Source organism: Daphnia magna, linkage group LG4 (assembly GCF_020631705.1).
Source record: "Daphnia magna isolate NIES linkage group LG4, ASM2063170v1.1, whole genome shotgun sequence".
Taxonomy (NCBI): Eukaryota; Metazoa; Arthropoda; class Branchiopoda; order Diplostraca; family Daphniidae; genus Daphnia; species Daphnia magna.
In genome coordinates this window covers 5462983-5597278 of record NC_059185.1, presented here as the reverse complement: position 1 = coordinate 5597278, position 134296 = coordinate 5462983, and the positions used below count along the sequence as shown (strand labels likewise).

At 41.9% G+C, this 134296-nt stretch overlaps 8 protein-coding genes, 84 non-coding genes and 1 pseudogene across 92 annotated transcripts; 37 read left to right on the top strand and 56 right to left on the bottom strand.

The window, feature by feature from the left end:
• Positions 1 to 8848: 8848 nt before the first annotated feature.
• Positions 8849 to 9617, bottom strand: LOC123471111 (annotated as a pseudogene).
• Positions 9618 to 10696: 1079 nt separating this feature from the next.
• Positions 10697 to 12187, top strand: LOC123471110. The gene has a single exon (XM_045172013.1). The coding sequence runs from the start codon at positions 10697 to 10699 to the stop codon at positions 12185 to 12187; it is 1491 nt and encodes a 496-aa protein (XP_045027948.1).
• A 20467-nt stretch (positions 12188 to 32654) lies between these two features.
• Positions 32655 to 40287, top strand: LOC116920845 (ankyrin repeat and IBR domain-containing protein 1-like). Its single transcript, XM_032926989.2, is given in 23 exon segments — positions 32655 to 32988; positions 33052 to 33173; positions 33236 to 33446; positions 33509 to 33688; positions 33748 to 33970; positions 34041 to 34198; positions 34544 to 34927; positions 34991 to 35114; positions 35227 to 35474; positions 35536 to 35637; positions 35710 to 35998; positions 36059 to 36111; positions 36198 to 36259; positions 36324 to 36400; positions 36754 to 36842; positions 36923 to 37075; positions 37146 to 37617; positions 37699 to 37878; positions 38007 to 38212; positions 38400 to 38585; positions 38675 to 38996; positions 39267 to 39355; positions 39515 to 40287. Coding segments are annotated over 23 exon segments (4323 nt in total). The 5' UTR covers positions 32655 to 32922; the 3' UTR covers positions 39842 to 40287.
• LOC116920846 (NADH dehydrogenase [ubiquinone] 1 beta subcomplex subunit 3) lies at positions 40231 to 40843 on the bottom strand. The gene is made up of 3 exons (XM_032926990.2): positions 40776 to 40843; positions 40554 to 40707; positions 40231 to 40487 (listed from the first exon to the last, which is right to left on the bottom strand). The coding sequence occupies exons 2-3, from the start codon at positions 40703 to 40705 to the stop codon at positions 40307 to 40309; spliced, it is 333 nt and encodes a 110-aa protein (XP_032782881.2). The 5' UTR covers positions 40706 to 40707; positions 40776 to 40843; the 3' UTR covers positions 40231 to 40306.
• Positions 40844 to 45150: 4307 nt separating this feature from the next.
• Positions 45151 to 65996, top strand: LOC116920847 (prolow-density lipoprotein receptor-related protein 1). Its single transcript, XM_032926991.2, has 42 exons — positions 45151 to 46094; positions 46804 to 46935; positions 47708 to 47848; positions 48127 to 48255; positions 48345 to 48458; positions 48526 to 48648; positions 48708 to 48823; positions 48908 to 49046; positions 49110 to 49272; positions 49346 to 49497; positions 49639 to 49712; positions 49845 to 50019; positions 50085 to 50249; positions 50322 to 51013; positions 51084 to 51282; positions 51347 to 52359; positions 52442 to 52734; positions 52818 to 53691; positions 53762 to 55213; positions 55321 to 56127; positions 56204 to 56397; positions 56462 to 56927; positions 57011 to 57243; positions 57309 to 57514; positions 57597 to 57998; positions 58061 to 58293; positions 58376 to 58568; positions 58864 to 59004; positions 59082 to 59336; positions 59408 to 59622; positions 59690 to 59972; positions 60047 to 60567; positions 60638 to 61026; positions 61093 to 61276; positions 61338 to 62303; positions 62384 to 63026; positions 63122 to 63493; positions 63568 to 63932; positions 64048 to 64601; positions 64685 to 64876; positions 64933 to 65065; positions 65131 to 65996. The coding sequence occupies exons 1-42, from the start codon at positions 46013 to 46015 to the stop codon at positions 65293 to 65295; spliced, it is 14340 nt and encodes a 4779-aa protein (XP_032782882.2). The 5' UTR covers positions 45151 to 46012; the 3' UTR covers positions 65296 to 65996.
• LOC116920849 (XK-related protein 6) lies at positions 65918 to 69023 on the bottom strand. Its single transcript, XM_032926993.2, has 5 exons — positions 68624 to 69023; positions 67183 to 67397; positions 67050 to 67089; positions 66575 to 66690; positions 65918 to 66500 (listed from the first exon to the last, which is right to left on the bottom strand). The coding sequence occupies exons 1-5, from the start codon at positions 68920 to 68922 to the stop codon at positions 66034 to 66036; spliced, it is 1137 nt and encodes a 378-aa protein (XP_032782884.1). The 5' UTR covers positions 68923 to 69023; the 3' UTR covers positions 65918 to 66033.
• Positions 69024 to 69146: 123 nt separating this feature from the next.
• On the bottom strand, positions 69147 to 71395 carry LOC116920848 (hydroxyacyl-coenzyme A dehydrogenase, mitochondrial). The gene is made up of 11 exons (XM_032926992.2): positions 71235 to 71395; positions 71007 to 71154; positions 70666 to 70782; positions 70445 to 70603; positions 70271 to 70384; positions 70146 to 70207; positions 70030 to 70077; positions 69882 to 69958; positions 69776 to 69817; positions 69639 to 69713; positions 69147 to 69558 (listed from the first exon to the last, which is right to left on the bottom strand). Exons 2-11 carry the CDS (start codon positions 71151 to 71153, stop codon positions 69434 to 69436), a joined length of 966 nt encoding a protein of 321 aa, XP_032782883.2. The 5' UTR covers position 71154; positions 71235 to 71395; the 3' UTR covers positions 69147 to 69433.
• Positions 71396 to 80546: 9151 nt separating this feature from the next.
• On the bottom strand, positions 80547 to 81570 carry LOC123471109. Its single transcript, XM_045172012.1, is given in 2 exon segments — positions 80547 to 80648; positions 80650 to 81570. Coding segments are annotated over 2 exon segments (1023 nt in total).
• A 5-nt stretch (positions 81571 to 81575) lies between these two features.
• On the bottom strand, positions 81576 to 82853 carry LOC123471107. Its single transcript, XM_045172011.1, has 3 exons — positions 82155 to 82853; positions 81624 to 82014; positions 81576 to 81586 (listed from the first exon to the last, which is right to left on the bottom strand). The coding sequence occupies exons 1-3, from the start codon at positions 82851 to 82853 to the stop codon at positions 81576 to 81578; spliced, it is 1101 nt and encodes a 366-aa protein (XP_045027946.1).
• Positions 82854 to 83249: 396 nt separating this feature from the next.
• Trnar-ucg lies at positions 83250 to 83322 on the bottom strand. The gene has a single exon. It is a non-coding gene; the product is annotated as a tRNA-Arg (tRNA).
• Positions 83323 to 83406: 84 nt separating this feature from the next.
• Trnal-aag lies at positions 83407 to 83488 on the bottom strand. Its single transcript has one exon. It is a non-coding gene; the product is annotated as a tRNA-Leu (tRNA).
• Positions 83489 to 84272: 784 nt separating this feature from the next.
• Trnaq-uug lies at positions 84273 to 84344 on the top strand. The gene has a single exon. It is a non-coding gene; the product is annotated as a tRNA-Gln (tRNA).
• A 93-nt stretch (positions 84345 to 84437) lies between these two features.
• On the top strand, positions 84438 to 84509 carry Trnap-cgg. Its single transcript has one exon. It is a non-coding gene; the product is annotated as a tRNA-Pro (tRNA).
• A 4708-nt stretch (positions 84510 to 89217) lies between these two features.
• Positions 89218 to 89290, bottom strand: Trnar-ucg. The gene has a single exon. It is a non-coding gene; the product is annotated as a tRNA-Arg (tRNA).
• An 84-nt stretch (positions 89291 to 89374) lies between these two features.
• Trnal-aag lies at positions 89375 to 89456 on the bottom strand. Its single transcript has one exon. It is a non-coding gene; the product is annotated as a tRNA-Leu (tRNA).
• Positions 89457 to 89810: 354 nt separating this feature from the next.
• Positions 89811 to 89882, bottom strand: Trnap-ugg. The gene has a single exon. It is a non-coding gene; the product is annotated as a tRNA-Pro (tRNA).
• Positions 89883 to 90240: 358 nt separating this feature from the next.
• Positions 90241 to 90312, top strand: Trnaq-uug. Its single transcript has one exon. It is a non-coding gene; the product is annotated as a tRNA-Gln (tRNA).
• Positions 90313 to 90405: 93 nt separating this feature from the next.
• On the top strand, positions 90406 to 90477 carry Trnap-cgg. Its single transcript has one exon. It is a non-coding gene; the product is annotated as a tRNA-Pro (tRNA).
• A 532-nt stretch (positions 90478 to 91009) lies between these two features.
• Positions 91010 to 91091, bottom strand: Trnal-aag. The gene has a single exon. It is a non-coding gene; the product is annotated as a tRNA-Leu (tRNA).
• Positions 91092 to 91445: 354 nt separating this feature from the next.
• Trnap-ugg lies at positions 91446 to 91517 on the bottom strand. The gene has a single exon. It is a non-coding gene; the product is annotated as a tRNA-Pro (tRNA).
• Positions 91518 to 91875: 358 nt separating this feature from the next.
• Trnaq-uug lies at positions 91876 to 91947 on the top strand. The gene has a single exon. It is a non-coding gene; the product is annotated as a tRNA-Gln (tRNA).
• A 1698-nt stretch (positions 91948 to 93645) lies between these two features.
• Trnal-aag lies at positions 93646 to 93727 on the bottom strand. Its single transcript has one exon. It is a non-coding gene; the product is annotated as a tRNA-Leu (tRNA).
• Positions 93728 to 94081: 354 nt separating this feature from the next.
• Positions 94082 to 94153, bottom strand: Trnap-ugg. The gene has a single exon. It is a non-coding gene; the product is annotated as a tRNA-Pro (tRNA).
• A 358-nt stretch (positions 94154 to 94511) lies between these two features.
• Trnaq-uug lies at positions 94512 to 94583 on the top strand. The gene has a single exon. It is a non-coding gene; the product is annotated as a tRNA-Gln (tRNA).
• A 93-nt stretch (positions 94584 to 94676) lies between these two features.
• Positions 94677 to 94748, top strand: Trnap-cgg. The gene has a single exon. It is a non-coding gene; the product is annotated as a tRNA-Pro (tRNA).
• Positions 94749 to 95123: 375 nt separating this feature from the next.
• On the bottom strand, positions 95124 to 95196 carry Trnar-ucg. Its single transcript has one exon. It is a non-coding gene; the product is annotated as a tRNA-Arg (tRNA).
• An 84-nt stretch (positions 95197 to 95280) lies between these two features.
• Positions 95281 to 95362, bottom strand: Trnal-aag. Its single transcript has one exon. It is a non-coding gene; the product is annotated as a tRNA-Leu (tRNA).
• A 354-nt stretch (positions 95363 to 95716) lies between these two features.
• On the bottom strand, positions 95717 to 95788 carry Trnap-ugg. The gene has a single exon. It is a non-coding gene; the product is annotated as a tRNA-Pro (tRNA).
• A 358-nt stretch (positions 95789 to 96146) lies between these two features.
• On the top strand, positions 96147 to 96218 carry Trnaq-uug. The gene has a single exon. It is a non-coding gene; the product is annotated as a tRNA-Gln (tRNA).
• Positions 96219 to 96311: 93 nt separating this feature from the next.
• On the top strand, positions 96312 to 96383 carry Trnap-cgg. Its single transcript has one exon. It is a non-coding gene; the product is annotated as a tRNA-Pro (tRNA).
• Positions 96384 to 96758: 375 nt separating this feature from the next.
• Positions 96759 to 96831, bottom strand: Trnar-ucg. The gene has a single exon. It is a non-coding gene; the product is annotated as a tRNA-Arg (tRNA).
• An 84-nt stretch (positions 96832 to 96915) lies between these two features.
• Positions 96916 to 96997, bottom strand: Trnal-aag. Its single transcript has one exon. It is a non-coding gene; the product is annotated as a tRNA-Leu (tRNA).
• A 784-nt stretch (positions 96998 to 97781) lies between these two features.
• Positions 97782 to 97853, top strand: Trnaq-uug. Its single transcript has one exon. It is a non-coding gene; the product is annotated as a tRNA-Gln (tRNA).
• Positions 97854 to 97946: 93 nt separating this feature from the next.
• Trnap-cgg lies at positions 97947 to 98018 on the top strand. Its single transcript has one exon. It is a non-coding gene; the product is annotated as a tRNA-Pro (tRNA).
• A 375-nt stretch (positions 98019 to 98393) lies between these two features.
• On the bottom strand, positions 98394 to 98466 carry Trnar-ucg. Its single transcript has one exon. It is a non-coding gene; the product is annotated as a tRNA-Arg (tRNA).
• An 84-nt stretch (positions 98467 to 98550) lies between these two features.
• Trnal-aag lies at positions 98551 to 98632 on the bottom strand. The gene has a single exon. It is a non-coding gene; the product is annotated as a tRNA-Leu (tRNA).
• A 354-nt stretch (positions 98633 to 98986) lies between these two features.
• Positions 98987 to 99058, bottom strand: Trnap-ugg. Its single transcript has one exon. It is a non-coding gene; the product is annotated as a tRNA-Pro (tRNA).
• Positions 99059 to 99416: 358 nt separating this feature from the next.
• On the top strand, positions 99417 to 99488 carry Trnaq-uug. The gene has a single exon. It is a non-coding gene; the product is annotated as a tRNA-Gln (tRNA).
• A 93-nt stretch (positions 99489 to 99581) lies between these two features.
• On the top strand, positions 99582 to 99653 carry Trnap-cgg. Its single transcript has one exon. It is a non-coding gene; the product is annotated as a tRNA-Pro (tRNA).
• A 375-nt stretch (positions 99654 to 100028) lies between these two features.
• Trnar-ucg lies at positions 100029 to 100101 on the bottom strand. Its single transcript has one exon. It is a non-coding gene; the product is annotated as a tRNA-Arg (tRNA).
• Positions 100102 to 100185: 84 nt separating this feature from the next.
• On the bottom strand, positions 100186 to 100267 carry Trnal-aag. The gene has a single exon. It is a non-coding gene; the product is annotated as a tRNA-Leu (tRNA).
• Positions 100268 to 100621: 354 nt separating this feature from the next.
• Trnap-ugg lies at positions 100622 to 100693 on the bottom strand. The gene has a single exon. It is a non-coding gene; the product is annotated as a tRNA-Pro (tRNA).
• Positions 100694 to 101051: 358 nt separating this feature from the next.
• Positions 101052 to 101123, top strand: Trnaq-uug. Its single transcript has one exon. It is a non-coding gene; the product is annotated as a tRNA-Gln (tRNA).
• Positions 101124 to 101216: 93 nt separating this feature from the next.
• On the top strand, positions 101217 to 101288 carry Trnap-cgg. Its single transcript has one exon. It is a non-coding gene; the product is annotated as a tRNA-Pro (tRNA).
• A 375-nt stretch (positions 101289 to 101663) lies between these two features.
• Trnar-ucg lies at positions 101664 to 101736 on the bottom strand. The gene has a single exon. It is a non-coding gene; the product is annotated as a tRNA-Arg (tRNA).
• Positions 101737 to 101820: 84 nt separating this feature from the next.
• Positions 101821 to 101902, bottom strand: Trnal-aag. The gene has a single exon. It is a non-coding gene; the product is annotated as a tRNA-Leu (tRNA).
• Positions 101903 to 102256: 354 nt separating this feature from the next.
• On the bottom strand, positions 102257 to 102328 carry Trnap-ugg. Its single transcript has one exon. It is a non-coding gene; the product is annotated as a tRNA-Pro (tRNA).
• A 358-nt stretch (positions 102329 to 102686) lies between these two features.
• Trnaq-uug lies at positions 102687 to 102758 on the top strand. The gene has a single exon. It is a non-coding gene; the product is annotated as a tRNA-Gln (tRNA).
• A 93-nt stretch (positions 102759 to 102851) lies between these two features.
• Positions 102852 to 102923, top strand: Trnap-cgg. Its single transcript has one exon. It is a non-coding gene; the product is annotated as a tRNA-Pro (tRNA).
• A 375-nt stretch (positions 102924 to 103298) lies between these two features.
• Trnar-ucg lies at positions 103299 to 103371 on the bottom strand. The gene has a single exon. It is a non-coding gene; the product is annotated as a tRNA-Arg (tRNA).
• Positions 103372 to 103455: 84 nt separating this feature from the next.
• On the bottom strand, positions 103456 to 103537 carry Trnal-aag. The gene has a single exon. It is a non-coding gene; the product is annotated as a tRNA-Leu (tRNA).
• A 354-nt stretch (positions 103538 to 103891) lies between these two features.
• Positions 103892 to 103963, bottom strand: Trnap-ugg. The gene has a single exon. It is a non-coding gene; the product is annotated as a tRNA-Pro (tRNA).
• Positions 103964 to 104321: 358 nt separating this feature from the next.
• Trnaq-uug lies at positions 104322 to 104393 on the top strand. Its single transcript has one exon. It is a non-coding gene; the product is annotated as a tRNA-Gln (tRNA).
• A 93-nt stretch (positions 104394 to 104486) lies between these two features.
• Trnap-cgg lies at positions 104487 to 104558 on the top strand. Its single transcript has one exon. It is a non-coding gene; the product is annotated as a tRNA-Pro (tRNA).
• A 375-nt stretch (positions 104559 to 104933) lies between these two features.
• Positions 104934 to 105006, bottom strand: Trnar-ucg. The gene has a single exon. It is a non-coding gene; the product is annotated as a tRNA-Arg (tRNA).
• An 84-nt stretch (positions 105007 to 105090) lies between these two features.
• On the bottom strand, positions 105091 to 105172 carry Trnal-aag. Its single transcript has one exon. It is a non-coding gene; the product is annotated as a tRNA-Leu (tRNA).
• A 354-nt stretch (positions 105173 to 105526) lies between these two features.
• Trnap-ugg lies at positions 105527 to 105598 on the bottom strand. The gene has a single exon. It is a non-coding gene; the product is annotated as a tRNA-Pro (tRNA).
• Positions 105599 to 105956: 358 nt separating this feature from the next.
• Positions 105957 to 106028, top strand: Trnaq-uug. The gene has a single exon. It is a non-coding gene; the product is annotated as a tRNA-Gln (tRNA).
• Positions 106029 to 106121: 93 nt separating this feature from the next.
• Positions 106122 to 106193, top strand: Trnap-cgg. Its single transcript has one exon. It is a non-coding gene; the product is annotated as a tRNA-Pro (tRNA).
• Positions 106194 to 106568: 375 nt separating this feature from the next.
• Positions 106569 to 106641, bottom strand: Trnar-ucg. Its single transcript has one exon. It is a non-coding gene; the product is annotated as a tRNA-Arg (tRNA).
• An 84-nt stretch (positions 106642 to 106725) lies between these two features.
• On the bottom strand, positions 106726 to 106807 carry Trnal-aag. The gene has a single exon. It is a non-coding gene; the product is annotated as a tRNA-Leu (tRNA).
• Positions 106808 to 107161: 354 nt separating this feature from the next.
• Positions 107162 to 107233, bottom strand: Trnap-ugg. Its single transcript has one exon. It is a non-coding gene; the product is annotated as a tRNA-Pro (tRNA).
• Positions 107234 to 107591: 358 nt separating this feature from the next.
• Trnaq-uug lies at positions 107592 to 107663 on the top strand. The gene has a single exon. It is a non-coding gene; the product is annotated as a tRNA-Gln (tRNA).
• A 93-nt stretch (positions 107664 to 107756) lies between these two features.
• Positions 107757 to 107828, top strand: Trnap-cgg. The gene has a single exon. It is a non-coding gene; the product is annotated as a tRNA-Pro (tRNA).
• Positions 107829 to 108203: 375 nt separating this feature from the next.
• Positions 108204 to 108276, bottom strand: Trnar-ucg. Its single transcript has one exon. It is a non-coding gene; the product is annotated as a tRNA-Arg (tRNA).
• An 84-nt stretch (positions 108277 to 108360) lies between these two features.
• Trnal-aag lies at positions 108361 to 108442 on the bottom strand. The gene has a single exon. It is a non-coding gene; the product is annotated as a tRNA-Leu (tRNA).
• Positions 108443 to 108796: 354 nt separating this feature from the next.
• On the bottom strand, positions 108797 to 108868 carry Trnap-ugg. The gene has a single exon. It is a non-coding gene; the product is annotated as a tRNA-Pro (tRNA).
• Positions 108869 to 109226: 358 nt separating this feature from the next.
• Positions 109227 to 109298, top strand: Trnaq-uug. The gene has a single exon. It is a non-coding gene; the product is annotated as a tRNA-Gln (tRNA).
• A 93-nt stretch (positions 109299 to 109391) lies between these two features.
• On the top strand, positions 109392 to 109463 carry Trnap-cgg. The gene has a single exon. It is a non-coding gene; the product is annotated as a tRNA-Pro (tRNA).
• Positions 109464 to 109838: 375 nt separating this feature from the next.
• Positions 109839 to 109911, bottom strand: Trnar-ucg. Its single transcript has one exon. It is a non-coding gene; the product is annotated as a tRNA-Arg (tRNA).
• Positions 109912 to 109995: 84 nt separating this feature from the next.
• On the bottom strand, positions 109996 to 110077 carry Trnal-aag. Its single transcript has one exon. It is a non-coding gene; the product is annotated as a tRNA-Leu (tRNA).
• A 354-nt stretch (positions 110078 to 110431) lies between these two features.
• Trnap-ugg lies at positions 110432 to 110503 on the bottom strand. The gene has a single exon. It is a non-coding gene; the product is annotated as a tRNA-Pro (tRNA).
• Positions 110504 to 110861: 358 nt separating this feature from the next.
• On the top strand, positions 110862 to 110933 carry Trnaq-uug. The gene has a single exon. It is a non-coding gene; the product is annotated as a tRNA-Gln (tRNA).
• A 93-nt stretch (positions 110934 to 111026) lies between these two features.
• Positions 111027 to 111098, top strand: Trnap-cgg. The gene has a single exon. It is a non-coding gene; the product is annotated as a tRNA-Pro (tRNA).
• Positions 111099 to 111473: 375 nt separating this feature from the next.
• Trnar-ucg lies at positions 111474 to 111546 on the bottom strand. The gene has a single exon. It is a non-coding gene; the product is annotated as a tRNA-Arg (tRNA).
• Positions 111547 to 111630: 84 nt separating this feature from the next.
• Positions 111631 to 111712, bottom strand: Trnal-aag. Its single transcript has one exon. It is a non-coding gene; the product is annotated as a tRNA-Leu (tRNA).
• Positions 111713 to 112066: 354 nt separating this feature from the next.
• Positions 112067 to 112138, bottom strand: Trnap-ugg. The gene has a single exon. It is a non-coding gene; the product is annotated as a tRNA-Pro (tRNA).
• Positions 112139 to 112496: 358 nt separating this feature from the next.
• Trnaq-uug lies at positions 112497 to 112568 on the top strand. The gene has a single exon. It is a non-coding gene; the product is annotated as a tRNA-Gln (tRNA).
• Positions 112569 to 112661: 93 nt separating this feature from the next.
• Positions 112662 to 112733, top strand: Trnap-cgg. Its single transcript has one exon. It is a non-coding gene; the product is annotated as a tRNA-Pro (tRNA).
• Positions 112734 to 113108: 375 nt separating this feature from the next.
• Positions 113109 to 113181, bottom strand: Trnar-ucg. Its single transcript has one exon. It is a non-coding gene; the product is annotated as a tRNA-Arg (tRNA).
• Positions 113182 to 113265: 84 nt separating this feature from the next.
• On the bottom strand, positions 113266 to 113347 carry Trnal-aag. Its single transcript has one exon. It is a non-coding gene; the product is annotated as a tRNA-Leu (tRNA).
• Positions 113348 to 113701: 354 nt separating this feature from the next.
• On the bottom strand, positions 113702 to 113773 carry Trnap-ugg. Its single transcript has one exon. It is a non-coding gene; the product is annotated as a tRNA-Pro (tRNA).
• A 358-nt stretch (positions 113774 to 114131) lies between these two features.
• Positions 114132 to 114203, top strand: Trnaq-uug. The gene has a single exon. It is a non-coding gene; the product is annotated as a tRNA-Gln (tRNA).
• A 93-nt stretch (positions 114204 to 114296) lies between these two features.
• On the top strand, positions 114297 to 114368 carry Trnap-cgg. Its single transcript has one exon. It is a non-coding gene; the product is annotated as a tRNA-Pro (tRNA).
• Positions 114369 to 114743: 375 nt separating this feature from the next.
• Trnar-ucg lies at positions 114744 to 114816 on the bottom strand. The gene has a single exon. It is a non-coding gene; the product is annotated as a tRNA-Arg (tRNA).
• An 84-nt stretch (positions 114817 to 114900) lies between these two features.
• On the bottom strand, positions 114901 to 114982 carry Trnal-aag. The gene has a single exon. It is a non-coding gene; the product is annotated as a tRNA-Leu (tRNA).
• Positions 114983 to 115336: 354 nt separating this feature from the next.
• Positions 115337 to 115408, bottom strand: Trnap-ugg. Its single transcript has one exon. It is a non-coding gene; the product is annotated as a tRNA-Pro (tRNA).
• Positions 115409 to 115766: 358 nt separating this feature from the next.
• Positions 115767 to 115838, top strand: Trnaq-uug. The gene has a single exon. It is a non-coding gene; the product is annotated as a tRNA-Gln (tRNA).
• Positions 115839 to 115931: 93 nt separating this feature from the next.
• On the top strand, positions 115932 to 116003 carry Trnap-cgg. The gene has a single exon. It is a non-coding gene; the product is annotated as a tRNA-Pro (tRNA).
• Positions 116004 to 116378: 375 nt separating this feature from the next.
• Positions 116379 to 116451, bottom strand: Trnar-ucg. The gene has a single exon. It is a non-coding gene; the product is annotated as a tRNA-Arg (tRNA).
• Positions 116452 to 116535: 84 nt separating this feature from the next.
• Positions 116536 to 116617, bottom strand: Trnal-aag. The gene has a single exon. It is a non-coding gene; the product is annotated as a tRNA-Leu (tRNA).
• Positions 116618 to 116971: 354 nt separating this feature from the next.
• Positions 116972 to 117043, bottom strand: Trnap-ugg. The gene has a single exon. It is a non-coding gene; the product is annotated as a tRNA-Pro (tRNA).
• Positions 117044 to 117401: 358 nt separating this feature from the next.
• On the top strand, positions 117402 to 117473 carry Trnaq-uug. Its single transcript has one exon. It is a non-coding gene; the product is annotated as a tRNA-Gln (tRNA).
• The last annotated feature ends 16823 nt before the right edge of the window (positions 117474 to 134296 follow it).

Here is a 134296-nt window from a genome sequence, read left to right as displayed (position 1 = left end):
AAAGCTCATCGCTGGAAATTGACCATCCTCTAGGTAATTGTCGGTTGACATTTTTAATCACTGCGTTAAATCGTGCTGGGGAAACGATTTGAGGGGCTAAATGCCCGTTTGCTAATAGACTGAATCCTATGTTGAGGCTATCGGCAAGTTGGTGTAGCCATTGCAGGATTTGATTCAGCGCCTCAAACGTGTCGTCCAGCTGGAAGAAATACTCGAAATGGTCTAAGTCAAGCTCTTCTAGCTTTGTATTCCACTCTAATAATTGTGCGGTCACGCTTTGCAAGGACGCAAACTGTCCTCGGAGCTCTCTAATCAACTGAGAGTTGGCTCTGGATTCCCACAACGATTCGTTCAGAACGGTAGCTTGCTTGTCCATAATGTGTATCATTTCCTTTTGATTCAGTTTAACCTGTTGCACCTGACTGTTTAATTCTTCTAGGTCCTGCTGTGTTGAAACGCCAAAAAGCCATTTGAGAGCTGATCCACCTCCGTCGATGAGACTACGTCGGTTTCTTGGGTTGGTGTTTAAGGCTTCTTTCACGGTCGCGAATTGCTCGGTCACGCTCTCCAGTTCCTTCGAGAAACTTCGCAATTTGCTGAAAATTCTTTTGGCTGCTATTTTTTGTGGTCGAGATCCTTGCTGTTTCCACTTGTCTGCCACTGCTTGTTGTTGGAGAATTTTCTGTTGCAAGTAAGCTATTGCTGCTCCAGCCGGCCCTAAATCGAGGTCAGTTACGATTGTCCATGCTGATTCACTGAAAGCGACATCTACATGTTCTTTAAAATTCGTGTTTTCTCTCAGGATCAGTGCCGTAACCATTGGTGGATTGAAGACCGTAAACAGGAGCATCAAGAATGGTACCAAGCAAGTTAGGTACCTAGCGGGTGGTCTTCTGTTACGGATGGGCCTTTGAGCTTGTGCTATTTCAGTTGAAGTGGAGGGCGCTACCACGACGCCATCTGCTGTGGGATGTTCGGTAACTGTTTCCTTGTCACCTGCTACCGCTTGAGGGCTGGTAACTGCTGGTACATCTTGTGATTCAATTTCTTGATCTTCCCTGTGTTCTTTTTCGGTGGTTTCTTCTAAATTGTTTGGAGCTATTTCTTGTGGGAGCTGCCATTCATTTGAGGCTTCAAAGAATGGCTTCATACGGATGACGTGCACAATATCCGTTTTCCCTCGACCGGTTGCTGATGTCACCTCATAATTCACCGGCGTGGTTTTCCTCAACACTTTAAAAGGTCCCAACCACCGGTGAAGGAGTTTTTCGGATTTTCCCACTTTTCTGAATGGTTTGTACACTAGCACTAAATCTCCGGATTGGAAGGACAGATCCCGATGATGTGAGTCGTACCTCTCTTTCTGTTTGTTTTTTACCTCTTCCATTCTAGTTTTCACTATTTCTTTAGCTGTCGATAATTCGATCAATAGGCGATCTGCGTAATCTCTTGTGGCGCCATCTTCTGTCAACAATGGATTCGGATCCGCGCCCAGCTCCAGGTCGATTGGTAATTTCGGCTCGCGTCCGTAGAGGAGAAAGAATGGAGAGTATCCTGTGGATTCTTGCCTGGCTGTGTTGTACGCAAAGCACACATACTGTAGGGTCTCATCCCAATTCCGCTGGTCAGTACTAACATACATGGAAAGCATTGCTGCTAACGTATGATTCATTCTTTCCACAGCCCCGTTTGCTTGAGGATGATAACTGGATGTTGTTTTGTGGTTGGTGTGTAATTTTTTGACCACTGCCTGAGTTAACTCAGCAACGAAGCATTTTCCTCGATCAGTGATGATTTGTTCTGGAGCTCCATGGCGAAGAAAAATTTGGTTAACGAAGAACTCAGCGACATCTTCTGCTTTGCCGGTTGGCATAGCTTTCAGCTCAACCCATTTAGTTAGGTAATCTACTGCAACGATTATCATTTTGTTACCCTTATGAGACAAAGGGAATGGACCTAGCAGATCCATACCCAATTTCTCAAAAGGTCTTTCTACTTTTATGCATTGCAGGAATCCCGGAGGTTTATCTGGAACTCCTTTTCTTCCTTGACAGCTCACGCAACTCTGAACGTAGCGAGTTATGTCAAGATTCATTTTCGGCCAAAAGAATCGACTGCAAATTTTGTGGAGGGTCCGCTTGATGCCTAAATGACCGGAAACAATGTCATCGTGATAAGCTTGCAAAATTCTTTCACGACATTCCACAGGTACACATAATCTTCTGTAATTTTTTCCATCCTTAAAAGTTTCTTTGTAGAGCTTTCCGTTGCACAGAACGAAGTTTTTCACCCTTTCTTTTCCGTCCTCGAGCTTCGAGATTTTTTCGCTCCAATCACGGTGAGCTCTTTGTTTGCGGATAAATGAGCCGTTTTCTTCGGGAGAAAGGATATCCACTGCATTTGGTCCAATGGCCGCAACGATGAAACATCGATCATCTTCCATTTCTTCGATCTGCTGAAGTGGGTTTCGTGAGAGGCAGTCGGCGTTGTCGTGTGTTTTCCCACTACGATATACGATAGTTATATCGTACTCCTGAAGCGAGAGACTCCAACGCGCTAAACGTCCGGCGAGGTCCCGTTTGCTCATTAACCAACACAACGCTTGATGATCGGTGATCACTTTCACTTGACAACCCCACACAAAACATCGAAACTTGGTAAGGCACCATACTAATGCAAGACATTCTTTCTCCGTGATAGAATAATTTGTTTCTGATTTCGATAATAAGCGGCTTGCGTAAGCTACTGGTCTTTCAACTCCATCGATGCGCTGTGCTAGTACACCTCCTATGCCGAAACCACAGGCGTCCGGTAGAATTTCCATCGGTAACTCGTAGTTTGGAGGAGCTAGCACTGGAGCTGATGTAAGTGCTGCTTTTAGAGAGTTGAAGCTACTAACTTGATCCGTTCCCCAAATGAATGGAATGTCTTTCTTTGTTAGCGATGTAAGCGGACGTGCGATGGCTGCGAAATTCTGGATGTGACGCCGGTAATAGGAGCACAATCCCAGGAAGCTTTGTACTCGTTTGACTTTATTTGCTGTTGAATGGCCTACTGCTGGAGATGGAAAATTTTCCACCGCCTCTAGTTTTTCAGGATCCGGACCAACACCTTCCTTGGTAACGACGTGACCTAATACTTTTAATGTATTCTTAGCAAATGAGCATTTTGACCATTTTAGTTTCAGGTTGGCTTTTGCAAGGCAATCCAGCACTGATTGGAGTCGTTCCAAATGTTGTTCGAACGTTGCCGAGTAGACGATGACGTCATCTAGGTACACCAGGCACGTTGTCCATCGAAGTCCGGCTAAAATAATATCCATTGCCCGCTGAAATGTGCCCGGGGCATTAGTTAATCCAAATGGAAGAGCACGGAACTGATATAATCCATCCGCAGTTACGAAAGCTGTTTTCGGTCTATCCTTGCTGGCAACTGGCACCTGGTGATAACCGGATTGGAGATCAATGCTGGAGAAGATTGTAGCCCCCTCCAGGCGGCTCAATGTATCGGCCACACGAGGCAGCGGGTAGGAATCTTTTACGGTCACTGCATTAAGTTTGCGATAATCAACACAAAAACGCCAAGTTCCATCTTTCTTCTTTACTAGGACCACAGGTGAAGACCAAGGGCTGTCCGAGTGTTCAATTATTCCCTGGCGTAACATTCCTTCCACCTGTTCCTGGATCACAGCTCGTTCCTTCCAGGCACTCTTATAAGGGAGCTGGTGAATTGGAGGGTTAACTCCAGTGTTAATGTCGTGCTCCACCAACGTACAGTGCCCCAAATCATCTTCACTAAATGCGAAACAGCTGATGGAACTTTTGAGAATTTTCAATACCTCACTTTTTTATCCTCGTGCAGGTTTTCTCCAATTCTGCTTTTCAAATTATCCAATAAATTTTTTGTTTTTTCATCCATTTCTTCAATCGTAGCATTTGTTCCTGGAACTTCACCAGATTCTTCTGCTTTTTCCACTTCTTGGATTTCTTCTAAAGTCCCCAATGTTACACCTTTCTCCAGCCACACTGATTTGGGAGACAGATTTGCTACAGGAATGTTTTCCAGGTCCTTCTGCACAAGGGCGTGACCCGTAGACAGACTTGTCGTGGCCATCAGTGAAACTGATGGTTTCAGGACACAAGCGCCTTCCAGTTTACTAGAAACTTTCGTTGGAACCGGTTTAATTGAATACGCTGGAATTTCCTGACGCTCGTTGGATACTAACACAGTATCTTCTGTTTCTTCCTTCGCAGGGAGGGAGATTACTGCAAGCGTTAAATCACCCATGGTGAGAAGAGGTTTCTCCGTCTGGTAATTAATCCGTATACATCCAAATTGTTTGAGAAAATCATTTCTCATCAAAAGTTCAATTCCCGACATTGCCATAACGATTGCTTTTCCTTTCACAGATCTGTTTTTGTGCGTCACCAGGATTTCGGCTGCTCCTTCGGGCATCACTCGTGAACCGTTCGCGAGAATAATTCCGGAACCACTCCATGGCTGCTGAACGAATTGTGTTTTCTTCAATAATTCAGGAGAGATGACTGTCACTGCTGCACCAGTGTCAATTACTGCTGTTGCATTCACCTCACCACAAAACACAGGTTCCTTAATCAAGTTTGTTCCATCGAAGTTCAACAGGTGTTTTTCTTCCTGTACGTTAGGAGCTTGGGTCGCCAGATTTACTGCTGTATTCGCCGTTGACGGCGTAGCTGGCGCTGCATCCCGTGTCGGAGCTTTATAATTTGGAGATTCTGGATTTTTGAAACATTGCCGAGCGACGTGCCCGGGTTTCTTGCAATGGAAACAAAATGGTCTCCCGTCAGTAGAACGTCCTTTTGGCTTGTAGGGCCTTTTTGCCTTCTCTTGCTCCTTTGCCATTAATTTCTCACACGTGTCTTGGATTAACTCACGCATTGACTTCATAAATTCTGCTTGCTGGTCTGGATAGACGACGGAAAGGTTTGGTGCCTGCTCAAGAGGTTTATGTGGTTCCATTGCCGAATCCTTCCATCCTCTTGCTTCTGACATGAGCGACGCTTCCGTATAAGCTTTGGCCAGTGTTAAAAACTCTTCACATGTTTTAGGTTTCAACGGGTAAATTTTTCTAAGAAGGGCTGGTCGAAGGCCTCGAAAAAGGTGCTCCAATCGGTGTGCTTCCGACATATTCGAGTCGACCAGTCTGCAAAGGTTGAGGATTTCATAATAGTACCTAACAGTTGGCTCATCCATTCCTTGTGTTCTGCTTCTTAGTCTTGTTTCTTGGAAAAGGCCATAGTTGTCCGGTTGAAACTCTTTTAAAAACATCGAACGAAGGCCGGTAACTGCAGGTGTGGCAGGGTTCCCTCCTGCAGCAGGTTGTGCTGTCGTGTCTTCCCAGCCGTTCGGGATTCTTGCACACAGGAACCAGTTTCTAGCAGTATCGTCCAAGTACATATTGAAGTTATTACGTTTTTCGGCGTCACCCCATCCATTATGGGAGGAAATTGTCTCGTAGCGCTCCATCCATTGGCGCGCATCTTCATCCGGACTACCTCGAAAGATAGGCGGGCTAATAAATTTTCTGACAGCTGCCATAGCTTGTCTTTGTGGCTGCACAATAGGCCCTGATGGCACTATAAATTGTTGTCCACTGACTGAAACAACTGGACTTGCAGTTCTCAAAACGACCTCGGTTTCTGAATCCGAGTCTGAATCTCTTCCAGTCTCGACTGATTCACCCTGACTGTCAGCTTCTTTGGTCAAATGGTCCTTTGGAATAGGACCTTCAAAATTTAGGGCTTCACCAACAAAGGAAGTTCCACTCTCCAACGATGAGGCTGGGGTAGGTGAAGTTTCTACCGGAACGCTTGACAGTTCTCGAAGCGGATGTAATCGTCGGCTGGGGTCTCTTGGGCAACTAGGTAGCCGTGGGTTTGTCCTCTTCGGCATCGGCTAACAATGACTGCAGCACGACTTCGTTTACTCTCAGGCAACGAGCTGCATCTTCAATAATTGCCACACCGCAGCAAAAAATTCGTTACTTACTGGTAACGAGCTGCGTCTCAAAAATTAAAACTCTGCAGCACTAATTCGTCACTTACGGGTAACGAGCTGCGTCTCCACCAATTGTCACACGAGTTGTATTGGGACAAGAACAAACGAATACAACAAGTGATGACTTAAATTCTAAACAATGGTTTAACTCAAACAAAAGGGATAACCATTACCAAAAGTTGGAGAAGCGTCTGAAGAACTCTAGGGAAACCAGGGAACTTGTCTTTTACCGAATTTTACACTTGCATTTATACTGCTATGCTAATTACGCCCCTTCCGGAGCGCATGTCTCCGTATCTACTTCTAGCACTGATTATCTGCAATGATTCATTCCCACGGTCGCAGCGTAGTTCAATGAGCGGGTGAATCATCTCTGTAAAGAGATAAACATTTACCCCTTTTCACCCGCGACAATATCTTCATGCCAAACCCAAGGATTCTGCTTTTTCACACACCTTCATTATTAATGTGGTTCTTCAGGTATGGTCACTATCTATATAGCTTTACACACAGTGTGCATCGTAAATACACCGATCCCAGAGAAAACATTCCAATGGAAAATATTGGGAATTTCTGCCCTACCATCCTGAACTACACAATGTTGTTTTGCATAAATAGGTATAAAAAAACCTATCAACAGTATTTTTAGTTTGCAGTTTGCTTTAACATACAACTCTATGGCATGTTGATATTAACTAAATTTTTATTATTTATAGGATTAGAGAGTACGAAAAATTCTTCTCTTGGAAGTTTTTGACTTTGGACTTCCTTGCGATGACCCTTGAGGCAAGAAGCTTTTCCTGCTTTGTGTGGACAGGAACATTAGAGGCATTGATGTCTGAAACCAACAAGTGTCTTGCAAAGAAAGCAAAAAGAAACATTGATGTTGGTTATCCTCTGAGGGATGCTGAAGCCTCGTAAGAAAAAAGAATAGTATGAGTATTTGCTGCATCATTACTATTGTAATTTGTATCTTTTAGGTATCTTATTGATCCATTGGTTCTATTAATGGGAAAAAGAACGTTGTGTGGGTGTTGGCATTTCAATGCCCCAAAAAAAGGGTCAACTTCGCTGACCGAACTTCCGATCTGGCAACGTCTGGATGGGAGTTTGGGAAATTGGTAACGAAGGGCGGAGCTACGGATGACCTGAGCCCAGACGATCGACTAGTTGCCTACAAGACACACGTGTCCCGGCTCCCAAACTTACGTCTCGCCCTTAGTTCCGTTTTTTTCCTTTCGTTTCTCGTTTTAACTCACGTGCAATTGAGTTTGTGTCTCGATACTGGCAGGCAACCAGTATCTAATTTTCCCTTTTGACTTGTAGACTGTGGCCCTAAATTCCCTTACTATTTTCCAAGACCTGAGACGCACGATTGGCAAACGTGCTCATAGCAGGTTGTGCTGTTGTCTCGTTTATCGCAACCTATCCTGAGGAACACGATTGGCAAACGTGTTCATAGCAGGTGACGCTGTCGTCTCGTTGTCGCAAAGTGATCTTGAGGAATAAGATTGGCGAACTTATTCATAGCAAGACTTTGAACATTGCCACATCTGAAACATAATTTCGTAACCATCTTTACTGAAACCCTGAGGAACACGATTGGCAAACGTGTTCATAGCAGGTCACGCTGTTGTCTCGTCTATCGCAAAGTTATCTTGAGGAGTAAGATTGGCATCTTACTTATAGCAAGACTTTGAACATCCGAACATCTAGGCCTGTATGAGATTTGGCCCACATTTCGGTGGTGCCCTGTATGAGATTTGGCCCCCATTTTGGTTTGTGTAATTGGAAGCTTGAGGAACACGTATGGAAACGTGTTCATCGCAAGTCTCTCCAGCCCTAACACTCGATTGCTTATGAACAAAATACAAAGTGTAATAATACTTCCGCCTTTTCATTTATCTCGTGCGTAAGGCAACAAAATTGGTGCATCGACCGGGAAATCATGACTCGGTACGGCGGCCATTACGCACGCGACTGGTCATCAGGAAAGCCGAGGGAGTCGTTCCTGTTCATCCATTCTCATCGGGACTCCTTTTTTAACTTCCTTACTATCTCGTAAACGCTGCCTTCCCAAGTCCCGCGTGGCAGACGACCGATTAGAGAATCCAATAGTTCCGGCATCCAGCAAGATTTGCCAGCTGACTACAACTCCAGCCTAACGACCCGAACACTTATCTGTTGTTACCATCATATTTAAATTTACATTCGTTTGAAACTGCTTGTTGTCTGTAATTTAAATATAATTTCTGTGTTCCCTTTGTATGTAAAGATCCGTTGGTCGGCTCTCGGCAGAGTGGCCATGAATCGTTTGCTCAAACGCCCTGTACTGAACCTCGTTGGTCGGCTCTCGGTAGAGCGTCCACGAGTCCGTTTCCCGTTTTTCTTTGCCTCGTTGGTCGGCTCTCGGTAGAGCGTCCACGAGCCCTTTTCACGGAAATCCATGGCCGATGATAGGACCTTCAATCGTTGTTCAGTCAGTCGACTCTGGGCAGGAGTTTCTCCCAATTCACAAAGGGAGTATTTGGTTTTCTTCATTACTTGACGGAGGGTTGAGGAATCTCTTTTTTGTTTTAAAACATTAAATGCGTCCTGTGGTTCTGGCGAAGAGTGTGATGTTAAGGGTGTGCTTGGTCTGCTGATTGATGAACTACTTGTATGGAAAAGTGCCCGTTCAGCGACTATACTCTTTTTCTTCAATGTCTTTCCTTTGTCCATATTGATGGCAGGCCCACATTCAATTTCCAATCTTGTCAATGCAGTAGGGGGCTTTGGGCTTCCTGCTGAGGAACCACTTTGATCCAAGGGCCTAATACTGCTCTTCAGAATAATGCGTAGCAACGAGTTTATTATTCTCAGACGATTCCATTAAGGTTTCATTTGATATAACTTCTTCGGTTGGTTGATCAAACCTTCCAGTGATGGCTAAAACATTTTGTTGTTGCAGAACAGCGTTCTTAGCAACAACAGTTAAGTCATCGGTGTCAATAGCACCCTGTAATTGAAAACATGTGTTACATTTTACAAATTTATTGATGGGAATATCTAGAATTCTTACTGGGATGGCTGTTGCAGATACTGCGGGGTTGTCCAAGTCCAAAACTTCCTCGTAATACTTTTGATAGATTGGACGCAATATTCCATACTCACCCAAAGGGCCACCACCTAACACATTTATAAGTATTACGTAAGGCTAATTAAATGGTTCTAGGAAAAGTTTACCTGTCTCGGTTAAGCCGTTGTTGTAGTTTCGAATTGCCACTCGTGCTGCTGCAATAAAGTTCTTCAATTTTTTTCAACTTGTTCTTGTGTTTTTTCCGTACACTCAGGGTGATCATTGTGAATAACTGAAGTTATTTCCTTCCACAATGAATTCTTCCGTTCTTTGGTCACTGTTGATGAGTATGCTCCATTGAGGATGTCCTACGTTATGATAAAATCGAAATTAAAGTAATTCTTTAGTTCAAATGACATGATTCACACGGTACCTTGTATATAATAAAAGTTTCCAGCATCGTGTAAGTTTCCTTTTCAAGTCACACATCTCTTGATCTTTTTGTACCTTTTGGAAGACTCATTGCACAAGTTGAAAAGCACAAACGAAACTTAAAACCACTACACGGTCGACGGCTCAATTCTTGTTTACTCGTTTAAGTTCCTTTCACTCTCTAATAAAATGAAAAAGCGTCTGCTGCTAAATTAAGAAATATTTTCAGTAGGCCTTCTCTCATTGGCTCAGTTGCCAATTTCAAGTCAAGTGAATTTCCTAAGTCGAGTAAATAATCTTAGTTAAGTAAAGGAAATAAAGTGAGCTTTTTTTGTTCGGAATCACACTTCAACATGAAAATTAAAGTTTCGAACTTCAGCCCAATACTTGACTTAAGTCGTACTTAACTAAGACTGTTTCAAGTCAAGTTCAAATTAAGTCTTTAAAAAAGTTCTGAATTCGACCCCAGGTCTTTATCAACACGCTCTTAGTGAACTGCACAAACGATACGGAAACCCGCAGATCGTCTCTCAGGCCTGCATATCGTCCCTGTTGAAACTTCAGCCGTTCTGGGACAACGATTTTAAAGCACTGCGTGCCTTTTCAGCCGATCTCCACTCTGTCATAGCAACCTTACGGCTCGGTGGCTACGGAATGGAGCTTCATATCCACGCTACGCTTTCTCAACTTGTCTCCAAACTCCCACCAACCTTGAGAAGTCGGTGGGGAGAGAAAAGCTGGTCGATGCAGCCTCACTTATCCACTGTGGAGGATTTAGATCAATGGCTCGATGGAGTTGCTATGGCTGAACATTCAATCCGCGCTGGATCTACCGAGGTCCACCAACCGAAGATCCAAAGGAAGCCCAATGATAGTAGACATCGTGGTCCAACTAGTCATAACATCTTCAACACTACTACCGATAAGTCGACCGAGCAAAAAATATCAAAATGCCCAGGGTGTAAATCCACACACTCCCACCACCTCAAGGATTGAAGACAGTTTAAGGCAGTTCCAGTTGAGAAAAGAGCTACTATCGTGAAGGAATGCAACGCCTGTTTCCGCTGTCTGGGCCGTGACCGTCTCAGCCGAGAATGTCGTCGTACTGACAGGTGCAACCAGACCAATTGTGACGGTGTGCATCATCCCCTCCTACATGGTGCCCCACGAATGTATCCGAAGGTGGGAAGCCCCAAAACAACCAAATTCTCTGGTTCAAGCGCTACTGAATCGACTAAACGAACTCTGCTGCCGATCGTTCCAGTGATTCTGCGTGCCAACGGGAAGAAGTACCATCTATTTGCGCTTCTAGACGGTGGAAGCGAAATATCTGTTATCAGGAAAAAGGTCGCAACTCTTCTCGGATTAAAAGGCCGCATGGAACGAGTCGTTACAAGAACGGTTGATGGAGAAAGCCGACCGACTGATCATGAGATAGTGAAATTCAACATTGCCTCGCTGGATGGTCGTTTCAGCCTCGACATCATCGACGTACACGTGATGGACACTTTCCGGCTGAACAAAAACTCCATTGGCCTGACTGACCTTTCCAAGAAATGGCCACACCTTGCTCATGTGCCAATACCTTCGGTGCTCGATGAAGATGTTGCTATCCTGATTGGGCAGGACCACCCAGCTGCTATCGAGATTTTTGAAACTCGTAAGGACCCGTATCACCAACGTGCTCCCCGAGCTTATCTTACAGCCTTTGATTGGTGTGTTGCTGGCCCCGCGGCAAGATCCGATGAAACAGGTCGGAGTTGTTTTCATCTTAGCTTATCCGAAGACCGGTGTGACAACTTGCTGCAACACTTCATCGAGTTCGACACCTTCGGAACGAAGCCAAACGTCATGAAGCCCATCAGTAGAGACGAAGAAAGAGCTTGGGAAATACTGGGAGATACTACAAAACACAATGGCGAACGTTACGAATCCGGCCTATTGTGGAAGTTGGACGACCCGGCGCTACCCAACAACTTCTTTGCTGCCCAACGACGTTTTTCCAGCCTCGAAAGAAAATTTTCCAAAGACAATAAACTGGCCGAAACCTACAAAGGTGTTATCAACACTTACGTCAATCTCAAACATGCGCGTAAACTGTCTAAAGGAGACATTGATGCTGGGCCCTCAGGTCGAACATGGTACAACCCTCATCATCCGGTGTTTAACCCGAACAAGCCGGGAAAATGTCGTGTTGTATTTGATTTGTCCGCAAAATGTCACGGAATATGCCTAAAAGATGTTCTACGCAGAGGTCCAGATCTCCTCACAAATCTTGTTGGGATTCTTCTTCGCTTCCGTCAGTACGCTGTCCCAATCGTGGCCGATGTGGAAAAAATGTTCCATCAGGTAAGGGTGTGGGCTATCGACGGGCCGGCCTTCCGTTTCTTGTGGCGCGATCCGGGCTCGACGAAACCAGTAGACGTCTACCAGATGAATGTCCACCTTTTCGGCGCTGTCTCTTCTCCAGCTGTCTGTTCGAACGCTCTGAAACAAACAGTTGCAGAGCTAATATGTGCGATCATTTTCGCGATGGAATTGAACCCTAAACCTTCGGCGTACCGCTCCGATGCTCTACCATTGAGCCATAACTCACAGATTTTAATTTTCAATTTTTACAATGAGTTTAAAGGTAACATGTTCACACTAGTAATAATTTAAAGTTGCCAAGGTAAATTACAAAAACGCTTGTAAACTGTCAGTGATAACCGCAATAAAATGAATCAGCAAACATATTGTGTACTTCCTACCTCTAATGGGATTTTATCCACAATCATCTAGCGCCACAATCTGATGCTCACCCATTGAGCCATGATTCGTACGTAGACACGCACAATAACGTCTTGTTGCTTAAACGCAACTTTTTCCCACTTGTAAAGGATTGAAGCATAATCGATGTAAACGAAACAAAGCATTCGACAAAGGTAGTCATTAAATTCTGTAAGGATTTAAACCCAAAACGCTATACCCAAACAAATTCCGAGATGTGACAGGACGACGAATTTTGGAAATTTTTTTCAATCATAAGATTCTGAACGGTCTAGAAAAGTATCTCAAATTACCCGAAGATTGAGCCTAAGTTGCTGTAAACTAGTGACGACCTGTGCCTATTCGTCTTTACGCAGGAAACCGTTATCGATATAGATGGCCTGCACTCGCGACGAGTCGCCACCCTGCAAGAGTGCTTTATGGAAAAGGGCAGCACAAACGGCGGAATTGACTCCGCCGTTTACCAGCATGAGCACGATCTTATCACGTCCGACCGTGCTCCGGATGTAATCGTTACACTGCTGCTCACGTTTCTCCTATGTGAAACCTCTTGCAAAAATGTCGAACTAAAGTAATAGGTCATGTTTGGTTTCATTTCACCAATTTACCATCAGGGTGGGCTGACTACTTGAAACTGTGTTGACCACGTATGATTAAGTATCCAGGATTCCACTGGGTTGGTCATTGGCTCGTAATTTTTGGCTCGTCAGTTAAGCAAGCGATTCAGGTATCATCGTCGTACAACTTTCTCGGACGCGGACAATAATCTCTGGAAGGGTGACAATTTCGGACGCACAGGGAACAAATCGGTGAGCCAGAATAGGCTCCACGTTTCATGTGGATGATAGATTTCTCGTACGTTATTTGTGACCTGAACAGATGAGAATGTTCCGCTACAACTATGAGCACACCAGGATTCCAAAGATGAGTGCGGAATGAAATGTTGATCCTATATAAGCCAATAGACAAAATAACCAGAGTTGAAATATTAACAATTATTATACGATTCTTACCAATCCATGCTCTTTTGCCATCTCAACCAACAGTAGACAAATCACGTCCCAAATTGAAGCTTCACCTCCAGACAAAAAATTTTTCCAACACCTGAAAAAAACAATTAAAATAAAAATAAATTAACAAAATTGTACATACTGTTGAAGCTTTAACATAGCCAAACATTTTCAGTTAGGAAGGATGTAGGTTATACTACACAGTCAAAGCGGACCGTGCTATTGCTGGACCCTATTGGCTGACGCAGGCCAGTAGCTTGTATGAAATACAATTATAAAAATTTAAACATTCAAAATGCAAAAGCATCATTTGTTTGTCTCAGCCACATGTGACTCAATGATGGTCTTGGAAGCAAATGGGAACTGTCCATCAAAGGTGTTGGAATGCAGTTAAGGAAGCTGTGAACAACACAATGAATTGTTGGCTGTTTGAGTGATGCAAAAGGGAATGGTCTCTGAAGATTGTCAGGGGCTCGTTTGTTGGATGCAAAAGGGAACGGTTCCTCAATGGTGTTGGAATGCAGTCAATGGAGCTAATCAGATTACCATGAATTGGTGGTTGTTTGAGGGATGCAAAAGGGAACGGTCTCTCAATGGTGTTGGATACAGTCAAAGGAGCTGGTGAAAACACAATGAATTGAGGCTTGTTTGAGGGATGCAAATGGGAACGGTCTCTTAAGGGTGCTGGAAAGCCGTCAAAGGAGCTGTTGAGAACATAAAGAATGTGTGATTGTTGAGTGATGCAAAAGGGAATGGTCCCTCAAAGGTGTTGGAATGCAGTCAAGGAAGCTGCGAACAACACAATGAATTGGTGGCTGTTTGAGGGATGCAAAAGGGAACGGTCTCTGAAGATTGTTGGAACACAGTCAAAGGAGCTGGTGAAAACAAAATGAATGGGGGTTATTTGAGGGATGCAAAAGAGAACGGTCTCATAAAAGTGTTGGAACGCAGTCAGTGGAGCAGTTGAGAACAGAATGCAATGGTGGGTGTTTGAGGGGTGCAAAAGGCAACCGTTTATGAAATTAATTGGAATGCAGTCAATGAAGCTGTAAAAAAAAACAAAGAATATGTGGTTATTTGAGGGATGCAAAAGGGAACGGTCTCTGAAATTTGTTGGTATGCAGTCAATGGAGCAGATAAAAAGACAATGAATTGGTGGCTTGAGTTAAAGGAAGCAAATAAACACTATTACAGTTGGTTATTGTATACGCAATTGCTTCAAATTAGTAAATTGTAATAGTTGACGGCGTACAAAAATGTACGTATGATGTCGTCCATGTTGGAAAAGACGTGGAGATAAATTGCGGAATGCAGGGTTGGGATTGGCTACAGCAAAAATCACGTGACCCGCATGCAACCAATGGCAGCGTGCGCCTACATGAAATTTCTCGGACAAACAAACAGACAGACAGATACACAAACAAATCCCGCCCACAAATACCCCTTTGGCTTTTATAAAGGTAGGAGGATTTTACCTTTTAATCATTTTCTATTTCATCGTCCTTTCTAGGTTTTGTTTTAAACAACGTGGTATTAAAAATTTTAGTATTGTACAAGTAACTTTTGAATCTGCGTATTTTATGAACTTCACAAACGGTATTTCAATAATAAACAATTGTATCAGCAACACATTTTTAAAGTTTCACTTAGGAATTTTGATATTGCAATACTACTTCACCAACTTTGCCTTTTTCTTTAGGGACTTTGCTTTTGCATAGTTGGTATCGTTCATCTTCCATGTTTTAGTTTCAAAGTGGTTACGAACTACAAAATATTCAAGAACGAGCATAGGAATAAATTCAATTTTATGTTCTTCGCTGCAACAGAAATTAGTTTTAAGGTTTCCTTCGGATATCTTACTCATTATAATATAAAACCAACTGCGTACATTGAGATTACTACGATTAACCTGTTCCCTGTAAATAACCTCTACTGCATGAAAAAAATTAAACATCTCTGGGGTGCAATATGTAAGGCCACCTTTAGTCTTGATGTCTGTAAGACCCTGATGGTAAAAATCATCAGGAAGTAGCTCTCTATTTGTTTGTAAACTAGCCAAACAGATGTTACACTTCAAGAGTCTTCTACGAGTGTAAAGCAGGTATCCACAGAGTTGGTAAACTGTGTCCCTGCATACCTTTTCTGATACAAATACCATGGGCGGACACTGGCTTGAATTTTCTATGTTTGTTACTTCCAAATTTTACCTCCACACAAGTCCCGCAGTTTGACAAGCTTTCAAAGCATTAAAAAATAAATGTCAAAGGCCCGCTTTTTTTAAAAAATCCTTTAAAGCGGCAATAGCGCCACAAAATGTGCTGCTGTCGCCTAATTAGGCTTTTTCCTTTCTCAAATTTTTATTAATTATTAAAAAATTTTAACACTTTTTAAATAAAATGAGCTGTATGAAGAAACATATTCGACATTTGAATCAGATTTTATTTTCAAAAATTTTTTTTTTTCTAATAGTTGAATGAATTAATTTGTGTTAGTCCCATATAAACCCATGTAAAATCTGCCCCATTCGACCTAAACGTTGCCATTTACGGAATATCATATTTTGGTCCATATGCGGCCTCTCGAGTACGCCTACCATCTATTCTGTACCTTGGCTATGTTTTGCAATTTCCTCTCGAGGCACTTAAGCACTAACACTGTGCACACGTATCTTCAACTGGCAAGTCTAAGAACAAAGTGAGAAATTATTCCATAACTAATTGCCTTACATACCTTTATTATCAATCTGATTACCAACGAGACCTCCAAGGTGTGCAACGCTCATCGAAATTCACAAACGCATATACTTCCGATGCGCGACGTCATTATCTGTACAATGGCGATCGAAATCGACCTAACAATCGATCAACAATAGTTAGGTAGACCACTCCTCCATTAAAGGCGTCATCTATTCAAATCCCACCTTCAAGTGACGATTTTGAACGCTAGATGGCAATGCAAGTTATCTATTTATTTGCAAAATAAACGGACAACCATAGAAAAAGAGTTGTCTACTAAAAAGTGGGTCAAACAGGCGGCCCGTAAACTGTAACCAGTGGCAACCAGCCATGGCCAGTGGCACCTGGCACTTAGAAGTAAAAAAAAATAAAAATAAAAATAAAGTGGATCGAACGGCGTTCCGAATGTGTAATTATCTGAGTTAAGTGACTTTTTTTGGTATTCTTAAATTGGCAGGAAAAACCTAAAGCTGAGGAACTATACATTTGTTTCTCGTTACTAGTTTGGTAAATTGGTAAAATGAAATGACATATGACCTGTTACTTTAGATCAATTATTTTCACAAGTGAAGATTGATTCCACAATCTTCCACTTCTCAGACAGCAACCCATCCAGACAGGATGGTTGATAGATGATATGAAAAGTTGATTAATTAAAATATTTATATTTTAGTTTATTGATTGCAGAGTCAGAGAACAATGTGTGAAATTTGATATTCAAGCCCTCGAAACCCCAGCTTTCCTTCTGCTTCAACAAGGCAATAAAGAAATTATAATTTCGGGAGGCAAACATTGAAACCCAAAACAAATCAGACATTTTTTAGCTAGATTTTTTGCTTAATTTTATTATTAAACTTGACTTTTGAAAACATGAAGTGTATACATATGTTTAGGGTCAAGTTAACGAAATGGTTGAGTTGAGTCAAATATGAATTTTACATTACTTTTGAACAGGTCCCAGTGGGACATCCCAGTTTACGCAGCGAGATGCCCCACAATACGACCCAGCAATCTTTATTACTTGCGGTCTTCCACTGCCGGGAATTTGTTATGCATGCAATTACTCAACAGGGAATAAGGTAACCAATTCTGTTTTATATCAAATTTTTATTATTCAAATTATTTCACAGCAGTATTCAACATGTCAAAAATAAAAATTATGCCATAAAATAACAAAACGGAGTGCCCGTTGCTTAAAGGCTGAGAGACTCGGGGAAAATGGTGTTGCTGATCCATGGTGACAGCGTCGATAAGGTTGCAGAAGGGTTGCGTTGCGTCGCAAAATCTTTGCGTTATATTACTTCCGCCATACCGCTGATACTGAACGCCATTTTATCGGAGTCTAGTTCCATCCTGAAGCGGATTTGACTGAAAACGGCATGTTGGATTCCTTTCCATTGAGTGCGAAACATTGATCTTGATGGCTGGTGTAAAAATTACAGGACGAAAAATGTTGCAATTCACAGTTGTCGAACAAGAAGTTATGCAAGGTTTCACATTGGAGAAACGCGAGCAGCATCATCGGGTAACTTAAAAGATACTTCTCCGGATCGTTCAGAATCTCATTATTTGCGCGTTTGATATGAGATTCAGGGATACATCTCCCTGTCACATCTCAAAATCTACGGTTTATAATTTTTATTCTATGGCCGAGTTCTTTTACAGACAGTGGCTTCTCGTTTTTTCTTCATACCAGCGATCAGATTTGATGCCTCCAATGGTTTTGAGTTGTTAGAGCAAGTTTGACTTTCTACCATGCTTTCACCAACGTGCATCGTCGCCAAACTTTGTCGTTGTGTCGGATTTCCAATCCGAAAGAAAAACGTCAAATTATTGGCGATACGTTTGTCAAAATGGCTGATAGAACGACTAAAACGATTTAAATCTCACTTGGAATACTCTACTTCCCAGACAAGGTATTAACCTTCTTTTTTGTTGTTGTTGCATGTATTAGACTGTATTGCCTGTCATCATAAATGAAAATAATACAGGTACTTCGAGGCCGGATTTAATTGAGTCCACTTAGCATATGGCTTCTTCGCGCGGTTTGTCAATCCAAATCGTTTGCGCCGAAGTGTTCATGGAAGCTGGTTTCGGTGAGACGCATTCAAGATATGTCATTTTTGGCCAATTTTGACAAAAGTTGGAAGGCTATATATATATATACCCTTCCCACATTTTCATTTTTGGTCAAATTTCAAATTTTGCTTAAAATACATGATTTAGATTCAAAATGGAATGAAAATCACTAAAATCAGGTTTATTTTCCTATTGGACTTATAGTTTTTCATTTAAATGTTAAAAACCATAAATTAAGTTGGTGCACTAACAGAACTGTTTTCGTTAATTTTTTTTACGGCTAGTTTAACGAGAAAACCAATGACTTAATCGAAATCAGCGTTTATTTTAGATTATGCCGTGTGATTTTTGAAGAATTTCAAGAGATGTCGTTTCTGACCGATTTTGAATAAAGTGGGAAGGCAATTTGACTAAAGTGGGAGGATTTTGACTAAAGTGAACGGGGTGAATGTCCCTTCACCGAATGGTGTGAGCCTAGAGGCAAGTCAATTGAACGAGGAAAGAGAGAGAGTAGAGAAGGAGAGCACGCCTGATCTTAATCGAGGCTCGGCAAAAGCGAAAGAACGAAGGTTTTTGAACGGTCCCACTTTTTCATTTTTGGCCAAATTTAAAATTTTGCTTAAAATACATGATTTCGATTCAGAATTGAATGAAAATCACGGAAATCAAGTTCATTTTTCTATTGGTCTTATAGTTTTTGATTTAATCGTTAAAAACCATAAAGAAAATCAGGTTTATTTTTCTATTGGTCTTATAGTTTTTTATTTAAACGTTAAAAACCATAAATTAAGTTAGTGCGCTAACAGCACTGTTTTCGTGAATCTCGGTGATCTAGGCTAGTTTAACGAGAAAACCAATGATGAGATCGATATCAGTGTTCATTTTAGATTATGCCGTGGGATTTTTGGAGAATTTCAAGAGATGTCGTTTTTGGCCGATTTTGACAAAAGTGGGAAGGCGGGATGAAGGCGGGGATGATCACCGCACGCTTCATGGGACATGTATACGGAGTCTGTTTTGCCGGAAGAACAAACGATTTCCGAGATTGAGATTGTGGCGAATCGGCGACTAGGCCGTACCCTATCGGGAACTTCCTGAACGGAGTGAGGGCCCCTAGTACCATTAATAGAAGTGACATGATGTGAACACATTCCTAATTTACAGGAATTTCTTTGTTTCAATATTCTGCTGTGTAACTGAATGGCTTGACACTGTGGATGTGGGAACCACCATGGTGGGAACCAAAGAAATGAAACCAGTAGCTTGTAAAATGTCAATTACCCTCTCTAATAGCTGGGAGTCCTTCACAATCACAAATAAATGAAATTTGGTGAATGCGTCCAGCATATTTCCTCCAATGCCTACTTAATGCTTAAGGCCTGTAAACTCAAATATACCTCCTATGGCGGGTAGGCGTTCCCTAGAAAAACAAGGGCTACGACGACACCATCTGGCGCTCGCAATTATAGCCTCGTTAAAAAATACCTCAAAAAAACTTTAACACTTGTTATAGTTACATAAACACATGAATAAAGATAAAACAAAAGAAAATCCAATTTTTGAAATGAAAAGTGTGCTAGTTTGACAGCAGTATGTCAATTGAGTTGTTAAAAAGAAAAAAGTAGTATGATAAAAACATATAAGTTTTATTATCATGTTAATGAAAAATTGTCTTCCTGTTCTTGTAGTTAATTGAATTAATCACTTAGGAAAAAAATCTATAAACGTATTAAACATTTTCAATTAGAGATAAAATTAAAAATTTTTAAATTTTTACTCACATTGATAACATGACATTATATAGACTTGAACCGACATGCTCATATCCATAAGTCTTTAGACGGAGTCCTTAACCACCATCCTAATACCAATGCAAATTTAATTGAAATGGTGAAATGTAATGATGAAAATATTACTTAGTGGACACGAATCTTTTTCAAAGAGGTGATTTTCTACACTTACTGAAATTCTTTAACTAAAAGTTAAGGGAACCCTGTTTTTGCTTAATCTTGTATTTAGGTTTTCGAAGCAGTAGCAGTAGCGAGCGCCAGATGGTGTCGTCGGAACCCTTGTTTTCCCTCTGATTGGTTGTTGCCAGGTAACGCGTCACCGCCATAGGAGGTATACGAGTTTACAGGCCTTAAGCATTAAGTAGGCCTTGATTTCCTCATAGGTAAAATCCATGGACTAACTATTGTTTGTGCATGGTTTTTGCTCATCCCCTTGTAGCAGACGAATTTCTGGCAGCAAACGAAATTCTTCGGCTAAAAGAGACGAGCAACTTACAAACAAAAATAAAATAAAAATAAACTAGATAGAACTGGGTCTAGAAAAAAGAATTGGGAAATGAAAAATGAATAGGGTACTTACTGCTAGGAAGAAAAGGGGGAAATCTAAATTATAGTCATGAAAACTTAATTTTTAACGTGAAGAAGATGGTTTCTCCATAAGACGCTGCAACCGCAGCAGACCAACTTCGACACAAATGAGATTTTCGCATTTGTAGAAAACGCGCAACGCAGGATGTTTTACTGCTCTATTCTGTGACCTTGGGTAATTTCTATTTGATTTTCGTCTCTAACTTTCATAACTTTTCGTTAAGGTGGTTGCTTAATGCTCATGTTTTACTAATCTGTTGGTTTCAGGATTTGTTGAGCATTCGCAGCCTAATTGTTCCCTCTAAGAGTGTCCTGTCTAGGAAAAGCATTTCCCACATAACACAATGCAGTCCGTCGGTTGTCCGACAGATGTCGGGGTCGGATGTTGAGTACATCATTTTGATATCCTCCGGACAGCCTTATATTCGATTTGGATGTCCTATGGATGTAATTTTTTTGGTTTTGACTGCCCTCAACAGCGCCGTCGGGCATTCTAAGGATATCCGAACGGGCTTTCATTTCGCTATAAATATGACATGTATTGGACCTCTAATCTTGAAAAAACATTAGGCTATATCAGGATTCGAACTCGGGTCTCCCGCATCACAGTTGAATATTAATACCCCTGACAAAAGAAAAAGAAACCAAAACCGGCAGATGCAGAAGGCCCGGCGACATATCAAGCAAAAGGTGTACGAGGCGAGGAAGATTCAGCGGCTCTTCAACATTTACCCAAGAAGAGCCGTTCGACAGGTGCTCGAAGACCGTTCAGCCTCCTACGATGGTACTGTACAAGCTGCGGAGGAATATCTCAAGAGGACTTACAACCGATTGAGACCATCTCCTCAGCAGTGCCAAAGTGCGAGGGAACTCTACGACACCTGCGACTGGTCCCAACCTTCAGAGGACCAGATGAACTTCCTTAATCGTGCGCCAACCCAACAAGAGCTTGAAGCTAAGCTTCGCCGGGCTACCAACACATCACCAGGGGTTGATGGCCTAGAATACCGTCATCTTAGAGCCATCGACCCCAACTGCATTCTGCTGGAAACAGTTTGTAAAATGGTTTGGAAGCTAGGGGTTCCTAATTGTTGGAAGACATCGCGAACTGTCCCCATTTTCAAGAAAGGGGACACTAGCGACTATTCCAACTTTAGACCAATATCCCTTCTTCCTACCATTTACAAACTGTTCTCGGGAGTGATCAGCCAGAGAATAACGCAAGTCGCTTCAGACCTTGGCTGGTTATCTCCCGAGCAAAAGGGTTTCCTCCCGGGGGTCCATGGTATTCAGGAACATACACAGCTCTTACAGACGGTTGTCGAGGAGACAAAGACCAAACGAAAGCACATGTCTATTGCATGGCTGGACATATGCAACGCGTTTGGATCTGTGCCTCACGCCGTTCTGAATGAGCTGTTCACATCACTCCCAATACCAGAGGACCTCCGGCGCATCCTGGTGGACATATATTCGGGAAATCGGATGGATTTTGCCGTTGGGAAGAATCCATCCACATTTTCCCGACAGCAGGTGTTCGCCAGGGTGACGCTCTTAGTTCCCCTATTTTTAACCTGGCTTCAGAACCCCTCGTCAGGGCCGGAAAATCCAATATTAACCCCGGATTTTTAATGTTTGGCTCGCTCGTGAAAACCACGGCATATGCTGACGACATTGCCGTGGTTACAAATTCTCCCTCCGAGCTCCAAAACATTTTAAACGTTTTTACCCTCACCGCAAACACCTTGGGGCTGCAATTTAATGCCGGGAAGTGTGCTAGCCTGGTCTTCGACAAAGGCAAGCCGTCTGACGCCCAGTGCCGAATTGGTGATCAATTAATTCGGTGCCTGGGTCCAGACGACCAAGAAACATATCTTGGTACACCGATCGGAGGAAAATTGCGGTTCCGACCACCAACTGACCTGATCCCTAACCTCGACAAGATTGCCGTCTCCCACCTCGCACCATGGCCAAAACTTGAAATCTTCCGTAGCCACCTTCTTCCCTCCCTTTCCCATCACCTCGCTTCGGGTCGGGTCCTGAAAGACTGCCTTACCCAACTGGACACTGAGTGCAGGAAGTTTCTAGGCCTTATTTGCAACCTTCCCAATCACGCAACGGTCCCGTTTTTCTACGCGGACCGGCGGGGGCCTAGGAACATGCCGCCTCACTGATGATGCCGATATCTGGACCATCGCCAGGGCTGCTCAGCTCCTCACTTGAAGAGACCCTACAGTGAGGAACATATGCCGAGAGCAGCTCCATGACACCATCCGGCGAGGGTTCAGAAACGAACATCCAGGAGTGTTGCCAGTTGGGGAATATCTTTCGGGATCCGTGGATGGGGGACTCTACAGACTGAGGTACGCGGAGGCAGGGTCCAATCTTTGGACTCTTGCCCGCCAAGCTGCCAAACGACTGGGAGTGCGGATTGATGTATCCGGCGACGAAAATCTAAGAATTATCGCCGATGACGTCTCCGTAAGCCCAGTCAAGGCAGTCCGCGGACTTCGGAAAGTAGCTCGGCAGCGCTATACCAGGGACCTAATTTCCGACAAGAGCCACCAGGGAGTAGTTGCCACTGGCCTTTCCCTGGAAGACAAGTCGAAAGACATGGCTCGCCTGGTATCCTGCCGTACGCCCCTCTCCTTCCGCGACTGGAGATATCTTCACAGGGCCCGGCTCGACATCCTTCCTCTTCGGGGGCACTCGTGGTTTTGCTCAGAGGAGCAAGATACCGATTTACTTTGCCGCCGATGCGGAAAGGAAAACGAGACCGGGTTTCATGTGCTTAACCACTGTGAAGAAGGTCTCCAGCTCGCCACCAAGAGGCACAACACCATCCAAGATCTCTTGGAGTCGCTGCTAGTCAAGCAGGGACACGACGTCACGATCAACAATGCCATCCCCGGGCAAAGGTTAAGACCGGATGTTGAATTTCAACTATCTGGTTCCCGGGTGATGGTCGACGTCGTGGTCTGCTATGACCAACCAGGGAGTATGGAGAATGCCTACCAGCGGAAATATGATAAATATTCTTCGCATGGGAGGATTCTCCCCCTGGTTGTCGGGTCTCTTGGGTCATGGTACCCCAGGAACGACGAAATCCGTTCGATTCTTGGAATCAACGGAAGATCCTGGGGTGCCTTCCGATTCAAGGCCCGATTGGCAGCGATCCAGGGATAAATGGATATGGTGTGTGCCCATTTCCATCATGGTGCACAAAACCCCGAAGCTGAGGATATCCCGCCTCTTCCCGTAGTAACTCCATACCCAGTAGATTAGTATACTCTTCCCCATTTATTTTATTTATGTAATTTTAGTAATATTTTTAAATGCACCCACCCCATACATGTTTATTCCCCTTCCGGAAACCCATCCATAAACTAACCACTGTGCCACTCTACAGATAAAACGATTATCGTTTTCGAACAATCCAATCAAATTGTTGTAAAACAGTTGAGTTTTTTTCGATAACAAATCACATACAGGATTTTTAAGAAGTCAAGATGATGTCGAACTTAGGTTAAACCTGAAGTGTATAAATTGCAATTAAACAATTTATGCTATGCATTTATTACCGCAGCATGTATCTGGATGGAGCGGCAAGAAAATGGTACCTCTGCTCCACACTTCCGACGGAGTGGCGTGATTTACCCATACGACCGGGGGTTGGCCTTAACGCAGCTGATCTTCCGGTAGTAACTGGAGTCAGAATTCTGTTTTTAAAAGAATTTCAGCAACAAAACTACAAGCTGTTCCAGGAAACACGCTTGCGGAACCGGGTTCAAGGTATCGAAGAAGCGACAACTAACTACTATTACGATGTTATTGATCTTTGTAGGGTGGTGGATCCAACAATGGTGGAAGCCACCAAAGTCGACTACCTTTTTGGGGGATTACGGCCCTCGTTGGTCGAAAAATTGTACCCGTTACAACCCAAAACAGGCGAAGAATTTTTAGAGGCGGCGAAACGGTTTACTGATGCCAAGCTCTTGGCCAATAGACGAAACTGGCCGGACGCGGTGCTCGGGGTGGCAGCAACCAGAGTGGCCGATGTTCCAATTGATTTCATTCGGACCCTTCCAAAACCAGCTCCAACTGTGGCGGATACAGAATTATGGAAAGTAATTAAAGAATTGCAAGGTGCGGTAGAAAGTTTGAAGATTCAAGCAACTCCACCTCCGAAGAGACCAGGAAACGAGAAGACAGTTACGTGGGGAGAGTCGGAGAGAATCTACAGAAATCCGGAATTGTTGGGAAAATCCGCAATCTGCTCGTTTCCGACAACGACCCTACTCAGGTCCTCCTGGCCCACAGAGAGGGCCGTTGGGTCCTCCCGCGCCAATCAACATCGTGTCCCAGCTAGCCGAGACGACGGCAGATTCATCAACACAGGACGAGATAAAGGAGCAACCTATCCTTAGACTAGATTTCAGCAAGCTGATCGGAGAAGAAGTCACTTGTGGAACACGGCAAGTAATGGCAGTCGTCGACACAGGGGCAGCACTGACAGTTATATCACCGGAGCTGCTACGTGCATCCCAGTTCGTGATGCGTCCATGGGACGGACCGCGGGTGGTGATGGCTAATGGAGAACAAGCAACGTTGATGGGAGCAGCCACCATTTCGGTCAACCACAAAATGGGAACAGCAACTGGCGAAGCGGTGGTATTTGGGATGGACGGAATTGATTTGATTTTGGGCAATGATTTCCTGAAACAGTATGGCAAAGTACAAATCGATTATCGAGAGCCGAAGGCCTCAATTACTTTTGGAGATCAGCCTCTTGCAGCCATTACATCGCAGCGGACAGATCACCAAACACGGTCGGTTAAATTGATTACCAACGCTGATGTAACAATCCCTTCTTTCTCAGTGGCCAATGTGATGACAGTAGTGCCAGCTTTACAGGCGGAGAACTTTTGTTTCGAACCATCAGGAAAACTTCTACAAACCAAGGGAGTGTCGGTGGGACACGCGTTACTGGCAGCCAAAGTGGATTTCACCCCGTTGGCCAATCTAACGTCGACTAGCGTGTGGATTCCAAAAGGGACGACATTGGGAGTCATCAGTGGCTACGACGGAGAAGTGCTGAGCTGTGGCCTAACGACAAAAGAAGAGAACTCCCCAAGGACCAGACCACCATCAAAGGAAGAAGTGAATCAGCGGAGGACACTCATAGACGACCTCAAAAAACAAGTCAATCATGGTATTCCGAAAGACAAACGTGAAAAAATGTTCCAATTGCTAGAAGAGAATTTGGAATGTTTTGCGGCAAACGCTTCGGAAGTAGGCCGCTGCAACATATCCGAACACAACATTGAAACGGGAGACTCCCCGCCAATCCATCAGGCCCCGTATGCCAGCGCGTGGAAGGCTAGAACCATCGTGAACGAACAAGTAAAAAGTTTGGAAGAGGCGGGAATTATCGAAATTTCGGACAGCTCGTGGTCCGCACCGGTGGTGCTAATCAGAAAGAAGGATGGAACATGGAGATTCTGTGTCGATTACAGAAAGCTGAATTCAGTCACGGTACGGGATGTTTATCCTCTACCAAGAATTACGGATGTGCTGAGTCGATTGGAAGGAGCAGAATTTTTTTCCATCCTCGACTTACAAGCCGGATATCATCAGATTCCGGTGAAAGACGAGGACCGTCACAAGACTGCCTTCATTACGGCTGATGGGTTGTACCAGTTCAAGGTACTCCCATTTGGCCTATCGAACGGTCCCAGTTCATTCCAGCGGTCCATGGATATTATACTGGCCGGACTTCGATGGACAGCGTGCCTCGTCTACTTGGATGATGTCATAGTGTACTCGTCAACAATCGACCTCCATGTCGAACGACTAAGGTTGGTATTGGAGAGTTTAAAGAAAGCGGGCCTTAAGTTGAAGGTGTCCAAATGTCATTTTGCGGAAACCAGTTTGAAAGTATTAGGTCATGTAGTGGATGCGGATGGTATTCGTCCAGACCCGGACAAATTAGCAGCGGTAAAGGAGTTCTCACCGTGCAACGAAGGAAAAACGGTGGCTCTTAAAGTGAAGAAAGTACAGAGCTATCTTGGCCTGTGCTCTTATTATCGTCCACACATCAAAGATTTTTCTATAATTGCACGCCCGTTAATTTTGTTAACCAAAAAGGATGCAGTGTTTGATTGGGGTCCTGACCAGGACCAGCTTCAACACACTGAAGCAAGCGCTGCTTGCAGCCCCAGTCCTGGCTCATCCGAATTATGACCTACCAATGGAAATCATTCCCGATGCCTGTGGCTACGGCATTGGTGCGGTATTGGCACAACGAGTGGAAGGGCAAGAACATCCGTTGGCCTATGCCAGCCGCCTGTTAAGCAGCTCCGAAATAAACTACAGCATCACCGAGAAAGAATGCCTGGCCTTGGTTTGGGCCTTAAAAAATTTAAAGGTTATGTATGGCGATGCAAGATCGTGGTAGTTACAGACCACCAGGCGCTGTGTTGGTTGTTAACCAAACGAGATCTCGCTGGACGGCTAGCCCGTTGGAGCTTGTCGATACAGGAGTATGACATCGAAATCCGGTATAGAAGCGGAAAACTCCATGACAACGCAGATTGCCTCTCGCGATGCCCTTTACCCGTGACCGAAGACCAAGAAGAAGATCGCTGTGTGGCCATTGGACTTGTGGGGAGTGGCAGATCGGTGGATTTTGGACCGGAGGAAGAATTCGTTGCGGAGCAGCGTCGGCGCCCGTGGTGGCGTCGTCTGATGGACCAGTTGGAAGCAGGTCGTGCAACGTTAAAAAACTTCTGTCTATTCAATGGGCGACTATGCTTACAGACCATTAAAAACGGTAAACAGTATCGTCGCCTGTGCGTCCCACGTTCCTTTCGGGAACGCGTCGTAAAGGCATACCATGACGACTTGATATCAGGGCATATGGGAGTTCGACGCACCCTAACGAAAATTGCTAATCGATTCTTTTGGGAGCGTTTGGCGATTGATGTTACGAATTATGTGCAATCATGTCCTAATTGCCAGGGTCGAAAAGGAGTGAACAAACGGCCAGCCGGTTTCCTGCAGTGTATTCAGGTGGCACGTCCATTTCAAAAGGTGGGAATCGACCTCTTAGGTCCGTTTCCCATGTCCAACACCGGAAATAAGATGATCATCGTTGCTGTTGACTACTTAACGAAGTGGGTGGAACTACGGGCCATGCCCAACGGAAAGGCGGATATGGTGGCAACATTTTCCGTTGAACAAATTGTGCTGCGTCATGGAGCACCGGAATCCATCATTTCGGATCAAGGGAAATGTTTTATAGCTGAGCTTACCCAAGAAGTCATGAAGAATCTTGGAACCAACCACAAGACAACGTCAAGTTACCATCCACAGGCAAACGGATTGGTTGAGCGGATGAATCACACCTTGGCGGCTATGCTCTCAATGTATGTCAGCGCGGACCATAGAGACTGGGACGAGGCATTACCTTACGTGTGTTTTGCTTACAACACGGCGCGGCAGGAATCTACGGGATATTCACCATTTTTTTTGCTTTACGGCGTGAACCAATGTTACCTATTGATTTGGAATTAGGTGCGGATGCCAACCCTCGGCTGGTTACGTCGGGAACGGCTCCAGATTATGCAACCCAGGTTGTGATCGAATTGGCGAAGGCTCGAGCATTGGTGCACACGCGATTGGGAGTCGCCCAGTACAACCAGCGACGAGAGTATGACAGTCGCCACAGAGAGCTTCAATTTCAAGTAGGAGACCAAGTCCTGGTGTACAAACCCTTTCGAAAAGTAAAACGAGCAGAAAAATTGCTTCGTCGCTGGCAAGGACCGTTCAAAGTGATCCGACCGACAACTCCCGTGAACTACGAAGTGAAGTTAAGTTCCGGATCAAGAAAATCGGATATTGTGCACGTCATAAAGATGAAACTTTTTCACGACTTGGTCGAACGAGGTCCAAATTTGAACACGGAATCCACAGAGGCGACACGTGAGACACCTCTACCAAACGCCCCTCAACCACCTGTGAGGATTCATCGGGAGACGGGTACGGATAATGGAAACCACGGTGAGAGGGCTGCAGTTTTATCCGACAACAGCGTCCATCCAGTACCGTCATCTGGGGGAGTTCGTCAGCCAGAGACAGCAAGCAGGCCGGCCCGCCTCCCCACAAGGATACAGCCGGCTCGTCGAGCTGGTCGACCGAATCGTTACCTCGCTTTGTTGCTGCCTTACACAATTTGTGTATTGGCCTTTCTCGGGTCAGTCAAGGTAGATGCGTTGCTGGTCCGAGACACCGTGATTTTCAATGAAAAGCCGGGTGTCGCGTTCGGAGAATCATTCTGGACAGTCATAACAGACCTCGATATACGACCGGCAGAGGCAGTGGTTCAGACATTGAAAGTGAGGCTGAAGGAGTACGCGGACATGGCCGTTAAATGCCGTGAAACAGGAAATCAACAAGGTGCATCGGCGGCCAAAAAACAAGATGTCAAGTGTCATTGGTTTGAACGTGAATTAAATCAATCCGAACATCGACTAGCAACTTTTCGGGACGCCATTGGTTCTCCTTCCAAACAACGTCGAGCGGTGATCGATGGCGGCGGATCAGCGTTAAAGTGGCTGTTCGGAGTAGCCACCCAGGCTGATCTCGCTGGATTGAATAAGAAGATCACCGGCCTTACACACCGGGAAAATGAAATAGTCCATTTGATGGACCAGCAGCCAACCGTAGTGAACGAATCACTTTGGGAGATCCGGACAAATACCAAGTTGATCCAGGAGTTGGAAGGACAAACGGCGGAACTAACAAAGAATTACAAAAATTTGCTTGGACGAATGGCAGAGCGTCAAGCTTACATAATCGAGTATTTCGATTTTTTCATCAATCTAGACACAGCATTCGAGTCCATGGAAGCGAGCCTGCAGTGGCTTCGAGACTTGGCAGACGCTCTCGACGAAGGGTTGGTCCTCTTGGCAAACGGCTGATTAGCGCCTCAGATATTTCCACCTGCTCAAATGGCTTCGGTGTTGAAAGCAGTTAATCGACAACTACCCTTGGGTTGGGCAGTATCGAGTGAAGAATTATGGGTGACCTATCGTGAAGCTATGGTGACGGTGGCAGCGGTGGAGGGACGTTTTCGTCTCTTTATCAAAATTCCGATCTACGATCACGCACAGCAGTATACCCTGTTTGAAATTTTCAGTTTACCACGAGCAACAGACGATGGCACCCATGGAGTGGCGATCGGGGACCTACCGAATTTTCTAGCCGTTTCCACAGACTTGGAGACTTTTATTGAACTTTCGACTGCCGACGTTCGGGGTTGCAAACAATTGGAACGATTAATTTGTAATTTTCATACAGGTTTAGGAAAACGGGGAGCACGGAAATCCTGTGCGATTTCGTTATTCACCAATGACGCCAACCGTAAGCTAACGCAATGCAGACAACAATTTAAAGAATGGAAAGGATCCGAAGTAGCTTATCTTGGAGAGAATCGCTGGGTGTTCTCAGCCGTTACAGCTCATGAGGTGGTGTTCTCATGTCCGATCGGTAGCAGCCAAGGGCCCCTGCAATCACTGTAGCTGCCTCCGTTTGGGATTTTTGATGTCCCTCCTGGATGTACGGCTCGAAAGGAAGACTGGGTCTTCCCCGCCAGTTTAGACGGACGATTGGAGGCCTCGTTAGATCCTCTGGTGGCACCCACGCTGGCCGCAGTGGGATTTAATGTAACAACGTTCAAATCGGTCGCCATCATTGAGCTCCCGAAGGCGAATGCCACATCAATTAACTTCATCAGCGACCCACTGCGCCGAAACTTATAATAGCGAAGTGATACGCTATATAAAACGTAGGATAATCTCCATTAGCGAACTACTTCGCTAATAGAAAATGTAGGGGGTTATAATAGCAAAGTGATTCGCTATTAAAAATGTAGGATAATCTCCATTAGCGAATTACTTCGCTAATAGAAAATGTAGGGGGCTAATAATAGCGAAGTGATTCGCTATTCAAAATGTAGGGGGATCTCCATTAGCGAACTACTTCGCTATTGACCGCATGATGGCGCGAGTTAGTTGACTACTGGGCCCGGTCAGAGTAATAGAATACTGGTGTAGCCACGGCCATGTTAACTCCCCCTCTCGGATTTTTTCCCCAAAGTTGTTGCCAATTTCGCGTATCGATTGTGAGAAAATGAGGCAAGATATCGATTTAAGTGTCCCATAACCGTAACTGCCACCCATGAATTGAGTTTTAAGGGTTGTTATTGTTATAACAACCCATATGTTTATACATACATTTTTTCACACTAATTAATTAAGCCACTTTTTGTTTACTTTCTGAAGTACAGACGACGAAAATGAGCGAAAACATAGCGAAAACGTAATACATCACAAGTTCACAACACAGCCGCTGTGGCGCTTTCGTTATGTGACAGAAAGACTTTCAGGCCAAAAAGGCAATGGGAGGGCCCGCCATAAGCGTGGCTACACCAGTATTCTATTACTCTGGCCCGGTGATTAGCGAACTACTTCACTATTGTGAGAATTTGGCTGCTCGGCCGATTAGCTAGTAGCGAGTTAGTTCGCCATTCAGACTGGGCAGACGGTTTTTAGTAGCGAACCTCTTCGCTAATGCTCGTTCATTAGCGAACCCATTCGCTAATCAAAATTGTCCTAGATAACCAATAGCTAATCAAATTTGTAATTTAAATTATTTTCATTCGCTAACGTAGCGAAACAAGGGAACCCCACAAAATTGGAACGTCCACCACGGAAATTATGATGAACGGAAACGAATCGGAATGAGCCGTACGCAGAGTGATCGGAAACAATTCCGTTCCCCACCACTTGGAGAATCCGTTTTTGACCGACAATCTAAACGGATCTGTTTCCGTGGACAGATGAAGACTGTGTTCGGAATCCTTGGATCTGGATTACATCTAGGAACTAGCCCAAAAGACTGTCCAATCAGAGATGTGCACAATCAAATTTTGTTCAAGCAATTTTCGATTAATCAAGTAAATTTTTGCTCGAGTAAATAAATAATTTTTTTTTCTTGCTTGGGTTTGTTTGAACAAAAGTCAAACAATTTCAAACAATTTTTCCATTGTTTTTTTGGTTTTGTTCAAACAATAAAAAAAAAAAACTCAAAAGTTTCCAAGGAAATGATGACTAGCGCAACATGTTTCTCAGTGACAGTAACCAGTCAAGCAAAGTTCGACACCAACAGAAAACTCAATGCGGACAGCAAATACGACAGCGCCATCATTCATCTAGCAAAAAAATCAAAATATCGGCCTTGTACGCCATCGTCTTGGATGCGGAACCTGCTACAAATGGAACCCGAGAAGAGCTTCTGAAGGCTGAAATGCAAAACTTCCTCGCCATTCCAAGATTATCTGCCGATGTAATGGACGAGCTAGATATCTTGTCTTGGTGAAAGGGGCGTCAATACGATTTTCCGCTTCTTGCAATATACGCCAGACAAATATTAGGGATACTTGCTACCTCGGCACCGTCTGAAAGAGTCTTTAGTACCGGAGGAAATGTTGTCACTCAACAACGCCAGCGTTTGGATCAACAAAATGTGGACAAATTAATCTTTCTCAGTGCAAATTCTGCCGCCAAAAAAAAGTAAACACCTGTGAATTCTAATCAAAAATCAATGTTAACTGTGATTACTTTTACTATTATTATAAGTCTTTGACATCCAGTCAATAAGGAAATCAAATGTTTTCGAGCCTGTAACGTTTAAAAAAGAAAGTCAAACATTTTGTTTAATTGTTTCTTGGATCTCTGTTGTTATCCAAGAAAATGTAACCGTTTTTTTTATTGGAGCGTTGTCTGCGTTGCCGAAATTTTTTTAAATGGTTTTTGTTCAAACAATAAATTTTGCTCAAACAAACTGTATTGTTCAAACAATTTTATTTGTTTATGAACAATTTTGGACGAGAAAATTGTTTGGCAAATTGTTCAAATAATTCTCAATTAATCGAGCAAACAAACAAAAATTGGCAATTGTTTTTGTTTGTTTGAGCAAGAAAATCTTTGCTCGCGCACATCTCTGTGTCCAGTCCCGAAAAATTCCCTGAGCTCTGCTAATTTTCATGATTTCCACGATATACCATTCCACGCTCCAAGCACACGGTATAGCCGGTGCTGAAATGTCAAATGTAAAAGCGTTTGTTTTGTTTTTGTGTTGCCAATGTTGATGAAGAACGAGTTTCTTCAACGTTGAACGAGCTCAGTTAAAAATGTGCCAAAAGAATCAGGAGGTATTCATATAGTTGATTTCACACAATATCACTTATTGTATACGTCAGAAGATGAGTAGTAGTTCGTCGTAGTCGAATTTTTAGCTAGTTATCTATTTTTTAGTCTTTATGGAGAAGATATATTTTTGAAGATAAATCATAAAATTTGACTATGGGAAGCGCTTCATCAAAATTTCGAAAACACATTCAACATGGAGATGAATATGCAGCAATGCAAGTATGAAATAAGGTTTCAATCAGTATTTGATGGATTTTATTTTAAGTTATTCAAATGGAATAGGTTTATCACAATTCCCCTGAACTAAGAAAATCACTTGATCCAAATCTAAGCTATGGGGAACACCATCAACATAATAGTGCTATGCATTATGCTTCAAAACATGGAATGAAGCATCTACTGAGGTATTGTCATTAAAAAATGTAGCTGTCAATTTCTTTATATGATTTTCAATTGTGTTTTTCAGAATTTTTTTGACAGATTTGCATGGAAATCCTAACAAGCGGAACGCTAGAAATGAGACAGCTCTTCACCTTGCCTGTAAACTTGCATTAAATGCCCCTCCTTCTGCACAAGAAAGACGTCTTGCATGTGTTCAGCTTATTCTGCAATGGAAAGGTGGATTTAGTTCTGCTTTAGGAGGCATCGAACAGGCTGATCTTAAAGCCCAAGAAACAGTAGAACTGCAATGTTTGGTTGCCTTTTTTCTCCATAATGGTACTTATATCTTTGTTCTTAGAGTGGGAATACAGTCTTACATTTAGCAGCTGGATCTGGATTAGATCGAATAGTTGAGCTCTTGGTTTCCCATGGTGCTCCTCTCTTTCTTGAAAATTACGAAAGATCTACTCCTTGCGACGTGGCAATGAAAGCCAATTTCCACGATATTGCTCTTTTCTTGGAATCGCGCATGGTTTTCGTAAGGAATCCTTAGGTTCTTCTATTCATCTCCCTCTGTAATGAAAGTTCGATTTACAGGCAGATGCACCAATTGAGATGGGAACTGATTTAATAGAAGAACCGAATTATGTTCGGGGTGCCGCGTCAGCTGTTGTTGGTCCTTCTTTTCTGGATACAGAAGAAGTGTACACGGGACTTCGAGCGCAAGATTTGCAAGAGGCGAAAGACCAGTTGGTAGTTGAAACTGCTGATATGCTGCATATACCCCTTTTTACAGCCGAAGCCCTATTGAGAGACAACGGTAAGATCTTAAGGTTAGAAATTATACTGTTTTTTTTGTGTCATTCAGAGTTCCTTTTCGGAGTTTGTAGAATGGTCTCGAGAACTTCTGCTTGAAAAGTGGATGACTGACCCAGTCCTTTGTTGCGAATCCATGGGACTTCAAACGCCACTGTCGGCTCTTCGCTTTCGGCATTCGTTGCCATGTGAATCTGCTAACATTCTTGAGGCCAGCTTGGAATATCTCGAGGTAAAGAAACCTTTATATTATATTATTATTATAATGTTTTGTTTTATTTTTATTTTCCTTTTTATTTATGCTCCCCCCCTTTTTTCTTTTTTTTCTTTTTTTGTATTTTTTTTTGTTTTTTTTTGTATTTTTTTTGTTTTTTTGTATTTTTTTTTGTTTTTTTTTGTATTTTTTTGTTTTTTTGTATTTTTTGCTTTTTTTTTGAATTTTTTTTATTTTTATTTATTTATTTTTTTTTATTTTGCTTTTTTTTTTTTTTTTGCTTTTTTTTGTGAATAAAATAGCATTATTCTTGCCCAGAGCCATTCATTATCTAAGCTAAATTACTTCTATCCGTAAATCTAGGCACCTCCGACGTCTCCCTGCAGATCAAGAATTTCCGATCAAGTTGAAGATTTCCGTGACGAGTGTTGCGGCATTTGCTTGGAAATGCTAGAACAGACTTCCTCTCGAGTTTATATTCCTTGTGATCATTCGTTCTGTCAACGATGTTGGTCAAGCTACCTTACATTGAAGATCATTGAGGGTGATGCCCATCATGTTACATGCCCAGCTCTTGGTTGTTCGATATTGGTGCCAGTTGAATTAATCGAAAGCTTGGTATCCAAAGAAACTGCCCGAAAGTATTTACATTTTGATCTGAATTCATTTGTGGCGACTAATCCGGCTATCAAATGGTGCCCTGGTACTGGTTGCGGTTTTGCTGTTCGATTGCCCGAATCCGAGCAGGTTTGTTAACGTTAATTTTACTTATTACCTATTACCTATTCACTTATCCTTTCTATTTTAAAGGGACAACCAAACACAATCAACATATTTTCTCCTAGAGCTCCACCACGCACTTCCCATTCAGTCGACTGTGGAAATGGACATTTCTTTTGTTGGGAATGTCTCGGTGATGCTCATGCACCCTCAGGTAAAAAAAAAAAAAAAATACCCATCTGTCCGTTAAAGACAAGCTGTTCTAGCCAGTATCCTATATTAAACGCGGTGCTTGAAAAAAAAAAACATTAAAAAACCAAACATAGGTTGTGAACAGTGGCTTCAGTGGCTTCAAAAGGTAGCTGAAGTGCGACCGGAAGAATTGAAATCTACGTGTACTGAGAGTGAAGATGCAGCCAACTGCTATTGGCTCGTGACCAATTGTAAATCGTGCCCGAATTGTAAGTCACCTATCCAGAAGAACGAAGGATGCAACCATATGAAATGCTCAAAATGCAAATTCGATTTCTGTTGGGTGTGTCTGGATTCTTGGAAGAAGCATAGCTCAGCAACGGTAGGGAAATATTATTCATCCTGTTAACTTGTTTTATAACTATAATATTGTCATCTAAAAGGGTGGCTATTTTCGCTGTAATCGTTATGAAGCTATGCATAAAGCAGACGAAAAGCAAGGTTCAATGATTAGCGAAGCTGGGCAGCGCAACAAACAATTACAGGCATTTAGCTGTGATGCACTTTCATGGGACATGTTTGGGCCTTCAACTTCCTTCTTTTTTTCTTTTCTACAGGAATTAAATCGGTTTATTCATTTCTACACTCGTTTTAAAAACCATGAAAATTCACGTCTTCTAGAGGAGCCGTTGCTGCATTCTGCTCGCAGGAAAATGGAGCTCCTAGCATCTTCTTTGCCTGCGGCCCGTAGTCCTGTTCTGGGGCATTTTGACTCTAAAGGTACTACCGGTTGTCGCCCCTCTTTAAGCGGTCTTCCTAGTGCACCGGCATGCACTAGATTTATCGAGGAAGGCATTCGGGAATTGCTGAAAGCAAGAAGGATATTGTGTGGCTCATACGTTTACGGTTGGTTGCAAATTTTGACATGCAGTTTCTTTGGCTGAATTAATCACCGTGTCATTATAGGATACTATCTGGAAGACAACGGCTACAATAAAACCATATTTGAATTCATGCAGGTAATTAAAACAACAAAATTTAGCACTTCCACAAACAAGTTCAATAATTGTATATGTTTTTTTATTTTATTTTTTTTTTTTTTTAGAATGAATTGGAATCGTTAACTGAAAAATTATCAGAGATGGTTGCGCGTCCTTACTTGCGCACGTACGTTACGCGTTTTGGCTAAGGTTTCAGTGAACGGTAGTGTAATTAAATTAAATTTTATTAGACCTCGTTCTACAATCGTAAACATGACGCTGAGAGTCCGGCGGAAGCGCCACGAATTCATCCGCGCCGTTTCGAAAGGTAAAATTCTTTACTTTATTTTATTTTTTTTATTTATTATTGGATTTGATTAGAAAAGTTTATTATTTATTTTATTTTATTATAAGTTATCTTGAATTTTGAAAGTGAGCAACAAAGTATATTAATTCGGCCAATGGGAAGACTCTCAATAAATGATATTAGTTGGCGATCAAATCAATTCGGCGATCAATTTGTGCTTGACATACCTATAAATAAAATGATTTGAGAAATGATCGCAAAAGGATTTGACCGCCAATCATGAAAAAAAAAACGTATGACAATGACAACGGCTGTTAACATGTAAAATGCTGCCATTCGAAATTATGCCCCTATCAAATTAATGTTTCCTCTAGGGTTGATACCACCCGAGACTCCCCCCGCGTTACGGCGAGTGCGCCGCAGAAGATTTCCTGGTCTTATGGGGATGGATCCAATGGAAGATGTATGGGGAAAAAAAATAAATAAATAACAATAATCTTTTAAGAGTTTCCAGTTTTATGGTACCCTTTATCAAATTTCTAGGACCAAATAACTGAGGCGATAGCTATATCACTACGCCAGCTAGACCCCAATAATCCGTGGGTAAAAGATAGTCAAGGTCGACACACCAACCTGAGTGCTATCTATGATTGGCCTGATGCGAATTCGGATGAAGAAGACTCCGATGTAAATCAAGTAAAACCCGAAGCACCGTATGATTTCTAAAAATATGGTCTACCCTTAATATGTCCTTTCGATTTAAAAGGCTTTGACAGTGAGTCTATTAGGTGTGTGTGATCGCCAAGGCTGCGGACGACCTCGAGCCCGAAATCCAAGAAATGGGAAAATTCATCCATTCTGTAGTCTTCGCTGCAGTCGGAGCGAATCGCTAGATCAGCCTTCGATAGCCACTGCCGATTTTGCCATGGATTTAGTCATTGCGTTGGAGATGTCTCGTCTTCAGTTAATAGAAGATGAAGTTCGCAAACAGAACCACGATCAGACGGCATCTAGCAACACCGTGTTTGAATTACCTTCTGTGGAAAGCTGTTCGGAAGACGCCCAACTACGTCTGGCAATTTTTTTGTCGCTGGAAGAATCGGGAAAACTGGTCACGGACGCGAGCGCTGCTGCAGCATGTCAAACGACCGAATCGTCTGTCGAAAACTTTATGAAAACCTTAGCTCAAAATCAAGACCTTTCACCGCAAAGCTATCACCTAGATCAACTTGATTCGGGTAGCAAGAATTTAAAAATTTTGATTTCTGTTAATAGGAAATGATACGATTCATTACTAATGATTGGAATTAAACACGCAGCACCGATTGATAAACATGGTGAAAGTGAAGGCCGTTTTGAAATATCGGAACTCCATCAGAATGCCGGGTTTTTTTCTTCATCTCTCTGTGAAGATCAACAACTCGATACCGTCTCCGATGGGGCTGTGTCTTCGCTTCCTTTCCCTAAAAGATCGCATTCGGCTTGTGACATACGAACCGGTTCGCTTTCTTTTTCCTCTTTTTTCTTTCTTTTTTTTTAATTAGTTAATTACCTTTTTCGTTGCTCATCCATCGTCCATTACCAGAACTGATAATTATTCTCCGTTATATTTCCATTGTCGATTTAGGAGTTCATGTACGCTGCCCGTCGTTGGAGCTCGAATCTCACGACTGCATTCACGAGCTAGTGGAAGGCATTTCACAAGGTCCACCGACACGCACGCTCCTTCGCCTTCAAAGTCTTGGAACGGATTATGGCAGCGATGAATTTGGAACTTGCACATCGTCCGAAGACAATGCGCAAGCAAGAGAGGATGAAATACCGATACCAACAGTTGAGTTATCGGTTAAATTTGGTGTTGTGATTCTGATCCGTTATTTCAAATCACTTTTTTTGTGTTCTAATTTATTATTATTATCTTTTTAACTTATTCGTCGGTCTTTTTCGTTTATTTATTGATTGATTTTTGTCTGTTTTTTTTTTTTTTTTTTTTTTGTTTGTTTTTTTTTTTGCCAAGAAGATGCATAAGCCAAAACTTGTCCGCCAATCGAATGTTTCTGGTAAAACGGAAATATCGCACACTTTCCGGTCAGCACATACGTCTTGCAACCAGTTCCCTCTTTTGGAATTGGATTCTTTTAATTCCGAAAACACGTTGTCTGCGGTGGCAGATGAAAATCACCGTAATGGTGATCTTCATCACCAGGTAGAGTTTAATTTGCCTATGCTCGTTGATCATATGTTCTTCACTACCTGTTGCTACTTTCATCTCGATTAACATTTTTCCAATTCTAGGTCCGAAAACATTCACCCACTTTGTACTGCACAACAACATACATCAGTGGCGTAGCCATCTCTCGCACACCTGAACCTGGAGCTCATTCAAGCCAGGGCGTATTGGATGGATCCATAAAATCTGGTCGAGGTAATCGTTCTTCAAGTTTAACCACCGCCGTACTTCCGGGCATGCTTCAAAATCACCCGCTTGAACGAGGTTTATCCAAATCTGCTGGTCGTTTGAGTATTAACAATTACGTCGCCAAAGATGGCAGTTGCCGACCAAAGAAGCGTCGTCATGACATTCGGCGATTGACTATGCCAGCTCTTCTTTGCTCAGGTATTATTTTTAATTTCTCTTTGAAAGCAACAAACACATGTATTTCGTGTGCGTTCTTTTTGCTGTGTTTAAGTTGAAGTATTAAATGGATGTATTACTATTTCGATTATTACTACTGACAAATTACCGTGAACAATATTGGTAGACAATGTACCAATTTAACCAAGCATGGTCCTGGAACATGCGACGACATCAAGAATTTCAAAATGTTATAAAAAATCGTTTAGAAAACAAAATTGATAAGTTATTAACGTGCTTGATTTTCTCTAGATAACTGTGAGGCGTCATTTTCTCCGTTTCCTTCGGCGTCTCCACGTATAATCTCGCGGTCGGCATGTGAACCACAGCGCGACAAAGAGGCATGTATTTACTAATTTAAATTTGTATTATTATTTATTTTTTATTTTTTATTTTTTTATTTATTTTATTTTTATTTTTATTTTTATTTTTTTTTTGATTTCTGCAAACATCACGCATTTTAAATTGTTGTCGGACATAACAACTCCTTTTATTTGTAGGTCTTTCAATTCCCAAAGTCACCCACTGAAAGTCAATTGAGTACCGTACTATTGGTAAGAGATTGTAATCAGCGTGACGCTTTTCACGAAGCCCTGTTTCTTCCTCGTGAACACAAACGTAAACGCTCGAAAAAATCTTTAGCCAATTCAGCTGCTACATCAGTACCAGCCGATCTCTCAAAACATGGTGTTTGTGAGGTGAACGCGGATCGACCTGGACACAAAAATAGTGGCTGACAAGAATCTTCACTTCTTATAGTCATGTCCTACCTGGTATTTGTTTGTTGTTATCACGTTTATGTTTGTCAGAAAGCACCAAAAGTTTGATCGCAACTTTTTTTTTTTTTTTTTTTTTTAATATTTAAATTTGACCAATCAAGTGTTCGATGTCATTCTTAACATACTTTATTTTTAGCCTATGGCATTAATTCGCTAGTCTAGTCAATTTTATAATTTCGAGCTAACATTCTATAAAATATTGTGTTAATGTTACTGTTACATGGTCAGCTATGATAGATGTTTAACTATGAGAAGTAATTTGGAACTAATCTGCTTGGGTGTATTTTTATTTTTATTTTTTTCATTTAATATCAATGGGATGTAATTGCTATGCCTATATATGTAGCCATATTCCTCATATCATATACCTCCTCTAGATCTTCTAAGATATTTCTCAGCTCACGGACCAACATCAAACCTCTAACTATAACTACAGATTCTTCTTCCCTCTTTGTATTTCTCTACAATATACCATTACAGTCTTCTGAATCTTACATATATGGTGTGTTCTTTTCAATGGTGGGATGTACCATGATGATTATTGGCTGGTGGGTTAACTAGTTCCAGTCCTTTCTCTATAGTTATGGTGGCTATGAAGGCAGCAAATCCCCATTTAAATCCTCGAAAAGCAGCAAGCCTCCAACGCTGAGCTGTTGTTCCAAATTCCTTTGGGTCATAACGCCAGACTTCATTTCTGCAAAGCAAAATTAGACAACAAAAGAAGTAAAGTGCATTCAACAAAAAATTAACTGTTACTTACCTTATCCATGGGTCGGAAAGGCCTTTCTGTGCAAGAAGAGTTCTAAGTTGCACCAACTCTGGGGCATTTTCAACCTTATATTGCCTATAGTCAGGAACTTTAATTCCATGGTGATGACCATGGTCATGTCCGTGAGCGTGACCACCTCCCATGTCTATAATTAAATTTGAAAAGATAATCTACATGAAAAATTATATAACGTTAGGATTTCTAAAACCTCACCTGAAATTTCTCTGTTAGCTAAATAAACAGCCGTAGCTGGCCGTAGTATGGTTATGGAGGATTTTCGTCTGCAAAGTAAGCAATTCATTCAACCAGATTCCAGGTGGCGTATTTTACCATTGCAACTCGCAAGTTTCCAGTAAGAAAATATGCACCCAAGTCCCACGAGCAATAATCATATCAATCATACACATACTATGTACATAATCTAACCACCATGCTTTCAAGATGCTGAAACCAATGGAAATTGTGTCCTCAGTCAATTCAAGTTCGCATGAAGATGTTCATGTCAAGAGTAAGAGTGAGAGTAAGAGCAATCTCGCATAACTAAAGGCTATTATCGATGCATATATAGTTACATAAAAGGCTGTGCAAAAAGAGATCACGCTTTTTTAACAGAGAAAACTGGTGGCGTAGGTAGTAGCTACGCATGTCGAAGCAGCTTTTAAAATTCCTCGCAATATACAGTAGATAACTGAAATGCTTTTTAGAGGTAGGCCTACTGGCGAGAGTGACTTTTTGCTGACTGGTTCAAACGTAGAAGACTTTTACGTAATGCGTTGATCGAATTCCTTTCACTTCCTTTGTCATGTCAAAACGCAACAAGTTTTCCAATAGGATGAGTGATCAATAACGGGTGTCATAATTCAATTCAGAGATAGGAGCTCCTGCCGGCCACACTGTTAATACTGTGTAGGACTATTTCATATTCCTACGTTTAAGCACAAATAGTATAGTTTTCAGACAAAACCTAAAATTTACTAAAAAAAAAGAAAAAATTTTTTCCAAAGTTACACTTTACGCTAAGTCAATTTGCGAAACATTGCTTGTCGAAAACGCTGCCTTGACTGGGCGAAAAACTAAAGTTGCAAGATCATGCGATGGAAACACCGAAACAGTCCGATGTTTTCTGATGTACATGCAATTTTATTTCGGGAGTCCTGCCCCTCATTAATTTAGATGTTAGTTTATAAAGACAGAGCACACAAAAAAAATGTGAATTATTTTAAATTGAACCACCGTGAGGTCGAAGTGTAGTAGGTAGTCTGTCTTCGCCAACGGGTGGCGCCCAACTGGTTTGACCAAATATTAGTCTATTGAAAATTCGTGACGTCTATTCCCACTATGTTAATATAAATAATCACTGATCTCCACTTGCATGAGAAGGAGGATGAACGGGAATAAAGCACATACCTTGGTGCCTCTGCAGTTGGAAGTTTTGTTATATTAGTCACTCAGAACATAAAATCAAAATTTTTTTCTTTTGTCTAGGATCCTATCGGCTTTTAGCTGTCCAGTTCTTATAAAACCCACCGTTACATATTCTCTCCTCTTTCACTTTATTTATCCAGTCACGAGTGAACGGTTGAGGTCTGCGAAACGAACAGCATAGTGTATGGTGCCTGAAGGTTTTGCCCTTCGACTGCCCTACGACTAGTTCTTTCAAGGCGCTCTTGACAAAATGGTGTGGCAAGGAAAAGGTAGCAGGGTACGAGAGATGCGAAACGCGATATCAAGACATTTACATGATATTATCCAGTGAAGTCCTCTGAGTGTTCTTGGTAAGCACCAGAAATCAAGCCTTGAATGTATACGGCAAGTATAATTTGGCCCAGAAGGGCGGCCTGCTCATCGAGTCGATCTCGCTCGTGAGCGGGGCCCGAAACAAGTTGCATATCTACCATTGTCCCTAGAACTGAGACGTAAGCCGGTATATTACCGAAACGATATCGACGGTGGGAAGGTGACGAGGCAAATTATCGTGCGCAGACAATTCAAACCGCAGCCACATACCAATTATCCTGCTCTGTGTTCTGCGTTTCCCAGTCGAAGTGCGTTCTGTGAATTCTGGTTGGTTTGTCCTGTACTATTTGAGTCAATAATTTGTTATGCAAACAAAAAGTTGTTGGTTGCATTTGCATTTGCTTTTCTACATTATCTGGATTTTGAGGATCTGTCATCTGTTTTCACATACTGTTGGAGTGGACGAGTAGGGCAGATTTTGACAATAAAGCTTTCTGCAAAATATCGGTACTCTGACGCCAGCAGCCGTATGTGCCAATTAGATACAAATTTGTAATTTCAAAAATCATTTAACCGAGAAAAATCTCCAATAATTCTAGAATTTTTTGATTGAACTGTATAATTTATAGGGACGGTTGTTTTCTTTTTGTTCTGATTTACTTTTGGTCGGTTTTGGTCTCTTTTTAAATGTGTAACAGAATCTAATGTTTTCCGAAAAGATCCAGTGCGAAAAGAGGGGTTGATTGACAAGAAGAGTAGATTTGCTAAATAATGGTAAGATAAGGTTCTATCAAGTACGTCCCACTAGCAACAGATAAGGTCTGCCCCCTCTTTTTTCTGTACATCTGGCTGATTGACAATTGCTTAAAATAAAATACCAACGCTCGTCTACTTCAATCACAGGGGGTCACGTTTCCGGAACAAATGCGGTAAACCGAAACGAATTCTTATAAAACGTTTTCAGATTCCAAAGCTGTTCAAAGCTATGAATCGACTAAAGAAGAATTATCCTTTCCGTCGTTTTATAATATCATATTGTTCATGTAATTGTAAAAACGTCTAGGTCTACTATTATTTTTTAAGCAAATGACAAACTGATGGTAATCTTCAATTGGGACGGTGTTAAAGCAAGTCGATCTTTGTTATCTCTCTACCATGTTTTCTCTTCATAGAAAATAGAAAATAAACAATAAAAAAATTTGTCCCGAACCCGTTTGAAATAGCCATGATCTCTTGTTTGTTTGTTTTTTTTGTTTTTTTACGGGACGGAGGAAAATGTATGGAGAGAAATGTGTTTTAAAAAACGTGGACGCGAGAAACAAGGCCCAATCGTTCATGCACCGATGCAAGTAAAAGATTTTTTTTTTCTTATTTCTTTACAACTCGCAAAACATCATAATTTCAACAGATACAACAATATAAAAAAAAAACGAAGAAATTGAATTTAAACTTTTCCCTCTCAACACGGAGCGATCGCAAAATTTTACAAAACATAAAAAAGCAGTAGATGTCAAATAGACTAATTAATAAACAAAAATAGGGGCATATTAGTTGAAAAGAAATCTTCTTGTACATTTTGACGTGGTGATTCAGTTAATGCTACCGATTCTTATTTGCTAGCTGCAGGTAAAATGATTAAGCAGTTTCAGGTGATAATAAAGAAAATATGCCGTTTTAAAATTGAAGGGAAGGAATGAAAGAATCCGGTGTTGTTGTCTGCCGGAATCTCAATGTCTCTTTTATGTAATTGTTGAGATTTTTATATACAACTATTAGCTTTACCCGTTATTGCCGTTCTTTTTCCTAGATAATTTTGCAGATTTGCCTCATAATTTCATCCAAACATAATCTCGCAACACATGGAATACTTTCATCGTTGCTAAACCCTGTGGATTAACCACTAACTTTCATACTTCATTTTTATGAAAAAAGTAGAATTTTCAGTGTGCCATTTCCCGTTTGGGCCGTAAGCGTAGGTCTTCTTGTTTAAGAATCGGATCTGATCGGTAACGGTTCTTTCGTGTTTGAGCCCACGACCTAGCTGGGTTTCACCTGGATAAGGAAAAACCATAACGATTTCCATTACCCGGTTTCTAATGCGCATTGTATATAGATTTTTCCGAAATTTTGCCAAGATCCTTCAATCTTAGCCAAAAGATGGCGTTGAAATCAACCAGGAACCACGTAACAAACAATTTTTTTTAAAGGCTCTTTAAAAAAAAACTTGGCGCCATTCGTACCGCCCTTTTTCAAAATGGCAGCTTGGTTTGCCCAAAAAAACTGACACCAAAATCATTCTCGATCGGCCATCGTTGATCAGGGAACCCGATTAGACACCCCAATTCGTGGGGGAAATTCAGTTACTCCGAATTCTAAACAGGCCTGCCCTGAAAACTATAATGCTTCCTTTCCCGATCGGGCAAGGGAAGCAATCCCTTATTGATTGTGGAAAACTCCCTATAAACAATGCCTTTTCCTAAACTGTTTCATTTCGCTGACTAGATAATTTATTTTAGATTTAGAATCTACTGTTTATGCAACTGGGCTTTTACTTTGGTAAACTAATTTTACGCTACGTCGCCTGTGGAAAAATTTTTAGCTATCATGAAATCGCCATCTAGCGGTAAAATGCACAAGTATGTCTAAGCTAATGAAACTAACAGTAAAATGAATGAAATTTACTATATTTCTTAAAATATGTGGCCTGGTAATTTTTTTAGCTTATTTTAAAATGTAAACCTTTTCTGTGATGAAAATGTCTTAACTTTTAATGCCATAAAATTTCGGAAGGTCTATGCTCCCTGGCGCCATCTAGACAAGCCATCTAGTCATGGGCAGAGGCAATTCTCGACCAGTGCAGATCGCGCCTTGTGTAGTACGAGACAGCTTCCCTAAGCTGTGTTAACAGAAGAGACGAAGAGTCGACACTCGACAGTGGTCGTTCAGCCAGAAGCTGACAACAGCTTACGTGCTGCTCTATCGATCCTTTTTTAAATTAACGTGCTTGTGTGCATTGCTGCCAACCGTGTTTAGTGCCCAAGTGTTGTGTCCTCACCGGTGATATACAAAAACAGATAGTGGCGTGTAAAGCGTCAGAGAAAACAGCGAATATCGAGTGTATTTTGTCAAAACCCATCTCCAGAGCATAAACATCCTTGGTCCCGGCTATATTTAGCCTTGCTTTTTTTTGTTTTAAACGTTGAATAACTTGTTTGTTAACAACTTTTCGACCAGAGCTCGTTCAGCTTATATTTCTCTCCCTCTACTTCCACCTCTGTTGGGGGATGACTGGGAAATAAAATAGCACTTTTGGTGTTTTTTTTCCCTCTTCTTTCTTTCTCTCTCTCTCTCCCTCTCTCTCTTCTGGGGCTCTCTTCTTCTTCTGCCTCCCTTGTTCTCTTCTGTTTCGACGACGAAAAAGAGGGGTTAGAGGGATAGCCCGATTTGAGGTATATAAATATATGCAAGACACAGTGCAGGACACAGCAGGGGAAAAAGAAAACATGCCCCAAAGAATGCCTGGGGCATGTCAAGGTGAAGGTGATTGCCAATGCCGTCAATAGGTCGATCCTTGATCTGCATGAGTGGCTGAACTTGGAACGGCAACACACAAAAAAGAAAACAAAAAAAAAATCGTGTGTGATCCTCAAATTTTGTGTCCGGTGGATTCAGCGACAGCCTCGAAAAAGAGAAGGACGAGGACGTCCACTTCCATGGCTTTTTCACGGCATTACCTTGCTGTCTGCTTCGTCTTCTCAGCCGCTATCCTCACATCCCTCTCATCCATCAGCCAAGGTATGCAAGCAGACGTGTTCCTTGCACGGCACTTAAAAGACTTGGAGACAGGAGCATCTCCTGTTAAGGATGCATAGCTCTCTAGTCGCACCAAAACTACTAGTTGGCGCCATTTTGCTGTCAAGTTTTTCGTTTTTCAAGTTCATTGATGAATATCATGTTTCATTAGCTGTCGGAAATCTCGTTCTGACTCATTCATTCGTCCATTGCAGCATTGGTTACACATTTTAGGGCTCTCTTGCTTTCATGCAATAACATTGTCTGGGCATTTGCCACATCCTGCATCAGTGACTAGGAAAAGGAAATCAGTTAGTTGGCCTAGACAACCACTCGGCTTAGAAAAAAAAAAATGATTCGAGTCAACCTTATTTGTACGTGAGGTTAAACTAATGCTTTAGGAGGACTTATGTGGAATGAAAATGAAAAGAGAGGGGCGGGGGTCGAGTAACGCAGATGTATAACATGTTGAAAAGAATGTGGGTCGGGTTCTTCGAATAGGCATTTTGCTTCTGACCGGCATCTGATCTTCGTCTTGTCTGACGTCACGACAGGGAACAGTGAGAGAGTCGTATAAACAATTTTCGCACGCCGGTCGATCTCAAAGCTTTTTAAGCTATTTTTAAAAGGATTTGTTCAGCTCTTTTTCTTCTTTGTTGCCATCAGAATCTGCTAATAACATTTCCTTTCCCTTGTTTGATTGGCGAAAAAGATGGCGATGCTGTCAAGTGCAACGGACCCGACCAGTTTGCCTGCGCCGACGGATTACGATGCATCCCGGCCAATTGGCGATGCGATAGCTCGCCGGACTGCGCTGACACATCCGATGAACCATCCGACTGTCGTAAGTTCTTTTTCATCTCAAGGTCTCTTCAATCAAACGAGCCAAAACGAGGTTGTCTGTTCGAGATGGCAATTGGGCATCATTTTTTGCTGCTGGGCTTCCTGCGTAGGTGTTCACTCACTCGAAAGTGTTCAACTCCATCAAAGGGCAATCACATGCTGCATGTTTTGCTGTCCTTATTTGACAGGAAACGTCATCATTAAAAGGTTGAGCGCTCGCCGAGATGTCCCTCCTCCGTTCCATTTGGACGCAAAAAAGAAAAAAAATGCTGTGGTGGTGGTGGTTTCTTGCAGTGACATTGGATCATCTCTGGTGCATACTTTGTCCTAAAAAGGAGCTACTAGTTCTCTTTTATCCGCCTTCCCTTGCATACTCGGAATGTTTGCCGAGGCCATACTCGAATCCGACCACACGGTCACTGTCGATTCGGTTTTCGGCAAGTGGTTTTTAGCCACCCTGATGGAAACCGATTTAACCAACAGGAAGGCAAAACTCGACGAGTTTAAAGTGGGGTTTTTTTGTTTTAAACAATAGAGGCAAGGAAAAAAGAAATATGAAAAAAAACAAAAACATGATGGAAATAGGAAATCTTGAGACAATAAATAACTGCCGAGGCCAAGGAGAGTCATTATTGTTGAACAACTAAAGACAGCTGATTCATCGCTTCTTGTTCTTTTGTTCTGAATAGAAAACAAAAAAGCGAAAAAAAAAAAAAAAAAAAAACTGTCCCGTTTTGTTACTAATCGGTTCTGTTCTGAAATTGCCCACACAGCGCCACTAACTTGCCAACCGGGACAGTTTCAATGCGCTGGGAGTGGCCATTGCATCCCCATCAACTGGGTATGCGACGGTGAAGCCGACTGCGGCGCATCCATACCCGGTATCGATTCGTCTGACGAGGACCCCGTCAAGTGTAAGCTGCCATTTTTCGTCAATATTTGACGTCAGCTTCTGACTCGACAGCCAATCGTTTTCCACTTTTCCGACTTCCTCATTCGATTAAATGTTTCCTGTTATTTGAGAAAGAAAAAGATTCAACTTTTTATTTGATATTATAGCTACTGACAAATGTTCTTACTTTCCTTTTTCTTTAAAATTAAACCCCTCCCCCTCCACTTCAGTCATTTACGCAATAGAAACATTTTAATTCGAGTAAAATAAACCATTATTTCCTCATCGATGATGTCAAAGGTCACGCGAATAGCACTTGCCCCCCGAACAACTTCCGCTGCCCGGATGGATCTGGTTGCCGCCTTATCGCGTCTCTTTGCGACGCGTCGGCCGATTGCGCCGATGGCTGGGACGAAGGAGCCTTTTGCAGTAAACAGAAGACAAATCAAATAGCGCCAATGATTTTTGTTTATTTATTTTTGATTACTCTGTTCTTTCTGATTTCGTTGAATGCGCAGAGAACGTTAGCCAATGCCAAGGCGCCGGATGTCAGCACGGATGCAAGCCGAGCGCTGACGGACCTCTGTGCTTCTGCAAAGAGGGAAGTCAACCTAATGGAACCGATTGCATTGGTGAGTTGTTGTTATTAAGTAGTAGCTCTAAGGGATATTTTAACAATTGGTTGATTTGTGGTTAAAGATGCCGACGAGTGTGCCGTAGAAGGCTCTTGTGATCAATTATGCACCAACAGCAACGGGTCCTTCAGTTGCGATTGCATTAGCGGATACCAGAAAGACGGCCAGCGATGTCACGCTCTCAATGGTTTGAAACTGTTTGGTATTGGCCAATTGGACGTCATCTTATTTGTGTATTCTTTACAGAACCTGAAAACGAACTTGCCTCGCTGTTGTTGGTGACTTCGATCGATGTGCGCCATGTCCACCTCAACGGTACCCCCATTAACGGAGCTAGCAGACACGCCACGGTAGAAACGCAGGTAGGTCGGCAAAGACAAGCCAACCCAGCTTGAAGTGATCGATAATGTCACTGTCTATTAACGCCTGATTTATTACCCTGGTAGACTCTGGAATTTAATCATCGCAATCGTACCGTTTGCTGGCTGTACCACCTCATTCCCATGGTTGTCCTACGTTGTGCTCTTGTGGCCGACTTGACCGTTAGCTGGGATTTGCCACCGCCCACCATGTTTAGTTTGAATAGTAAGTCATTTTTCATCGTTTGAAACGTGCTCATCTATAAATGATTGTCTTTTCTGTTCTTAGCTGTCAGCCAAATTGCATTGGATTGGCTATCGGGTAACTGGTATTTTCTCGATGACAACAAGGAACTGATCTTCTTATGCAATAGCACGTTGACTATTTGCACGACAGTGGTAGAGGTCAATTTAAATAAGCCCCGAGCACTGGCCTTAGATCCTCCTAACGGGTATATACCTGCGAATGTCGGTTTTCTTTTATAGATTATTAAATCGCCATATTTTCATTTCTATTGGTTTCAGACTCATTTTCTTTACGGTTTTTGGCTATAATTCGCCACGAATTGAACGTGCTGCATTAGATGGTAGCAATCGACAAATCGTCGTCAGCGATAAAGTCGTTTATCCCGTAGGTTTGGCACTAGACTTGGCCAACAGTTACATCTACTGGATAGGTAAGGCAACTTGATCATTTATTCTTGCTACATTTGGTCGTCCTCGTTTTTTTTTGGTTTTTTTTTTGGTTTTTTTTTTGGAGGTAGAGGAAATCATTTTTCTTTCATTTTTCTTCCATTTTTCTTTTAAATTAAACACAGATACATATTTGGACGTCATAGAGCGAGCCAGTTATGATGGCTCCAGAAGGAAAACTGTCAAAAAAGGCTATTTGGTAAGGAAGATAATCGTATTTGTTGATAGGGCTATTACGATGTGTACGTTACCATTTACTTTACGGGCTGCGCAATATGCAAATTTGTTTGTTTTTTTTGTTTTTTGTTGTTGTTGTTGTTTGATTTGATAGGTAAGAAACCTCTATGGCATCACCTTGTTTGAGAACGATTTGTACGTGACCAACTGGCGTAATGAGAGCGTGTATCGCATCAACAAGTATACGGGCGATTCTGTGCTAGCCTTGAAGAGCAACAAAAGTCGACCGTTTTCCATCCACGCCTATCATCGTCAGCGTCAGCCAGAAGGTCTTTCCCCTTAATCTTATTGGGAAACGTTGGAAATGAATGGTTTTCCTGTAAATTTCCTTTAGGCATCAACTCGCCGTGCAAGCTGGCCAACAACAATTGCCAGCACCTATGCGTTCCCCTGGGAAAGGATGGAAATGCCAGTGGTAATGCCACCACTCAAGGCAACTCAAATGCCATTTGCATGTGTAAGGCCGGATATAAATCCGTCAAGGATGGGCGGTGTACCCGTAAGCTATTTCTCTTTTACTTACATTACGTATCCGTAACCGCTGGATATTGACGATCATCTGTATTGACAGCCATTAAACAGGCACAGTTTCTCGTCTACGCCCAAGGAAAACCCTCCATGATTAAAAGCGTCGGATTGATGCCTGTTGGATCTCCCGCGTGGCCGTCCACGTCGGGTGAGAGCTGGCACCAACAAGCCATGGTGCCCATTACCGAGGTGGGCTTGGTTGGTGCTCATGACTTTCACGTGGCGTCCCAGTCCATCTATTTTTCCGACCGTCTGAGATTGACGATCGAACGTCAGAAAATTGACGGCAGTAGCCGTCAAGTACTTTTGGAGCAGGGATTGGACTCGTGCCAGGGCCTGGCCATTGATTGGATGAGTCGTAATATATACTGGAGTGACGAAGGGCGGGGAGCCATCAGCGTAGCCCGTCTTGACAGTTTGGGGGAGACCAGTCTTAGCAAACGGCGTCTGCTCATTAGCGTACCACACCCGCGTTCAATCGTCGTCGACCCGAAACGTGGTCTCATGTACTGGTCTCAGTGGGAGTCGGTCGTCCAGGTCTCAGTACTGGACATCAACACACCGGCCACTATCCAGCGTGCCTGGATGGATGGCACTCACATAGAAGTACTGGTCAGACAGAATTTGCATTGGCCCAACGGATTGACTATCGACTACACGGGCAAGAAGATGTACTGGTGCGATGTCCATCTCGGTCGCATCGAACGGATTAATTTGGATGGCACCAAACGAGAGGTTTGACAATCCCTTTGACGTCCATTGCGTTTTGTTGTCGTGACATTCTTTTCTCTGTGTGTCCCACTAGCTGATTGCGTCAGCCTCGGAGAGCCTCCACCGGCCCTACGGATTAGCCATCAGCGACAGTTTCCTTTACTGGACGGAAAAAGATGTCGGGAAAATCCAACGGCTTTCGTTGAACAACCTCTCCCTACCGATCGAAACGTTACGCACCGAAAATCGGGTCCTGTTTGATATCAAACTTTTCGACAACACATCTCAAACAGGTAAATAAATGCAAAGCTCAACGTAGACTTCGTCTGTCTGATTTTGCGTGTTTATATTGGACAGGAGAGAACATCTGCAGCTCAAACCCTTGTCCGGATCTGTGTGTAGTGGTGCCCAAGGGGCATGTCTGTCTATGCCGCGAGGGATTCCAATCTGATCCGAAGAACAACCAGTCATGCACGGTCCCGACCGCCGAATTGACGACGTGCGACCCTATCCAAGAGTTCCGTTGCCGTCGAAGTGGCACTTGCATCGAAAAACGGTTCCTATGCGACGGAGATTTCGATTGTCCCGATCAATCGGACGAAGATACGGCGCCTGGTGGCTCTTGCGAACATGTCACGTGCCGCAAGGACCAGTTCAAGTGTCGGACTATCGGCTGCGTTGCAAGGTCATGGGTCTGCGACGGCGATCGCGATTGCAACGACGGGTCAGACGAAGAAGAATCGCTCTGCCAAAACTCGTCGTGCAACAGTAATCAATTTACATGTCGCCAGACGGGTCGTTGTATCCCCAAAGTCTGGGAATGTGATTCGGATCATGATTGCGGAGCTGGGGATACTTCCGATGAACATGACGGCTGCGCCAATCAGAAATGCGGCGTGGACGAGTTTACGTGCGCCAGCGAGATGTGCGTACCGCTGGATTTCGTTTGCGACCGCGACGACGATTGCCGCGACGGGTCTGACGAGAAAAATTGCCAACACATGTGCGAGTCTCCTGAGCATTATTACTGCGCTGCCGATAACAAATGTTTGTCTGCCGCCGCACTCTGCAACGGTGTCGTCGAGTGCAGCACCCGAGAAGACGAAACTAATTGTTCGGCCGTCTCCAAACACGGATGCGAATCCCACGAGTACGACTGCGGAGATGGCAACTGCATTCCTTCGTTATTGGTGTGCAATTTGCAGCACGATTGCGTAGACGGATCCGACGAACAAGGATGCGTCAATGTCACTTGCCGGCCAGGCGAATTTGTTTGTGCCGATAATTCACGTTGCTTGCCGGCCATGTGGCGGTGTGACGGGAGCGAGGATTGCTCTGATGGTTCTGATGAAAAAGGATGTGCATCCAAGGTTAGTCCATTCACTGATCAATGCTAATGTATGCAAAACCTGTGTACGCTTTGACGTTTCAATTTTCATGTGGCTCTCGCAGACTCCTACATGTCTGCATCCGTCCCGATTGTGCGATAATCAAACAAGATGCATTGACCCCAGTATGCTCTGCAATGGCAAAACAGACTGCCGGGACGGCTCTGACGAATCGGACCGATGCGGAGAACAACTTTGTTCACATGTCCACGACTGTAGCCACATATGTCATAACGCTCCCGAAGGGGTCGTCTGCTCCTGCCCTACTGAATCGGGAATGACGCTTGGCAACGATAGCAAAACTTGCTCCGTATCTCATCCGTGTGAACAATGGGGTACTTGTTCCCAGCTGTGTATGTAAGTTAATCATTCTGACACCTGTTATTAATTCAATTGATATCCTGGGAGCGTAACCCTGAAACTTTTCGGGCTACACGCAGACCGGTCAAATCCAAACACCATTGTTCCTGTTTGCCTGGTTACGAGAAACAACAAGATGGCTTTACTTGCAAGAGCCTCGATTCATCGACACCCTACATCATCTTCAGCAATCGACACGAATTGCGAGGAATCGATTTGCATACGCATAACGTCAAGGCGCTTATTTCCAGCTTGAAGAACACGATCGCCCTGGATTTCTATCACAGCGCTGAAGCCGATGTGATTTTTTGGACCGATGTAGTTGATGACAAAATTTATCGAGGAACGCTCGTCGGAGGATCCCTCACCAACATCGAAGTTGTCGTCCAAACTGGACTGGCTACAGCCGAGGGTTTGGCCGTTGATTGGATTGGCGAGAACCTTTATTGGGTCGAAAGCAATCTCGACCAGATCGAAGTGGCCAAACTCAACGGAAGCTTCCGGCGGACGCTGATTGCCGGCAATATGGAAAGCCCGAGAGCTATTGCCTTGGATCCCCGTCATGGTATCCTGTTTTGGACAGATTGGGAGTCGGGTCAACCGCGTATCGAGTCGTGCAGCATGAGTGGCGACGGCAGGAAAGTTGTCGTTCGGGTTGACTCCGTTTCAGATGGAGCCTGGCCAAACGGCCTCACTCTTGATTATGCTGCTCAACGGATCTATTGGATTGACGCCCGCTCTGATTCAATTCACACGGCCAAATATGATGGAACAGATCCACGAGAAATCTTACGAGGGCACGAAACCCTTTCACATCCGTTCGCCATCGCCTTGTTTGAAAACCATGTATATTGGACCGATTGGCGGACGAATTCCGTCATCCGAGCAAACAAGTGGAACGGCACAGATGTCACTGTGATTCAGCGGACACTGACCCAGCCCTTCGACATCCAGGTTATTTATTTGGTTTTCAGAGATTGGCCATTCAGTTTTTGAGATCAACCTTTGACATTTTGTTTTCTAGATATTGCATCCCAGCCGTCAGCCATCTGATTTCGAAAATCCGTGCGGCACAAAGAATGGCAACTGTTCTCACTTGTGCTTATTGAATTTTAACAGCACTTATCGCTGCCATTGTCCACATGTTATGAAGCTGGCTGAAGACGGACGGAGTTGCATTCGCAATGAACGCGTTCTTCTCTTCTCGCGGCCGAACGAGATTCGTGGAGTGGACTTGGACAACCCGTATTACCACATCATTCCACCCATCAGCCTTCCACAAGTGCTTCAGGCTGTTCAGCTGGATTTTTATGGCCAGGAGCGGCGAATTTTCTGGGTTGATGCCCAGCTGAATGAGGTGAAACGGGTCGGACTGGTCGGTTCGCCCGTCGAGACGGTCATCGATACAGCCATTAAGAATCCGCATGGTATGGCCGTTGACTGGCTATCTGGCAACCTCTTCTTCAGCTCCAACGACGGACTACGCAATCACATTTCTGTGTGCAGCCTGGACGGTGAATTTGTGACTCGCATCATAGAAGACGTTTATCAAGTAAGATCGATGGCCGTCGATCCAACCCAAGGTAAACTTTTCTGGAGTGAGACGGATCGGCCGGAACAACAAGAACATGTCATCTTCATGGCCAACATGGATGGCAGTGATCGCACGATTTTGGCTAAGCTGACGGCCCATCCAGAGGATTCTCCCAAAAGCTTGAGCTTTGATCTCAAAGATAATCGTCTCTACTGGATCGATTTCGAGACCCAATCAATCCAGTATTACAATTTCGCCATTAAGCAAGTTGTCCAATTGTCTCCCAGTCAGACAAGTCTCAAGTTGCCAACGGCTTTGGCCGTCTTGGGAGACCGGATCTATTGCGCCGATAAGGACGATGCGGCTATTCATGTCGTCGACAAGACTTCTGGTGCTCACGAATCCATTTTGCGTACCAACATCGACAACGTGCTGGCACTCAAGATTTACGATCCTGAACTGCAAACAGGCACCAACGAGTGCGTTGCAAAAAAGAGTCAATGCGCTCATTTATGTCTTCCCATCGCTTCGTCAAAATTCGTTTGCAAATGCGCTGCCGGTTACGTGACAGATCCAAAGAACCCGAATGGCTGCGTCAGCGTTGACTCATTCGTCTTGTACTCTCTCAACGGAGAAATCAAAGGCGTGGCGCTAGGGGAGACGGCGAATACCACGAACCACACGGAGGTCCTTGGTCCCATTTCACGCATTCAGATGGCAAACAGTGTCGATTTTCTGGCCTATCAGGGCTATATCTATTGGGTTGACAGCGACCACGGAAGCATCGTCCGCATTCGCCGAGATGGAACTGGCCGTCAAATCGTCGCACAAGGATTAGATTCGGTTGAAGGCTTGGCTATAGATTGGATCGCCGGGAACATGTACTGGACCAATCCCAAATTTGACGTCATTGAAGTGGCTAATGTCAATGGATCCTTTAAGGTAACACCTGTGAAATAACAAACGTTTGTTCGGGCTTGTTTTGCGTGCAAAAAATTGCACCGTTTACTTATTTATCTACTAATTCATTTGTCCAAATTCGCTTCCAGTACGTGGTGGTAGCTGGCGATATGGACAAGCCTATGTCGATTGCTGTTGATCCCGTGGTTGGCTTTCTCTTTTGGGCCGATCGAGGTCGGACACCGAGGATTGAACGAGTCCGACTAGACGGATCTGATCGTCGAATTCTTGTCAACGAGTCAATTTTTTTTACTACCGGACTGGCGCTCGATTACCAGAACAAGAAAGTCTATTGGTGCGATTCCCGATTGGACATCATCGAGCTTATGGATTACGACGGTAGCAATCGTCGTGTACTGCTAGACAAAAGCCATCTTGAAAATCCGCAAGGCATCTCTATCTACCGTGATCAGATTTTCTGGATTGACACGACGCAGGATGGCGGGACGCTAAATCGGGCTCCGACGTCCAACGTTTCCAATTATGAAGTGGTTCTATCGCAACTAGGCGAATCTCTCAAGGACGTCAAGGTGTACAGCAAGGAAAGGCAGGAAGGCACAAATGCCTGTTCGGTTCGCAATGGCGGCTGCAAGGAGCTCTGTCTGTTTAATGGTTCCAGCGCTGTGTGTGCCTGCGCCCACGGTCAAGTCAGTGCCGACGGGCGGGCTTGTGAGGAATTTGACGCTTTCGTTGTCTACTCGAGAATGACTCGAATAGATTCGATTCACATTAGCGACGCTAACAATTTTAACGCCCCGTTTCCCAGCATCGAATCCAAGGAGCATATCCGTAACGTCATCGGTCTCGGTTACGACTACCAACGACGTTTGATATTTTATTCCGACATTCAGAGAGGCAGTATCAACTCCGTATACTTTAACGGGACGCGGCACAAGGTGAGCGTTTCGCGTTTTTTTGTTTTGTTTTTTGCAATAAGATCGGTTGGATAAATTTGAATTGTGTTCTGAATAGGTCATCGCCGAAAAGCAAGGAATGGTCGAAGGATTGGCTTACGACAGCAAGGACGACTCGTTATACTGGACTTGCAATAGTGATTCAACAATTAGCAAAGCGGTTCTTAGCCAAAAGAACGCCACTGTTCAGAAAGTGGTCCGTTTGACAACTGAAGACAAACCGCGCGGGATAGCTCTCGATCCATGCGACTCGTAAATCTATAAATTCTTAAATCATACGTTGCCATGGACCTAATGCATTGTTGATGGGTAATAGACGTGTTTATTGGACCAACTGGAATTCGCGCAATCCTGGAATCCAGCGAGCCTACTACACGGGATTTGATGTGCAGTCCATCATTACGACTGACATTCGTATGCCTAACGCCTTAGCGCTAGACTTGATAGCCCAGAAACTGTATTGGTCAGATGCTCGATTGGACAAGATGGAACGAGCGGATTTGGACGGTCAAAATCGCGTCGTGTTGAGCAAAGTCTCGCCGCAACATCCTTTCGATATTGCCGTCTATGGCAACTACATCTTTTGGACTGACTGGGTATTGCATGCTGTGCTACGGGCCAACAAGTACACGGGCGAAGACGTCGTCTGGCTCCGTAAAGAAGTCCCACGACCGATGGGTATCGTCGCTGTCCACAATACCACTTACGACTGCAGTGCTAATCCGTGCAGGGCTCTCAACGGTGGATGTGAGGATCTTTGTCGGCTAGATGAATACGGAAAGGTACCTGTCCCGATTGGGCTCATTGTTTCTTATTCTGGCAACTGGTGGGTTATTCAAGTGTTACGTTTTGAAAAAAAATCCAGGTCTCCTGCCAATGTTTCCCCGGGAGAACGGTACTGCGATCGGATCCTAGTCGTTGCGGAAGGCAAAGCACCAATTGTTCGGCATCAGAATTCGAATGTAGCAGCGGTAACTGCATTCCATTTCACTTCACATGTGACGGTGTGGCTGAATGCCCCGACTTTTCCGACGAATTACCCACATATTGTCTCTTCCGCAAATGTTTGCCCGGTTTCTTCCAGTGTCAAAACAGCAGGTAAAGATGCCATTCCTTTTCGAGCAAGATCAGAATAGTTTGCATTTTTCTCATTTTTTTTTTAGATGTGTGTTGCAAAATGCCTCTTGCGACGGACAAAACGACTGTGGAGATTTCAGTGATGAGGCGAATTGCACCTGCAACACTAGTCAATTTCGATGCACGTCCGGTCATTGTATATCTAATAGTTTTAGATGTGACACAGATCCCGATTGTCCCGACGCTTCAGATGAAATGGGTTGTCCCCAACCTAACTGCACCTTAAGTAGAGGTAGAGGTTTCTTCCTTTTTTTTTTTATGTGTGTACCAGCAACGATTGTTTGTCTATTTTTTTTTCTTCATTGCCTGTGCAGGTGTCAATGCTCCAGCTCAAAAATTGCAAAATTGTCGTAATACGACAGCTTGCATTCACCCGGCATGGATATGTGATGGCGCCAATGATTGCTGGGATAATTCGGACGAACTTAATTGTACCAGCCCCGGATCGGCGGCTGGGCCGTCTGGGGGTTCACCAGTTACAGATGGCCAATCTTGCCCGGCATCAGCATTCCAATGCCGCAACGGAAAGTGTATCACGCATGCCTGGCTGTGCGATCGCGATGACGACTGCGAGGATGCCACAAATGGAACGCTGAGTTCGGACGAAATCAACTGCGACTACACCTGTCGGCCCGACCAGTTCAAATGCAATAATTCAGATTGCATTCCGTCCATGTGGCGTTGCGACGGCACTGAAGATTGCACTGACGGTTCTGGTAGGTTGTTCTTCACGTTGTTTGTTTTCCCGTCCTCTATAGTGACGCATCTATATCTTTAGATGAATCGGGTGAGTGCCAGACGAGGGTATGCGGTGAAACGGAATTCCGCTGTAATGCCACCGGCCGATGCATACCCTCTTTGTGGGTATGTGATGGTGATATCGACTGTTCAGAAGATGGGTCGGATGAGAACCCAGCGGTCGGATGTAGCTCGAACCTTTCGCCCGACAAATCCCGGCCGGCTTGTCATCATAACGAATTCCGCTGTCTCAATCGCCGCTGCGTCCTCAAGGTATTTTATTTTGAATTTTTCTCATAGTTTAGAATCGAATTTCAAAACTTTAATTTCTCTTTTGTTCTAAAATTTTGTATAGTTGTTCTACTGTGACGGTGATGACGATTGTGGAGATCTCAGTGACGAACCACCTTACTGCGCTCATGTGAGCAAGCACCATTGCCCGCCCAACGAATTCCAATGCCGCAACCGGAAATGTATCCCTCGAGCAAAGACATGCGATGGTCGCGACGATTGCGACGACGGTTCCGACGAAGACGTCATATTTTGTTGTAAGTTTTGCCCTTTCTCTCGTTGAGCAAATGTCATGATGATGAATGGATTAGGCAGCATTCCTTTGTGATCTGATTCAAACGTATTTTTCTATGGTCGTTTATCAGACACCACGTCAATCCTAGAAGATTCATTTGCATGTAACGAACAAAAAAGCATTGTTTGAACTGTTATTTTTATTGTTAAATTTCAGCAAACGTCAGTCAGTACTTTTGGCATTCACTTTGGTGCCTCGTTTAACGTGTGCCATTTATTTAAGAGACAATCATTTATTGACCATTCCATTTTCTGCAGCGATGCCGGCCAACACCAACGCCACAAAAGGAGAATGTCTAGCAGGCCAATTTCGTTGTGCCAATCGGCTCTGTGTCAACTCTACGCTGCTGTGCGATGGTCGAAACGATTGTGGTGATTACAGTGATGAAAGCAAATGCAGTACGTAGACTGAAGTCATCTAGCATTTTCAAACTTCGTTGGTTGTAGCTTGTGTCTTTTTATTCACCTTTCTTTAGACGTCAACGAGTGTGAGCCCATTAATCCATGCCAACACACCTGTGTCGATAAACCCGTCGGCTACGAATGCCAATGCAATGCGGGTTTTAAACCAAACCCTAAAGACCAACACCTCTGCTCCGACATAGACGAATGCGCTCTGCATCCTCGTCCATGCTCTCAAGTATGCCGCAACACATTCGGCTCCTACGTTTGTTCCTGTTCTGCTGGGTACATTTCGATTCATAACGGGAGCAGCTGCAAGACCGATTCGAGTTAGTCGCACACGCTTTAATAAATTATTTTTTTAAATTTCTTTTCATTGTCTTACTGTATTGTTAATTAGGCTTTGCCCCTACCGTCTTGTTCTCCAACCGCTACTACATTCGTGAAGTGCACCTCCACAACCGCATGGCTTCAGTTCGTGCCCACAACTTGACGAATGCCGTTGCCCTTGACTACGATTGGCTAGAACAATGCCTCTACTGGTCAGACGTGACCGAGTACGGGTCGAGTCTTAAACGACTTTGCGGAAACGATACAAGCCAGGACCAGCAACAGGTGAATTTTACCATGAAGGGAAAAAAAAGTCATTGGTTTTCTCTTCTGACAAATCGACTGTTTGTAGACCTTGCATTCGGCCACCCTTCAAAATCCTGACGGGTTAGCAGTCGACTGGGTAGGTCGCAACTTGTATTGGTGCGACAAGAAGACGGACACGATTGAAGTTTCTAAACTGGATGGCAGATTCCGTAAGATCTTGCTGCACGAAGGACTACAAGAGCCACGGGCAATCGCTTTGGACCCCAGTCAAGGCTATCTGTACTGGACAGATTGGGGTGACAAGGCGCACATTGGCAAAGTTGGATTGGATGGTAGCCAACCACGGGTCATAGTCAATACATCGCTTGGTAAATTCTCGCTTTTATTGATTTTCAACAAAAAAGGTCGTATCATAGCTCACGTTGCAACTCTAATTTTGAAGGTTGGCCGAACGCGTTGGCCATTTCCTACGAAACGAACGAAGTATTTTGGGCGGACGCTCGTGAAGATTATATCGCTGTCGCAGATTTGGAAGGCCGCAATCCTCGTATTGTCCTCAGCCGTGGAGAAAACACCAACGCCCGTCTCCACCACATTTTTGCCCTTACAGTCTTCGAAGATTCCATCTACTGGACGGACTGGGAGACGAAATCTGTTGAGAAGTGCCACAAATACAACGGTGGTGATCGAGAAACAATTATAACGACAATTCACAGACCCATGGACATTCAAGTGTACCATCCGTTGCGGCAAAGGCCGTTAGAGAAAAACCCTTGCGAAAACAATGGCAATTGCACAACCTTATGCCTACTGAAACCCGGCGGAGGTAGCCAGTGTGCTTGCCCTGAGAATTTCATCTTAGCCAGCGACGGGGTCTCGTGTCTCAATAATTGTTCGTCGTCGCAGTTTGTTTGCGCCACCACTTACAAGTGCATTCCCTTCTGGTGGAAATGCGATACTCAGGTGAGACAGATATATTTTTTACGAGTCTATCTTGCAGTGAGGTATTTATCTCATCAACGTTTGCTTCTAGGACGATTGTGGCGATCGATCGGACGAACCAGCCGATTGTCCAGCCTTTACCTGTATGCCCGGACAATTCCAGTGTAGCAACGGCCACTGCATTCACCCATCGTTGCTCTGCAACGGCGAATCAGATTGTGGCGATGGATCGGACGAAACGAAATGCGAGAAGCACACCTGTCTTAGTTCTCAATTCAAGTGCCGAGGCAATGGAACGCTGTCGGATCGTTGCATCGACTCTAATCAACGCTGTGACGATCATGCCGATTGTCCTTTGGGTGAAGACGAGAAAGATTGCCCGCCCGTAACTTGTCCATCCAATCAGCATCGCTGCGGCACCGACAGCAAGTGTATTCCAGCTGTTTGGGTCTGCGACGCTGATCATGACTGTCCCGATGGGTACTTCCGATAAATAACCCATTAATTATTTATGACACATCAAAATAAATCTTGCCAAATTGTTAGGTCTGACGAACCAGCCAATTGCACTCAACGTGCTTGCCCCGACAACCATTTCCGCTGTCGTTCCGGGCGTTGCATACCTTCGACGTGGAAATGCGACGGAGATAAAGATTGCCCTGAAGGTGAAGACGAACCTCCGTCTTGCACGAATCCCGACATCCACACTTGCGAACCAACTTATTTCAAGGTAGTTCATTGATTTTGGGTGATATCTAGTATTCCAAGCTAACGTGCTTTTATTGTCAAAGTGTGAAAACAACAAGTGTATTCCTGGTCGGTGGCGTTGCGATTACGATAACGATTGTGGCGATGGATCGGACGAAAAGGGTTGCACCCCACGAAACTGCAGCGAATCGGAATTCCGTTGTGGCGACGGCCGTTGTATCCGCGGAACGTTACACTGCAACGGTGAGTTCAACTGCGACGATCGAAGCGACGAGGCTGACTGCAACACCACGTGCAGCGAAGGCGAATTCCAGTGCGCCAATCCCAAATTCTGCATCCAGGCGGATTGGCGTTGCGATGGTGACGTTGATTGCGCCGACGGGTCCGATGAATTCCATTGCAACACGACTTGCTCACCGGACGATTTCGCCTGTGCCAATGGAGAATGTACATCGCTCCTGTGGCGTTGCGATGGCGATAATGATTGCAGTGACGAGTCAGATGAATCCAGGGAAATGTGTGCTCATCTGGGTTGCCCTCCCGGCAAGTTTCGGTGTCGCAACTTCCTCTGCATTCCCCAGACAGAAGTGTGCGACAATTATAAAGATTGTAAAGACGGATCCGATGAAGAACCAGCCGTCTGTCAGGCACAAGGACTTTGTTTGCCGCATCAATTTCGATGTCGAAGCGGCCATTGCATCAATGGATCAATGGCTTGTGATGGGTTCAACGATTGCGGTGACGGCAGTGACGAAATCAATTGCCGCAGTCCGTCAGTCTGCAGCTTCGGCAGATGCTCTCAGTTGTGCGTAGAGAAAAAGGGAGGTAACCACAGCTGCATTTGCGCTCCTGGCTATGCAGCCATGTCAACAGGAGTAAGCAAACCGAAGACGTGCTTAGCTGATGGCAACCCAAGTCAATTACTGATTGCCAGCGACAACAAACTGCGGCGGCTGAGCCCTTTCAAAGCTGGAGATATTTCCGATTCCGTATTCAGTCCTGGCAGTATTCGTATTGAAGCAGCCGATGTATATTACAACGCAACAGAGGTTAGTCCCTTGCATTCTTCTCCCATATTAAGCATGACATTGGTTTATCACGACATGTTTCCTTTCTTTGTGCATAATAGGTCATCGTTTTCTGGAGCAGTGCCCACAACAAGAGCATCCATCGCTACGACATGGCCTCGTCGATTCTGCATGAGCTCTCCGCTTTGGACGAAGCCCCGCCCGCCAAGCGAAATCGTCGAAGTAAAACGGAGACTCTTCTCACTGGATTGGAGGATCCAAGAGGTCTGGCAGTCGACTGGTTCGGTTTGAATCTCTACTGGGTTGACGGGACACAGAAACTAGTTGGCGTCGTAAGCTTTGACGGTCTGCTGCGACGCCATTTGATCTCTAGTGAACTGGATCAGCCTCATGATATCGTAGTCGATCCGCTATCCGGTTCCATGTTTTGGTCGGATCTTGGTCTCAATGCTCGTATCGAAACAGCTCGGATGGACGGCAGCTTGCGGCGCATTCTAGTCGATTCTGACATCCTTTACCCAACTGGTCTGGCAATTGATTATCCAGCTCGAAGACTTTACTGGGCTGATCCCAAAACGGGAACTCTGGAAAGTACCAACCTGGAAGGCAAGGATCGCGTGGTAGTGCGGCGGTTCCGCCTATCAGTTGAGGACAAACCATTTAAGGTTGACATCTTTGAGGACACAATATTCATGGTGATGCATCAAACTCATGGAATCGCTCGTATTAACAAATTCGGACAAGGTATAATTTTCTTGATTTGTTTTATTGACATTGTTGATTGTTGTCGTTCTTCTGATGAAATTGACAACCTAATTTGGGTTCATTTACGAAAAAAGGTAATCTAACAACGCTGGTGTCTGGATTGAATCGAGCGTCTGACATTATCGTCGTGCAAGAGAACAAACAAACGCATCAAGTTAACAACCCTTGTAGCAACAAATGTAATCCAGGCGCATTGTGTCTGCTCAACTCACCCACCAGCCGCACCTGTTCTTGCACCATGTCGATGACATCGACTGTGGTGGGCTCCGATGTGACTTGCCAACCGCCTGTTTGTGGTCTGGATTGTAATTCGGGCAAGTGTATCATCGACGATCGGGGAATGGCCAGCTGTAAATGCCCTTCACTCTACGAGGGTGATCGGTGTGAGCGCTATCGCTGTTCCGGCTATTGTCGCAACAAGGGCGTCTGTTATCCAGATTTGCTCGGTAATTTTAAAAGCAACATCTACATTTCCACTTTCGGATTCTTAATCTAAAAATTGGTATTGTTCCGGGTACAGTATCAGATCCGCCGCCCTTGAAATGTAGCTGCACCCCGGAGTGGACGGGAGAGCGGTGCGAAACGCGTGCGACAGCTTGCGAAGACCGTTGCCAGAACGGGGGCTCGTGCATCCAAACGGCAAGTGGAACATCGTGCTCGTGTCCACCTGGTTTCTCCGGCGAATTTTGCGAAAATTGCCCATCACTAAATTGTTTACACGGCGCTTTCTGTCGAGCCATAGAGAAAGAAACGAAGAACAAAGAGAAAGAAAACCGTGACAAGAACAGCGAAAATGACAAGGAGAGGAAGTTTGTCTGTTCGTGCCCGCCCGGATTCTCTGGTGAACGATGCGAGCGCTCCGAATGTGATGACTACTGCCCTCAGGTAACTTTATATTTATTTTATTTTATGTTGTCAGAAAAACCAAATTGTTTTTTTTTTTGTTTTTTTTTTTCACTTCTTTTTCGCTGTTGTACCAATCATCGTTTGGAAAAACAAGAGTGAATGTACCATGAGCGAATTAGGAGTTCCGCAATGTCTGTGCGCTCCTGGCTTTACTGGGAAGAAATGCGACAATGACGTCTGCGCCGATTTCTGTTTAAACGGCGGCGAGTGCTTGCGTGGCGCGAAAAAGATCACCTGTCACTGCCATCAGGGTTATACGGGCAAACGTTGCGAGACCCGTATCGAATGCGCCGATCCATCAGAATGCAGCGGGGGGAAGTCAAACGCAACGTCCGTCGTCTGTAACGGTGTCGACTGCCTCAACGGTGGTACCTGTGTCCCTATAAGAGGACAGGCTTTCTGCCGCTGTGCGGACGATTGGGCGGGAATGCACTGCGAAGATTACCGAGGCGATTACAATGCTTGCAAAGCCATGTGTATTAATGGCGGTGTTTGCGTCTCGACCATGCCATTGAGTGTACCACGTTGCGAATGCTTGGCTGATTGGACCGGACCGCGGTGCCAATATCGCAAATCTTGCCTCAATTATTGCTTTAACGGAGGAACGTGTTCACTCAATCCCGACGAAGATCTCAAGCCCACTTGCCTGTAAGAAAATTCAGCTATTCAGCGAATTATTTAAAAATAATTATAATTATAATTATAATAATTCTACCCATTTTAATCAATAGTTGCCAAGATGGGTTCTATGGCGTACGCTGCCAGACGCTAGGCAGTGATATAAATAATTCCAGTAGTCCATCAAGCAGCGGCAAATCGTCAATTAATGGCACAGTTACCGCCATCGTCGTTGTCTTGGTCATCATTGCCGTCCTGGTCGCGGCGGGCATAGCAGCAGTAACCGTCATGCGAAAGCGTCGAAGGTAAGAAGCGTTACTGATTATGAAGTAAATCGATTATAAATCTGTCCTCTTTTCAGGGGAAAGCCTTTCATGCACGTGAGAATGCAAAGCCAAGAAAACGTGGAAATCAGCAACCCTATGTATTTGAGAGAGGATGCTGATGAAGACGTAGAATCTTTGGATCCTACCTTTGTGATCGCTAGCAATAAGGTAAGTTCGTCTGTATTCTTAGTGGTGCGGTGCATTTAACTTTAATGGCCATTTCGTATCACAAGGCGACCAACTTTGCTAATCCTGTCTACGAGTCGATGTACAACGACGCGGCGGCGGGCAGTAGCGTCAACGAGGAAAAGAAAGGATTACTTCACAGCGAACCGTCACATCCCCTTGAGCCCCATAAGAATCATCCTTTGGCCGAAAATAGCGAATCTTTTACCTAAATATTTTTTTATTATTATTTTATTTTTCATACTCTCTCTGGCAGCCTTTGGATTCGCCAACGACAATGCCACCATCCAAATGTATAGGCCAGCTTTGTTGAGCTGGAACCAGTTTGTGGCTGGTCACACCTGTCCAGAAGGGGATGATCTCCATTATTAAAAATAATTTGACCGTCAGGCTGACTGCGTTTCTGATAGTTTTTTTTTTTTTTTCTTTTCGTTCAAATTGCACGATGTTCAAAGTTGTTGGCGCCAGTTGTGCTTCGTCAATGAAGCTTTGGCGATGTCGTCAGCTGCTCAAAACTATACACTAATTGTATCATATCTTTTCGCGTAACTGGACAGCAATTATTTGGCCAATGTGATATCTCTTTTGTCTATTTCACGGATGCTCTGCAGGCAGCTCGGGTGACATTGGGCAAAACCAAGTGGAACTTTACTCATCCTTTTTACCAGACACTTTTTTAAAAATTTATCATTTTCCCTTTGATTTGATTTTGTTTTCAAGTGCAAGCAAAAGCAAACAGGCTTTCATGGATTATTTGGTCCATTTACCTTGTTTTCGGAATGTAACATGACATGTTTTGAGTTGAGCGAGTTCCGTAAACAGTTGTGTTTGTAGTTCTTGATCATCTCCTTGTAATCATGCTCTCTGGATTTATACAACTTTGTACCGATCAATACACAAACAAACAAACAAACCATCGTTCACGTTCAAGTGTAGAGCTTCTTGTATTTCTAGTTGGGAAGTCGCTCGCTCAGCCGAATCTCGACCGAAGCTGCTCGTCCCGGAAGGCGACTCATGTGGTACAACGCCAGCAAAACGATACCCGTGAAAAAAAATACGTAATGGCAAGTTAAACCAAGATAGTAGATCCAGGAGTCCATGAAATTTGGAATGTCAGGTAAGTTTGGATAGCTTCCGTGTTTGAACCACATGACCATCATCGATGTGTTGCCCACCAGTGAAATGGTGTAATAGAATGCATATTTACGTCGCGTTCGGCTGCCTTCGCTTTTAATGAACACAAAGATGAACGCTACACCCAATGCCATGATTGCGAGAATTTTTTCAAAATGAAAAGAGGATTTTAGCACGGGTAACATCAACCAAGCTACCATGACAATCCAGTGAATTCCCAGCAGCAATGCAACGTATTCGACACTGAGCGATGTGAATAGGCTGATGGCCAGCAGACGCGCACCTGCGAGCAAAATAATTGTTGCATGATGTTTTCAATATTGCCTGTTTCAGTTCATAATGTTTGATTAAACATACCGAGGTTGAAGAAGTGAATAAAAAATAACATGACAGTGGCACGGAATCGCATAGTTTCCTTATCGGGTCGATTTTGAAGAAAAGTGCGATCGTATGTGGTGGCCGCCATACTTATACTAATGACCAAGGAAGTAAATACAGTTAGCATATATTTGAACGCAAAGAGCAGATTCGTATGATTCATCAAATGGAGTTTCTTGTGGGGTCAGATCAAAGCATAGCACAGTGGTTGACATAAATTTATGGACCGACTTCTTTTTTTTTTTTTTTTTTTAATATCCAGGTCTATATCGTCATTCGGGTAGATTTTATAACAATTAAATTTTCTTTTCTTCCTAGACTAGCTACTTAATTTTTTTTCTTTGGTTAACAACGCTCGATTGATTGTTTAGTTCCAATTAGTTTTATTGAATTAAAAACAAAGCAAAACAAAACCGAATCTTCAGACATCGATGCAATTCCTAGTGTCACCTACCTGATCATGGAATTCATTGCCACGAGAATGTCCAGCCATCCTTTATTGCATAAAAAGCACATATTTCATATTATTATTTTTCTTTAAACAGAAATATTAGTGTTTGCTGCTCGTATAGTATATAAATAATTACCTTCAGATGAGTTTGCTTTTGTTTCCATTTGCAACCAGAAGTATATTTGCAAAATCAATTGCGGACAAGTGTTCAGGAATGCAAAATAAAGGCGAAGCATCGTCACCTCCATCATGCATGCAGCCATTAGTTCCCAACTCCGTTGCAATGCTTCAAGCTCGCCCTTCAATAGGGCTTGATGGCGCTTGAACAAATAGTACAGAGCATTCACATATCTGAAAATAAACTTTTTGTGAGAAATACACATTTAAATACGAAACGGTTTGCTGCTTTAGTCCCGGCTTTAATAATATATTTATCAGTAAAAAAGGAGGAAAATATTTATAAATAACTTTTTGTCACTTTGCAGTAGGTTGATTGCTTACTGGGTAAACAGAACAAATTATTTAGCCCTAAGGAACGAAAGAGTCAAGTGCCGTTCCAGTTGTAAGACCACTAGGTGCGAGGTCCTATAATCAAATGGTTTTGTAACAGGATTGCCTCCCTGTGCTGAAAAAAAAAAAGCGGCCGAGTTGAAGAGCACACAGAAAGCCCGCGTCAATCTGTGTATATCCCAGAAACAACGCGTTTTAATTCCGTGTTGGTAAGCGTATTTCCTGAAGCACTATTTCCCCAGTGGCATTTCCTATGCGCCTGTAATTTTTTCTCTCTAGAAAAATACTTGCTTGAACTCTTTAAGCTAAATTCGAATCCCCATTTTGGTTATCATATCGCCATTTAAACTTCACGTAATTTTGTCCCCGCAACTTGTCTAAAAAGTATGTTACTACCTGTTGGAGGGGTTGAAATGACAAGTTATGAGACGACCTTCTATTTGCTTTATCCATTACATAATCGTTTGAATTTTCCTCATTCAACAGTAGGGCCAACTCCGGTTTGACTGCAACGTGTACGATTTGATAAACGAATTTCGTTTAAAACACATTAAGACACACACACAGAGAAAATCCCCTTCCCACGAGAAATGGGTAATTTTGAAAATCGTACATGCTCCATTAATGGACATCGGAATGAAAATTGTCAACCACCTCTCCCTTTATAAAGTCAAGTTACTTGAGGCGCTTGTGAATGTTAAATATAGAAAAACATTTTCATCTAAAGGAGATTTGACATTAATGAAATAATTGATCAAGTGATTTATCTCTCGAATACCATAACGAAATATAAAAAATACCATTATTTTTAAGCATCTTTTGCTATTCTTTCTCGATTTCCATGCCCCAGTTACTGCAGGTCGCGCTAAAAAATCTCTCCCTGCCTTTTTTTTTGTTTTCACATTTAGCTTAGCTCGTTCGGAATCATAGAAAGCAAGGCACGGTAAACGGGTAGTGAAAAACTAAAGATAAATAAATATGAAAAAAAAAAAAAAATACTGTGGTAGGTGCTTTCCCTTTGGACTGTTTAAGAAATACGATGTCGATATATTCAGCATTTCACTTACCCGGAGACTGGACTGTTCAGAAATACTACTGAAAGAATCCGGAAAACGTGAAACAGAGTTGGCAACTTGGGTCTGACCGACTGAGATGAACCTCTTGCCAGCCAAAAGCAACTTAATACTGATGTGATAAATCCGGGTACAAATGCCAAAAGTGCAGTTACCGCCACGATTGCATAGTTTCTCATGTAAAATTGCTTGTAAGCAGTATAGCCACTGACTAAGAAATCCACTATGTGAGTTACTAGAGCGACGGTCACTAACAAAAAATCCAATAGCACCAAACGGTTTCCTGTTTCCATTTTTTTCTCAAGCAGTAATATTTTTCATCGAAGCTGTTACAAAAATGGTACTTTCCTCGTTGAGGCAAGAGCCGTAACTGACCGGTTCTGGGACTCCAGCTTCTTATTTATATCAATTCAAACATCTTCGAAAAAGAAGAAAAACAAGAAAGGATTTTAACAACCGGTTTGGTCACCATCGATTATTATGACGAATAAATACACTGACCCGGCGCTTAAGCGTGTCTCGTGGGCACTGTAATTTATTTAGCCAACGTTGAATAATGTGATTAACACTTAAGGCGTAGCGGGGTTACAGCATTACTTTCAAAAATCGTCCTTCATTTCAAGGTAGCGACGTACGTTCACCATTAAATTTCCCCCTCTTCAATTTATTAACTATTTTTGACAATTTGAAGGGATTTATTTTTTTTTTATCCTTTTATTAATTTGTGTTTATCGTAAGGCTTCATAGAAAACTTTAAAATATCCCCAGATCGAACCCATCGCCGCGTACTACGAACTTGTTGGTTTACTTTTTCTGGTATTTGTAGAAACCTTCTCCTGTTTTCATGCCTAGTTTACCCTCCTCAACAAGTTGATTTAAAGTAGGTACTGGTTTGAAAAGAGGATTTTCGGGAAACTTTTCGGCCCATCCTAGAAATAAAATTACAAGATCCTTTAAATTCGACGAGAGAAAAATGAAAATTTTAAATATGCTCATTGTTTCCAACAACCTTCAATGATGAACTTAGAAGTGTCTAATCCGACATAATCCAATAATTCGAAGGGTCCCATCGGATAACCCGCACCTTTAACGAATAAACAATTTTAGTTTAACGGAACATACTTGCTTTTCTTTGTTTTTCGTTACCTAATTTCATGGCAGTATCAATATCTCTTGCCGTCGCATCACCTGATAAGATACAAGAAAATGAATACAAATGATATCCTCCAATTTAATTAGATGACAAATTAACCTCTTTCAAGTAAACGGACAGCTTCCATCATATATGGCACCAATAGGCGATTAACAATGAATCCTGGGGTATCTTTGCTAAATATTAGCAATCACCAAAAAAGGATAAGTATACAACTATTGCCTTTTCTACCGATAAAATGCGTTACCAGGTGACAGTTTGTTTTCCGATAGATTTCCCCCATTCCATCACAAGGCTTAAAAAACAAAATGATTAATGACAAAATAAAAAAAAATTCTCAGGTTGAAATGAAAATGCACCTACTTGTACGTATCATCTGAAGTTTCCGGAATACGAATTACTTCAAGAAGCTTCATTACAGGAACCTAAAATAAGTGAATTCTTTAACATTTTGAACTCTATTCCAATTACACTAGTAATATGCCTACAGGATTGAAGAAATGTAGACCAACAAACCGATCCTTTCTATTTGTGGACTGGGCAATTTCGCCAATTGGCAATGAAGACGTATTTGATGCAAACACTGTATGAGTGGGAGCAACCTATATCACCAATTTATCATATTAATTCTCCATCCATGAAGTTGATCATAAAAAGCTTACAGCATCCAGAGTTTGGAAAAGCTTTTGCTTGATATTTAGTTTTTCTACAATAGCTTCAACAACTAAATCACTTTGATTAACAGCTTGTTCAGGGTTGGTTGACAAAGTTACATGTGCCATTGAATCTGACAGAAACTTTTCTGCTTTTACAGAATCATCCTATTCCATGGTAATAATAATAATTACATTTATACAAAAAGTAACTAATTTGTAAAGTATACTTTGAAAAGTTTTTTTGCTATCCGTTGTAAAGAGATGTTTATAGAATTTTTGGCTTTATCTAACACCTTTTGGTCCAAATCAACAATGGTAACATTCTGACCATTTTGTGCAGCAACCTAAAAAAATGATAACAATATCTCAAGGAGATTTTATAACAGGTAGAAAAAAACAAAAAAAATGGAACAAATAACTCAGTGATCACTTCCAATCAACAAATAACAGAATTAAGAGGTTTTCAAAAATCAACATTATGTAAGATTTTACAAAATTGTTGAAGCATCTTTTATTCCAACATAGAAATTTGGCATAACAATAAAATTGGATGGTCTGATATAATTACCTGTGCAATTCCACTACCCATTAAACCACCTCCAATAACAACCACATTTTTAATGGCCATTTGCGTGGAATTAGAAGTAATCAAATTTCTTCTGAATGATGCCATCATATAAGGTGTTCTAAGCAATCCCATTCTGGTAACAGCCATGCTAACATAATTGAAATAATAAGAATATTTAAAATCGAACTTCAAGATATCGACGAAAAAATCAACGAGGACAGAAATTACCCAGTAACTTTTCCTTCGCCGATCAAATAGAACAATAACAATAAAAAGTATAATCACAGACAACGAAGGCCACGATTCCTAAATTGGGGTCAGAGTAAAGTGTGGACGGGGACCGCGGACTGGTTAAATTGCGGACTTTAAGCTGCAGACTGGACAAACTGTGGACTTTATCCTGCGGACTTGCCTGAAATTTCTAAAGAAATGATAGCCCTCATTAAGAGCTACCCATTTATTTACATTTCATGATTTACTGGGAGATGGGGAGACCCGCTAAACCGCACCGACCTACCCGATAAATGGCAATCGGTTTACTACTCCAATAACTACCTTTTAAGCAAATTTTTAAAAGAAATGGACGGATTTTATTGAAATATAACCATTTGTATAATTATTTGAAATTTCGAACTTTTAGTTTTCCCGTTTATAATTAATTTCCCGTATTGCTGGGACAGAAGATTCTCCAAGTCAAACCACACCGACAAAAAATAGCCAATCGGTTTACTACTCAAATAGGCACTTTTCAAGCGATAATTTAGCAAAAATAGAGCAAGTGATTGACGCGTACCCCCTCCCTATTTGTGAACGCACTCTTGCGGATCCGTTTTTCCTCTGAGGAATCCTTATGGGGAAAAAAGGGGATCGCAAAAAAAAAATTTGTGAAACCTTCCCAATTTACCAAAGGATAGACCAGTTTCGGATGCTGCGTTGCAAAATTAAAAAAAAATCCAGGGGGGTTTCGATTGCAGGGGGAGATAGGAAAAAAGGGGGTTTTTGATTTATTTACCCTAGTAATACTTTTCCAATTCAGAAAATGTTCTAAAATACTACACTTTAAGACATTTTGCGTTTTCTCCAGTCTTTATAAATAATTAATCATCCCTAGTTTATCCATGAAAATTAATTCAAGTAAAAGGCTAGGGATGCTGTTTAGTATTTTTTGCGTTTCTAGTGTCAAGAAAATATGTAAACATGGGTGATTCAAATGTGGATATGGGGATAATGGATAAACTAGGGATGATTAATTATTTATAAAGACTGGAGAAGACGCAGAATGTCTTAAAGTGTAGTATTCTAGAACATTTCCTGAATTGGAAAAGTATTACTAGGGTAAATAAATCAAAAACCCCCTTTTTTCCTATCTCCCCCTGCAATCGAGACCCCCCTGGATTTTTTTAAATTTTGCAATGCAGCATCCGAAACTGGTCTATACTAGCAATAATTTTGTGTTAAAGGTAAATGAACTGGCTACATTTTAATATTAAATTAAGGGTATTTAATTATAGAAAACAGCAAAATTTTAATGTTTAACGGTATATTGTTTACAATTTTCATTGTCTTAGGCCCTGGGTATGATGACACCCTTTTACAACGCAGCTCATTTTTCCTTACACATAATGTAAACAATACCGTTAAACATTAAAATTTTGCTGTTTTCTAGAATTAAATACCCTTAATTTAATATTAAAATGTAGCTAGTTCATTTACCTTTAACACAAAATTATTGCTAGTATCCTTTGGTAAATTGGGAAGGTTTCACAAATTTTTTTTTGCGATCCCCTTTTTTCCCTATAAGGATTCCTCAGAGGAAAAATGGACTCGTAACAAACATGGCGAAATCCGCAAGAGTGCGTTCATAAATAGGGAGGGGGTACGCGTCAATCACTTGCTCTATAGATAGCTCTCATTAAAACATATCCATAAAATTGGTTTATTTCATATTGGGATTTTCAACGATATTATTTTAATTTCATGTATGTACATGTAGACAGCCATCACTTATTTGTTGACATTGTTTTGAATTACAGAATGGACCGAAATGTTTTGCTTTTAGATGAATTGGAAGAAGAGCTTAAAAACATCGACGTTTCCCTAGAAAGTGAATTTAGTGACAGTTCTAGTTAATAGTTATAATTTATTAATATTTTGGGTTTGTCGGTAGGAGCACCAAGTAAAATACACTCAATTATTTTTGTCCCACGCCTTGTTCTTTTCCTTGTTTGTGACAACGGCACTGAATTTTTTCCATAGAACATTCTATTTTTACATTTATGCAAATTTTAGAACTATTTAGTAAACATTTGCGTACTTTTTCTATAAAAGTTATTAAACTGATTGCTTTTCTTAGTGCGAATTCGAACACTTATGTCATGGTCTAACATTAGAGGTCCCAGAACTGTCGTCTGCTAGGCCTGTTTTGGGCTGTTCGTCTGCTATTTCCGCGGACAAATTTTGGGGCACTCGCTAGGGGCGCTGACTACCCGGATCAGTCATAACATTCCCTCCATAACGTTGTCAACAATGGGGAAAGTAGTCGCTTGTGACTGTTTTTCGCGCTGTTTTCTTCTGTATTAAAAATTAAAAAAATTTACTATACAAATAAAGGAAACCTGAATCAATTCCTCTTTGTATTATTAAGTTTTACCTTCCTATGGAGGTACTACAATTATCTTCCACCTCTTTCTCCGACTGAAAGGATACTGGATGTACGACGGCACTTTTGTGCTGTCTGGGTTCTTCGCCAACCATTCTGTCCCATAGATTTATAAACGTGCTTTTAGGGAATATTGCCATTTCGTCGATTTCCAGTGATACAAATTGCTCGTTTTCAAAAATATTTTCTTTCTCCACTTGTAGCCTTTGTCTAATGGGACCAGTTACGCCAACTTCGCCGGTTGATTGACCAATGTATGTACGTAAGGTGTACCTGAATGGAAGCAGCATTATGCGATTCCGTCGAAGGTATTCATAAATTCCCGGAGCTCTCGCTTGAAGCACGATGCATTGTTTTACAACTTCTATACACCAGGTATACTTCTCCTTGTTTATGTTTTCGCACTAAAGGAAAAAATGGCCACTATATTATTTCAGATGTTTTCTTGTAAGATTTACATTTATATTTTACTTGATTAATTATAAAAATTGCACACATGTCTCCGTCAGCCATTTGATCTTCCAATTTCATATAATTCGTCACTTCCGTTTAAGATTATTTTCCCTTTTCCTAGATAACTTAAGTTCTTCTTTCAATTTTTTTGTTGTTGCTTGTTTTCGTAACAGTTTTCTTTTTAAGACTTTTATTTCCGTCGCCTTTTTCCGTCGGATTGTTTCCTCTTTATCAATAGCTCTAGCCCTAAATAGAGAATATTCCGCTTGAATCTTGGGAACTTTCATATTTGGTTTTTTTGGGGTCCAGAATAGTCGCATTATCTCGTCTTTCTCTTGTTTAAAGAGTTTTCATATGGTTTTCCACTGGAAAACATCTGAAATGTCGAGGTAGGCTAACTATTTTTTCTAAGACGTTGTTTCATTGAAAACATGAATTTTTTTCCCCCGTTATGCAGATTTTGGTAATGGATTCCGTACTGCGCTCCCCTGTAAAGCTGATCTTCTGTCCTGATTTCCTCCCTTAATTTCCCCTCCGAAAGTTCTCTGTGCATTGTTGGCCTTAAATGATCGGTGTTTCCCGTCATAACATCAAATGTTTGGCCGCTGGCAATGCAATATGCATATTGGCAAAGGAATACGCCACAGTCGAAGTTATTTGTTTGGGTGGGTAAATCAGAACACACTTCCATTTTCCAATCTTCTGTTTTAGAGCCAATAGACGCCGACAAGAAGAGATCATGTAACATCTTCAAAGTTCCCCCATTATTCCCTTGCAAACTGTCGTAATACTTTATTGTTTGGTCTCTGCAGGAAACGGAAACAAGGGCCCAGTGCGCGTTACTCTGGTTAACCGGGATGAATATGTAATCCAAAAATTCAGCGAAAATATTTTCTTTTTGACAACTTCTTCCCATACTGTGTTGGATTGCGCCGCCTTTAAAGCCGGTATGAAGTAACAGCCGAGGGAATCAACCCGAGGGTAAGCTAAGTTGTTCTTGTTTCTTCTTGTTTTGAGACTATGATTGTCATCAATGACCTGTTTTTAGTAAGAAATAAATTTTTAATTCTATCCGTTACCCGGGTAGGAAACAATACTGACCATTCTTAATCCGATGTTGATTTTAAGTCGGTTCACGTCGTAAATGTGTTATAAGTTACATGAGATGGGTCCATGGTTAGAAAAATATTTGAATGTGGTTTTTCAAAAACCAAATAAATTCCATCCTGGGCCATGCTTAGAAAGTTGAGTTTTAACGATGCATGTATCCAGTGTTCTGCCGAATAAAGCTCTTTCTAATAAAAAACGTATTCTGAATAAGAATACGAATAAAATCTTATTCTTTATTTCGAATAAATTTTTATTCGATTTATTCTTATTCTTTATTCTCGAATATTTTTTACCTGTATTTTATTTTTATTTTTTATTCGATTATCCAAAATTTAAATGGAAAAATCGAATAAAAAATAAAGTTCCTCTAAGTTTAAAAATCTTTGTTTCCGCTAGCCGTTGCTCTTTTGTTTGGAGCTATTTTTTCCGTTTAGCCATTGAAAATGTCATGAGGCCAATAATTGTCTGCTACTACTTTTTGTTTCAATATTTTTTCCGTTTCCGTTTTCTACTGTTCCATGAATCTGGATTCCGTTGATTTTGAAGTTTTTTTTTTTGATTTGATTGGATTGGCTGTGTCACCAAAATAAAGAAATCACTTGCTTAATTATTTACTATTAATTGTTTTTAATTTTATGATTCAAAAATCGAAACATCATCCTTAAATTAAGAAAATCATTAGAATTTATTTTATTCGAAAATTTATTCGAAAATTTATTCGAAATACGAATAAAAATAAATTTTATTTTTATTCTTTATTCTTTATTCTTCATTTTTTATTTTTATTCTTTATTCTTATTCTTTATTCGATTCAATTTTCATTTTATTCGTATTCATATTCAAATAAATTTTTTCCTTATTCGTTCACCGACTTCTACCCCAAAACTATACATATATACATACAGTAGGTGCCAAAAGTATCCGAACACTTCGCGTTTTCGGACCATTTTAGCATGGGTTCAAATGACGGAGTGCGCTTAGCGCGATTGAGAAAAAAGGGTTAAAAAATCCACCTAAGTCAATGAAAATAATTTTGTGACCTAATAATAGATAAAGGTATCTAAACAAATTTTTTTTAAATTTTTATGACTTGAAGCCGCTGGCAGGCGGCTTCAATGGTGTATTTTAAAAAATAATTAAGAAGACACGTAGTGCAATAAGGAAGCACGACGGAAAAACTCGCGTTCGGATACTTGTGCACTGATATGCCGGCCAGCGGCTACAAGTCATAAAAATTAAATAAAAATTTGTTTAGATACCTTTATCTATTATTAGGTCACAAAATTATTTTCATTGACTTAGGTGGATTTTTTAACCCTCTTTTTCTCAAGCGTGCTAAGCGCGCTCCGTCGTTTGAACCCATGCTAAAATGGTCCGAAAACGCGAAGTGTTCGGATACTTTTGGCACCTACTGTACATACCAATAATATTATGCCAATATTGATAATTTAATCCCGGAAAACAATGCTCACCGGTGTTCTACCAAAATACATGTTTAATATTGGCATAGCAGAAAGGGACAATGTCTGGCGACTCAAGTTAGAAATGACCCGGGCCGATGTGGGATTCTGATCCTGAACCAATAACCGATTCTGTATCGGCAACAACATTGGACCAAGATAGAATTCCTACCCGGGTTAGTTGCGTAATATCGTTATCCTCTTTTTTACCAGGTCGTCTAGCCAGGTTTCCTCTAACAGTGTATGTAAATTAGTATATTTCATATTTGGGCAGCTAGTAGAAGAGCACAATCCTTCAACTACTTCTGGTGAAGCAGGACTTCCATTTGGAAGTAAAAAGTCAGCAGTTGGGAACCTAAGACTGTTAGCCTGAAAACCGTCACTAGTTGGGGACGTAACTTTTAAAACAGTCTGAATAAAAGTAAGAACAAATTCTATACAACTTTATGTTTTATATATAAAGAAACTTACTTTTACAACCATAGGTGATTGCTGGATTGTGATGGACGGCATTTGAAGGTTTATGTTTGATTTAAACTGTGGGCCCGGCTGTTTACTTCGAAATCACAAAGGGATTTAACTGGATGGCGGTTGAAAACACCTAGTTGTTTTGGGAACACTTGAAACGACATTTGAAGTTTATTGAAGGTTAATATATACTTTTTGTAAATTTGCTAACTGAGCAGTCGACTAAGAATAGTAACAAAAAGATTCAGGAAATAAATTTTAAAGTAAAACCTCTTTCAGTTGAAATTCAGTAGGCATTTCATTGGGATTTAACACCCTCTTCCCGTTTACTACGGAATAACAACTTTCACGGAAATTGTTGCTACAAATGGCAGACGAACCGCCAATGCATCTCTGAGATGCATCGACGCGCAAACCCCGGGTGATGCGTAGTGGAATGAGATGCCATCTCATTCCATTACGTAACTCACACACACTTTCGCGGACGGCTTTTACCCAAAAATCTCGTAAAACTAAATCTGAAGGCAATTCATGTAAAATAATCCTCATTTCCTTTGCTTCCTTCCCTCTACAATTCCCGCATGTATCTACGTTGCACTTCACAACCATTTTTTCAACAAGTTTTTTGTCATATACACTTATCCACAGAAGCTTTACTTAATTTTAATCGATTGGACTTGAAAGAGCCCCTTATGAAATAATGAAACCCTCAGGTTATAAGTATTCATAAACAGAAAGCGCAATTTTGCTTCTCGCCAATCGTTATATATACAATATAAATATTAAATAAATGGAAACAAATAAAAAATACATAGCATTTTGTATTTATACAACATCGAAGACAAAAATTGCAAATAAACGTAAAACGCAATTGTTATCCTCAGCGAAATGTAAAAAAAACGCATGTTCATATTTTGAAAAATGCTGTTCTTTGACACCAGTAGAACGCGCTGGAGTCCATTCCAAGTTGGAAAAAGGGAGGTAGGGCGTGCGTCAAAACAGTTGAATGGGGGAGATAGGGAAGCTCCAGGATTGAACTATTACATCCAGTGTGCTATGGTAGTAGTTTGTTGCTGTGAAATGTACTTCTGTTGCCATCTGAGCAGTTTCGTCGATTTTCTAGACTTTAATATAAGTTATAACGGATCGTAGCAGGACTCGAACCTGCAATCTTCTATTTTTTTTGTAAAATTCTCTTTTATTTTCTTTTAGTTTTCAATTTACATGGTATCGAAACACGCCCCCCCAAAAAAACAAACAAACAAAAGCAAACAAAAACAAAGAAAAAATTTCGCCCCTCGGATGCAGACGTTATTAGGACAGAGAAAAGAAAATTTGGCAATGGTGGTCTTAGTGCCAAACAGAAACAAAAACAAGCAAATGCAAGGGATCATAAGTTGTGCTAAACAAAAATAAACAAAAGTAAACATTAGCAGATGATATTGGGGTAGGATATTACAATAAACAAAAATAAACAAGGATTTTACATATTTAGGTATGAAATAAAACACAAACAAACTAAATGAACAAAATGAAAGTAAAATATGGGATAAAATAAAAAAAGGATGGTGGATTTAACTACGGGGGTTAAGTGTTTTCCATAAGCTCTCTACTTCTTCTTGATTTGGGGTACGTTGATGGTTCCTTGCCTTCCAGTTGATGAAGATGTTGGCAGCCAGAAGAGTAAACGCTTGCCGGAGATTCCCTATTGGCCCAAAGTGACCATGAATCAGATCTTCTTTTGATGTCCTGAAGCCCTTTTGACGCATGATTCCTTCCAACCAGCTCCAAACGGCAAGGCGTTCAGGACAATGGAACATCAGATGCTCATCGGTTTCAGGGTCTTGATGGGAGATTGGGCATTTTGTGTCCTTGTTAAGATCCAACCGATGGCATCTGGTCCTGGTAGGCAGAAGTCACTGGTTGAACAGGAACATGGTCCCTCTGATGTTAATAGGAAGGGCTGCAGTCGCCTTCCAGATTCGTGGCCAATCCAGATTAGGCCTCAGGATCTCCAGCTTTCCCATTGTCGTCAACTCCAGGACCCAATGGTTGTATGTTTTCCGATGGAACATTGTATTCCCCTGCACCAGGATTGAAGATGCAAAGAGTTGCTTGATTTGATGCAGGGGTTCCTGAAGGTAATACGGCCTCTTCATGACTGATACGGGTACAGTGTTGTCCTTGTAGAGTGGCAATAAGGTTCGGAGGGGAAAGGACATCCAATACCGAAGTAGAGAGCTTTCTGGGCTGTTGGAGCCTGTCAGGACTTTATACATGGGGCATAGGAAAAGGGAACGGTAAAAGAGGTGTGTGTTGACCATTCCCAGTCCCCCTTGTTTGACAGTACGGTATATTAGAGTTTTTTCGGCCTTTCTACTTTTCCCATCCATAGGAACTTCATGACAGTCTTTGAAACCTGGTCAGCTATATTTGGATTACAAGGTAATACCTGTGCAATATACACAGTTCCGGAGAGAGCCTTCGACTTGAGGAAAATCACCCTTTGGTAAATATTAAAACGTCGACTGGCATTCTCTCGCAGAATACCATTTAGAGAGCCGAATGCATCATTCCAAACCCTACCAGCTGTCTCGACTATGGAGTGAGAGAATTTAATTCCTAATAGGGACAATGTTGGTGCTGACACAAGCCACTCAAGAAGCCAAATTAATCTAGAGCTCCAAGTCCCGCGTCCCAGGGCTTTTGTTTTCTCCTTATTCATCCTTGGCTTTGTCCACTGACAGAACAAGTCAAGGACTGGTGCTGTCCTGGTAAAATCTTCGTCGAATGAAACGAAAATGGTGACGTCATCAACAAAGGCTCTAACAGTGAGTTTTTCATTAAACAATGATATAACCTTGAGAACTGGAGATAAACGCACAAGTAATGGCTAAATGTATAGAACGAAGAGATGGACAGATAGGGGGCATCCCTGGCGAAATGACTGAATATCATAAATCACCCCAGCCACCTCTGATCCGTTAAGGATTGACATTCTTGTTACAGAATACCTAGTCTGTAACCAAGGGACGAAAGTTGTGAGGTAGCCAATAACATCCAGAATCCTCCAGAGGACTTCCCTGTTAACCAGGTCGTAGGCCTTTTCAAAGTCAACTCCAACAATGGCAGCGCCCATACCCCGAATCGCAAAGTTGTAAGAGTCATGGCATCCCCGGTCATCAACGAATTGAATGACATCTCTATAAAGCATTAAATTGTCAAAAATCAATCTACCAGGTACCCCACCTTTTTGATGAGGCCCTATGGTAGATGACAGTGTCTGCCTCAATCGTCTCGCTAAAACAGATGCCATGACTTTGTAGTCACAATTCAGAAGAGAAATTGGCCGAAAATTAGAAATTCCACAGAGCCCTGAAGACTTGGGAATTAGCCTGATCGCCGCTTGGCCCTACGATGACGTAAGAGTTTCCCTTTCAAGGATATGATTGAACATATCCAAGAAATGGGGTGCGATCACGTCCCAAAATTCTACGTAAAACTCGTAAGGAATGCCATCGGTGCCAGGAGACTTGTTTGATTTCATCGCCATCAGAGCAGCTTTAATCTCAAGGAGGGAAATTGGTGCAGTCAGGTTTGGGGTTGGCTTAAAGCAATCTCTTACTCCCTCAAGAAAATCAGTACCTGCCAGTATGTCAGGAGAAGGTTGATTTTTGAAAATTTTACTGAAATGTGAAATAATCTCTCCTGAAATGTCCTCTTTGGTCGATAAGCATGTGCCATTAGAGGCAATGATTTTATCAATACGACATTTTCGGTAGTTAACTCTAGCTCTATTTACATGAAAAATATTGGCTTCCTCCACCTCTTGGCCTTCAAAGCAGCGGGAACGAATCCCATACCCTTTAAGTGTGCTCTCCTCCCAAGACTTTGAGAATTTCCTCAACTGGTGAAAGGCAACCCAATCAAAGGTATCTGCTTCGGCCATCTCCTGAATGCAGGACTGGTAGAAAAATTTCGTTTCCCTAATCATTCTAGCTCTTTGTTTAGAATAATCTACCGAAATGCGTTTGATACCTGGTTTCAGTACACTCTCCCACCAATTTGCGACATTACTTTCCCTAAGAGGATGATTGGCAGATTCATGAATAAAAATTTTTACATAGTTTTGATAGCCTTCTTCTGACAGTATGGAAGTATTTAATTTCCACAAACCAGCAGGGGATCTAGTACGATGTGGGAGATCGAGATTGCAGGTAAAAGTTGATTGTACCGATTGATGATCACTAACCGACAAAGATTGCAAATAAATATTTACAAAATTCTCTGCAAAAGATCGGCTAGCATATATCCTATCAAGTCGAGAAGAACCGGAGGGATGGTAAAAGGTGTGCCCCGGTTCACTTTTATTTAGCTTTTTCCAGATATCTACCAGATCAAGACCAGTAACCATCTCTTTCAAAGCATAGCTGATAATATTACTTTGGGAAGAGAAGGAGTCGGAGCATGCCTTATCTTGGATGTCGTCTACGCAGTTAAAATCGCCCATCAACACGAAGGGCAGTCGAGTAGTTATTGTGTAAGCAGGGACGGTTTGACTAAGGAAGTTGTTTCTCTCGGTTTTTACGTGACTACCTGACGGAGCATAGATATTAATGAACGTGAAACATTTCACGTCAATAGATATAAGCCTTCCGTCGGGTTCTAGAAGTAATCGAGAATAGTCCAGACCATGTCTAATGAGAATGGCTGTTCCATTTTTGTTGGGACCGACATTTGCCAACAAACGGTAGCGACTTTCAATAATTGGACAAGAATGAAATGCTACCTCTTGAAGTCCCACGATATCTAGGTTACCGTCCCTGCAGAAGTTAAAAAGAATTTGACGTCGCTCGACTGACCTAATCCCTCCAATGTTGATAGATGCGATTTTTAGCTTTGCAGTCATTTAAATGGTTTCTTGGGTTGAGAAGTGGACAAGGTTGGTCTAGAATTCTGGGGTGTCAATGTTGGTTTGAAACGTTTGCTTTGTGGTACAGTGGGAACTTTCAGGTGGTCACTTGTTTTGTCAGTTTCCATGGACTCAACTTCCCCCAAATTGGGTTCCACTGGTTCCATGGAAATTGTCATAGGTTCCGAGTCATCAGGTTGTGTTTCAGGGATTATCATTTGAGCGGGCGGAGTCTGTCGTGGTGGGTCGTCTGTGGATTTAACGGGTTGTTCGGTGGGAGAAATTTCTAAGTTGGGAGTCCCCCCTGAGAGTGAACTTTGTAATCCACACTCAAGAAGGGCCTTAGAAACCATGGGGTCTACATCTAAGGGTAGAGTGACGGGTTTTTCCGGGACTGTCTCTGTCTTTTTAGTCATTTTATTACTGGGCTTTTGGACAATGATAGGTTCCTTATTACGTCTCAAAGTTGGGCAGTTGTAGCTAAAATGGGTTTCGTCGTCACACAGTCTGCAAGTAGGTTTTTGTCCCTCATACTTTACCATGGCACGATAGCTGCCAATAGTAATGTATGAGGGAATATTCTTAGTCAACGTCATTCGTACTATCATCCAAGTGGCAAGGACAGGGTATAAAACGTCATCCTCTGCCACCCGATAGCGTTCCCAACGAGCATCAATTATGGTTCCAAATTCCTTCAGACGTGTCTTTACTACTCCCAAGTCTAGATTCTGTGGAATCCCTGCAATTCTGACAAATTTCTCCGGAATATTACTGTCCCTGATCATAATCATCTGATCATCACGGCCATCTGATCAGATGGCCGTCTCGCCATCTGGGTGCCGCGCGACTTAAGTGTCCGCGATGCCTCAAATACAAACGGCTCTTTAAAAAATAAAGGTCGCTTTAAGCTTTTTTTTTCTGCAATGAAATTAAAGCACTCTCTCTCGAGCAGTTTTGTTTGTTTCGGTTTCCGGCTTTGAAAACATCGAATAATCAAGTCTACGTAATCGCCGGTATCCGATGTACTTATTTACCCCGTACCTTGGTGTGCCCTTGAGGCATCGCACATAACTAGGAGCAACGCAAGCAATGGGTGGGTAGTAGTTTGTTGCTGTGAAATGTACTTGTGTTGCCATCTGAGCTGTTTCGTCGATTTCCTATACTTTAATATAAGATAGAACTGATCGTAGCAGGACTCGAACCTGCAATCTTCGGATCCGAAGTCCGACGCCTTATCCATTAGGCCACACGACCCTATTAATATCGAGACATTGAATGTATAAATAAAAATGATCATCTCAATGTTGGGTAAAAGATAAATTTTAATTTAGTAATGAATGGCAGCGATGGGATTCGAACCCATGCCCCCGAAGAGACTGGTGCCTTAAACCAGCGCCTTGGACCGCTCGGCCACGCTACCTTGATAATTGCGGCAAGCGGATGTTCCTTGAGGCTGAATTTGCAAGTTTTCTATTACAACATATGAACCTTTGTCCCAGATTGGTTAGCAACTTTGTTTGGTAATATCGCAAGATATAAAAGTACTTTGTTTTATCTAACTTCGAAAGGATTATATAGGTTTGAAATGACTTGCTTTGCTTATTGATGATGAACACAGATTGCCGAAGGTGAAAGCTAATTTAGCTCACGTGCAGAGTAATTCAAAGCGTGTGTTAAGAGAGAGTTCATGAGCTGTGTTTGATATTACATTAGTGCAAATTTCCACATGCAAATCCACTAAATGATGTTATCTTGAAACATTTGAATAACCTTGGGGCTCATCCGGGATTTGAACCCGGGATCTCCTACACCCAAAGCAGGAATCATACCACTAGACCAATGAGCCACATGCAAGAACGCACCAGTTGAGCGAGCGACTTACAGATAGCTTACAATATCATTCTAATAAATGTTTGATTCCTCCAGTCCACCGCTCAACCAATTGAGCCATCAAAGGATGATGTAGATGGAAGGGGTAACGTCAAGTGGATTTCACCTTAGACAAATGCTTCTAGAAAACTGTTCAACATTGCGTAGTATGGCAATGAACGAAGCAGTGCAATTTCTACGCGTTACACCTTACCATCTTAACGACTAATTTTCGACCGTGTGGATGGATCAGAGCTTACGCCTTACATTTTAAGTACCTTCCGTATGGTCGTAAGGCGTCGAAAAGTCACTTTTCTGGATAAAGTTACGACAACGGTTCCATGGTGTAATGGTTATCACATCAGACTTTGACTCTGGTAATCTGAGTTCGATTCTCAGTGGAACCTTCATTTATGATCGTTTCGCCCTTGAAAGACTATTTCTAGTCTATGATGATCAAGGTTTTTATAGGCATTTAATGTTTTATAGATCACGTATCAGGCTCATTGGTCTAGTAGTATGATACTTGCTTCGGGTGTAAGTGATCCCGGGTTCAATTCCCGGATGGGCCCATTATAATTTATTTCATCCGGAGGATTTACAAGTGATGTTCTTCCTCTTTATGTAAGATTACTACGGTCGACCGAAATCACAGAAAACACTAAAGATGTACCTGTGCTTGTTTCAGCAGGATTAGGATGTACTTGGCCGTTGCGTTTAGAAATCCTCGTCGTGAATGCCAACGGAAACATATTTTTTTTTTTTTTTTTTTTTTTTTTTTTTTTTTTTTTTTTTTTTTTTTTTTTTTTTTTTTTTATAGGGGGGGGCCCGAACCCCGAATTTTTTTTTTTTTTTTGTAAAATCCTCTTTTATTATCAGTTAATTTTCATGGCACTCTAACATTTATCAAAACAAAAGAAGCAACAAAGATACAAATAATTATTTTCCTTGGATGCAGACGATTAAAAGGGGAAGAAAAGCAAAAATGTGACAATGTAGGTCCCGTTAATATGGTCGAAACTAAAACAAAAACAAACAAATGCGAACAAATATTGAGGTAGATTAATACAAGAAAAACAAAAAAACCAAAGGTAAACAAAAGCAATTGTCTAGCAGACACCAAAAAAACAAAAATAAACAAAGGATTTACAAATAGAGGCAGGGAAATATATACAAAAGCAATATAAAACAACAAAACGGAACTAAAAGGGAAGACTAAATGGAAAGGAGTGGACTGGGAGGAAAAAGTGCTTTCCATAAGCTCTCTACTTCTTCTTGGCGAGGGATACGATGGGTATTTCTTGCTTTCCAGGTGATGAAGATGTATGCAGCCAGAAGAGTAAATGTTTGCCGGAGATTACCTATTGGCCCAAAATGGCCACGAATGAGATCTTCTTTGGAAGACTTGCAGCCCATTTGACGTATGGTTCCTTCCAACCAGCTCCAAACGATGTGGCGTTCAGGACATTGGAATGTCAGATGCTCATCGGTTTCTGGGTGCTGATGGCAGATTGGACATGTTGCATCTTTGGAAGGATCTAACCGATGGCATCTGGTCCTGGTAGGGAGAAGTCGCTGGTTGAAAAGGAACATGGTTTCTCTGATGTTGCTTGGCAGGGCTGCAGTCTCCTTCCAGATACGTGGCCAATCCAGGTTAGGCCTTAGGATCTCCAGCTTCCCCAAAGTGGTCACCTCCAGGATCCAATGGTTGTATGTTTTCCTGTGCACCATTGGACTCCCCTGCACCAGGATCGAAGAGGCAAATAGTTGTTTTATTTGGTGCAGGGGTTCCTGAAGGTAAGTGGGCCTCTTCATAACTGCAACGGGTACGGTGTTGTTCTTGTAGAGAGGTAGTACGGTTCGAAGAGGAAAGGACATCCAATAACGAAGTAGAGAGCTTTCTGGACTATTGGGGCCTGTCAGGACTTTATACATAGGACACAAGAAAAGGGAACGGTAAAAAGATGTGTGTTGACCATTCCCAGTCCCCCTTGACTAACAGGACGATAAACTACAGTTTTGTTCGGCCTTTCAACTTTTCCAATCCATAGAAATTTCATGATAGCCTTTAAAATCTGGTCAGCCATATTTTGTTTACATGGTAATACTTGTGCAATAAACACAGTTCCGGAGAGAGCCTTCGACTTCAGGAAAATAACCCTCTGGTATAGATTGAAACGTCGACAGGCATTCTCTCGCAGAATACCATTTAGAGAGCCGAATGCATCATTCCAAACCCTATCAGCTGTCTCAACTATGGAGTGAGAGAATTTAATTCCTAATAGGGACAATGTTTGTGCCGACACAAGCCACTCAAGAGGCCAAGTCATCCTAGAGCTCCAAGTCCCGAGTCCCAGGGCTTTTGTTTTCTCCTTATTCATCCTTGCCTTTGTCCACTGGCAGAACAAGTCAAGGACCTGTCCTGCCCTGGTAAAATCTTCGTCACAAGAAATGAAAATGGTGACGTCATCAACGAAGGCTCTGACAGTGAGTTTTTCATTAAACAATGATATGCCCTGGAGAACTCGAGATAAACGCAACAGTAACGGCTCAATGTATAGAATAAAGAGATGGACAGATAGGGGGCATCCCTGGCGAATTGATTGAATATCAGAAAGCACCCCAGCCACCTCCGATCCGTTGAGAATTGACATTCCTGTTACAGAATACATAGTCTGTAGCCAACGGATGAAGGTGGTGGGATAGCCCATGACATCCAGAATCCTCCAGAGGACTTCCCTGTTAACCAGGTCGTAGGCCTTTTCAAAGTCAACTCCAACAATGGCAGCGCCCATACCCCGAATCGCAAAGTTGGAAGAGTCATGGCATCCCCGGTCATCAACGAATTGAATGACATCTCTATAAAGCATTAAATTGTCAAAAATCAATCTACCAGGTACCCCACCTTTTTGATGAGGCCCTATGGTAGATGACAGTGTCTGCCTCAATCGTCTCGCTAAAACAGATGCCATGACTTTGTAGTCACAATTCAGAAGAGAAATTGGCCGAAAATTAGAAATTCCACAGAGCCCTGAAGACTTGGGAATTAGCCTGATCGCCGCTTGGCCCTGCGATGACGTAAGAGTTTCCCTTTCAAGGATATGATTGAACATATCCAAGAAATGGGGTGCGATCACGTCCCAAAATTCTACGTAAAACTCGTAAGGAATGCCATCGGTGCCAGGAGACTTGTTTGATTTCATCGCCATCAGAGCAGCTTTAATCTCAAGGAGGGAAATTGGTGCAGTCAGGTTTGGGGTTGGCTTAAAGCAATCTCTTACTCCCTCAAGAAAATCAGTACCTGCCAGTATGTCAGGAGAAGGTTGATTTTTGAAAATTTTACTGAAATGTGAAATAATCTCTCCTGAAATGTCCTCTTTGGTCGATAAGCATGTGCCATTAGAGGCAATGATTTTATCAATACGACATTTTCGGTAGTTAACTCTAGCTCTATTTACATGAAAAATATTGGCTTCCTCCACCTCTTGGCCTTCAAAGCAGCGGGAACGAATCCCATACCCTTTAAGTGTGCTCTCCTCCCAAGACTTTGAGAATTTCCTCAACTGGTGAAAGGCAACCCAATCAAAGGTATCTGCTTCGGCCATCTCCTGAATGCAGGACTGGTAGAAAAATTTCGTTTCCCTAATCATTCTAGCTCTTTGTTTAGAATAATCTACCGAAATGCGTTTGATACCTGGTTTCAGTACACTCTCCCACCAATTTGCGACATTACTTTCCCTAAGAGGATGATTGGCAGATTCATGAATAAAAATTTTTACATAGTTTTGATAGCCTTCTTCTGACAGTATGGAAGTATTTAATTTCCACAAACCAGCAGGGGATCTAGTACGATGTGGGAGATCGAGATTGCAGGTAAAAGTTGATTGTACCGATTGATGATCACTAACCGACAAAGATTGCAAATAAATATTTACAAAATCTCTCTGCAAAAGATCGGCTAGCATATATCCTATCAAGTCGAGAAGAACCGGAGGGATGGTAAAGGAAAGGTGTGCCCCGGTTCACTTTTATTTAGCTTTTTCCAGATATCTACCAGATCAAGACCAGTAACCATCTCTTTCAAAGCATAGCTGATAATATTACTTTGGGAAGAGAAGGAGTCGGAGCATTGCCTTATCTTGGATGTCGTCTACGCAGTTAAAATCGCCCATCAACACGAAGGGCAGTCGAGTAGTTATTGTGTAAGCAGGGACGGTTTGACGAAGAAAGTTGTTTCTCTCGGTTTTTACGTGACTACCTGACGGAGCATAGATATTAATGAACGTGAAACATTTCACGTCAATAGATATAAGCCTTCCGTCGGGTTCTAGAAGTAATCGAGAATAGTCCAGACCATGTCTAATGAGAATGGCTGTTCCATTTTTGTTGGGACCGACATTTGCCAACAAACGGTACCGACTTTCAATAATTGGACAAGAATGAAATGCTACCTCTTGAAGTCCCACGATATCTAGGTTACCGTCCCTGCAGAAGTTAAAAAGAATTTGACGTCGCTCGACTGACCTAATCCCTCCAATGTTGATAGATGCGATTTTTAGCTTTGCAATCATTTAAATGGTTTCTTGGGTTGAGAAGGGGACAAGGTTGGTCAAGAATTCTGGGGTGTCAATGTTGGTTTGAAACGTTTGCTTTGTGGTACAGTGGGAACTTTCAGGTTTTGAACTCTTAAGTTTTCAGACTTTGACTCTGATAATCTGAGTTCGATTCTCAGTGGAACCTTCATTTATGATCGTTTCGCCCTTGAAAGACTATTTCTAGTCTATGATGATCAAGGTTTTTATAGGCATTTAATGTTTTATAGATCACGTATCAGGCTCATTGGTCTAGTAGTATGATACTTGCTTCGGGTGTAAGTGATCCCGGGTTCAATTCCCGGATGGACCCATTATAATTTATTTCATCCGGAGGATTTACAAGTGATGTTCTTCCTCTTTATGTAAGATTACTACGGTCGACCGAAATCACAGAAAACACTAAAGATGTACCTGTGCTTGTTTCAGCAGGATTAGGATGTACTTGGCCGTTGCGTTTAGAAATCCTCGTCGTGAATGCCAACGGAAACATCGAATAATCAAGTCTACGTAATCGCCGGTATCCGATGTACTTATTTACCCCGTACCTTGGTGTGCCCTTGAGGCATCGCACATAACTAGGAGCAACGCAAGCAATGGGTGGGTAGTAGTTTGTTGCTGTGAAATGTACTTGTGTTGCCATCTGAGCTGTTTCGTCGATTTCCTATACTTTAATATAAGATAGAACTGATCGTAGCAGGACTCGAACCTGCAATCTTCGGATCCGAAGTCCGACGCCTTATCCATTAGGCCACACGACCCTATTAATATCGAGACATTGAATGTATAAATAAAAATGATCATCTCAATGTTGGGTAAAAGATAAATTTTAATTTAGTAATGAATGGCAGCGATGGGATTCGAACCCATGCCCCCGAAGAGACTGGTGCCTTAAACCAGCGCCTTGGACCGCTCGGCCACGCTACCTTGATAATTGCGGCAAGCGGATGTTCCTTGAGGCTGAATTTGCAAGTTTTCTATTACAACATATGAACCAATGTCCCAGATTGGTTAGCAACTTTGTTTGGTAATATCGCAAGATATAAAATTACTTTGTTTTATCTAACTTCGAAAGGATTATATAGGTTTGAAAAGACTTGCTTTGCTTATTGATGATGAACACAGATTGCCGAAGGTGAAAGCTAATTTAGCTCACGTGCAGAGTAATTCAAAGCGTCTGTTAAGAGAGAGTTCATGAGCTGTGTTTGATATTACATTAGTGCAAATTTCCACATGCAAATCCACTAAATGATGTTATCTTGAAACATTTGAATAACCTTGGGGCTCATCCGGGATTTGAACCCGGGACCTCCTACACCCAAAGCAGGAATCATACCACTAGACCAATGAGCCACATGCAAGAACGCACCAGTTGAGCGAGCGACTTACAGATAGCTTACAATATCATTCTAATAAATGTTTGATTCCTCCAGTCCACCGCTCAACCAATTGAGCCATCAAAGGATGATGTAGATGGAAGGGGTAACGTCAAGTGGATTTCACCTTAGACTAATGCTTCTAGAAAACTGTTCAACATTGCGTAGTATGGCAATGAACGAAGCAGTGCAATTTCTACGCGTTACACCTTACCATCTTAACGACTAATTTTCGACCGTGTGGATGGATCAGAGCTTACACCTTACATTTTAAGTACCTTCCGTATGGTCGTAAGGCGTCGAAAAGTCACTTTTCTGGATAAAGTTACGACAACGGTTCCATGGTGTAATGGTTATCACATCAGACTTTGACTCTGATAATCTGAGTTCGATTCTCAGTGGAACCTTCATTTATGATCGTTTCGCCCTTGAAAGACTATTTCTAGTCTATGATGATCAAGGTTTTTATAGGCATTTAATGTTTTATAGATCACGTATCAGGCTCATTGGTCTAGTAGTATGATACTTGCTTCGGGTGTAAGTGATCCCGGGTTCAATTCCCGGATGGGCCCATTATAGTTTATTTCATCCGGAGGATTTACAAGTGATGTTATTCCTCTTAATGTAAGATTACTACGGTCGACCGAAATCACAGAAAACACTAAAGATGTACCTGTGCTTGTTTCAGCAGGATTAGGATGTACTTGGCCGTTGCGTTTAGAAATCCTCGTCGTGAATGCCAACGGAAACATCGAATAATCGAGTCTACGTAATCGCCGGTATCCGATGTACTTATTTACCCCGTACCTTGGTGTGCCCTTGAGGCATCGAACATAACTAGGAGCAACGCAAGCAATGGGTGGGTAGTAGTTTGTTGCTGTGAAATGTACTTGTGTTGCCATCTGAGTTGTTTCGTCGATTTCCTATACTTTAATATAAGATAGAACTGATCGTAGCAGGACTCGAACCTGCAATCTTCGGATCCGAAGTCCGACGCCTTATCCATTAGGCCAAACGACCCTATTAATATCGAGACATTGAATGTATAAATAAAAATGATCATCTCAATGTTGGGTAAAAGATAAATTTTAATTTAGTAATGAATGGCAGCGATGGGATTCGAACCCATGCCACCGAAGAGACTGGTGCCTTAAACCAGCGCCTTGGACCGCTCGGCCACGCTACCTTGATAATTGCGGCAAGCGGATGTTCCTTGAGGCTGAATTTGCAAGTTTTCTATTACAACATATGAACCAATGTCCCAGATTGGTTAGCAACTTTGTTTGGTAATATCGCAAGATATAAAAGTACTTTGTTTTATCTAACTTCGAAAGGATTATATAGGTTTGAAATGACTTGCTTTGCTTATTGATGATGAACACAGATTGCCGAAGGTGAAAGCTAATTTAGCTCACGTGCAGAGTAATTTAAAGCGTGTGTTAAGAGAGAGTTCATGAGCTGTGTTTGATATTACATTAGTGCAAATTTCCACATGCAAATCCACTAAATGATGTTATCTTGAAACATTTGAATAACCTTGGGGCTCATCCGGGATTTGAACCCGGGACCTCCTACACCCAAAGCAGGAATCATACCACTAGACCAATGAGCCACATGCAAGAACGCACCAGTTGAGCGAGCGACTTACAGATAGCTTACAATATCATTCTAATAAATGTTTGATTCCTCCAGTCCACCGCTCAACCAATTGAGCCATCAAAGGATGATGTAGATGGAAGGGGTAACGTCAAGTGGATTTCACCCTAGACTAATGCTTCTAGAAAACTGTTCAACATTGCGTAGTATGGCAATGAACGAAGCAGTGCAATTTCTACGCGTTACACCTTACCATCTTAACGACTAATTTTCGACCGTGTGGATGGATCAGAGCTTACGCCTTACATTTTAAGTACCTTCCGTATGGTCGTAAGGCGTCGAAAAGTCACTTTTCTGGATAAAGTTACGACAACGGTTCCATGGTGTAATGGTTATCACATCAGACTTTGACTCTGATAATCTGAGTTCGATTCTCAGTGGAACCTTCATTTATGATCGTTTCGCCCTTGAAAGACTATTTCTAGTCTATGATGATCAAGGTTTTTATTAAGATGTACAGTATGATGCACAAAAAGGTGAACACCGATTTTTTTTTTAAAGCCATCTATGGGTAGGTAATATTAACTGTATACTTTTTTTCAATAGAGGAAGGGTGGATTTGGCGGAAAACCACCATAAGCGGAGGTGTTTTAGTGTAGACACCTCTCTGTAATGCTTCTGGCGATAGGAATAAATGTCTGGAAAAAGTGTGTGTTGTATTTTTCTTAGACACCCGAACCCTTCCCCCCAGGCGAAGAAGAAAATTTATAGAATTATCTAACAATCACGATGTCAAACTCTTTCACCCGTCATTGTAATGATTACACCAAACAAGCACGTATGAAAACATTCAAATAAAAACGCATAATCATATGTTATTATAAAAATATTATTAGTGATCGATACTAATATATTTTATGTCATAAAACACAGGAAAAAAGGTTTTCTTATACGGGGCTTGAACCGCCGCAATCCGGCATGAACCCAAAAATGCTATACCATCAAGCCATAATAACTTAAAGATTACTTTTTTGAATATCTATATATCGTGTTATTTCAAATTTTATAACTGATATCTGGTATGAATATATAGAATTGCGCGGCATGCTTGGGAAATGGAAAAATATAATTTATTTTTTTTTTTTAAGTTTGCCTTCATGAAATAACACGATATATAGATATCCGAAAAAGTAATCTTTAAGTTATTATGGCTTGATGGTATAGCATTGGGTTCATGCACGGATTGCGGCGGTTCAAGCCCCGTATAAGAAAACCTTTTTTCCTGTGTTTTATGACATAAAATATATTAGTATCGATCACTAATAATATTTTTATAATAACATATGATTATGCGTTTTTATTTGAATGTTTTCATACGTGCTTGTTTGGTGTAATCATTACAATGACGGGTGAAAGAGTTTGACATCGTGATTGTTAGATAATTCTATAAATTTTCTTCTTCGCCTGGGGGGGGGGGGAAGGGTTCGGGTGTCTAAGAAAAATACAACACACACTTTTTCCAGACATTTATTCCTATCGCCAGAAGCATTACAGAGAGGTGTCTACACTTAAACTACCCAGCCTCCGCTTATGGTGGTTTTCCGCCAAATCCACCCTTCCTCTATTGAAAAAAAGTATACAGTTAATATTACCTACCCATAGATGGCTTTAAAAAAAAAATCGGTGTTCACCTTTTTGTGCATCATACTGTACCTGTGCTTGTTTCAGCAGGATTAGGATGTACTTGGCCGTTGCGTTTAGAAATCCTCGTCGTGAATGCCAACGGAAACATCGAATAATCAAGTCTACGTAATCGCCGGTATCCGATGTACTTATTTACCCCGTACCTTGGTGTGCCCTTGAGGCATCGCACATAACTAGGAGCAACGCAAGCAATGGGTGGGTAGTAGTTTGTTGCTGTGAAATGTACTTGTGTTGCCATCTGAGTTGTTTCGTCGATTTCCTATACTTTAATATAAGATAGAACTGATCGTAGCAGGACTCGAACCTGCAATCTTCGGATCCGAAGTCCGACGCCTTATCCATTAGGCCACACGACACTATTAATATCGAGACATTGAATGTATAAATAAAAATGATCATCTCAATGTTGGGTAAAAGATAAATTTTAATTTAGTAATGAATGGCAGCGATGGGATTCGAACCCATGCCCCCGAAGAGACTGGTGCCTTAAACCAGCGCCTTGGACCGCTCGGCCACGCTACCTTGATAATTGCGGCAAGCGGATGTTCCTTGAGGCTGAATTTGCAAGTTTTCTATTACAACATATGAACCAATGTCCCAGATTGGTTAGCAACTTTGTTTGGTAATATCGCAAGATATAAAAGTACTTTGTTTTATCTAACTTCGAAAGGATTATATAGGTTTGAAATGACTTGCTTCGCTTATTGATGATGAACACAGATTGCCGAAGGTGAAAGCTAATTTAGCTCACGTGCAGAGTAATTCAAAGCGTGTGTTAAGAGAGAGTTCATGAGCTGTGTTTGATATTACATTAGTGCAAATTTCCACATGCAAATCCACTAAATGATGTTATCTTGAAACATTTGAATAACCTTGGGGCTCATCCGGGATTTGAACCCGGGACCTCCTACACCCAAAGCAGGAATCATACCACTAGACCAATGAGCCACATGCAAGAACGCACCAGTTGAGCGAGCGACTTACAGATAGCTTACAATATCATTCTAATAAATGTTTGATTCCTCCAGTCCACCGCTCAACCAATTGAGCCATCAAAGGATGATGTAGATGGAAGGGGTAACGTCAAGTGGATTTCACCTTAGACTAATGCTTCTAGAAAACTGTTCAACATTGCGTAGTATGGCAATGAACGAAGCAGTGCAATTTCTACGCGTTACACCTTACCATCTTAACGACTAATTTTCGACCGTGTGGATGGATCAGAGCTTACGCCTTACATTTTAAGTACCTTCCGTATGGTCGTAAGGCGTCGAAAAGTCACTTTTCTGGATAAAGTTACGACAACGGTTCCATGGTGTAATGGTTATCACATCAGACTTTGACTCTGATAATCTGAGTTCGATTCTCAGTGGAACCTTCATTTATGATCGTTTCGCCCTTGAAAGACTATTTCTAGTCTATGATGATCAAGGTTTTTATAGGCATTTAATGTTTTATAGTTCACGTATCAGGCTCATTGGTCTAGTAGTATGATACTTGCTTCGGGTGTAAGTGATCCCGGGTTCAATTCCCGGATGGGCCCATTATAGTTTATTTCATCCGGAGGATTTACAAGTGATGTTATTCCTCTTTATGTAAGATTACTACGGTCGACCGAAATCACAGAAAACACTAAAGATGTACCTGTGCTTGTTTCAGCAGGATTAGGATGTACTTGGCCGTTGCGTTTAGAAATCCTCGTCGTGAATGCCAACGGAAACATCGAATAATCAAGTCTACGTAATCGCCGGTATCCGATGTACTTATTTACCCCGTACCTTGGTGTGCCCTTGAGGCATCGCACATAACTAGGAGCAACGCAAGCAATGGGTGGGTAGTAGTTTGTTGCTGTGAAATGTACTTGTGTTGCCATCTGAGTTGTTTCGTCGATTTCCTATACTTTAATATAAGATAGAACTGATCGTAGCAGGACTCGAACCTGCAATCTTCGGATCCGAAGTCCGACGCCTTATCCATTAGGCCACACGACCCTATTAATATCGAGACATTGAATGTATAAATAAAAATGATCATCTCAATGTTGGGTAAAAGATAAATTTTAATTTAGTAATGAATGGCAGCGATGGGATTCGAACCCATGCCCCCGAAGAGACTGGTGCCTTAAACCAGCGCCTTGGACCGCTCGGCCACGCTACCTTGATAATTGCGGCAAGCGGATGTTCCTTGAGGCTGAATTTGCAAGTTTTCTATTACAACATATGAACCAATGTCCCAGATTGGTTAGCAACTTTGTTTGGTAATATCGCAAGATATAAAAGTACTTTGTTTTATCTAACTTCGAAAGGATTATATAGGTTTGAAATGACTTGCTTTGCTTATTGATGATGAACACAGATTGCCGAAGGTGAAAGCTAATTTAGCTCACGTGCAGAGTAATTCAAAGCGTCTGTTAAGAGAGAGTTCATGAGCTGTGTTTGATATTACATTAGTGCAAATTTCCACATGCAAATCCACTAAATGATGTTATCTTGAAACATTTGAATAACCTTGGGGCTCATCCGGGATTTGAACCCGGGACCTCCTACACCCAAAGCAGGAATCATACCACTAGACCAATGAGCCACATGCAAGAACGCACCAGTTGAGCGAGCGACTTACAGATAGCTTACAATATCATTCTAATAAATGTTTGATTCCTCCAGTCCACCGCTCAACCAATTGAGCCATCAAAGGATGATGTAGATGGAAGGGGTAACGTCAAGTGGATTTCACCTTAGACTAATGCTTCTAGAAAACTGTTCAACATTGCGTAGTATGGCAATGAACGAAGCAGTGCAATTTCTACGCGTTACACCTTACCATCTTAACGACTAATTTTCGACCGTGTGGATGGATCAGAGCTTACGCCTTACATTTTAAGTACCTTCCGTATGGTCGTAAGGCGTCGAAAAGTCACTTTTCTGGATAAAGTTACGACAACGGTTCCATGGTGTAATGGTTATCACATCAGACTTTGACTCTGATAATCTGAGTTCGATTCTCAGTGGAACCTTCATTTATGATCGTTTCGCCCTTGAAAGACTATTTCTAGTCTATGATGATCAAGGTTTTTATAGGCATTTAATGTTTTATAGATCACGTATCAGGCTCATTGGTCTAGTAGTATGATACTTGCTTCGGGTGTAAGTGATCCCGGGTTCAATTCCCGGATGGGCCCATTATAGTTTATTTCATCCGGAGGATTTACAAGTGATGTTATTCCTCTTTATGTAAGATTACTACGGTCGACCGAAATCACAGAAAACACTAAAGATGTACCTGTGCTTGTTTCAGCAGGATTAGGATGTACTTGGCCGTTGCGTTTAGAAATCCTCGTCGTGAATGCCAACGGAAACATCGAATAATCAAGTCTACGTAATCGCCGGTATCCGATGTACTTATTTACCCCGTACCTTGGTGTGCCCTTGAGGCATCGCACATAACTAGGAGCAACGCAAGCAATGGGTGGGTAGTAGTTTGTTGCTGTGAAATGTACTTGTGTTGCCATCTGAGTTGTTTCGTCGATTTCCTATACTTTAATATAAGATAGAACTGATCGTAGCAGGACTCGAACCTGCAATCTTCGGATCCGAAGTCCGACGCCTTATCCATTAGGCCACACGACCCTATTAATATCGAGACATTGAATGTATAAATAAAAATGATCATCTCAATGTTGGGTAAAAGATAAATTTTAATTTAGTAATGAATGGCAGCGATGGGATTCGAACCCATGCCCCCGAAGAGACTGGTGCCTTAAACCAGCGCCTTGGACCGCTCGGCCACGCTACCTTGATAATTGCGGCAAGCGGATGTTCCTTGAGGCTGAATTTGCAAGTTTTCTATTACAACATATGAACCAATGTCCCAGATTGGTTAGCAACTTTGTTTGGTAATATCGCAAGATATAAAAGTACTTTGTTTTATCTAACTTCGAAAGGATTATATAGGTTTGAAATGACTTGCTTTGCTTATTGATGATGAACACAGATTGCCGAAGGTGAAAGCTAATTTAGCTCACGTGCAGAGTAATTCAAAGCGTCTGTTAAGAGAGAGTTCATGAGCTGTGTTTGATATTACATTAGTGCAAATTTCCACATGCAAATCCACTAAATGATGTTATCTTGAAACATTTGAATAACCTTTGAGCTCATCCGGGATTTGAACCCGGGACCTCCTACACCCAAAGCAGGAATCATACCACTAGACCAATGAGCCACATGCAAGAACGCACCAGTTGAGCGAGCGACTTACAGATAGCTTACAATATCATTCTAATAAATGTTTGATTCCTCCAGTCCACCGCTCAACCAATTGAGCCATCAAAGGATGATGTAGATGGAAGGGGTAACGTCAAGTGGATTTCACCTTAGACTAATGCTTCTAGAAAACTGTTCAACATTGCGTAGTATGGCAATGAACGAAGCAGTGCAATTTCTACGCGTTACACCTTACCATCTTAACGACTAATTTTCGACCGTGTGGATGGATCAGAGCTTACGCCTTACATTTTAAGTACCTTCCGTATGGTCGTAAGGCGTCGAAAAGTCACTTTTCTGGATAAAGTTACGACAACGGTTCCATGGTGTAATGGTTATCACATCAGACTTTGACTCTGATAATCTGAGTTCGATTCTCAGTGGAACCTTCATTTATGATCGTTTCGCCCTTGAAAGACTATTTCTAGTCTATGATGATCAAGGTTTTTATAGGCATTTAATGTTTTATAGATCACGTATCAGGCTCATTGGTCTAGTAGTATGATACTTGCTTCGGGTGTAAGTGATCCCGGGTTCAATTCCCGGATGGGCCCATTATAGTTTATTTCATCCGGAGGATTTACAAGTGATGTTATTCCTCTTTATGTAAGATTACTACGGTCGACCGAAATCACAGAAAACACTAAAGATGTACCTGTGCTTGTTTCAGCAGGATTAGGATGTACTTGGCCGTTGCGTTTAGAAATCCTCGTCGTGAATGCCAACGGAAACATCGAATAATCAAGTCTACGTAATCGCCGGTATCCGATGTACTTATTTACCCCGTACCTTGGTGTGCCCTTGAGGCATCGCACATAACTAGGAGCAACGCAAGCAATGGGTGGGTAGTAGTTTGTTGCTGTGAAATGTACTTGTGTTGCCATCTGAGTTGTTTCGTCGATTTCCTATACTTTAATATAAGATAGAACTGATCGTAGCAGGACTCGAACCTGCAATCTTCGGATCCGAAGTCCGACGCCTTATCCATTAGGCCACACGACCCTATTAATATCGAGACATTGAATGTATAAATAAAAATGATCATCTCAATGTTGGGTAAAAGATAAATTTTAATTTAGTAATGAATGGCAGCGATGGGATTCGAACCCATGCCCCCGAAGAGACTGGTGCCTTAAACCAGCGCCTTGGACCGCTCGGCCACGCTACCTTGATAATTGCGGCAAGCGGATGTTCCTTGAGGCTGAATTTGCAAGTTTTCTATTACAACATATGAACCAATGTCCCAGATTGGTTAGCAACTTTGTTTGGTAATATCGCAAGATATAAAAGTACTTTGTTTTATCTAACTTCGAAAGGATTATATAGGTTTGAAATGACTTGCTTTGCTTATTGATGATGAACACAGATTGCCGAAGGTGAAAGCTAATTTAGCTCACGTGCAGAGTAATTCAAAGCGTCTGTTAAGAGAGAGTTCATGAGCTGTGTTTGATATTACATTAGTGCAAATTTCCACATGCAAATCCACTAAATGATGTTATCTTGAAACATTTGAATAACCTTGGGGCTCATCCGGGATTTGAACCCGGGACCTCCTACACCCAAAGCAGGAATCATACCACTAGACCAATGAGCCACATGCAAGAACGCACCAGTTGAGCGAGCGACTTACAGATAGCTTACAATATCATTCTAATAAATGTTTGATTCCTCCAGTCCACCGCTCAACCAATTGAGCCATCAAAGGATGATGTAGATGGAAGGGGTAACGTCAAGTGGATTTCACCTTAGACTAATGCTTCTAGAAAACTGTTCAACATTGCGTAGTATGGCAATGAACGAAGCAGTGCAATTTCTACGCGTTACACCTTACCATCTTAACGACTAATTTTCGACCGTGTGGATGGATCAGAGCTTACGCCTTACATTTTAAGTACCTTCCGTATGGTCGTAAGGCGTCGAAAAGTCACTTTTCTGGATAAAGTTACGACAACGGTTCCATGGTGTAATGGTTATCACATCAGACTTTGACTCTGATAATCTGAGTTCGATTCTCAGTGGAACCTTCATTTATGATCGTTTCGCCCTTGAAAGACTATTTCTAGTCTATGATGATCAAGGTTTTTATAGGCATTTAATGTTTTATAGATCACGTATCAGGCTCATTGGTCTAGTAGTATGATACTTGCTTCGGGTGTAAGTGATCCCGGGTTCAATTCCCGGATGGGCCCATTATAGTTTATTTCATCCGGAGGATTTACAAGTGATGTTATTCCTCTTTATGTAAGATTACTACGGTCGACCGAAATCACAGAAAACACTAAAGATGTACCTGTGCTTGTTTCAGCAGGATTAGGATGTACTTGGCCGTTGCGTTTAGAAATCCTCGTCGTGAATGCCAACGGAAACATCGAATAATCAAGTCTACGTAATCGCCGGTATCCGATGTACTTATTTACCCCGTACCTTGGTGTGCCCTTGAGGCATCGCACATAACTAGGAGCAACGCAAGCAATGGGTGGGTAGTAGTTTGTTGCTGTGAAATGTACTTGTGTTGCCATCTGAGTTGTTTCGTCGATTTCCTATACTTTAATATAAGATAGAACTGATCGTAGCAGGACTCGAACCTGCAATCTTCGGATCCGAAGTCCGACGCCTTATCCATTAGGCCACACGACCCTATTAATATCGAGACATTGAATGTATAAATAAAAATGATCATCTCAATGTTGGGTAAAAGATAAATTTTAATTTAGTAATGAATGGCAGCGATGGGATTCGAACCCATGCCCCCGAAGAGACTGGTGCCTTAAACCAGCGCCTTGGACCGCTCGGCCACGCTACCTTGATAATTGCGGCAAGCGGATGTTCCTTGAGGCTGAATTTGCAAGTTTTCTATTACAACATATGAACCAATGTCCCAGATTGGTTAGCAACTTTGTTTGGTAATATCGCAAGATATAAAAGTACTTTGTTTTATCTAACTTCGAAAGGATTATATAGGTTTGAAATGACTTGCTTTGCTTATTGATGATGAACACAGATTGCCGAAGGTGAAAGCTAATTTAGCTCACGTGCAGAGTAATTCAAAGCGTCTGTTAAGAGAGAGTTCATGAGCTGTGTTTGATATTACATTAGTGCAAATTTCCACATGCAAATCCACTAAATGATGTTATCTTGAAACATTTGAATAACCTTGGGGCTCATCCGGGATTTGAACCCGGGACCTCCTACACCCAAAGCAGGAATCATACCACTAGACCAATGAGCCACATGCAAGAACGCACCAGTTGAGCGAGCGACTTACAGATAGCTTACAATATCATTCTAATAAATGTTTGATTCCTCCAGTCCACCGCTCAACCAATTGAGCCATCAAAGGATGATGTAGATGGAAGGGGTAACGTCAAGTGGATTTCACCTTAGACTAATGCTTCTAGAAAACTGTTCAACATTGCGTAGTATGGCAATGAACGAAGCAGTGCAATTTCTACGCGTTACACCTTACCATCTTAACGACTAATTTTCGACCGTGTGGATGGATCAGAGCTTACGCCTTACATTTTAAGTACCTTCCGTATGGTCGTAAGGCGTCGAAAAGTCACTTTTCTGGATAAAGTTACGACAACGGTTCCATGGTGTAATGGTTATCACATCAGACTTTGACTCTGATAATCTGAGTTCGATTCTCAGTGGAACCTTCATTTATGATCGTTTCGCCCTTGAAAGACTATTTCTAGTCTATGATGATCAAGGTTTTTATAGGCATTTAATGTTTTATAGATCACGTATCAGGCTCATTGGTCTAGTAGTATGATACTTGCTTCGGGTGTAAGTGATCCCGGGTTCAATTCCCGGATGGGCCCATTATAGTTTATTTCATCCGGAGGATTTACAAGTGATGTTATTCCTCTTTATGTAAGATTACTACGGTCGACCGAAATCACAGAAAACACTAAAGATGTACCTGTGCTTGTTTCAGCAGGATTAGGATGTACTTGGCCGTTGCGTTTAGAAATCCTCGTCGTGAATGCCAACGGAAACATCGAATAATCAAGTCTACGTAATCGCCGGTATCCGATGTACTTATTTACCCCGTACCTTGGTGTGCCCTTGAGGCATCGCACATAACTAGGAGCAACGCAAGCAATGGGTGGGTAGTAGTTTGTTGCTGTGAAATGTACTTGTGTTGCCATCTGAGTTGTTTCGTCGATTTCCTATACTTTAATATAAGATAGAACTGATCGTAGCAGGACTCGAACCTGCAATCTTCGGATCCGAAGTCCGACGCCTTATCCATTAGGCCACACGACCCTATTAATATCGAGACATTGAATGTATAAATAAAAATGATCATCTCAATGTTGGGTAAAAGATAAATTTTAATTTAGTAATGAATGGCAGCGATGGGATTCGAACCCATGCCCCCGAAGAGACTGGTGCCTTAAACCAGCGCCTTGGACCGCTCGGCCACGCTACCTTGATAATTGCGGCAAGCGGATGTTCCTTAAGGCTGAATTTGCAAGTTTTCTATTACAACATATGAACCAATGTCCCAGATTGGTTAGCAACTTTGTTTGGTAATATCGCAAGATATAAAAGTACTTTGTTTTATCTAACTTCGAAAGGATTATATAGGTTTGAAATGACTTGCTTTGCTTATTGATGATGAACACAGATTGCCGAAGGTGAAAGCTAATTTAGCTCACGTGCAGAGTAATTCAAAGCGTCTGTTAAGAGAGAGTTCATGAGCTGTGTTTGATATTACATTAGTGCAAATTTCCACATGCAAATCCACTAAATGATGTTATCTTGAAACATTTGAATAACCTTGGGGCTCATCCGGGATTTGAACCCGGGACCTCCTACACCCAAAGCAGGAATCATACCACTAGACCAATGAGCCACATGCAAGAACGCACCAGTTGAGCGAGCGACTTACAGATAGCTTACAATATCATTCTAATAAATGTTTGATTCCTCCAGTCCACCGCTCAACCAATTGAGCCATCAAAGGATGATGTAGATGGAAGGGGTAACGTCAAGTGGATTTCACCTTAGACTAATGCTTCTAGAAAACTGTTCAACATTGCGTAGTATGGCAATGAACGAAGCAGTGCAATTTCTACGCGTTACACCTTACCATCTTAACGACTAATTTTCGACCGTGTGGATGGATCAGAGCTTACGCCTTACATTTTAAGTACCTTCCGTATGGTCGTAAGGCGTCGAAAAGTCACTTTTCTGGATAAAGTTACGACAACGGTTCCATGGTGTAATGGTTATCACATCAGACTTTGACTCTGATAATCTGAGTTCGATTCTCAGTGGAACCTTCATTTATGATCGTTTCGCCCTTGAAAGACTATTTCTAGTCTATGATGATCAAGGTTTTTATAGGCATTTAATGTTTTATAGATCACGTATCAGGCTCATTGGTCTAGTAGTATGATACTTGCTTCGGGTGTAAGTGATCCCGGGTTCAATTCCCGGATGGGCCCATTATAGTTTATTTCATCCGGAGGATTTACAAGTGATGTTATTCCTCTTTATGTAAGATTACTACGGTCGACCGAAATCACAGAAAACACTAAAGATGTACCTGTGCTTGTTTCAGCAGGATTAGGATGTACTTGGCCGTTGCGTTTAGAAATCCTCGTCGTGAATGCCAACGGAAACATCGAATAATCAAGTCTACGTAATCGCCGGTATCCGATGTACTTATTTACCCCGTACCTTGGTGTGCCCTTGAGGCATCGCACATAACTAGGAGCAACGCAAGCAATGGGTGGGTAGTAGTTTGTTGCTGTGAAATGTACTTGTGTTGCCATCTGAGTTGTTTCGTCGATTTCCTATACTTTAATATAAGATAGAACTGATCGTAGCAGGACTCGAACCTGCAATCTTCGGATCCGAAGTCCGACGCCTTATCCATTAGGCCACACGACCCTATTAATATCGAGACATTGAATGTATAAATAAAAATGATCATCTCAATGTTGGGTAAAAGATAAATTTTAATTTAGTAATGAATGGCAGCGATGGGATTCGAACCCATGCCCCCGAAGAGACTGGTGCCTTAAACCAGCGCCTTGGACCGCTCGGCCACGCTACCTTGATAATTGCGGCAAGCGGATGTTCCTTAAGGCTGAATTTGCAAGTTTTCTATTACAACATATGAACCAATGTCCCAGATTGGTTAGCAACTTTGTTTGGTAATATCGCAAGATATAAAAGTACTTTGTTTTATCTAACTTCGAAAGGATTATATAGGTTTGAAATGACTTGCTTTGCTTATTGATGATGAACACAGATTGCCGAAGGTGAAAGCTAATTTAGCTCACGTGCAGAGTAATTCAAAGCGTCTGTTAAGAGAGAGTTCATGAGCTGTGTTTGATATTACATTAGTGCAAATTTCCACATGCAAATCCACTAAATGATGTTATCTTGAAACATTTGAATAACCTTGGGGCTCATCCGGGATTTGAACCCGGGACCTCCTACACCCAAAGCAGGAATCATACCACTAGACCAATGAGCCACATGCAAGAACGCACCAGTTGAGCGAGCGACTTACAGATAGCTTACAATATCATTCTAATAAATGTTTGATTCCTCCAGTCCACCGCTCAACCAATTGAGCCATCAAAGGATGATGTAGATGGAAGGGGTAACGTCAAGTGGATTTCACCTTAGACTAATGCTTCTAGAAAACTGTTCAACATTGCGTAGTATGGCAATGAACGAAGCAGTGCAATTTCTACGCGTTACACCTTACCATCTTAACGACTAATTTTCGACCGTGTGGATGGATCAGAGCTTACGCCTTACATTTTAAGTACCTTCCGTATGGTCGTAAGGCGTCGAAAAGTCACTTTTCTGGATAAAGTTACGACAACGGTTCCATGGTGTAATGGTTATCACATCAGACTTTGACTCTGATAATCTGAGTTCGATTCTCAGTGGAACCTTCATTTATGATCGTTTCGCCCTTGAAAGACTATTTCTAGTCTATGATGATCAAGGTTTTTATAGGCATTTAATGTTTTATAGATCACGTATCAGGCTCATTGGTCTAGTAGTATGATACTTGCTTCGGGTGTAAGTGATCCCGGGTTCAATTCCCGGATGGGCCCATTATAGTTTATTTCATCCGGAGGATTTACAAGTGATGTTATTCCTCTTTATGTAAGATTACTACGGTCGACCGAAATCACAGAAAACACTAAAGATGTACCTGTGCTTGTTTCAGCAGGATTAGGATGTACTTGGCCGTTGCGTTTAGAAATCCTCGTCGTGAATGCCAACGGAAACATCGAATAATCAAGTCTACGTAATCGCCGGTATCCGATGTACTTATTTACCCCGTACCTTGGTGTGCCCTTGAGGCATCGCACATAACTAGGAGCAACGCAAGCAATGGGTGGGTAGTAGTTTGTTGCTGTGAAATGTACTTGTGTTGCCATCTGAGTTGTTTCGTCGATTTCCTATACTTTAATATAAGATAGAACTGATCGTAGCAGGACTCGAACCTGCAATCTTCGGATCCGAAGTCCGACGCCTTATCCATTAGGCCACACGACCCTATTAATATCGAGACATTGAATGTATAAATAAAAATGATCATCTCAATGTTGGGTAAAAGATAAATTTTAATTTAGTAATGAATGGCAGCGATGGGATTCGAACCCATGCCCCCGAAGAGACTGGTGCCTTAAACCAGCGCCTTGGACCGCTCGGCCACGCTACCTTGATAATTGCGGCAAGCGGATGTTCCTTAAGGCTGAATTTGCAAGTTTTCTATTACAACATATGAACCAATGTCCCAGATTGGTTAGCAACTTTGTTTGGTAATATCGCAAGATATAAAAGTACTTTGTTTTATCTAACTTCGAAAGGATTATATAGGTTTGAAATGACTTGCTTTGCTTATTGATGATGAACACAGATTGCCGAAGGTGAAAGCTAATTTAGCTCACGTGCAGAGTAATTCAAAGCGTCTGTTAAGAGAGAGTTCATGAGCTGTGTTTGATATTACATTAGTGCAAATTTCCACATGCAAATCCACTAAATGATGTTATCTTGAAACATTTGAATAACCTTGGGGCTCATCCGGGATTTGAACCCGGGACCTCCTACACCCAAAGCAGGAATCATACCACTAGACCAATGAGCCACATGCAAGAACGCACCAGTTGAGCGAGCGACTTACAGATAGCTTACAATATCATTCTAATAAATGTTTGATTCCTCCAGTCCACCGCTCAACCAATTGAGCCATCAAAGGATGATGTAGATGGAAGGGGTAACGTCAAGTGGATTTCACCTTAGACTAATGCTTCTAGAAAACTGTTCAACATTGCGTAGTATGGCAATGAACGAAGCAGTGCAATTTCTACGCGTTACACCTTACCATCTTAACGACTAATTTTCGACCGTGTGGATGGATCAGAGCTTACGCCTTACATTTTAAGTACCTTCCGTATGGTCGTAAGGCGTCGAAAAGTCACTTTTCTGGATAAAGTTACGACAACGGTTCCATGGTGTAATGGTTATCACATCAGACTTTGACTCTGATAATCTGAGTTCGATTCTCAGTGGAACCTTCATTTATGATCGTTTCGCCCTTGAAAGACTATTTCTAGTCTATGATGATCAAGGTTTTTATAGGCATTTAATGTTTTATAGATCACGTATCAGGCTCATTGGTCTAGTAGTATGATACTTGCTTCGGGTGTAAGTGATCCCGGGTTCAATTCCCGGATGGGCCCATTATAGTTTATTTCATCCGGAGGATTTACAAGTGATGTTATTCCTCTTTATGTAAGATTACTACGGTCGACCGAAATCACAGAAAACACTAAAGATGTACCTGTGCTTGTTTCAGCAGGATTAGGATGTACTTGGCCGTTGCGTTTAGAAATCCTCGTCGTGAATGCCAACGGAAACATCGAATAATCAAGTCTACGTAATCGCCGGTATCCGATGTACTTATTTACCCCGTACCTTGGTGTGCCCTTGAGGCATCGCACATAACTAGGAGCAACGCAAGCAATGGGTGGGTAGTAGTTTGTTGCTGTGAAATGTACTTGTGTTGCCATCTGAGTTGTTTCGTCGATTTCCTATACTTTAATATAAGATAGAACTGATCGTAGCAGGACTCGAACCTGCAATCTTCGGATCCGAAGTCCGACGCCTTATCCATTAGGCCACACGACCCTATTAATATCGAGACATTGAATGTATAAATAAAAATGATCATCTCAATGTTGGGTAAAAGATAAATTTTAATTTAGTAATGAATGGCAGCGATGGGATTCGAACCCATGCCCCCGAAGAGACTGGTGCCTTAAACCAGCGCCTTGGACCGCTCGGCCACGCTACCTTGATAATTGCGGCAAGCGGATGTTCCTTAAGGCTGAATTTGCAAGTTTTCTATTACAACATATGAACCAATGTCCCAGATTGGTTAGCAACTTTGTTTGGTAATATCGCAAGATATAAAAGTACTTTGTTTTATCTAACTTCGAAAGGATTATATAGGTTTGAAATGACTTGCTTTGCTTATTGATGATGAACACAGATTGCCGAAGGTGAAAGCTAATTTAGCTCACGTGCAGAGTAATTCAAAGCGTCTGTTAAGAGAGAGTTCATGAGCTGTGTTTGATATTACATTAGTGCAAATTTCCACATGCAAATCCACTAAATGATGTTATCTTGAAACATTTGAATAACCTTGGGGCTCATCCGGGATTTGAACCCGGGACCTCCTACACCCAAAGCAGGAATCATACCACTAGACCAATGAGCCACATGCAAGAACGCACCAGTTGAGCGAGCGACTTACAGATAGCTTACAATATCATTCTAATAAATGTTTGATTCCTCCAGTCCACCGCTCAACCAATTGAGCCATCAAAGGATGATGTAGATGGAAGGGGTAACGTCAAGTGGATTTCACCTTAGACTAATGCTTCTAGAAAACTGTTCAACATTGCGTAGTATGGCAATGAACGAAGCAGTGCAATTTCTACGCGTTACACCTTACCATCTTAACGACTAATTTTCGACCGTGTGGATGGATCAGAGCTTACGCCTTACATTTTAAGTACCTTCCGTATGGTCGTAAGGCGTCGAAAAGTCACTTTTCTGGATAAAGTTACGACAACGGTTCCATGGTGTAATGGTTATCACATCAGACTTTGACTCTGATAATCTGAGTTCGATTCTCAGTGGAACCTTCATTTATGATCGTTTCGCCCTTGAAAGACTATTTCTAGTCTATGATGATCAAGGTTTTTATAGGCATTTAATGTTTTATAGATCACGTATCAGGCTCATTGGTCTAGTAGTATGATACTTGCTTCGGGTGTAAGTGATCCCGGGTTCAATTCCCGGATGGGCCCATTATAGTTTATTTCATCCGGAGGATTTACAAGTGATGTTATTCCTCTTTATGTAAGATTACTACGGTCGACCGAAATCACAGAAAACACTAAAGATGTACCTGTGCTTGTTTCAGCAGGATTAGGATGTACTTGGCCGTTGCGTTTAGAAATCCTCGTCGTGAATGCCAACGGAAACATCGAATAATCAAGTCTACGTAATCGCCGGTATCCGATGTACTTATTTACCCCGTACCTTGGTGTGCCCTTGAGGCATCGCACATAACTAGGAGCAACGCAAGCAATGGGTGGGTAGTAGTTTGTTGCTGTGAAATGTACTTGTGTTGCCATCTGAGTTGTTTCGTCGATTTCCTATACTTTAATATAAGATAGAACTGATCGTAGCAGGACTCGAACCTGCAATCTTCGGATCCGAAGTCCGACGCCTTATCCATTAGGCCACACGACCCTATTAATATCGAGACATTGAATGTATAAATAAAAATGATCATCTCAATGTTGGGTAAAAGATAAATTTTAATTTAGTAATGAATGGCAGCGATGGGATTCGAACCCATGCCCCCGAAGAGACTGGTGCCTTAAACCAGCGCCTTGGACCGCTCGGCCACGCTACCTTGATAATTGCGGCAAGCGGATGTTCCTTAAGGCTGAATTTGCAAGTTTTCTATTACAACATATGAACCAATGTCCCAGATTGGTTAGCAACTTTGTTTGGTAATATCGCAAGATATAAAAGTACTTTGTTTTATCTAACTTCGAAAGGATTATATAGGTTTGAAATGACTTGCTTTGCTTATTGATGATGAACACAGATTGCCGAAGGTGAAAGCTAATTTAGCTCACGTGCAGAGTAATTCAAAGCGTCTGTTAAGAGAGAGTTCATGAGCTGTGTTTGATATTACATTAGTGCAAATTTCCACATGCAAATCCACTAAATGATGTTATCTTGAAACATTTGAATAACCTTGGGGCTCATCCGGGATTTGAACCCGGGACCTCCTACACCCAAAGCAGGAATCATACCACTAGACCAATGAGCCACATGCAAGAACGCACCAGTTGAGCGAGCGACTTACAGATAGCTTACAATATCATTCTAATAAATGTTTGATTCCTCCAGTCCACCGCTCAACCAATTGAGCCATCAAAGGATGATGTAGATGGAAGGGGTAACGTCAAGTGGATTTCACCTTAGACTAATGCTTCTAGAAAACTGTTCAACATTGCGTAGTATGGCAATGAACGAAGCAGTGCAATTTCTACGCGTTACACCTTACCATCTTAACGACTAATTTTCGACCGTGTGGATGGATCAGAGCTTACGCCTTACATTTTAAGTACCTTCCGTATGGTCGTAAGGCGTCGAAAAGTCACTTTTCTGGATAAAGTTACGACAACGGTTCCATGGTGTAATGGTTATCACATCAGACTTTGACTCTGATAATCTGAGTTCGATTCTCAGTGGAACCTTCATTTATGATCGTTTCGCCCTTGAAAGACTATTTCTAGTCTATGATGATCAAGGTTTTTATAGGCATTTAATGTTTTATAGATCACGTATCAGGCTCATTGGTCTAGTAGTATGATACTTGCTTCGGGTGTAAGTGATCCCGGGTTCAATTCCCGGATGGGCCCATTATAGTTTATTTCATCCGGAGGATTTACAAGTGATGTTATTCCTCTTTATGTAAGATTACTACGGTCGACCGAAATCACAGAAAACACTAAAGATGTACCTGTGCTTGTTTCAGCAGGATTAGGATGTACTTGGCCGTTGCGTTTAGAAATCCTCGTCGTGAATGCCAACGGAAACATCGAATAATCAAGTCTACGTAATCGCCGGTATCCGATGTACTTATTTACCCCGTACCTTGGTGTGCCCTTGAGGCATCGCACATAACTAGGAGCAACGCAAGCAATGGGTGGGTAGTAGTTTGTTGCTGTGAAATGTACTTGTGTTGCCATCTGAGTTGTTTCGTCGATTTCCTATACTTTAATATAAGATAGAACTGATCGTAGCAGGACTCGAACCTGCAATCTTCGGATCCGAAGTCCGACGCCTTATCCATTAGGCCACACGACCCTATTAATATCGAGACATTGAATGTATAAATAAAAATGATCATCTCAATGTTGGGTAAAAGATAAATTTTAATTTAGTAATGAATGGCAGCGATGGGATTCGAACCCATGCCCCCGAAGAGACTGGTGCCTTAAACCAGCGCCTTGGACCGCTCGGCCACGCTACCTTGATAATTGCGGCAAGCGGATGTTCCTTAAGGCTGAATTTGCAAGTTTTCTATTACAACATATGAACCAATGTCCCAGATTGGTTAGCAACTTTGTTTGGTAATATCGCAAGATATAAAAGTACTTTGTTTTATCTAACTTCGAAAGGATTATATAGGTTTGAAATGACTTGCTTTGCTTATTGATGATGAACACAGATTGCCGAAGGTGAAAGCTAATTTAGCTCACGTGCAGAGTAATTCAAAGCGTCTGTTAAGAGAGAGTTCATGAGCTGTGTTTGATATTACATTAGTGCAAATTTCCACATGCAAATCCACTAAATGATGTTATCTTGAAACATTTGAATAACCTTGGGGCTCATCCGGGATTTGAACCCGGGACCTCCTACACCCAAAGCAGGAATCATACCACTAGACCAATGAGCCACATGCAAGAACGCACCAGTTGAGCGAGCGACTTACAGATAGCTTACAATATCATTCTAATAAATGTTTGATTCCTCCAGTCCACCGCTCAACCAATTGAGCCATCAAAGGATGATGTAGATGGAAGGGGTAACGTCAAGTGGATTTCACCTTAGACTAATGCTTCTAGAAAACTGTTCAACATTGCGTAGTATGGCAATGAACGAAGCAGTGCAATTTCTACGCGTTACACCTTACCATCTTAACGACTAATTTTCGACCGTGTGGATGGATCAGAGCTTACGCCTTACATTTTAAGTACCTTCCGTATGGTCGTAAGGCGTCGAAAAGTCACTTTTCTGGATAAAGTTACGACAACGGTTCCATGGTGTAATGGTTATCACATCAGACTTTGACTCTGATAATCTGAGTTCGATTCTCAGTGGAACCTTCATTTATGATCGTTTCGCCCTTGAAAGACTATTTCTAGTCTATGATGATCAAGGTTTTTATAGGCATTTAATGTTTTATAGATCACGTATCAGGCTCATTGGTCTAGTAGTATGATACTTGCTTCGGGTGTAAGTGATCCCGGGTTCAATTCCCGGATGGGCCCATTATAGTTTATTTCATCCGGAGGATTTACAAGTGATGTTATTCCTCTTTATGTAAGATTACTACGGTCGACCGAAATCACAGAAAACACTAAAGATGTACCTGTGCTTGTTTCAGCAGGATTAGGATGTACTTGGCCGTTGCGTTTAGAAATCCTCGTCGTGAATGCCAACGGAAACATCGAATAATCAAGTCTACGTAATCGCCGGTATCCGATGTACTTATTTACCCCGTACCTTGGTGTGCCCTTGAGGCATCGCACATAACTAGGAGCAACGCAAGCAATGGGTGGGTAGTAGTTTGTTGCTGTGAAATGTACTTGTGTTGCCATCTGAGTTGTTTCGTCGATTTCCTATACTTTAATATAAGATAGAACTGATCGTAGCAGGACTCGAACCTGCAATCTTCGGATCCGAAGTCCGACGCCTTATCCATTAGGCCACACGACCCTATTAATATCGAGACATTGAATGTATAAATAAAAATGATCATCTCAATGTTGGGTAAAAGATAAATTTTAATTTAGTAATGAATGGCAGCGATGGGATTCGAACCCATGCCCCCGAAGAGACTGGTGCCTTAAACCAGCGCCTTGGACCGCTCGGCCACGCTACCTTGATAATTGCGGCAAGCGGATGTTCCTTAAGGCTGAATTTGCAAGTTTTCTATTACAACATATGAACCAATGTCCCAGATTGGTTAGCAACTTTGTTTGGTAATATCGCAAGATATAAAAGTACTTTGTTTTATCTAACTTCGAAAGGATTATATAGGTTTGAAATGACTTGCTTTGCTTATTGATGATGAACACAGATTGCCGAAGGTGAAAGCTAATTTAGCTCACGTGCAGAGTAATTCAAAGCGTCTGTTAAGAGAGAGTTCATGAGCTGTGTTTGATATTACATTAGTGCAAATTTCCACATGCAAATCCACTAAATGATGTTATCTTGAAACATTTGAATAACCTTGGGGCTCATCCGGGATTTGAACCCGGGACCTCCTACACCCAAAGCAGGAATCATACCACTAGACCAATGAGCCACATGCAAGAACGCACCAGTTGAGCGAGCGACTTACAGATAGCTTACAATATCATTCTAATAAATGTTTGATTCCTCCAGTCCACCGCTCAACCAATTGAGCCATCAAAGGATGATGTAGATGGAAGGGGTAACGTCAAGTGGATTTCACCTTAGACTAATGCTTCTAGAAAACTGTTCAACATTGCGTAGTATGGCAATGAACGAAGCAGTGCAATTTCTACGCGTTACACCTTACCATCTTAACGACTAATTTTCGACCGTGTGGATGGATCAGAGCTTACGCCTTACATTTTAAGTACCTTCCGTATGGTCGTAAGGCGTCGAAAAGTCACTTTTCTGGATAAAGTTACGACAACGGTTCCATGGTGTAATGGTTATCACATCAGACTTTGACTCTGATAATCTGAGTTCGATTCTCAGTGGAACCTTCATTTATGATCGTTTCGCCCTTGAAAGACTATTTCTAGTCTATGATGATCAAGGTTTTTATAGGCATTTAATGTTTTATAGATCACGTATCAGGCTCATTGGTCTAGTAGTATGATACTTGCTTCGGGTGTAAGTGATCCCGGGTTCAATTCCCGGATGGGCCCATTATAGTTTATTTCATCCGGAGGATTTACAAGTGATGTTATTCCTCTTTATGTAAGATTACTACGGTCGACCGAAATCACAGAAAACACTAAAGATGTACCTGTGCTTGTTTCAGCAGGATTAGGATGTACTTGGCCGTTGCGTTTAGAAATCCTCGTCGTGAATGCCAACGGAAACATCGAATAATCAAGTCTACGTAATCGCCGGTATCCGATGTACTTATTTACCCCGTACCTTGGTGTGCCCTTGAGGCATCGCACATAACTAGGAGCAACGCAAGCAATGGGTGGGTAGTAGTTTGTTGCTGTGAAATGTACTTGTGTTGCCATCTGAGTTGTTTCGTCGATTTCCTATACTTTAATATAAGATAGAACTGATCGTAGCAGGACTCGAACCTGCAATCTTCGGATCCGAAGTCCGACGCCTTATCCATTAGGCCACACGACCCTATTAATATCGAGACATTGAATGTATAAATAAAAATGATCATCTCAATGTTGGGTAAAAGATAAATTTTAATTTAGTAATGAATGGCAGCGATGGGATTCGAACCCATGCCCCCGAAGAGACTGGTGCCTTAAACCAGCGCCTTGGACCGCTCGGCCACGCTACCTTGATAATTGCGGCAAGCGGATGTTCCTTAAGGCTGAATTTGCAAGTTTTCTATTACAACATATGAACCAATGTCCCAGATTGGTTAGCAACTTTGTTTGGTAATATCGCAAGATATAAAAGTACTTTGTTTTATCTAACTTCGAAAGGATTATATAGGTTTGAAATGACTTGCTTTGCTTATTGATGATGAACACAGATTGCCGAAGGTGAAAGCTAATTTAGCTCACGTGCAGAGTAATTCAAAGCGTCTGTTAAGAGAGAGTTCATGAGCTGTGTTTGATATTACATTAGTGCAAATTTCCACATGCAAATCCACTAAATGATGTTATCTTGAAACATTTGAATAACCTTGGGGCTCATCCGGGATTTGAACCCGGGACCTCCTACACCCAAAGCAGGAATCATACCACTAGACCAATGAGCCACATGCAAGAACGCACCAGTTGAGCGAGCGACTTACAGATAGCTTACAATATCATTCTAATAAATGTTTGATTCCTCCAGTCCACCGCTCAACCAATTGAGCCATCAAAGGATGATGTAGATGGAAGGGGTAACGTCAAGTGGATTTCACCTTAGACTAATGCTTCTAGAAAACTGTTCAACATTGCGTAGTATGGCAATGAACGAAGCAGTGCAATTTCTACGCGTTACACCTTACCATCTTAACGACTAATTTTCGACCGTGTGGATGGATCAGAGCTTACGCCTTACATTTTAAGTACCTTCCGTATGGTCGTAAGGCGTCGAAAAGTCACTTTTCTGGATAAAGTTACGACAACGGTTCCATGGTGTAATGGTTATCACATCAGACTTTGACTCTGATAATCTGAGTTCGATTCTCAGTGGAACCTTCATTTATGATCGTTTCGCCCTTGAAAGACTATTTCTAGTCTATGATGATCAAGGTTTTTATAGGCATTTAATGTTTTATAGATCACGTATCAGGCTCATTGGTCTAGTAGTATGATACTTGCTTCGGGTGTAAGTGATCCCGGGTTCAATTCCCGGATGGGCCCATTATAGTTTATTTCATCCGGAGGATTTACAAGTGATGTTATTCCTCTTTATGTAAGATTACTACGGTCGACCGAAATCACAGAAAACACTAAAGATGTACCTGTGCTTGTTTCAGCAGGATTAGGATGTACTTGGCCGTTGCGTTTAGAAATCCTCGTCGTGAATGCCAACGGAAACATCGAATAATCAAGTCTACGTAATCGCCGGTATCCGATGTACTTATTTACCCCGTACCTTGGTGTGCCCTTGAGGCATCGCACATAACTAGGAGCAACGCAAGCAATGGGTGGGTAGTAGTTTGTTGCTGTGAAATGTACTTGTGTTGCCATCTGAGTTGTTTCGTCGATTTCCTATACTTTAATATAAGATAGAACTGATCGTAGCAGGACTCGAACCTGCAATCTTCGGATCCGAAGTCCGACGCCTTATCCATTAGGCCACACGACCCTATTAATATCGAGACATTGAATGTATAAATAAAAATGATCATCTCAATGTTGGGTAAAAGATAAATTTTAATTTAGTAATGAATGGCAGCGATGGGATTCGAACCCATGCCCCCGAAGAGACTGGTGCCTTAAACCAGCGCCTTGGACCGCTCGGCCACGCTACCTTGATAATTGCGGCAAGCGGATGTTCCTTAAGGCTGAATTTGCAAGTTTTCTATTACAACATATGAACCAATGTCCCAGATTGGTTAGCAACTTTGTTTGGTAATATCGCAAGATATAAAAGTACTTTGTTTTATCTAACTTCGAAAGGATTATATAGGTTTGAAATGACTTGCTTTGCTTATTGATGATGAACACAGATTGCCGAAGGTGAAAGCTAATTTAGCTCACGTGCAGAGTAATTCAAAGCGTCTGTTAAGAGAGAGTTCATGAGCTGTGTTTGATATTACATTAGTGCAAATTTCCACATGCAAATCCACTAAATGATGTTATCTTGAAACATTTGAATAACCTTGGGGCTCATCCGGGATTTGAACCCGGGACCTCCTACACCCAAAGCAGGAATCATACCACTAGACCAATGAGCCACATGCAAGAACGCACCAGTTGAGCGAGCGACTTACAGATAGCTTACAATATCATTCTAATAAATGTTTGATTCCTCCAGTCCACCGCTCAACCAATTGAGCCATCAAAGGATGATGTAGATGGAAGGGGTAACGTCAAGTGGATTTCACCTTAGACTAATGCTTCTAGAAAACTGTTCAACATTGCGTAGTATGGCAATGAACGAAGCAGTGCAATTTCTACGCGTTACACCTTACCATCTTAACGACTAATTTTCGACCGTGTGGATGGATCAGAGCTTACGCCTTACATTTTAAGTACCTTCCGTATGGTCGTAAGGCGTCGAAAAGTCACTTTTCTGGATAAAGTTACGACAACGGTTCCATGGTGTAATGGTTATCACATCAGACTTTGACTCTGATAATCTGAGTTCGATTCTCAGTGGAACCTTCATTTATGATCGTTTCGCCCTTGAAAGACTATTTCTAGTCTATGATGATCAAGGTTTTTATAGGCATTTAATGTTTTATAGATCACGTATCAGGCTCATTGGTCTAGTAGTATGATACTTGCTTCGGGTGTAAGTGATCCCGGGTTCAATTCCCGGATGGGCCCATTATAGTTTATTTCATCCGGAGGATTTACAAGTGATGTTATTCCTCTTTATGTAAGATTACTACGGTCGACCGAAATCACAGAAAACACTAAAGATGTACCTGTGCTTGTTTCAGCAGGATTAGGATGTACTTGGCCGTTGCGTTTAGAAATCCTCGTCGTGAATGCCAACGGAAACATCGAATAATCAAGTCTACGTAATCGCCGGTATCCGATGTACTTATTTACCCCGTACCTTGGTGTGCCCTTGAGGCATCGCACATAACTAGGAGCAACGCAAGCAATGGGTGGGTAGTAGTTTGTTGCTGTGAAATGTACTTGTGTTGCCATCTGAGTTGTTTCGTCGATTTCCTATACTTTAATATAAGATAGAACTGATCGTAGCAGGACTCGAACCTGCAATCTTCGGATCCGAAGTCCGACGCCTTATCCATTAGGCCACACGACCCTATTAATATCGAGACATTGAATGTATAAATAAAAATGATCATCTCAATGTTGGGTAAAAGATAAATTTTAATTTAGTAATGAATGGCAGCGATGGGATTCGAACCCATGCCCCCGAAGAGACTGGTGCCTTAAACCAGCGCCTTGGACCGCTCGGCCACGCTACCTTGATAATTGCGGCAAGCGGATGTTCCTTAAGGCTGAATTTGCAAGTTTTCTATTACAACATATGAACCAATGTCCCAGATTGGTTAGCAACTTTGTTTGGTAATATCGCAAGATATAAAAGTACTTTGTTTTATCTAACTTCGAAAGGATTATATAGGTTTGAAATGACTTGCTTTGCTTATTGATGATGAACACAGATTGCCGAAGGTGAAAGCTAATTTAGCTCACGTGCAGAGTAATTCAAAGCGTCTGTTAAGAGAGAGTTCATGAGCTGTGTTTGATATTACATTAGTGCAAATTTCCACATGCAAATCCACTAAATGATGTTATCTTGAAACATTTGAATAACCTTGGGGCTCATCCGGGATTTGAACCCGGGACCTCCTACACCCAAAGCAGGAATCATACCACTAGACCAATGAGCCACATGCAAGAACGCACCAGTTGAGCGAGCGACTTACAGATAGCTTACAATATCATTCTAATAAATGTTTGATTCCTCCAGTCCACCGCTCAACCAATTGAGCCATCAAAGGATGATGTAGATGGAAGGGGTAACGTCAAGTGGATTTCACCTTAGACTAATGCTTCTAGAAAACTGTTCAACATTGCGTAGTATGGCAATGAACGAAGCAGTGCAATTTCTACGCGTTACACCTTACCATCTTAACGACTAATTTTCGACCGTGTGGATGGATCAGAGCTTACGCCTTACATTTTAAGTACCTTCCGTATGGTCGTAAGGCGTCGAAAAGTCACTTTTCTGGATAAAGTTACGACAACGGTTCCATGGTGTAATGGTTATCACATCAGACTTTGACTCTGATAATCTGAGTTCGATTCTCAGTGGAACCTTCATTTATGATCGTTTCGCCCTTGAAAGACTATTTCTAGTCTATGATGATCAAGGTTTTTATAGGCATTTAATGTTTTATAGATCACGTATCAGGCTCATTGGTCTAGTAGTATGATACTTGCTTCGGGTGTAAGTGATCCCCGGTTCTTCTTCTTCTTCTTCTTCTTCTTCTTCTTCTTCTTCTTCTTCTTCTTCTTCTTCTTCTTCTTCTTCTTCTTCTTCTTCTTCTTCTTCTTCTTCTTCTTCTTCTTCTTCTTCTTCTTCTTCTTCTTCTTCTTCTTCTTCTTCTTCTTCTTCTTCTTCTTCATCTTCTTCTTCTTCTTCTTCTTCTTCTTCTTCTTCTTCTTCTTCTTCTTCTTCTTCTTCTTCTTCTTCTTCTTCTTCTTCTTCTTCTTCTTCTTCTTCTTCTTCTTCTTCTTCTTCTTCTTCTTCTTCTTCTTCTTCTTCTTCTTCTTCTTCTTCTTCTTCTTCTTCTTCTTCTTCTTCTTCTTCTTCTTCTTCTTCTTCTTCTTCTTCTTCTTCTTCTTCTTCTTCTTCTTCTTCTTCTTCTTCTTCTTCTTCTTCTTCTTCTTCTTCTTCTTCTTCTTCTTCTTCTTCTTCTTCTTCTTCTTCTTCTTCTTCTTCTTCTTCTTCTTCTTCTTCTTCTTCTTCTTCTTCTTCTTCTTCTTCTTCTTCTTCTTCTTCTTCTTCTTCTTCTTCTTCTTCTTCTTCTTCTTCTTCTTCTTCTTCTTCTTCTTCTTCTTCTTCTTCTTCTTCTTCTTCTTCTTCTTCTTCTTCTTCTTCTTCTTCTTCTTCTTCTTCTTCTTCTTCTTCTTCTTCTTCTTCTTCTTCTTCTTCTTCTTCTTCTTCTTCTTCTTCTTCTTCTTCTTCTTCTTCTTCTTCTTCTTCTTCTTCTTCTTCTTCTTCTTCTTCTTCTTCTTCTTCTTCTTCTTCTTCTTCTTCTTCTTCTTCTTCTTCTTCTTCTTCTTCTTCTTCTTCTTCTTCTTCTTCTTCTTCTTCTTCTTCTTCTTCTTCTTCTTCTTCTTCTTCTTCTTCTTCTTCTTCTTCTTCTTCTTCTTCTTCTTCTTCTTCTTCTTCTTCTTCTTCTTCTTCTTCTTCTTCTTCTTCTTCTTCTTCTTCTTCTTCTTCTTCTTCTTCTTCTTCTTCTTCTTCTTCTTCTTCTTCTTCTTCTTCTTCTTCTTCTTCTTCTTCTTCTTCTTCTTCTTCTTCTTCTTCTTCTTCTTCTTCTTCTTCTTCTTCTTCTTCTTCTTCTTCTTCTTCTTCTTCTTCTTCTTCTTCTTCTTCTTCTTCTTCTTCTTCTTCTTCTTCTTCTTCTTCTTCTTCTTCTTCTTCTTCTTCTTCTTCTTCTTCTTCTTCTTCTTCTTCTTCTTCTTCTTCTTCTTCTTCTTCTTCTTCTTCTTCTTCTTCTTCTTCTTCTTCTTCTTCTTCTTCTTCTTCTTCTTCTTCTTCTTCTTCTTCTTCTTCTTCTTCTTCTTCTTCTTCTTCTTCTTCTTCTTCTTCTTCTTCTTCTTCTTCTTCTTCTTCTTCTTCTTCTTCTTCTTCTTCTTCTTCTTCTTCTTCTTCTTCTTCTTCTTCTTCTTCTTCTTCTTCTTCTTCTTCTTCTTCTTCTTCTTCTTCTTCTTCTTCTTCTTCTTCTTCTTCTTCTTCTTCTTCTTCTTCTTCTTCTTCTTCTTCTTCTTCTTCTTCTTCTTCTTCTTCTTCTTCTTCTTCTTCTTCTTCTTCTTCTTCTTCTTCTTCTTCTTCTTCTTCTTCTTCTTCTTCTTCTTCTTCTTCTTCTTCTTCTTCTTCTTCTTCTTCTTCTTCTTCTTCTTCTTCTTCTTCTTCTTCTTCTTCTTCTTCTTCTTCTTCTTCTTCTTCTTCTTCTTCTTCTTCTTCTTCTTCTTCTTCTTCTTCTTCTTCTTCTTCTTCTTCTTCTTCTTCTTCTTCTTCTTCTTCTTCTTCTTCTTCTTCTTCTTCTTCTTCTTCTTCTTCTTCTTCTTCTTCTTCTTCTTCTTCTTCTTCTTCTTCTTCTTCTTCTTCTTCTTCTTCTTCTTCTTCTTCTTCTTCTTCTTCTTCTTCTTCTTCTTCTTCTTCTTCTTCTTCTTCTTCTTCTTCTTCTTCTTCTTCTTCTTCTTCTTCTTCTTCTTCTTCTTCTTCTTCTTCTTCTTCTTCTTCTTCTTCTTCTTCTTCTTCTTCTTCTTCTTCTTCTTCTTCTTCTTCTTCTTCTTCTTCTTCTTCTTCTTCTTCTTCTTCTTCTTCTTCTTCTTCTTCTTCTTCTTCTTCTTCTTCTTCTTCTTCTTCTTCTTCTTCTTCTTCTTCTTCTTCTTCTTCTTCTTCTTCTTCTTCTTCTTCTTCTTCTTCTTCTTCTTCTTCTTCTTCTTCTTCTTCTTCTTCTTCTTCTTCTTCTTCTTCTTCTTCTTCTTCTTCTTCTTCTTCTTCTTCTTCTTCTTCTTCTTCTTCTTCTTCTTCTTCTTCTTCTTCTTCTTCTTCTTCTTCTTCTTCTTCTTCTTCTTCTTCTTCTTCTTCTTCTTCTTCTTCTTCTTCTTCTTCTTCTTCTTCTTCTTCTTCTTCTTCTTCTTCTTCTTCTTCTTCTTCTTCTTCTTCCTCTCGCCTCTCTTCGTGCGGCCTCTCGCGCTGGCCTCGTGCTGGCCTCTCGCGTGCGGAAATCAGGCAATTGACGGGTATAGTTAAACAAATAAGCAGTCTGAGGAAAAGTAATGGTTAAAACAATGAAAGTCACTTGCATTTTTATACAGTGTACAAGCCTGCGATGTTACTGAAATGGCAATCATAGGAGGAAATCTAAGCTTACTCGACTGTTGAACGGATAATGCTAGGCTAATTTACGTGGATCAAAATAGGGATTGCTAAGGCAAGCTGGCGGTAACAAAAAAACAGATATGATTGAGAAAAGGCCGCGTGGAAAGTGGATGGGTGTGAACAACTTTGGCATTGGTGGTGTGGCATCAATTGAACATGCATAAAACTTATTACTCTAACCATCAGCCCCAAGATTGCCATCACAAACGTGGCCTTGCTAAACAGGTTCGTATGTCACGCCAAAATCAATGCATAATTGTGCCACCAAATGTTGCTAACTGAATTTTCGTTCAGTAAAAGAAACGATAGCGGTATAACTGGCAAAAAGCTGAGGATTGTACAGATCTGTTACGATTTTTTGCTTACCCAAGCATTCAACACTAATGTAGTATTTATCTCGGTAGAACATGCATTGCGGGACATGAGATAAATAAGGGATGCCTACGGTTAACGTCATCCAATCCATAATGTACGTTTGACCACACCGTATTGTACTCAAAGAAAAGAAATCTGCTGGTGACGCAAGTAGTGCTGTCATCCGACTGAGTACTACCACCAGAGATGCCGGCTAATAAGGACATCCCAAAGAACGTTCGAATGAATTTCTTTTAAAACTAAAGAAGGATAGCAAACAACACTTAATGGGCGTGACACGAAGACCGGTTTTCTAAACCGTAACGCGTGTAGACTATATGTTGCTCAAAGAGAAACCGCGTTCCAATACTTGATGGTCTTTCTAATGCATTGCTTTTTGCTTAGTCTGACTTGACACGGTCTACGCGCGTGAAACCGGTATATCTCGCAAACTGAAATGGAAAATTTTCCGTTGATGACAGATTCCCTGATCTGGGCGAGAAACGATCTTTGTAGGAGTCCTTCAGAAAATGCATCAACTACGATTCCCAACAGTTGAACAAACAATATTTCTAACGTTTGTAAAAAAGTTTTATTCCAGTCCTACCAAGCGGACCCATTTTATATTGAAATTAAGGCTATTTTGATTAAAAAGAAGGTGTGGGGGGTCTAAATTTTATTTTAAAAATAAAATAAAAAATCAGTAAGCTATTTATGACCTAATACACCCCAATTCCAACTTTTGCAGCAAAATTCGAAAATTTTGCGGAAATGAAACACCCTAATGTACAAAGTAAAACCAAACATTATTGAAAATATCAAACTGTGAATTTTGAACTTTGGGGTCGAAAAGAACAATTTTGTGGAGAGGGATTCATAAGTAAAGAAAGATATTTACAACATGTATAAGATAAAATTAAACATTATTGAAAATATCAAACTGTGAATTTTGAACTTTGGAATCGAAAAGAACAATTTCGTGGAAGAGAAAAATAAGTACAGAAACATATTTACAACATGCATAAGGTAGAACGCAACATTATCGAAAATATCAAACAGTGAATTTTGAAGTTTGTCGCGTCGAAAAGAACAATTTTGCGGCACATATATACATACTGTAAGTAAAGAAAGATATTTACGTTATGTACAAATGAAACCAAATATGCTTGCCTCCTTCCATAGTAACTCACCTTCAAGATTGATTGATTCATTTAAGGATAAAATCCCCCGTAAAGGTAGCCGAACCACTGTGGCGGAGGTGAAGCCAATCTGCGTACTCTGCCATCCCCACAAGCAAATCAGGTGGAGTTCCTCTTCCGGTGGCTGGAAACATGCGTGAGATGTGGCATGCACTTTTAACGAGTATAAGTGCAGTACCGTAATCTCATCACGGGAATGCAAACCTGTACCGGAAAGAAGACAATTGAAACAAGCCGACAGAAGTCCCCACGCACGACAATGGCCCAACTGCTTTGACGGGTTCGTCCACCAATCTCTTTGGTTTGTTACTAGGAGTCAGCATCGGAGGTGAAGGATAAATTAGCCTAGACCTTTTAGACTTTCTGCTCCTTGAACAGGCGCAGGCAGCTGCCTAATTTTCCGCGCAACACGCACTTCTTGTTCGATTCGTCTTCAACCATGTCCACAAAGTAGCGGTGCCACAGCTGCTTCTTTCGCTGAGGTGTGAGCCGTCCTAAGGACGCAAAAGGAATCTCGACGATGGCTGGTAGAGATTCTACAATTTCCTTGGTCACGTTGCGGCGCCCTTCGTGGTTCCCTTGTGTAATCAAGACTCGAACTTGACTTTGCGGCTCTTTTGGTGGCGTAACCACTACCTTTACGCCGTGCGCCTCCTGGAACGCCTTGACATGTTTCCCCTCTTTTCCGGTAATCTGGCCGTAATATTGCGAAGCAACGTTCAGTTGATATCTTCCAGGTAGTTCTTGTTAAACGACTGCGTTGATGACCTTAAAATCGGAAGATTTCACGTTAGGCGGCGCCTCCTGTTTGGCTGGTGGTGATGCCACAGGTTTCACCTCCTCAAGGACATCTTGCTTTGGGCTGATGTCAGCTTGAAGTACTCCAGACGATTCCTGGATGATGGTTTATCCTTGGATATCTTGATTCCTAAAGCGGATATCCATACAGGGAAACACGGGTACTTCTGGCTTCTGAGCGATCTCCTCATAACGTGGAGCTGCTGCCTCTTGCACGATTGGAGGGACAGGGACGTCCTGCACGTCATCTTGGGAAGAATGCTTGGAAGATTCGTCAACAACAGCCTCAACAGCTTGTTCATCACTAGCGTGCAGTTCGGGCAAGTCTTCATTCTCCACCAGAGTAGCAACGGGGGGTTGCTCCGATTCCGGGGTGATGAGAGTCGATCTGCTCTGCCCTTGTACGATCATTTCCCATTCAGCAAGCTCGTTGCTCTGACAAAGGTTAACTGATTCTAGTTCTGCAATTCTTGCTGCGCTGGAAACCAGTTCAGCAGGAATTTGCAGTAACTCGCTTTCGTGGCAATCAGCTGCCGTTTGCAGGTCTTGCACGTTGGTCAGTGCTGCTTGCCACTTGGATTGAACGTCGCCGATTTCTTCGGCCAGAGCGGCATTCTCCACAACAGCTCGGTCTCGTTCAGCTGTAACGTTGATCAGATCATTCGAAACCAAATCGTTCTGGCAACGAAGACGAGCATTATCCAACTCTAGTGCCAAATGTTGTTGGGATAAATGGCCATGCATTGCAATCAGCGCGTCACGATTTGCTGATCGAAGATCATCAAGATCGTTTTCGAAAAGTCTTTGTTTAATGTCGATTTTGACCTGAAGGTATGAGCTCTTCGCTTGCAGATACTCGAGTTCGGCTGTCTCTTGACAAAGTTGTTCAGATAATTTCTGCGTCTGCAAAGCGAATTCGTTTCTTTCCTTTTCCAGTCTCGACGCTTTCTCCTTCAGCAGGGCAATCTCATCCTTAAGGTCACCAATATGGACGTTTCCCGAAGTCGAAGATTCTTCACCGATGTTGACGGACAAAACATGCGGATAGTCAGAACTTCTCCCGTTCAAATTGTCATCATCAGTAGAAGAAATAACTTCGCGTTTTCGAGTCGAATACCAATGGTAAACCGTTAAGGCAGACACTCCTGCAGCAGCGATTCCAAAGATTACTCGATTAATTTTTGCTTTGAAGAATAAAGTAGGATGGATCACTAAAACTTGGTAAGAACACTGATCACTAAAACTTGATCTGAGTACTGATCACGAAAACTTGGAAAGCTGGAAATAAAGATAAAAACAAATCAAACATTTTTTACCATACACAATAGGTCCAGATGAAGGACCGAGCAAAGCTTCTGGCCTCTGATTTTTTGTATTTTCGATGGGAATTTTTGTTAATGACACTTGATGGTTATTTTTCAAATAAAGGTTATTGAAAAAACATTGTTCAATCGTTTAATATAGATATTTAAGTTTTTTTCGTAAGTTATTGCATTAAAGGCAAGGCACTTTCAAATTTTTGGGAGCGGACGATCGACCTAACTTTGTATTATGCGCGAAACACATGACGGTATTTTCAATATTTTAAAGAATTAGCTTATACCGAGCACAAATAAAAGATTCTTTGCTGTTTTAAAACTACTGCAACTAGAGAGAACTTACACTTAAAACAGTGAGTATCTGACATGCTGTTGGCCATCTCTCTTCGTTTTTTTTTTTTCGTAAAATATGTTATTCGAAGTGTGCTTTTCGTTCAACTTGACAATTATGCTAATACGAGAAAGCGTTTATTCCACGGCAGAACAGGATCGACCACAATATTGATTGCTAGTTAAATTGTTTCATCAGTAAGCAAAGGTAATTCGAAGTGTATACGTAATTCTCTTTACAAACAGTAGATAAATAGACAGATAACTTTATATGAGAAAAGAAGTTACGAAGGAAACATAATTTTCGATAGTTTATCATACGAAATATTAAACGTTAGCAATAAAATTCATCTAATTACCAAAGTAACAATTTTCATGAAAATGATCACACAACATTTCACGTCCATCAATTTTTTTTCATCCTTTTGGTCCTAATTTACATAGCGTTCCTTCATCTCTTTTAAGGATTTTCAGCTTTACCTTCTAACTGTTCACTTTCGGATTTATGATGTACTTCCTTTGCTGCACGCTTCTTCAATGCAGGCTTTTGATCTACCACTACATGGATCCAGGGCTGTTCTTCTCCAGATGCGAAAACTGTGTAAACGACGAACTCGAAGACGAAAACCGCAGCCGTTGTGAAAAAACTGATTTGCCATTGACCAAGTGTTTGCTAGAAGAAAAACCAATCTTTATCTGTTGGCAAGCAATCAGCATTTGAAAAATGTTTCTCACATTTCCGTGCGTTAGGTGGCCGACAAACGTGGAAACGATGAAACCAGGAATCGTAGCTGCCGTGTTAGTAAAAGCCATAAGAGTTCCTGCATAATTCGGCGCGATATCAACGTGGTTGGTGAGGAAGCCACAATACATTCCGGCGACAAACATCGTTCCGACAGTCATCAACGCTACGGCGGCTTGGCGATCAAATCCCACCAAACTGACTCCGACAAAACAAGCGGCGGGGGATAAGGATGCTGTTTCAGGATTTAAAAGGTCAGCATTTTCATTCCATTAGTTTCGACCATCAACTGAATTTTAGATTTTTCACACTAGCGGCTAAGCGTGTTCGTTGTGACACATACCAATGGCTGTAGATAGTTTGCGCACAGTCGTCGTTGTGATCCATCCTTTGCTCTTTGCCCAATCTAAACGATTGCTCCATATAATGCTGAATATAGACCATAGACACACGTACGGGATGGCAGATAATCCAGCGTTCTGTTGCAAGTATGGAAATTTTACTTGTATAGCATTCTCAAATTAAGGGGAGTAGATTTAGCTGGTTTACCTGACTGATATTAAAGCTTAAGATGGCCTTCATGTAAGTGGGTAGTTCAACTAACAGCATGTTCCATCCAAAATGACTGCACGAATGAGCAACCAGAATAGCCCAGAACGGACCGGAAGTAGCAAGAGCTTTCCACGGAATAGCCAAATCCTATGGCAAGGCAAAAATAGCAATACAATACAATAAATAAATAAATAAAAATCGACCTATGCTCTCTATATTTAACTGATATCTAATATACCTTATGTCCATGTCCTCCGTGATGGTTTTTTTTCAAATGTTCTCTGTGGAGTTTAGGATGTTCGTGATGTTTGTGTCCTGCATGCCATCCGTGCCATCCGTGAAATCCGTGCCATCCATGGAACCCGTGCCCAGTGACCCAAACCTCTGAAAAATATCTGTTTCTCTGACCATTCTGTTTCAGATACTTTGAAAACCGAAATGACTGTTTTTGATTTTGGTTCTCACCTTAACAAAAAAAGAATTGGCCGCTTCTTTTCGGATATCGTGGTTTCAGTAGAAGGATAGGAAGAGTGGCGTTTTTTTCATGAAAAGTGGGAGGTAGGGCCTACAACATCCCTGTAAAAAACAATAACAGAAGGCAGAGATAGAGGTAATACGGGCTTGCAGTATATAAGAAAAATAAGGGAGGTATAAGGCAAGATCGTTCCGATGAAGCCGTTTCTTACTCGAAATCGAACGTAGAATACAAACAACTGAAGCCCTCTGAATTCAAATTGACCTTCGAATCGAACATGTATTGATAGATTATTTTTCAAATTTCTCATTGCATCGAATCAAAAGAATGTCCTCTAATTATTGAAGGAGTCAAATTATTCCGATAAGCAGAAAGAACAAACTTGAGGCTAGAGAAACATCTTTCTACACTGACTTGTGTAACAGGTACCCCATGAACAATTTCGGCTAGAATAAATAATTCTGGCATGTCAGTTCGTGCATTATACCACCACTGCAGTAAATTTTCAGTCGAATTTATTCGCGGATGACCCTCAAAGTTTTCCAGAAGGTGGTCGATTCGTTTGTTTTCAATGGTGAATGCCGGAGAAACCATAAAATTTTCACGTTCCCGTATGGATGATTCAAACTTATCAAGAGGCCCAATGAAAGACTCAGCGTGTCCGTGAGGGAAAGAGTTATTGTTAGAGTTTCTGTCTAATCTCATTTGATGGACAGCTTGCCACAGATTGACCAAATAAGCTTTGGCTTTTACCCTCTCCTCAGTAGACAGAATTACCTAACAAGCAAAACATGTTAATCTTAGTTATACAAAGCGAAGCTATTTAATTTTACAATTAACCTTAAATATAGGATCTAGATATATTGCTGATCGGAAAATATCATTATCCATCAACAAATTTTCCCGTGTTTGAAGGGCCACGGAAAAAGCTTTCGCAAATACTGTGTCAATTTCTTCTACGTCCATTTTACACGACGTCCACAATTTGTAAAAATCTCCTATGGTCAGCTGTTGCATTTGCAACCTGACTGATGCTTTTCGGGCCGGCTCGAGAACGGAGCATATCTCCTGAATGCCAATCCATTGAATCTCACTGATCTTTAAATCTGCATGAGAATTTTCTATTTCAGTAATGAAGTCCCGAAGCTCAAGAAGACGAGCTAGCATCGCTAGTGTCGAGTTCCACCTGTCGTTATCAAATAATAGTAAAAAAAGGGACAAACGACGGTTATTTATATCACACCTGGTTTTCCCATCAAGTATTGGTTTTTTTCAATTTACTACGCCGAATCGAAACCATAAACACCTGGTTTTTCAAAGCTTTCACCGCCGCATGGGCTATTCCAATTAATCTGTCAACAGATTTTGTTGGATTTTCAGTCAAACCTAAACCCTCTGGCGGCAGACGGACAGATACTGTTTAGCCCACCCATTGTCTCCTCTCTTCGTGACAAGCGGTCAAGTGCTCGGCTCTCTTACCTTTGGAACTGTGAATGCATGTGGGTAACTACTGTTAAGGTGTTTTGTCTATATATATGTGATATACCTGTATTAATGCATATAACTGTGTGTAATCAATATACTAGTTCAACCTGAAGTCTAAGTGTCCTACTATCACAATTAACAGATTTCAATTTAAGCGCGTCCAGCACTGCGAGTTGTAATGTGTGCGCTGCACACCGAAATCCGCGCACAACATCGCGAATGCTTTCCGAGAGTTCGTTAATAACAAGTTCTTCTTCTTCTTCGTCATTATTTATGTTCAGTTCGTAAAAATCAATGTCTTCTTCTTCTTCATCTCCATCCAAGAAAAGTTGCACAGATTTAATCATGTTGCTGCCGTTATCAGTTGTAAGGGAATATATCTGATTGGCAGAAATCCCGTAACTGAAGATGCATTCCAGAATCCATTCTTTTATATGTTCTCCTGTATGTCTCCCATACACTTCTATCATTGCAAGGGTTTTTAGAACTATTTTACCTTTTTCAGCATATTGGATGTTTATTCCAAGTATAGAACGATCAAGACGTGTGCAACAGTCAAATTTCACACATAAGAGTTTCCCAGCTACCTCTTGGAAATAGAGGCGCGTCTATCAGATGCCACTTTAATTGTTTCTTGGCGAACGTTTTGACAAATAATCGCAGAATTAGGTTCAAGAGCTTTAATTATAGGGTCAATAATCATTTGAAAACCACTATCTTCTATTAATGAAATAGGGCGCCCATTGACAGCCACGATATTTACGCACGCTGCCATCAGTTTTTCTTTACTCATCTCAATTGTAATTTTCTTTCATTTTAATTGAGGAGAGTCTTCATGGTCTTCATTACTTTTACGCTTTCTGGCGTTTTTTTTTTATTTCACTATCTCAGAAAAAATATCAGCATGAGAGGGCCCTAATATGAGTTTCTAAATTAGTAGCATGTTTCCCTTTCAAAACGCGCTTGCATTCCCCTATTTTGCACCTACTTGTATTTCCAGTTGCATCGTAATCGAAGTAATTGTGACAAGGGTTTTCGTTATTCCTCCCCATGCTTACACGACACGAAATAATAAACACGAATAACGGTGAAAACTTGGAACACACACACACACACGAACAAGGTGACGCAATATAGACCTATCCTTAAAAAACAGCTGATAGTATTGTATGAAACAGAAAAAAGAGGTAAAAAACGCCCCTCTTTCGGTGGTCTATTTGCATATTTTTCGATTTTCTGTTGGGGTTTTTCTTTGTGGCCAAAACAGGGGAGCGGGTTAAAATACCGGTATTTTTCTGTTGTTTTTTCATCGTTTCGATACGCTGCCCGTGCCAATGATATCCCTGTTGGCTATTTCTTCTTTTCTGCGCATTCCGTTTGTCTGGGATGACGGTAGTCATGACAACAAAGGACCCCTCTGTGATGTTGTGGTCTTCTAATTGCGCTGCTTCCTTAGATGCTTCATGGCTTTCGTGGTCATCGTGATGCATAGACGTTTCAAAAAGCTCCAACTCCACCGGATGGATACGCGGATGATCTTCCGGTGAGTCGAAGACAAATATTAGCCATGAAACGCACCAGATCATAGAGAGACTTCCCTGAACGTAAAACACTGCTTCCCAGCCGAGGGCAGCGAATAAAATAGAGGAAAATGGTAACGAGATTACAGTACCTAGCGCCATGCCTGTCGGTTTAAAGTTGCGTAATCAATTTTAACAGCAAACTCTATGAGAAAATATGCAGCAAAACAACATCTACCAGCATAAGCTAACGACGACCTCAGGTTGCGCTCTTGCAGCAAAACCCATTTTGTCAACATAATGTGAAAGGCTGGTAGAGACAGACCCTATTTCCAAAGGAAACGATTAGCAGTGAAAACAAACATATGTTACAATTCTCAAAAATAAAGAGGACTTCGTAATCAAATTATTGGATCTTACAGCACCCAGTCCTTCAACGAAACGAACAACGAGCACAGCGATGTAACTGATGTAGGCAGCCAAAAAATCCGAATCAGGCGAATAACTTTGAAAAAAAAACTTGGAGTCAAGGTTATGTGAAAGCACCATGAATGTTTAAAATATTTCGTAGAATTTTGAGGCAACACTTCTTGGTTTCGACTTCAAATGGCTTACGAATAAGTCTATATTCAAATCAAATTCCACCCAAAAATAAAAGGAGGAAAAGGAAGGGTAAGCAAACATGCCAGAAACATATAACGTACCCTTACTTATTGTTGGCTTCCAGTAAGTTCTTAAAATTTTCCTTATTTCGTTCAACCCCACCCTGGGGCCCGAGGGTTGTAAACCTCAAAAGAATCTCTTACACTTGCCAAAGGCCAAATTTTGTTTGTTTTGTTTTTTTTTCAGAAGGAATCACAGTTTGCAATAAGAATTACATGGTTTTGGCAAGAAAATCATGTTTCTTTAGTCAAAGAATCACAAAAAAAATCCCTTTTTCGATCCGAGAATCTCGTACACCTCGCCAAAGAGATTTACACACCCCGCTGGGGCACCTTATTTGTCTACTCGATTGGGAAAAACATCTACGAATAGAGGCCAAATTTCGGATAGCTTAACTGTAAATTGCTTACCTTTTGCGAATATGTCAGCAAACTGATGAGAATTTGGTTAAATCCTTGTGCGAATAAGACCCAAGTGAGTCGCCTTTGCTGCGAGCCATCAGACGCAGTGTCGGGTCCCACAGGGTGCATACATTCTTCAGTTTCCGTAATATTGATATGTCGTTCAGGAGCATACAGGACGTTGCGGATGAGCAAAAGCAAATAGTTGATGAATTCGCAATTTCTCGTAGTTAATGGCTGATAATGTTGCAAATTAGGAAACCTTGCTGCCCCTTCCTTCTCCACCCTTTTCCTAAAACCAAGCTTCGCCCCATGCGGAGGCGGACGAGATGTGGAGCGGTAAGGGAGTGTAGGGCGAGAGAGCGATGAGTGTACACGGCATACGAGTGCATCGTTATTGAGTCGCGAGTTTAATTGCGAGTGTAATCGCGTGTCCTTGTCTTTGGAAATTAGGAAATACAGTTGGTTCTCGATTTGTATCTCGTATTCCTGCTGTTGTGTTATTTCTGTCTTGGAGCACTAGGAAACAAACACGATCAACTGCGCAATTCAGAATAAACAGGCTAATTTGGTAAAGGATTCTCGTTTTACATGTGTTAAACAAAATGAAAGGCGATCAACGTCAGCTTCGGTAACGTTAGGGTCAATAAACGCTTCTTTTGCACTGCAGAGAAAATGCGTAAACTCATGGACCATGAACTTGGGCATCGAGATGTCAGCGTGTATCTCGCGTGCGGAAATCAGGCAATCGACGGGTATAGTTAAACAAATAAGCAGTCTGAGGAAAAGTAATGGTTAAAACAATGAAAGTCATTTGCATTTTAATACAGTGTACAACCCTGCGATGTTACTGAAATGGCAAACGTAGAAGAAAATCTAAACTTACTCGACTGTTGAACGGATAATGCTAGGTTGATTCACGTGGATCAAAATAGGGATAAGATCCTAAAACAGAACGTACTGAAATTAGAATTTAATTTTTTGAAACAGAAAATCAGTCAGGCTAAATTTGTGTATCGGCCATATTCAAAATGTCCATAAAGATGAAGGCACGTCGAAGAGGACGAGTACTTGGATCCTCACAATTTATTTTTGAGTTAATTTCGCTAAGGCAAGCTGGCGGTAAAAAAAAATAACAGATATGATTGAGAAAAGGCCGTGTGGAAAGTGGATGGGTGTGAACAACTTTGGCATTGGTGGTGTGGCATCAATTGAACATGCATAAACTTTATTACTCTAACCATCAGCCCCAAGATTGCCATCACAAACGTGACCTTGCTAAACAGGTTCGCATGTCACGCAAAAATCAATGCATAATTGTGTCACCAAATGTTGCTAACTGAATTTTCGTTCAGTAAAAGAAACGATAGCGGTATAACTGGCAAATAGCTGAGGAAGGACAAGGGTGTGAACATTTATCTTTGGCATTCTCGTCATGTTTTGGAGGTCAGATCGGTTGATTTATCGAGGGTTCGCGTGGAATCACCAACGATCCTTGCAGTTTGGAATCAGTGGCGGCCGGTGTACGTTTAGAATTCATGTCGAATCCGACGCAACTTACGGCTCCGCGAAACGCAGTGATGGGACCAGATCAAGAGGCACTGTGCAATGAAGAGGTGCAAATACTGTTGGAAAAAGGAGCGATTAGAGAAACAGATAGTGCAAGTTGTATTAGTGGCATTTTTCTGATTCCAAAAAAAAATCGGGTGGGTTTCGCCCGATCATTAACCTAAAAAAAATGAACTCTTTTATTGTTTGCCGCCACTTCAAGATGGAAGGAATCAGCACGATAAAACAGCTAATTAGGAAAGGAGATTTCATGACCAAATTAGATCTTAAAGATGCGTATCTTACAATTCCCTTGTACCCTAAGCACCGTGAATGGCTTCGTTTTAGATGAAACGGAAAGACCTCCGAATTTGTGTCCCTCCCCTTTGGTCTGTCATCAGCTCCGTGGGCGTTCACCAAGATTTTACGCCCCGCAATTCCTCACCTCAGGCGCCTTGTTATTCGTCTGGTTGTCTACTTAGACGACTTCCTAATTGTTCAATCGTCAGAGGAAGGGGCAAGAAAAGACGCGCGCATTGAAAAAGACTCTTAGAATCTTTAGGTTTTTCCATCAACGAAGAAAAATCGATAGAAATACCAGCTTAGACAATGGAATATATTGGGATAATGATCCACTCCTCCTCAATGGCGTTCACCCTTACGGAGAAGAAATCGGTCGATCTAAAAAATCTCTGTAATACTTTTTTACGTAAAAAGTCTATCTCCCTCAGAGAAATAGCAAGCTTGCTAGGCAACTTTAACTGGGCGCCTCAAGCGGTCCCATTCGCACAGGCTCACATTCGTGGTTTGCAGGCCCTGTACATCTCAAAGTTAAAACAAGCAAAGGGAGATTATAGTTCGATAACACGACTCGACAAGGAATCAAAGAGGGAGCTCTGCTGGTGGGAGCTTAAAGCCGACTTCACAATTGGTCGTCCAATAATTCTCCCAGGGCCGTCGATTTCAATTTATTCAGTCTCGTCGTTGACGGGCTGGGGAGCCGTCTGTAACAGAGTCAGAACAGGGGCCCTTGGACCAGCGCCGAAGAGAAGGCGCACATCAACGAGCTGGAGATCTTAGCCGCCCTGAAAGCACTGGAATGTTTCACCGCATCCGCTTAAGACCTGACGGTCGAATTGTATCTAGATAATACAACCGCGGTGAACTATGTGAAAAAGCTGGGTGGCTCACGCTCATCAAAACACTGCTCTATCGCTTTACGAATTGCAAGATGGGGCGAGAAAAGAAATATTGAATTATTTGCTGTTTATTTGACCGGTTCCGATAATGTGATGGCCGACGCAGAGTCCCGGAGACAAATGTCGTCAACCTAATTCCGAACTGTCTGTCGAAGGTGAGACGGGATCAAGCGTCGCTAATTCTGGTCACGCCCTACTGGCCCAGCCAGTCATGGCTCCCATCAGCGCTAGAGATGTCAACGGACTTTCCACTGAGCCTGCCCGGACATTCTTACAAGCCCAACCGGAACCAACCACCCGCTAGCAGCAAACAACTCGATACGCCTAATCGCCTGGAATCTATCAGGAATTGTCTCCAGAAGCAGGGCTTTCCGCCAGACGTTGTCCGACTCCTGTTGGCTGCAACTAGGAAAAATTCGGACGCCGCATACCAATCTTCCTGGGCGCTTTGGCGCGATTGGTGCCTTCGACGGGATGCTGATCCCTTGTCTGTCGGCATAGCAGAAATCCTGAAATTCCTGTCGGAAAGCTTCAGCGAGGGTAAGAGCTACAGAACTCTTAACATTCAACGTTCAATTTTGTCGTCGACCTTAAATTTTGCTCCATCCAGCCTGAAGGATGTGGGCAAACACCCTTTAATAACAAGATTTTTAAAATAATTTAAAATAGTAGACCCCCAGTTCCCGGATATGTGAATACTTGGAACCCGGCCACCATTCTTGCGTATTTTGACTCACGCATTCAGGTCGCTTTCACTAATTCAACTGTTCCGAAAGACCGCAACGTTGCTGGCTCTAACCACTATCCTGAGATGTTCCGAGCTTACCTCCATCCAAAAACAGTCAGTAATTATCTCAGAGACCGGGGCCTCATTTATCCTAGGGAATCCTAGGAAGGCGCAAAATCAGGTGCCCTCCACAAAATTTCAGTTCGGTCTTCAACGGACAACAGAGCCATCTGCCCGGTTAATTGTCTAGAACAGTACCTTGAAGCGACAAGACCCCACAGGAACAAGGATAACGAATCCCAGCTATTTATAGGTGCTAACAAGCCCCACAGATCAGTATCCAGCTCCACGGTAGGACGTTGGATAAAAGACCAATTGAAAGAAGCAGGCATTGATACAGCAATCTTCTCGGCTCATTCGGTAAGAGGAGCGGCGAGCTCCAAAGCAGCAGCAGCACGAGGGCCTATCCAGTCAATTTTAAATCAGGGCCACTGGGCTTCTGAATCAAATTTCGCAAAATTTTTCCGGCGCGAGAAAACGAAAGAAAAGCAAATCGACATAGCGGCTCTTCTGCAAGTGTTGGAGGATGATTCCGACTAACGGTTACATTTTCGGCTTTGAAGACACAGTTATTGTCGAACAATTACAGACAATTGATAACTGTTCGAGTGAGCGAAGTGAACGAAGAAGAATTTAGATTGTTTGGGAGCA

What these genes read in the sequence shown, in the direction of transcription:
- LOC123471110 (XM_045172013.1), top strand. Translation starts at nt 10,697, where the DNA reads ATGTATCCGAAGGTGGGAAGCCCCAAAACAACCAAATTCTCTGGTTCA.
- LOC116920846 (XM_032926990.2), bottom strand. Translation starts at nt 40,705, where the DNA reads ATGGGAGGTGGTCACGCTCACGGACATGACCATGGTCATCACCATGGA. An exon ending in CTTTCCGACCCATGGATAAG is followed by an intron (nt 40,488 to 40,553) that starts GTAAGTAACAGT and finishes TTTGCTTTGCAG; the next exon opens with AAATGAAGTCTGGCGTTATG.
- LOC116920847 (XM_032926991.2), top strand. Translation starts at nt 46,013, where the DNA reads ATGGCTTTTTCACGGCATTACCTTGCTGTCTGCTTCGTCTTCTCAGCC. An exon ending in CGATGAACCATCCGACTGTC is followed by an intron (nt 46,936 to 47,707) that starts GTAAGTTCTTTT and finishes TTGCCCACACAG; the next exon opens with CGCCACTAACTTGCCAACCG. An exon ending in TATATTACAACGCAACAGAG is followed by an intron (nt 62,304 to 62,383) that starts GTTAGTCCCTTG and finishes TGTGCATAATAG; the next exon opens with GTCATCGTTTTCTGGAGCAG.
- LOC116920849 (XM_032926993.2), bottom strand. Translation starts at nt 68,922, where the DNA reads ATGGAAACAGGAAACCGTTTGGTGCTATTGGATTTTTTGTTAGTGACC. An exon ending in CTGAACAGTCCAGTCTCCGG is followed by an intron (nt 67,398 to 68,623) that starts GTAAGTGAAATG and finishes GTTTATTTTCAG; the next exon opens with ATATGTGAATGCTCTGTACT. An exon ending in TATTCACTTCTTCAACCTCG is followed by an intron (nt 66,501 to 66,574) that starts GTATGTTTAATC and finishes TTTTGCTCGCAG; the next exon opens with GTGCGCGTCTGCTGGCCATC.
- LOC116920848 (XM_032926992.2), bottom strand. Translation starts at nt 71,153, where the DNA reads ATGGCTGTTACCAGAATGGGATTGCTTAGAACACCTTATATGATGGCA. An exon ending in TGGGTAGTGGAATTGCACAG is followed by an intron (nt 70,783 to 71,006) that starts GTAATTATATCA and finishes TCATTTTTTTAG; the next exon opens with GTTGCTGCACAAAATGGTCA. An exon ending in GTCTACATTTCTTCAATCCT is followed by an intron (nt 70,208 to 70,270) that starts GTAGGCATATTA and finishes CACTTATTTTAG; the next exon opens with GTTCCTGTAATGAAGCTTCT.
- LOC123471107 (XM_045172011.1), bottom strand. Translation starts at nt 82,853, where the DNA reads ATGATCAGGGACAGTAATATTCCGGAGAAATTTGTCAGAATTGCAGGG. An exon ending in ACCACCTGAAAGTTCCCACT is followed by an intron (nt 82,015 to 82,154) that starts GTACCACAAAGC and finishes GGGATTAGGTCA; the next exon opens with GTCGAGCGACGTCAAATTCT.